The 144,179-nt window shown below is 39.5% G+C and overlaps 2 protein-coding genes across 3 annotated transcripts; one reads left to right on the top strand and one right to left on the bottom strand.

Annotated features, from left to right (window-relative positions):
• Positions 1-13,917: 13,917 nt before the first annotated feature.
• Positions 13,918-71,401, bottom strand: PDHX (pyruvate dehydrogenase complex component X). The gene is made up of 11 exons (XM_066363395.1): positions 71,181-71,401; positions 56,872-56,952; positions 44,635-44,735; positions 35,495-35,694; positions 32,422-32,520; positions 30,369-30,543; positions 28,162-28,309; positions 25,427-25,485; positions 21,944-22,102; positions 17,934-17,998; positions 13,918-14,930 (listed from the first exon to the last, which is right to left on the bottom strand). The coding sequence occupies exons 1-11, from the start codon at positions 71,338-71,340 to the stop codon at positions 14,672-14,674; spliced, it is 1,506 nt and encodes a 501-aa protein (XP_066219492.1). The 5' UTR covers positions 71,341-71,401; the 3' UTR covers positions 13,918-14,671.
• Positions 71,402-71,569: 168 nt separating this feature from the next.
• Positions 71,570-102,071, top strand: APIP (APAF1 interacting protein). 2 transcript variants are annotated; one of them, XM_066360533.1, is made up of 7 exons: positions 71,570-71,760; positions 91,080-91,180; positions 95,450-95,498; positions 96,725-96,842; positions 98,292-98,364; positions 101,043-101,210; positions 101,822-102,071. In XM_066360533.1, the coding sequence occupies exons 1-7, from the start codon at positions 71,686-71,688 to the stop codon at positions 101,919-101,921; spliced, it is 684 nt and encodes a 227-aa protein (XP_066216630.1). In that variant the 5' UTR covers positions 71,570-71,685; the 3' UTR covers positions 101,922-102,071. The 2 variants fall into 2 exon arrangements, with proteins under 2 accessions (XP_066216630.1, XP_066216629.1); XM_066360532.1 differs by having other exon boundaries at positions 71,571-71,760; positions 98,229-98,364.
• Positions 102,072-144,179: the final 42,108 nt, after the last annotated feature.

Below are 144,179 nucleotides of genomic sequence, written 5' to 3' on the forward strand. Positions count from 1 at the left end.
GAATGGTATCGTGAAAGGATAAAACCGCTGAAGCTCACACGCATTAGTAAGCTTGTGTCCCCATCCACTTCATCTGACATTGCTACTTGGCCTCAGGGACAGCATGTAGAGCGTGGGGAGACCAGTCGGAGCTCAGTGCCTCTTCGTGCACAAGGCTACCTCTCCGGGAGACTTAGAGCCGTGACCCCCTATCTTCTGTACTCTGGGCTGCAGAGGGTTACAGGACAGCGATTGTCCCGGAAGGCTTCCTAGAACAGGAAGGATCTCTTCGCATACAGTCATGAAATGAGGGCTCCAGATGATGGGCAGCAGTGTACCTGGCACTTGTAGATGGGAAGAGAGTGTGCACCGGGTGGAGACACAAGTCAGCAAGCCCCACGTGGTGGGAAGAGGTGGGAAATGTGGCGAGAGGGGTCAGGGAGCCCTGGGTTCCCTGTTTCATGAGAACATTGCTGCACAGAATATTACACATTCCCAAGTGGGAACAGCGAAGGTAGAAATAGAGTAAACTGAGGCAACAGCACGTTAACGAAACAAACCACATGGCTTTGCTTCTTCTGTTTCTAAGCTTGGCTCTCCATGCCCTATCACATCCGGTTACAGTCTCCCTTTGAAATCAAGCATTCACAGAGCCTCAAGAAGTTTTCAGATGGAAATGGACTTAAAAAAAAAAAGCTCAGGCAAAGTCCTAACATCTCCTATTGCCCTATTTGTAGCAGAGTTTACATTCACAAGCCCATAAGAGAACTTGGAAACTGCTCCAGAAAACAATTTGACTCCTAATGACCCCTTAACAATCATTCCCCACCCCCCACCTCTGGACACAGGCTTTTAAAATATTCTGTAAGAAATTTTGGGTAAATTTAATAGGTGACATAATTTTATGAATGCATAAGCTTTGAGGTTTATCTCATTTTACACACTGGCTTCTCTGCTCCAAAACCCCTAATTTTCCCCTTCATATATATGTTTCATGAAGGACTTTTCTAAAAATTTAAAAGTTTAAAACTTTCAATGAAGCTAAGGTTCCTGAGGTTTCATTAGTAATATCACTGACCAGGATATTACAGAGACAAAAGCAAGTTTCAAAACTGCTGGCTCAGTCACATTGCCTGCAAGTGACACTCAGCCTAGTGACTCTCAGCAAAGAAAATGGATTTTGTGTTACTGTCCCCAAACCTACCCTTACGCTAGTACGTAACCGCCTGATGTCCGCCCTCCCCCATTTGGGTCATAGCTCCTATTTCACAGATGTAAGGAGGCAGGTCCTGGATGCTGTATGATGAATGCAGGTTTGGTCTGCATAGATGTATTTCTATAAACTCATATATCCATGAGAATTTTGTAAGCACCATTTAAAACTCTCTGAAGGGAATTTTCTAGGTAATTCCTGTGAATCTCTTTATAAAGCAAAAGCCCTTCTGAAAAAAATAACATCACTCTCCACTTCATGCATTCTAAATTCAGGTTTTCATGAATTAATTAAAAAAAAAAAAAGGTTGGAGGCCACCATTGTTTTTCATCTGTTGGCTCCACACCAACCCAAGAGCCAATCATCCTTTGCTGTTAAGCTTTCCTAAATAATAAACGACATTTGAAAACGTGGGCCGCTGAACAGAAAACTTCCCCATGAGTCAGCAGCCACGCCCAGCAAAAGACCTCATGGTTCCAACTAACGAGTGCACCGACTTTCATATCCAGTTCCTCCTTTTCCAGTCAGTGGTCGGTAAGAGCCCAATTTCTGTTTTAGGAACTGAGAAATCGGGTTGGTTTCTACTTCCGTAGGGCAGTTGTGGTGCTAGCTAAGATACCTTGTGTTAAGAGGGGTAGAAAAAATGCCTGAGTCCCAGGGTCTCAAATATGGGGATGCTTTCTCTTCAGCCTCCGAGGCTTCCTCTCCCCCATGAGGTTCTGAAAGGATACAATAAATGAGCAGAGAATGAGGCCAGGCAATAAAAGACATACTGTTAATGGGACTCCTGCCCCAAACCCTGATGTAGTGGATCCTGGTGAGCTGGCTTGGATCATACGCACTCTAGCCAGAGAAATCATTCCTAAATCTGCTCACACATCACGATCACCTGGGGAGGCTTGCTTTTGTTTTAAACTATAATTCCAGGTCTCATCTCAGACTTATCTCCAGGGGTGGGGCCCCAGACTCTATTCTAAAAAGCATGGCATATTGGCCCATGTCTTCTCCCCCATCACCACAATTAGAGAACCACTAATCTGAGTTGGAAGGCACAATGCCAGTGGTGTGCTGAAGATGGCATGTGAGACCCAAGGATTAAATTTTCAGGAATTCGCAAGCCCAGCTATACGTTAAATTATATAGGTTTACTATTAAATAAATTATATCATAAACAATAACAGCCAAAGCGTGTCACTCCCAAATCGTTTACAACATTTTACACTTGCCTGTGTTCTTGAGGTTTTGTACATATACTGTATGTATAACGGTGGGAAATGTATACTATGGGCCTGGCCGGGCATCTCTGTCCAACTCTGCCTTCAGTGACATCACATTGGTAACTTGAGATCAGAGAATTTATAGCATGGAAATCAGCCAAGGATAAAAATCAGGGCTTGGTTGATTGTCCTAGATTTAAGCAAGTGATGGAAAAATGTAGTCGCCTATGTGGGAGCTCCCTTAAGATTATCAACTGATTTCTCAATCCCTTCTTTCAGCAGGCCAGAGGGATCGGCACAAAACATTCAAAGTGTTGTAAAGAAAAGAACTACAACCAAGATACTCTACCCAACAAGGCTATCATTTCAAATACAAGGATAAAGAGCTTCCTAGGCAAGAAAAAGATGAAAAAGTTCCATCACCACCCAAACAATATTACAAGAAACGTTAAGAGACTTATTTGAGAAAATAAAAAATACGAGTAAGATAATATCGCATAGAAAAAAAATTCCACTGACAAAAGCAAACACAGTAGACAGCAGACCAAGCAACACTGTAGTAGCACAAAGGCAAAAGTAGGAAGATCATGTGTGATTCCAAGAGTAAATCAAGGGATATGTGCGTGCACACACACATGCACACACATACACACACATAAGAATTAAAAGTAATGACAAAAACATAAACTTGGAGGGGGTGAGTGAAAAGTGATAGTGATTGTACAAGGTGTTTGAGCTTAAGCAACCATCAGCTTAGCATATATTAAGCACACGGTAACGGCAAACCAAAAATCTGTAAGAGATACACTAGAAATAAAGAAAAAGGAGTCCAAGCACAACACTACAGAAAGTCACTACATAAAAGAGAAAAGAGCCAGAGACTAAAACAGGTACAGAGAACACAAAAACAATCAGAAAACAATAAAATGGCAATAACTATAGACCCATAATTACTTTAAATGTAAATAGATTAACCCTCCAATCAAAAGACAAATAGATAAAGATATGGTACATATACACAATGGATTATTCAGCCATTAAAAAAAAAATCTTTATCATTTGCAACAACAGGGGTAAACCTAGAGGGTATTCTGTCTGCTAGGTAAGTCAGACAGAAAAAAACAATGATTTCATTTCTATGTGGTGTCTAAAAGAAAAATGAACAAACAAAATAGAAACAGACTCACTGACAGAGAACAAACTGATGGTTACCAGGTCGATAGGGGCGGGGTAAAAAATGTGAAGGGAACAAGTATGATATACACCAGCAGTTAGAAAATAGTCCAGGGGATGTAAGGCACAGCTTATTAAGTAGAATAACATAGTGAAACTTACATATAGCGGCAGGTAGGTGTGACATTTCTCAGGGTGATCATTCTGTAAGGTATATAAATGTCTGCCTCTATGCTGTATGCCTGAAACTAATATAATATTAAATGTCAATTGTAATGGAGAAAATATTTTTGCTACTTCTTTTGTGCATTTATTGTTCCCCTTTTTCATTGAATTTATTGGGGTAATACGGGTAAGAAAATTTTTAAGTGATGAAACAATGTAAATAATACAGATTAAACTTTAAAATATGTCAAAATAGCACAATATTTGAGTAAATATTCATACAGTATTCAAAAATTGCCTGATTTCCTTAAAGATGTTACTCTCTTCGTTGGCAAGTGAAATCCCAACATATGTCTGTTATAACTTTCAGCTTACTCTTTCATGTAAAGAAAAATATCAACCAACATTCATGTCAGGAACCATATTTATGCATCAACTGCAACCGTAGTCTGGCTACAGATACAAGAGTTCCATAAAATCAGTGAAAACATTCTGTCAGAATCAGTGAGCTGTGAATAAAATTTACAAGAAAGTGTACTGTATGTTGTATTATTTGTGAATTGTATATCTTATTGAATTATATTAGTGTATTACACATTTATTATATTTAAGTATTACAAGTCTATTAAATATGTGAATTATATATTTATTATTTGTATATCAGTAAAATTTCTAATAGACTTACATTTGATTATATGTGCAATATAAATTCCTCTGTCAGAGAGCTCGTTGTTAAACGTTAACCAGCACACCACTGCCAAAATCAGGAACAAAAACAGGCTGAGCTCTCCTGGGCTTCTTTAATCCGATCAGTTCCACGCCCTGATCTCAGCTCTGCAATTTACCATTCTTTTTTTTCCGCATTCGCCCGACGGGGATCCACCCAGCACGCCCACCAGGGGCAATGCTCTGCCCACCAGGGGGCGATGCTCTGCCCCTCTGGGGCGTCGCTCTGTTGCAACGAGAGCCACTCTACGCCTGGGGCAGAGGCCAAGGAGCCATCCCCAGCGCCCAGGGCCGTCTTTGCTCCAATGGAGCCTCGGCTGCGGGAGGGAAAGAGAAAGACAGAGAGGAAAGAGAGGGGGAGGGGTGGAGAAGCAGATGGGCGCTTCTCCTGTGTGCCCTGGCCGGGAATCGAACCCGGGACTTCTGCACGCCAGGCCGACGCTCTACCACTGAGCCAACCGGCGAGGGCCCAATTTACCATTCTTGTCTAGAAAATACAAAGAATTGTCCAAGAACACACACACACACAAAGAGATTTTCCTGAAGACTCAAAGCATGTAATCTAATCTGCCTAATCCAGCCTTGGCTAAGAACGCTACCCTCCAAGAAGTGACAGTTTTAGGCTGATTTGACCACACCTGCTACGTGGCAGATTAGAGATTTTCTGAGTCCTGGCACCATAACTTAATAAATGTCCTCCCCCTTGAATCCACATAGGTGGCTCCCTGGGGGCAGAGGAGATGGGGGTAGTGGCATCAAAGTAGGAAAAAAAGGAGTTTGAATCCTGTCAAATTTGGAACATGTCTGGAATAACAAAGAAACAGTGAGTATTTCCCCCTTTCCCAAAGCTGAGGGCACATGAACATCCGGGTTTCCCACACGTTTATTTTTAAATTGTCATTGCTTGATTTTAAAATGTCTTTCTAAAGGTGAAATAAAAGTTACCAAACCAAGATGTGTAGAAATGTAAAATAATGGTACTTAGTAGTCTTCTTGTTTGGTAACTCTAGGCCAATGCCAATAGCCAACCCTAAGCATTAAGTACTGGATTTTTTACTCCATAAGACGCACCTGACCATAAGACACACCTAGGGTTTTAAGGAGGAAAATAAGAAAAACATATTCTGAACCAAATGGTGTGTTAAAATATTTAATAAAATACTGTATTTTTTGCTCCATAAGATGCATGGGCCTTTTCCCTTCCACTTTTAGGGGGAAAAAGTGCATCTTATGGAGAGAAAAATGCCGCAATTTCCTTCAGTGCTAAAAAAAAAAAAAGAAAAAGAAACTTGAAAGTATTCCTAAACAAAACAAAAAAGATCTCTAATCATATCATATTTGACTGTTCATGTTACTCGTGTCCTACTCAATATCTTAAGTATTTTTCCATTTGTTATAATCTTATCCCCTTCACCATCTCCTGAATGATTTTTCTCTTAAAAAAGACAAATGCCAAAGCTCACCACATGTCTATTACTATTACCTGAGTATCTTGAAGTAGAAACTTTTGCTAAACAGGCATCCCCCAGTGAAAGGGAGTCCAATTTTCCATCAATGAAAAAACTATTGATGCAGATAAGGAGTTTTCATATAACTGGCTTTTGATGCCTTATTTGTAATGTTACAAACATAAATGCACAAAAAGACTTCTCTGACCTCCAAATAAGAGATGAGTCAATGCTAACATCATAAAATGTTCACATATCCACCCACTACAAACTGGCTTCGGAACATCTTACAGAAAGCATAAAGTTAGTCTTAATAAATGAAAATACTTTTACTTAATGCATGTGTTCTTGAAACCCAGGCATGGAATTGCTCTAACAAGATCCCCAGACCCTTAAGAATGGAATGTGTTTGGTGACAGTCAGACTGACACATTCAGGGGGCTTGGAGAGGTCAAAGAGTGGGGGAAATCCAATCAGTCTGGCATGCTACAAGGTATGAGCCATGTGTTATTATATTTTATGACAATAATTGTTTGGTGATAGTAAAAATAAGGGGTGGAGGAGTGATATACTGTATTTCAAACAAAAACACATCCAAGAAACTTACAAAACAATGGGGAAAATCAAGATGTTTCTATTTACCAAGTTCTGCCCTCTGCATTGAGAGAACATGTACTTTCAACCACAAAGACATTTAACCTAAAAAAAATTTTATTAGACATTTCTTTTCCTATAACTTGTTACCCCAGAGTAAAAGTAAAGAACTCTCTGGTCATCACCCAATAGCTTGCCCTCTAAATAAGAACAGTGAAGTGTTTCTCTATTTGACCTTTAATTATTAATCCACACCAGCTGCCACCCATTCATGAACCAGGTTAAAGAACACATCATTCATTAATATTTAAGTATAGAGCACACTAAATGTAAGATTACTGTGGCTTTTAGGCAAACACTTTTCTGTACTCCTGTAGGAGGTGCTGAGTTGAACAAGCTGTTTTCACTCTATCAACAGTGGTATTTCTCCAACAATCTTTTAAAAATTGCTTAAATTTATTGATTTAGAGAGAGGAGGAGGGGAAGAGAGGGAGGGAGAGAGAAAATGGTTTGTTGTTCCACTTGTTTAAACATTTGCTGGTTGATGGTTGGATTCATGTATCTGCCCTGCCCTGGGATTGAACTGGCAACCTTGGCGTATTGGGGCAACACTAACACACTGAGCTACCAGCCAGGGCCAACTCATGTTTTTTAATGTGATAAACTCCAGAATTTCCTATAAAACTGATGTTTTTAAAAGAAGGATCTGGCCCTGGCGGGTTGGCTCAGTGGTAGAGCATCAGCCTGGCGTGCAGGAGTCCTGGGTTTGATTCCCGGCTGGGCTACACAGGAGAGGCGCCCATTTGCTTCTCCACCCCTCCCCCTCTCCTTCCTCTCTGTCTCTCTCTTCCCCTCCCACAGCCAAAGCTCCATTGGAGCAAAAGATGGCCCAGGCGCTGGGGATGGCTCCTTGGCCTCTGCTCCAGGCGCTACAGTGGCTCTGGTCGCGACAGAGCGAGGCCCCGGATGGGCAGAGCATTGCCCCCTGGTGGGCATGCCGGGTGGATCCTGGTCGGGCGCATGCGGGAGTCTGTCTGACTGCCTCCCCGTTTCCAGCTTCAGAAAAGTACAAAAAAAAAAAAATAAATAGAAGAAGGATCTCCTGTGAGGCTCTGGGGCCTGATCATCTGCCTTCAATCCTGTCACTGCCACTTGCTAGCTGTGTCATCTTGCACAGGTTACACGATGTGTCTTCCGTGAAATACCGATAATACTAATATGTACGTACCTTATGGGGTTGTGTTGAAGACTTAATGAGTTCATTCGGTACAACGTCTGGAACACAGTAAGTTAGCTATCGCTATATTTTCATGGTCAGCATATGTAGTTTGAAGAGAAAAGGTCTACATGTACTTCATGAGAACTATATGACTAAAAATATCTATGTAGAAAATAAAAATTCTGTAGAGAATTTCCCAAATAAGAGTTTAAAAATATTAATTTACCAGTTTGAGCTGACAGAGGGTAAGGGCCTTTCGCTGTGAATACACGATGCTCACACACAGATACTTAGCAGTGTGGAAGGAATACGTACTTCAACATTTTAACATTGAAAAAACATCTCACCTCATGAATATGGGGATTTGAAATAGTGAAGTCTCCATATTACCTCTTGCCTAGGTAGACTGCTACCCACAAAGTAGGTCTAACATACTGTTACACCTTCGTAAGGTGTCTTACCTTTGGCATTATTCCCAATTATGAGATCACATTTTATTTCCAGCCTATCTGGACTGTTATGCCAGGTACTAATTAATTTACTGCCTCTCAGATTCAAATGTGCCGGTCAACGCCTGTTCCCTACAATCCTATGATCCTTTTTAGCTGTTTTCTCGGCAAAGGTGTCTGGGCATCAGCTGCTGCACGTGCGGCCAGCAGGTCAGAACGTGCAGTGAGGCTTTGCCCCTGCCCCGCGCCCAGAAAAGCAGCCCTGGCTCGGCCTAGTGACCACCTTCCCATGGTCCTCCCAACACGGACACCCCGTGCCGCTGTGGCACCGTGAACGCAGAGCACAGGCCCGGCAGCTGAGGCTGACCTGTGCCCCGCAGGGAGGCCTCGTATTTTTCTGGTGACTGCAGACAGATCTGGCCTAGGCAGCAAAGGAACTTCTCTGCCACCCAGTGGGCTGCCACAGCTGGACCCTGGCTGATCAGGTTGCCGGGACAGAAGACTGGACACTAACTGATCCGGTGGCCAATATGGAAGCCTCCAAAACAAAAGCTGAGGTAACTACTTTGGTTCTGGATTTTGCCCAGATTCAAGGATATTTATTAAAAGTAATGTGTTCTAGATCATGGTTTTATCCTTAGAGGAACTGAGCCCCCAATTTTTTTTCTTAAGTGAGAAACAGGGAGGCAGAGAGACAGACTCCCACATGTGCCTGGACCGAGATTCACCGGGCCAGCTCCCTTACCAGACGATGCTCTGCACCTGAGGCAAGGCCACTGAGCCATCCTCAGCACCCAGGGCCACCTTGCTCTTGCTCAAACCATTTGAGCTATGGCTGCAGGAGCTGATGGTCGCTTCTCCTGTATGTCCTGACTGGGAATCGAAACCAGGACATCCACACACCAGGCTGACACTCTAACACTGAGCCAACTGGTTAGGGCTGAGCCCCTAATTTTTAAAAGTTTATATATATTTTTCTAAGCCTGCCACTCAGAGTAGAAGTTGTAACACTTAACTACAGGATTTCGGGTATTAAATAGTGGTTGTCCATAATGGAAACAAAAATCCCACAGCACTTCCTGTGTACAATCACCGTAAAGCACAGAGAACCACTACAGAGAGCATATGCATTGGTGGAAGCGTGCATGTAGCAAACACATTAGTGTCACTGCTGAGAATAGGACCTTCATTTACTCCAAGTTTAAAAGGCTACCTGTTGGCCCTGGCCGGTTGGCTCAGTGGTAGAACGTCGGCCTGGCGTGCAGAAGTCCCGGGTTCAATTCCCGGCCAGGGCACACAGGAGAGGCGCCCATCTGCTTCTCCACCCCTCCCCCTCTCCTTCCTCTCCGTCTCTCTCTTCCCCTCCCGCAGCCGGGGCTCCATTGGAGCAAAGATGGCCCAGGCGCTGGGGATGGCTCCTTGGCCTCTGCCCCAGGCGCTAGAGTGGCTCTGGTGGCGGCAGAGAGTCGCCCCCTGGTGGGCGTGCCGGGTGGATCCCGGTCGGGTGCATGCAGGAGTCTATCTCTCCCTGTTTCTAGCTTCAGGAAAAAAAAGAGAAAAAAAAAAGGCTACCTGTTAATACAGAGCTATCTCAGCAGCAGCCATACAGCCTGGAAAGCTGTATTAACGTAGTGTCTGAATTTTGGTGCTGCACGACCTAGGTTCACATCCCAGGTGTGGTGGCACTTCCAGGCTGTGTGCCTTGGCCAAATTACACAATCTGGGAGTGTGTTCCCTTGTCCTGCATTGCAATGATGATTGTAAAGCAGGATATACCTGCCTAATAGAATCTCAATGCTAAGCAAGAAAAGAAAGCACCTCTGTAATTAATTTTCCCTCGTTTCCTCATTTTATAGGTAAGAGAATATTGAGGCACAGAAAAAAAGTTCTTACTGAGAGCTCAGTAATTTAGAGACGAAGTTGAAACAAAGGCTTAAAATACTCTTGACTTTAGTTTGTAAACTTGGGAGACAGAGTATGTACTAAATGCCAGTTCTGTTGAGGCCGGTCATTTATTATGGACCATCCTATAGCTTCCTGACAGCCACCGCTGCCTATCAGACAGACTGCCGATGAGCAGAGTACCGTATTTCCCCATGTATAAGACATACCATGATTTTAGGGCAAGAAATTTGAACAAAAAAAATGTGTTCAAGTTATTGAACTCAAGTTTTATTCATCATAAAATTCATACAACTCCTCATCACTGTCAAAGCTCCCATCCATTAGCTTGTCCTCATCTGTGTCTGATGACAAATCACTGTCTTCATATATGGCCTCGTCTCAGTTCCATCTATGGCATTTGAAATGCCACAACCACTGTATAAGACGCACCCAGATTTTAGACCCCAAATTTTTCGCAAGAGGTGCGACTTATACATGGGGAAATACAGTAAGTGCAATTTATGCGACTAAAAAGGTAACATCTTAAAGAGTTATGTAATACTTTGATAAAATGCTATGTCTGATATCACTTAATTTGATCATAACAGTCATATCTTTAAAAGGCCTATTTTTTAGTGATAGGAGTAATAAAAAGTTCATTCATTAAAAAATATCAGAAGGAGAAAAATTGTTAAGGTATGGAAAAAGGAAAATCATAACTAATTAATGATTCTGCTACTAATTTCTCAACTTTTAATAAAAGTCCAAGTTTCCCTTAATTGTACCTATCAATCACAGAGGTTAAATGAGAAGTTTTTAAAAAGCCACTTTGCTAGAAAGAAAAAAACTACTAAAATTTGTTGCAGAAAATATAAATAAAATGTGAAAGCAAACATTTTATGATAAAGTAAAAGACAGCCACTAATTGACTAATAAGACTTATGTTCAATGAAATGGTGTCTTCAATATTACAAGTCAAGACAAACCACGCCTTCCTTCCAACCCCGTCTGTCCCCATCTCTCGAAACTAATGGAGACACTAGAAAATAAAATTTTAAAATGCACAAAAGCTATTTAAAATAATTTCATTGGAAGACTAGTGCTTTTTCCATTTATAAAGTTTAAATGTCTTCTGGAGTATACCACTTGCCGCACATAACTTCATCTGTACGCTGGTGACGGGAGCCATGGGGCGCGGCTCTGGGCTGAGCAGCTGCCTCGCTGTTGCTGCATCTTCCGACAGCACCGCCCGCCATATATTCACAACCCGCCGCAGCAAACTGGCATGCCAATAGCCTCCATTTTCCCCTTCGATAAAGCCACCTGACCGGGTGCAGAATCGCGGCAACTCAAGCTCTCACGGCAGCGAAAGCTTCCAGCGGGCTCCTGCTGCGGCTGCCCTTCCCGTTATAACCGACCTCGCATACTGTGGCCAGACCCATCTTAAAAATAATTCCGCGCTGTTATTTCTTTCATCAAAGACCAATGCTTGTTTCCCAATAAGAATGTCACATTGAAGCAAATGGTTCATTCTTCCCTGCACACACTTGTTTTTTCACTTCGTCACTTCACCTAAGATGAAGTCCCTCACAATCCAACATGTAATGAGGACAAATCTCCTTTGAACACTAAGATTTAAACGTCATTTTTATTTTTCTCCCACATGCTCATGCTAAGTAAAATATATTAACTCACAGCACCATCTATCTTTCAATAAAAAGTTAGAAAACTAGGTTTACTTTTAGCATTAAGGCCCAAATAGCTGGCACCTATGCAAAGGAGAATGAAATTAAATCCAAAACGCAAAAAGAAAAACAACAAAAGCTAAAAATACAAGTTTCATTTGATGCTATATGTAAAATACAGCAGTACCTATAAATTTCTTAGTAGGAGTCTGGCCAGCAGTATGCTGGTAATTTTAATCTGACACCAACTAGTGAACTGTCCTTGTAAATGTCAACTAGCCGCAGTGATCAGGGAGAAGCAGGGCTGTTCTGACTTACAAATTCTAATGCTCGCTGATCTTTTCCTGCCCAAGTGTTAACTGGAATGTGTGCTGCCTTTTCCTTACAAGGCTTCTCAATATTTTAGTCATTGTTGGACAAATACATTTATAAAATTTGTGATTTTGTTCACTTTTATTGTTAAAAATGGCTGCTGCCCACATGAAATGGCTAATTACCTTCCTGCTTAGGAAGGGGCTTGGTTATGCTAATGTGAGCTGGAGGAGAGGTTTCGTACCAAAGAGTTTTAAGAAGAAGGAAGGGAAGAAGGCCATGTTTTTGCAGAGCGAGAGAGGGCAGCCAGGATGGCGAGGTGCTGAAGGAGAAGCCAGTTTGTGCAGAGAGGAGGAGACAGGGAAACAGATGTGAGGGCTCTTGCAAGCTCCACTGAGACTAGTAGGGGCCTTAGATTCTAGGAAAACTTGGAAAAGATTCTTCTGGTTGTGGAGCCGGAGAATGTATGAATGGGTTTTGGTGCCCTGTGTGTTTTTACTCGTCGGCCGGGTGTGGGGCTAGAATAAAGGGATGGCCCATCAGTTTTTGTCTCTGCAGTTTCATTACCGCCTGTCCGAATCTATGGGAACCTGCACCTGAATGGCTGCGACGGCCGCGGCCACTGGCTTACAGTCATGTTCCCTGTTTCAATGAGAAAAAAGATGACCAGGTATAAAATTCCATCGTATACGCTTCCAGAGCGACACCTATCAGTACTAAAAACACACAGAAAACGTGGAACAGAGCTGCTCAGCCAGCGCAGTTCATTCCCTACAACGATGCCAGCCAAGCATACAACAGCCCTCTCAAACCCGTGTGACTGACTCACACTGAAACAGAACGGTTTTTTTTAAATAGAAATTATAACTGCCTAAGCATTTGTACCATAGTCCAACCATGAGAACGAACCTATGATATGAAAAGCCAGGTTGCGAAAATGTCTTCAGTTTACGCAGCGTTTCTCCTGCGCAGTCCGCACAACCCCGGGAGGCAGGCTCCGGCGGGGAGCGCCCATGCCCTGCAGGAAAACACGCATTACGGTCTATGCACCCCAGTTCGTGGGAAACAGAACCCCCATGTAATGGCTATTTATGGCTGTCTCAGGCTCTCTTCCTTAGATATAAAAATTAGGAAAAAAAATTTCAGTTAAAACTAACTCAAAATAACTTATACAAGTTATTTTAAAAATAGCATTTGGTTGTAACTTTGAGTAAAACTTAACATGACAAAAGTTGACTATTTTTAAAAACAGCTTGTTGAAACTGAGTAACTGGATTAAGCATTTTCTTAGCAATCGATAGCCTGGGGCTCTAATTCTAGAAGGCTCTTTTCTTAGAGTGTGTGCAGTCGCCACATCTCTGATGTCACACAGTTTTTCTTTAGGCGATTCCCATCAGCGGACACTAACAGGAGCCTTTCTGTGACTGGTGAGTTAAATTACCATACGATTTTGGTATAACAATGTTGCCAGCTACAGCAGAACTGTTTAAAAAAACAAACACTCTTCTCACCTTTATAATGATTAGTGAACATTTCATATCATCAGTGGAATAACAAGGAGAGTTCTCGCTTCACAAGCCTCTTTTCTGCTCTCTTTATAATTCCATACCCATTGTTTCCCTAATGTCTTAACCCTAAATTCCTCCTTTCTTCCTGTAGAGTTTCCTTTAAGTGTTCCAGGGAAATGACTAATCCACCTCAAGGTTTCACTAAACTTCTGTGTGCTAACATTTAAAACACAATAAAATTTTTTCAATTTCTCACATCTTATTGCATAATACAAACTTGATTAAAATGCATTAAGAAAAACATTTTGTGTTCAAAGCAACGCTAACTTAAAATGTTTGGTAGAAAACAGCATAATTTATTTTAATATATTCCAACTTAGTATGGAGGTGAGCAGTTATTTCTGAGGCTTTAGATATTTAAACTATAGTTTACCTTTGAAACAAACACATTTTTTTGGTCTCTCTTCATTTTTTATTTTTTAATTCTTCCTCTTGAGAAGTTCACAGTGTCACAGGAGTAAAAAGACTTATAGAAAGCACTCTAAAACATATGGCTTTATATATATATACACATAAAAAGTTCAATAATGTTGCCACAACCCCTAATACAATGTGATGCTTCTTTACTTACTATTATCCAGAATAAACTTCTGTACATATTAAATTGTTCAAGTATATCTACAGCAGTGCTCGTAGAAGTGAGGTCCCACTGCTAACCTAACGGATGTTATTTTGAAGACCACATCCAATCCAACACAATTAAGTAGAACTGTAACAACTTTATGAGTATACAATTTATCATATATTCTAAAATTCTAAGATGCTCCGAGGAGCCAAACATATAATTTACTTGGCATCGACTTTAACACCCCCTTTTGTACAGCACCAAGGTTAAGATCTGACTAAAATGTTCTTTCTTTTATTAGTTACAGTTTGTTATCATTTATTTCTACAACATTAAACCCACATTGCAGATAAAGACAACTCAGGTCAAACTCTTTCACCTTAAATAAATACACGTTTCATCCACTTCACACTTAAATACCTCACTTGTTTTTGTATAGTACATGTTTCTGGCTACCAATTCTATCTTTGAGAACTAAGCCAGTCGCATAGGATTCTCCAGGTTTGCTTTAAAAGTTTCTAGGAACCTGGTAGCTAGTTCGTCATCTACTACTCGGCCGTCACTCGACATTGTGACTGTGATGAGCTGGCGCTGCTGCAGTCTGTCGTTCCCCTCCTCGTCCTGGGTCAGCTTCAGCACAGGCCGGAACCTTCCAACGGCCAAAATGCAGGCCTGCGGAGGGTTGATCACTGCGGTAAATTCATCGATGCCAAACATCCCCAAGTTGGAAATACTAGAGGAAACAGAAAGCTCTGAAGGTGCATGTCATCAGTCAAGGAAGACTTTCCCCAAGCAAATGTTAGTCCACTCAAAACCGCGCTACAGCCCACATACCAAGTCATTCATAGACCAAAGACAACAGTATCAACAACGGTGTATCAAATATCAACACATACAAATACTAACATAAACATCTATTCAGCACTAAACTAGAAGTTGTAGCAGTGGCATATGGCAAGAAAAAGAAATGTAAGGTGCAAAGGCTAAAAAACATAAAACTGTCATTATTTACAAATAAACTGATTTTATACATAGAAAATCTAACACTGTACAGATAAACTAGTCAGATTAAGTAAATTTAGCTAAGTCACTGGAAGACTCAATGCTTCTTATATAAATGTCAATTTGCAAACTAATGAAAAAAGTTGATGCAATCCCAATCAAAACCCCAGTAAGACTTGGTGTGTGCAAGACCAATAACAAGTTGATTCTAAAATTTGTTTTGAAAGAAAGTTAACAAAACTGGCAGACTTTCACTACTGGTATCAAAAGTCATAGCTTGGAGCCCTGGCCAGCGGTAGAGCGTTGGCCTGGCATGTGGAAATCCTAGGTTCAATTCCTGGCCAGGGCACACAGAAGAAGTGCCCATCTGCTTCTCCATCCTTCCCCCTCTCCTTTTTCTCTCTTCCTCTTCTGCAGCCAAGGCTCCACTGGAGCAAAGTTGGCTCGGGCACTGAGGATGGATCCATAGCCTGTGCCTCAGGTACTAGAATGGCTCTGGTTCCAACAGAGCAATGGCCCAGATGGGAAGAGCATTGCCCCCTAGTGGGCATGCCGAGTGGATCCCAGGTGGGCGCATACGGGAGCCTATGTCTCTGCCTCCCTGCTTCTCACTTCAGAAAAAAAAAAAAGTTATAGCTTAGTGGTATTGAGCAAGGGGTAGACAGACAGGCCATTTGAAAAGAAGAAAGAACAGAGAAACAGACTGGAACAGACAGATACGGTCACCTTTTTGAGGCTATGGAGAAGCAGTAATCTTTTCAATATATGACAGTCAATATTATATCCACATGAGGGAGAAAAGGAGAATTTTGACCTTTATCTTCTCACAATAAACAAAATCCAATTTTAGATGGATAATGATCTAAATGGGAAAAGTTATAAAGCTTCTAGAACAGCGGTTCTCAACCTGTGGGTCGTGACCCCGGCGGGGGTCGAACGACCAAAACACAGGGGTCGCCTAAAGCCAATATGTATTTCCGCTGGCTTTAGGCGACCCCTGTGTTTTGGTGGTTCGACCCCCGCCGGGGTTGCGACCCACAGGTTGAGAATCGCTGTTCTAGAAGATAACATAGAAGAATAACTTCATGATTCTTTAAGGCTATAATTTCCAACAGAAAACAAGGACCAACTATCAAGAAAAATACTGATAAACAGGACTTTATTTAAAAACACCACTAAGAAAGCTCCAAAGGCAAGGCAACAGGGTAGGAAACAGTATTTGAAATAATGTATATCCTACAAAGATTTGTGTATCTGGAAATAAGAATTCCTACAGATCATTTTTAAAAATAGACAGGAGACTTCAACAGGTACTTTATCTGATGAGTTTTCAGATAGCCACTCATGGATGACAGAAAAATGCAAACTGTTTCAACATCATTAACCTGCATTTCTCTGACCCCTAGGCGTACCACTATATACTGCGAGAACTGTTAAAATTTAAAACTTAACATTACTAATGGAAATTCTCATACACTGTTAAGTATAAATTTGTATAACCATTTTGGAAAATTGTTTGGAAGTACCTGCTAACGCTTTTAATCCAGCAATTCTACTTTCAGTGTATACAACAAAAATACGTATATATACATACAATCATGATAAGACACTAATAAAATGTTCATAGCACCATTACTTGTACTAGCACCAAACTCTGAACATCACAATGCCCAAGAGTAAAACTGATACTGGCATCATTTTAAAGCATACTACATGCTACTAGATACAGCAATAACAACAGATAAATGACTGCTTCACCCACAACATAGTTAATCTCACGGACATTAATGATGGGTGAAAATGCCAGACACTAAGAATGTATATTTACATAAAGATTAAAGCTATCAAAACAACTCAATGGTGATTTGAGAACAGTGGTTCCCTTTAAGGGGCTGATTATTAGGAAGAGTTGAGAGAGTATATTCTGCTTTGGTTTCTTCCACAAATTTATTTTATAAAACATTCAAGCTACACTCAGTGTACTTTACTGTGTGTAAGTTACACTTAAACAAAACAAGAGCTGATAATAACTGAAGGGTTTCAGTGTTAACATTTTCCCCAAAGTACTTTATAAGAGACCACAGGTAGAAAAAAAAATAATTGAGGTTTATAAATCTACTGTATTTATATATTCTTTAAAAAACATCAAACTGTCATTCCATGAATATTTGAATGAGTTATCTAGCTAACCCTAAAGCAGGGGTCGGAACCTCTGGCTCACGAGCCAGATGTGGCTCTTTTGATGGCTGCATCTGGCTCGCAGACAAATCTTTAATAATAAAAAAAATAATGTTAAAAATATAAAACATTCTCATGTATTACAATCCATTCATTTCCTACTGCTCATGTTCATGGTTGCGGGTGGCTGGAGCCAATCACGGCTGTCCTCCAGGACAACACCAAATTTTTATTGGATAATGTGTAACGTACGTGGGTCATTGTATGGCTCTCATGGAATTACATTTTAAAATATGTGGCATTTATGGCTCTCTCAGCCAAAAAGGTTCCCGATCCCTGCCCTAAAATCTGATGTGTCTGAAGAATATTTGATATAAAAATCTGATGTGTCTGAAGAATATTTTCACACATGTTGTTATCTAAACACAGATATTTAATGTATTTAGTGTTTAGCTTAAATTAAAAAGGTTTCAGAAAATTAATAAAACAGGTTAACATGGACATTATAAGTCTTACATCTGTTTGATGCTACTGATAATCAGAGTTTAAATTTTACCTGAACGATCCTCCTTGGTATTCTTCAGGTAACAATTTCCCATCTCGTGCTTTCTTGGACAGAGTCTGTGGAAACACACACAAGCATGTAAAGTGGCATTATGTTCCACAGAGGACAGGGAATCTGTCCCCTGACACATCGGCACAGGGTACAGGCTCATCTGTTATGTTTTGATTTGACTTTATAAAGATGTAGACAAAATTTTCTCTAAAACATGAACAAGATAGAACACAGATAATCTAAAGAAACTAAAGATGTTAATCAAAACTCTAGAAAAATCACTTTCCTTTATAAAGTCTTCAAATACAGGAGTTACCTTATACACCATTACTATGCAGAATGTCTTAGTTGTTTTTTCCATAAAATTATTTCTCATAAATATTAGATGAAGCCATTCTTAATCTAGTATTTTCAAGTAACCCAAAACCACCATATCAGTTTTTGCCTCTTTTTTTTACCCATAACAGACATAATTTCAGACAGTCGTTAAAAAAAACCCCAGAACTTTATACTTCACTTTTCAATTTTATAAGCATCTTTTGTGTTACTTTTTATAAACAATTTTTAAATGTCTGCTTAACATTCTAAAGACTGCATCTGCCAGAATTCACTTAGTCATTTCCCCAGTGTCATAATTTGGTTCACTGGTTTCTACTGAATGATTTCATATACATTCTCAGAAGCAGAATTACTAAGCCCCAGAAAATGGACATTATTCTGGTTCTTGATCCCATAGCTAAAGCAGTTCCTGAATGACCTAGTCTGATATGCACTGCCACACAGAATATTAGAATGCAGTAATTTTATATCACTCCTGACAATACTGATATTAAAAACTTACAGAAGGAAACACAGATACCTTGAGAGTGCCTTTAACATCTGCAATGAACCACTCTTCTGTTAATTTTTTATTTTTCAATGCTTCAAAGCAAGGAAGCAGAGGTTGAGTCATTACATATGAAAACTTAATACTGAATTACTTCATGAGAAGAGGAAAACTATTGTCATTTGGGTAGATGAAGTAAACCCAGGGCTTACTAAATGTTCTGTACTATATAGCTAACATAAATACAGTTTCAATCACTGTTAATAACGTTTAATTTTAAACCATAGATGATTTTAATTTTGAAAAATAAAACATTCTTTAAAAATCTAAAAACGATCTTGATGTATTGCTGTGCCTTAGTGCAAGTAAACAACTCCAGATTTGTACAAACTATGCGGCTACAGTGACACATGAAGCTACTGAAAGCAGACTGAAAACGGAAGAGACAGACTTGGAGAGCCACGGAGCATCAAAAGTAGAGAGAACAACCTACAAGGGTTCCTTCCTGCCGTAAGCAACACAACTGTCCACATGATTTGAACAGGCTCATATCATAAGGACTCTGAAAGGCATTTCTTTAAAGGCAGATGATCTCCACATATCCTGATGAGCTACCACACTAAAACAAATAAAAAGCATGTTCGTTTCAAAAACTAGATTGCTGGCACACATAATACACTTAAAAAAGATCTCTGTAGACTCTAAATACATCAGTAGGATATTCTTATCAATGAACTCTAAGAGCCTAAAATAAAAAATAGACTCTGAGGAGGCCTGTTGGTTCTAAAAATTCCTAAAGACTGCTCATTGTCTTTTCCTGGTAATGTGAAAATATGAACTTCATATCAAAGCAGTTGTTACATAAAGCATGCAGCTGAAAGGATATAATGCAAGATGACTAGCAAATACTTTTAAAATATATCATATGTCTTATTGACTCATTCAAAAATTACACTGGGTACTAATGAGGTACACTTTACCTCTGCCTTTTAAAACTGCTATAATTAATGTAGAATTAAGAACAGTGTGGGACCTAAGGCATGTTGCTACATTACTCTGTTAGGGAGTACAAACTTGAACTTGGCTGAGACATGCCTTTAGCACCACACACTGATATCCTTGGGTTACTGAGGGTCAAGAAGTAAATAGTAGGTGTTTTAACCTGGAGTCCACGGATGCATTTCCAGGAACCCACAGACACCTTGGAAAATAAATTTCAGTAACAGTTTTTATTGAAAATTAAAAAAAAATTTCATTAACTATCTTCCAAGCATTCTTCTAGAATTGACTATGTGGCAATAAACAAGATAGTCAATGTGAGATATGAGGGAACACAGACAGTCAATAGATAAGGTAATTTCAAAGACTGATAAACCATATAAAGACAATAAAACAGGGTAAGGCAGGAAACTATTTTAGCTTTGGAAGCAACAGAAGGCCCAAGAAAGTGGCATCTGAAGGGAGAAATGGCTGGATTTAAATAAATCCCCACTTCTGCTTTCTAAATGCATCACCTTGGGCAAATTTCTTAAAGGTGTTCAACTCAGCATCCTCAAGTTTAAAATGGGGATGATTAGGTTCCAGCTATAATACTGAGCTAACAGAATTCTATGAAACAGCCTCATGTTGGGTGTGTCACAAGAATAAAAGTGTTGATGACAGATACAGGGGGGCAGAGAGAAGCAGGGAGACTGAGAAGCGCAGATGGGAAGCTAGAGCACAGCAACCTTAAGAGCTGCTGGGAGTGACAGGGAGCACTGAAGGACAACCAGGGACCCTGGGACCCTCAAAGGGTTAGCAGGACTGCCCTCCCACCGCGGGGAGGCTGCTCACACTGCTTCCTTATCACCACCTCAACTCTGGTTCTTTCAGGATGGAAGGGAGACAGAAGGCTAACACGGCTACTTTAAGAACTATTTATTAATTACAGTAGTGAAATTGATAAATTGGTCAGAATCAAAGAAAACATCCTATAATTGTAAAATTTTAAAATTTAATACATATAAAGGTTAAGAAAATGCTAACACTATGATTAAATTCAATCCCATTTCAACTTCACAAAAACACTAAAATACATACATTCTCCATGCTGCTGAAAACCCCTAATGAATAAAAGGTATGTGCTAGTCTAGTAAAACAAACTCTATTGCTTTGACTTTTAAATTGGCCAAATTAATACCACCTCTCAATTATAAAAGACAGTTGCATTTTTATCTATAAAAACACAGTCTATAAATCTTTTCAAAGACAAGTGAAGAAAGATTTTAAAATGACAATTCTATTAGGCTCACCATTAATTGTATCTTACTCTAAAATCCCGAGAGTGTGCCTTTTACACTAGACTGCCTTGCATTTATCTGTTTTAGGTAAGTAGGTCCACACGTTATATAGCATCGGCTTCCCACAGAAATCTTACCTTCTACTTTTAATCCTCCGCAGAACTTGCTCTACCACTATAGATACAAGTTGTCTTTGGTAAATGAAAAAACAATCACTTGTCTAAATGAATCTGAAATTTTCAATGCTAACACTATGACATTTCTGCCGCCCAGTAATCTCTTAGAAATGACTGAGGCTGTCAACACTGACCTACTGCCTGTGTTCCTGCTTATTCAAAGTGACATTTTTAGTGAAATCAGATTCTTCTATAATAAAACTACCTATCTGCTTTTAAAAAAACCCAAGAAAAATAAAATGATTTTGCTTTCCGAATACTAATAAGTACTTTTAGTGGCCCCACTTCTAGAGAGAAAATGAAACATTTTAGAATAAAATGATGTTAATAGTAAGGTCTGCTACCACTTTCAAAGAAACAGTTTCAGTTTTAACTCTAAAAATCTATTTAAAATATCTTTAAAGTTGAATTTTAGACTTTGGGAAGTAAAGTATTCATCTATAACTTGAACACAGTTGACCCTAATTTATTTGTATGTTATTTCTGAAATTTTCAATGTTTAGTGTTCTTAAAATGGGTCGTACATGGATAAACTCTTAAAACACCATATATCCAAATGACAAACACTTGAAAAGACATACATACATACATATGTACACACACTCACACAGCTGTCTACATAAGTAATTATATACATATCGATCACAGTGACTAGAGCATGTCAAGACTTTATCATAAAGTAAATCCCAACATTTTGAAAGCACAGTATTTCTTACAAGGCGTACATACCTTCACAGAGTCAGCGATTTCCCGTATACCCTTAGCAGCAGCATCTTTTATGATTGGTGTGATTAAACCTTTATCTGTTGCCACAGCCACTGAAATGTCAATACAGGGCAGCTGCTTCGGGCCCTCTCCATCCCAGCTTACATTAACACTTGGCATTTGCTAGAAGACAGAAACAGAAAAACATGTTCCTAAAGAAGCAGCTTTAGACCAAGGCGATTTCAGAAAAATAACTAACATTATTATGCATGTTTGAAAGTGAATGTAGCTATACAGAAGAAAATAAAAATTGAGTTTAAAAAATGATTTGGATTTCTGTATTAAATAGCTTTTATGTTTGGGAAAAATAATTAAGCATACCATCTTTCTGAAGCAAGCTTGAGAAAATTCTGATATACATATTTTGATCTCTTTACAACACGATTAAGCAAAAAAGCTTCCTTTGTTAAACCTGATTGCTAGAAACTACATAATCTTTTACTTCCTTCACATTTGACCAATGACAGTGAGAAGAAAGAGAGGGAAGATGGGGAATTAATTCACCCACATTCCTTTTCAGCACGAAGGACACCTGACTTTTCAGCACAGCTCTGGGAGACACCAGCAGGTCATTAAAAAGGGCCTTTCTTACGATAGATTGTCTAGCTTCATAAACATATATGTCCTATATGGGAGCATGTATATATTTAATATATATACAACTACACTGAGAATGAAAACCCAGGTGAAATAATTAAATGATTGGAAACAAGGTGCACTGATAATGTAAAATTAGCAGAAAATGCTGAAAAATAGTCATCAGAAACAAATTTCTCAAAAGTTCTATGCTTTCTACAGGGTAGGACCTGAGTCAGAATGTAAACACTCAAACCAGGTCCCCAGGGTGTAATGTAAACACTCTGCCCACGCCCCCTGGACGAGGCCCACCTCACTGAGGCCTCTCCTGCCACTATGCTCCTCTCCCTTTAGCCTCTTCTCCACCTTTTAAGGCTCAGCTTGTGCACTCAACTGTTATGTCCAAATAATGAATGGAGTCCCAACCTCTTAGAAGATTTAAAATTCTTTAATGATAAGGGTAAAGTAAAACAAAACAAACAAAACAACCCTCAAAAATGAAAAATACTTGGCAAATAAATTTAATTAGACAGCTGTGCAACAAAAAACCAATGGGACATAACCTAAATTGCACTCAAAAGAAAATTTATAATCTAAATAATCTTATTAATAAAATTATAATAAATTATACATTCAAGTTTTCTAACAAAATATCTCTAACCAAAATAAATCTAAGGAAATGAAGGAATACATAATGAAACAATATAAAAGGAGAGTATAAATATACAATAATAAAAGTGAGACAGAGTTCAGAAAACCCCCAGGCACTGAAGACATTAATATAATCATAAGAAGCAAATGTAAACAACTCTAGGCTAATAAGTTTGGGAACCCAGATGAAATAAATGATTTTCTGGGACTATATGAATTTCCAAGACTGACTCAAGAAAAAGTTGAAATTTAAACAGCTCAATAATTATGGGGAAAGAAATGAGAAAGTTATCAGCGTTCCCTCCTCAAAATAGAACTCAGAAATTTTTACTGGTGAATTCTATAAAACTTTAAGAAATAAAAATCTTTACAATATTGGAAAAGTCACAGAGAAAGGAAAGGAAAAAAGTGCCCAAATTTATTTTGATGAAGTCATTGATTCAAAAAAAAGGAAAAGGCTGAAGAAGCTAGCACAAAATTTAAAGTACAATTACTATGGCTCCTGATACAAAATTATGAAATTAAATATTAACAAACGGCTAATGACCACTTAAGGAGGGCAAGCCTAACTCATAATGAGAAAATTATTAATGTAATTCAAAATATTATTTGGTCAAAAGACAAAAGCGATATAAACATTTAGATATGAACAGCTGAAAAGGCAATGCCCTTAAACTCACTGTTCAGGGAGTAGAAACAGACTCCTCGTACATGTACATTAAATACAGCACTCACTAAGCGGTGACACAGAAAGCAGCCCTGTTATACAAAGAAGGCATGGGAGACAATGGTGCTGAGCAGCACGCCAGGAAGCCTGAGTTTCAGACTCACATTTCTGGTCAGACCACCTGCCTTCCTGCCACCTCCCCTGGGACAGTGTTAGGCTTCTCAACTTCATACCAGGTCCAAAAGCACCCTCGAGACTCCCTGCCTCACACCGGCACTTGTCTCTTTTCCCAATCTGAGTACATGGGAAACGCCATGCCTCCTATTGCTTGGGCCAAAATCATCATCCTTCCTTGTCTGAGGACCCACATCCCATCAGTCCATCAGCAAATCCTGTCAGCTCTATTTTTGTCCTGTGACCCAAACCTCTACTCCAGCCGTTTCACGGCGGCCACCCTCGTCTACAGCACTGGCCCTCTGCACAGCCCCCCAGGAGAGCTCATGGCTTCCCCCGCCTCTCCACAGGCCGTGCTCCGTACAGCAGCCACAGCAGTCTGCCCTCTTTCTATTTAAAGTCTGAGTCAGATCGTCCTAGTCCTTTGCTCAAAACCCTCCAAAGACTTCCTTCTCGTTCATTCTAAATCCCTAGTCCTTCCCATGGCCACCAAAGCCTCACGTAATCTCATGTCCCATCCTCTGCTCTTGCTAATGTACTCTAGGCACACCGCATCCTCAGCACTACGTCTCAAATGACAATCTACTCCTTACAGCCCCTCTGCTTGCTGGTCCCTCTGTCTGGAATAACCTAGCACAACTCTATCTAGTTGGCTCATGTCCTCTCTTTCTGCAGCCTGTCTCAATTACCACCTTGCCAGAGAGGCCTTCCTTTCGAAAATAACACCCCTTGTTATTCTGGGTCCGTAACCTTCCTCACCTCAGCACTTTCACTATCTGACACACGCACTGCTCACAAAAATTAGGGGATGTTTTAAAATAAATATGAAGTGATTAAAAAAAAAGAAGCATTTGAGTTTTTTATTAAACAAGAATATCAGAAAAGCAAATGACAAGTAAAAGAAAGTTGTTTGATTATGCAAATTAGATGCAAAACCAACTTTTATGTCATTGGTGAAAATGCACTATACAAAAGGCTGAAAGTACTGGAGTACCTGCACCTTCCCTGATCCCCTAATTTTTGTGAGCAGTGTAGTATTTCTTTGTCTTTTTCAAACAGAACATAAGCCCCATGAGATCAGAAAATATGAAGGTTTCTGTTCACTATAATATTTCTAATGACTGAAATATATTTATCACAAGATCAGGGATCAATCAGTATTGGCTAAGTGGTCTTGATGCTGCTACAATTAACTAGTTGTAAGCCTTGCTGATTCTCGGTTTCTTCATCTGTAAAACTGAGAAAGACCAAATGATAAAATGGTTTTAGCAACAAAATTATAAAATGTTTGTGACAAAAAATAATAGTTCTATTTATCATAAAAATTCAGAGGTACAAGATTAGTTTAAAAGCCAAAATTATTGGGGTTTGTTACTTACTTTAAGGGTAACAGCTGCTGCCTTGATGATAAAATCATTTACCGACACTTTAATGTCATCTGAAAGAAAAACAAGCATATTAAAATTAGCATTCATAGTAAACTTTAACATTGACTGCTGTGATTTCAACCTTGTAAATTATGGACTACAGGGACAAACAATAAAAAACATTACAGGGTTTTCTTTGTTTGCTTATTCAATAAGGTTCTGCTGATTAGAAAAACTTGCATTATAAGAAGTCCTGGATGAATATTATTAACACTGAGTATAAAAGTTTACTTCTGGGACTTGATTACAATTATTTTAAATTGCTCAGTTTTCATACACACGACCTTGAAAGATACATTATAGCCACAATCAGAAAGAAAAGAATCAATCCCTATCTCTCTAAAGAGACAAACAGTCTCTGTGTGATGTATATGAACAGGAAGTTTACAAGATGATTCAATTTTTTCTCATCCTTTTCAAATGTCACAATTCCATGTATGCTTTATAATATGCTGATTATATTAAAACAGCGGTACACGTAGTCACTTCAAAGAAAAAAATACCTATCTGGGGGAGATTCAAAAACTTATTTTTACTAACAGGGTATATACAATGAGAATTTTAGACCACTGCGTTAAAGATCTGCTTTTTAAGTTAACAAAACAGGATACAGCAAATGCCAAAGATGAGGCAATGCTGGCGCAGGTTCTGGTATATTAAGGAAAATGAGGTCTTCTGCCTAGTTTTATGGTGAATCCATTCGAATTGATTTGCGGCCAGTACACATGATGATTTTAAGATAAAGCTGAGGTCCTACCCCTCGCCACAGAGCTGATATAACTAAGGCATTTGATTTATACTTTTGCTTCTCCCAGTGGGTATGAAAGTGTTAGAAAATGTAAACTACACTTGATTCTTCATTGCAAGAGCTTCCAGAAGATGACTTTAAGATCAAGATCTAGTCAATGGTATGTGGCAGGAATCACAAATCCTGTTATTACAGCATCACGAAATTTTGTGTGGACAACAGCTCATTCCAAAGGCATGCTGAAGATTTCAGAAAGAGATTAGATGAATTATCATAAACATAAATACTGCCAAACTGCCATGGTAACTGTCGACTGCTTGTTTAATTCATAGCTCTTCTGATTCCAATTTCCAGAGACACACACTTTTTTTGTTTGGTTAAAATCCCTTTAGGAAAAAAAAAAAAAAAAAATCCCTTTAGGAACAGAAATATAAATGGATTTCCAGTGCTTAGACTTCTAATGACAACCCATATAAAATGGGTTCAAATATGTGGCCCTAGTCTTTGATGGACTTGTTACACTTACGTCTCATCCCCCCTTGGTTTCCTTCTCCCTTTATGTTATCCGCAGGTACCCCCAGTGGAGACCTCCGAAACCACCTACCTGCTGATGATTTATTTCCACATGCAGAGCCCAGGTCCCTAGTCCTGACCTGAAATCCTCTGCCCCAACCATACCTCCCACATTTTAGTGTTCTTTCGCTGAACACTTTTCTCACCTACTTCCTCTCACTGGCTTTGTCACCGTCTCTTCTCGTTTCCTTCCACTCCGTCTCTCACTCCTTTTCCGTTTCTTCCTCTGAATGCTGCCATGTCTCCAGGTGAGAACTTTCTGTTCTACAGTTTTAATACCACTTATGTGATCACTCCTCCAAATTCTACCTTTAATCCTGATGTATTTGGAGCTTCAGATTTATACATCCAATTTTCCATGGCATTCTCACCTATATATATGTCTAATAGGCACTGCCAACTCTAACATGTGCAAAGGTAATTTTTCAAGTTCCTTTAATTTAACTCATTATTATGGCAATTTTTAAACATACAGAAAGGAGACTGTCAGTGACATTTATTAAGAAGAGACTAGAAAATAGTTTGTGAGGAAATACTGAACATTCTCATGTGCATGCTGTTACAAAAGAGAGAAGTGTGGAACATACCTATGGAATGTTGTACATCATAACCTTATATAAAAAGGAGGTGCAGAGACACATAGAATACAGAAATCATGTGAGCTCTTTGAAGACTTGCCACAAAATTCCTAATTACAAGGACATAAAAACCCTGGACCATGTGAAGATCCCACACTCCAATCTTCACCTCCACAGAAACAGCACTATTTTCTGCCTCGTGAAAGGAAGGGCCCAGGACAAGAATTCTCGTAATAACCTCTCTATCATAACTAAACAAGGATGATTTGAGATCCATAAGGGAAGCTTCCAGGGTTAGCTTTTTGAATATTATTTTCTCTGGAATACTTTCGACTTGGTTCCTTGAATTTTTAAAAGCTCTCAGGTTATCTTCATATTTAATCTGATGTCTCTTAGCAACCTTATTTTTAATTGATTTTTGGGAGTAACATTACAAATTTCATAACCTAAAGTGCATCTTGAAGAAGAAATTAAAAAAATAAACCCTGTACCCAAAAGAGTGCTATGTAAGACATACTCATAACCTAAAACATTCTTAAAACAGTTTTGGATTTTATACTTTTATTTAAAATGTTAAGGACTGCTTTGTTTAGGTATCAAACCAAAAAAGTATAGTTTATTCAATACTATGGAACCAATTTATTTCTTAGAGGAAAAGAGAAGCAATTTTATTCTCTAGCACTAAAATATGCGCAAATGATGAAACTGAGATAAAAAGCCAACAATATGCATTTTATAAAGGATTTCATAGCACATGTATTGCATTAAGTAAATTGAATTTTACTAACCTTTGACCAGTTTTTGTCTAACTTTGAGAACAGCTCCAAGGTCACAATCAGCAGTTGCATATGCATGAGGTACAGTGCTTTTAGATTCAGTCAATCTCTTGGCAATAACTCTTCGAATATTGCTAGCTGGGATTTCAGTGAATGTGCCCTGCAAAGAAGTAACAATCTGTCCTTTAAACCATAAATGGAAGGAAAAAAAGCAAACTTTATAACAGAAATCAGGTCTCAGTTACTTATGATAACAATTAAAGATTAATAGAGAAAAAGTACTATTAAAAATTCTTAGTATAAGAAAGAATGTAAGAAATCTGAGGAATTTTAACATTATATAGAAAAAACTGGAAAAATTCAAGGTTCAGTTGTGAATGGGACTTCGCATTTTACTATGTTTAGATGATAAAAGAAATCTAACAAATCATGAATAATTTCTCATGGATGGATGTGTGCAAGCACATGAACACAGACACACACACACACACACCAGATATACTACCCATAAGCAACTTTTCTTTTAAACATCATTTCTTGATAATACTTGAAGCAGCCAATAAATCACTCAACCAACTAAAAAGAAATTCTTACTTATAAAAATTACATTAAGGAGAAAAAAATTAATCCAATACACTAGATAATCTACTAAGTTATTCCTAATAAAATCTTCCTTGAACTTCTAACAAAAGCACGATGGACTTAGTGAACATCTGATCCCTTGCTGCCCTTTACATCATTCTGTGACTGGGCTACAAAGAGCTCGGGACCATACAGAGGCAGGAAGTACGGCTGACTTCTTTTTCAACAAATGCTTTCTTCTTCTTTTTTTTTCATTATTATTATTATTTTTTACAGAGACAGAGAGGGAGTCAGAGTGAGGGATAGACAGAGACAGACAGACAGGAACGGAGAGATGAGAAGCATCAATCATTAGTTTTTCATTGCGCATTGCGACACCTTAGTTGTTCATTAATTGCTTTCTCATATGTGCCTTGACCGCAGGCCTTCAGAAGACTGAGTAACCCCTTGCTTGAGCCAGCGACCTTGGGTCCAAGCTGGTGCGCTTTGCTCAAACCAGATGAGCTCACGCTCAAGCTGGCGACCTCTGGGTCTCGAACCTGGGTCTTCCGCATCCCAGTCCAGTGCTCTATCCACTGCGCCACCACCTGGTCAGGCTTTTTTTTTTATTATTATTTATTTTAAGACTTTATTCATTTTAGAGAGGAGAGAAGGAGGGGAGAGAGAGAAAGAGAGAGAGAGAGAGAGAGAAGAGGGGAGGAGCAGGAAGCATCAACTCCCATATGTGCCTTGACCAGGTAAGCCCAGGGTTTTGAACCAGCGACCTCAGCATTCCAGGCCCAACAAATGCTTTTTTGACTAATCATTTTAGGTAAACAAAGTACTGAACAAATGGAACAAATGCTTCCTATATACCATAAGAATTTGAAAGTAAGGTTTATTTTTCTAATTTGAATCATTTAATTAAAAAAATAAGATTTGATTACAAACTTTTTATGTATGTAGTCATAAATCATTAATGTATATTAAAAATGTTTCCTATTAAAACTGTATATTTTCAACTCTTAAAATAATATAATAAAATATATTTCTCCATTAGAAAAAGTAGTGTAGGCTTGTCTCTATTTTTTATTTTTGAAGTGCCCTTTCAATTTTAAATAAATCGATTATTCTGCATTTCTTCTGATGTTAAGGAAATGACATGAAACCTAGGAAAGACAGACAGAGGCACCGGAACAAGCTGAGAAAAAAAGGACAGTCATACTGCACATACCTCTGGAAAAAAATGGTTACCATAGTCTCTATAGTTCTTCATAGTCAGACTATCGATTTCCTTCATCAAAAATCAAAACACATCCACAAAAGGGAACTAGTATCAGCTACCAATTATTAGTGCCACACCCGAGAAAAAAGACATGAAAAGAATTATGATTATACAGCATATATAGATGTCACTAAAGTTGTAGAACTTGTAGTAAATTTAAATTGAATCATAATTCTAATGTTCCTTTTGGAAGTTAGCACTGTACAAATAAATCTGGTTTGTGCAAATAAAAGCATTTGGAGGGTTTTGTCTTTATCACTTTTAGCAGCTACTAAAATAGATTGCTAAAAGTACTTGTAAAGCATATAGTAATGGTGTTTATTTTCCCTCTCACTTCCATCTGAAAAATAAAGATCTATTCAGATGACATTACCGCTGCGTTAGGTTGCCCAGGAGTTGACACCGGTGGGACCATCGGCCGGGGATAAGATGGCTGGGCTGTGGCCTGTGACGGCAGAGGTACGGAGGGAGCCACGGGAGGGGCGGGGGTCGGTCTGGATTCAGTGACCTTGCCCATCTGTTTCAACTGGACAAGCTTGAGAGCATCCCTGGGGATAAGAAGGAGTTAGGTAGCCATGATTAGCAATGAGAACAATAATAGAACTTGTAGAAAATGGAGGTGGATGTGGAAGGAAGCTACAGAAACATATACATGTCAAGGCTATAATGCAAAATGAATGATTTCAGCTAGGCAAGTGAATCTTGCCTATCACCTGATCTGCTGATTCACATTATTTGTCCATGCCTACAACATTCATATTTTCAAAAACCAAACAATGATTAGAATTTTATCATAGTATTGGGTATATAGATAGTTATTTTTAAAAAAGAACTTAATTCTCGGCCCTGGCCGGTTGGCTCAGTGGTAGAGTGTCGGCCTGGTGTGCAGGAGTCCCGGGTTCGATTCCTGGCCAGGGCACACAGGAGAAGCGCCTATCTGCTTCTCCACCCCTCCCCCTCTCCTTCCTCTCTGTCTCTCTCTTCCCCTCCCGCAGCCAAGGCTCCATTGGAGCAAAGTTGGCCTGGGCGCTGAGGATGGCTCTGTGGCCTCTGCCTCAGGCGCTAGAATGGCTCTGGTTGCAGCCGAGTGTCGCCCCAGATGGGCAGAGCATCGCCCCCTGGTGGGCATGCCGGGTGGATCCTGGTCAGACACATGCGGGAGTCTGTCTGACTGCCTCCCTGTTGCCAACTTCAGAAAAATACAAAAAATAAAAAGAACTTAATTCTCAGAAGTTGTCATTTGGAAGGCGAACAATTCATAAATTAAACCACACCCTTATTTTTATAACCTGTAAAATAATTTTCACATGGTATTGAGAAACTATGAAGTTTACTATAGCTAGGAGTTTCATTAGGGTACTTACTAAATCACTGTTTAGTGCACATTAGTTTGCTTATGGCCAGGAAATCATGCCATGGTTAATTTTGCTCAATATGTTATCATCACTATCTAATGCAATAAACCTAATCCACAACATCATTTAGAACAAAAAATAACTAAACTGGTAATAAACTTGCCTTTGTATTTCTCTGTAAAACAAAGGTATCTTTGTTTTTTAAAAGGATATAGATTACTAAATATGTCAAGCCCTCAATTCTTTTAAATTAGACAAACAGGAATAGCGTACTGGTTTAAAACATTAACTCAATTTGAAAATTTTGATACTACTGCCAATAGGAATGTGACACATACAATCTTAATTAGTTCATATGCCCATCTCACTAATCTTTGTCTTCCCCGTTAGAGTAAGTTTCAATAGAGCAGGGCCTATTTTTATATACATTTGAAAGACACAAAATTTAAAGAAATGGGAAGACATATCAGTGTTCTTAGAAAGGAAGACTCAACATCATAAAGATGTCAATTCTAAGTTAATTTAAAATGTGACACAATCCCAATAAAAATACCAGTTTCCCTACCAAACCCTGCCAGTAGGGCTAGACCATTTATTTAAAATTCATTTGGAATTTTAATAGAAAAGAAAATCCGAGAAGAGACCCAATGGTATATGGAAATCAGTTTGATCATACAAGTGAATAAAATCCAAACAGATAAGAATAAAATTGCTTTTAAAAATGTTTCCATGTTTTAGAAATTTAAATGTGATTGCATGTTATGTCATACAAACTTTAAAATAATACAAAGTTTCACTACTCTGCACTCTAGTTTTCTGCATTTATCACCACTTCTAAGGATCTGGCTTAGTTACCAAATTAGAACTGTTCTTCAGGAATGCTCAATTATTCAGAAAACAACCCTTGCATAGAATACAATTTTACATAGACCAAAACCAATTACAAATAAAAAAGAACAGTGAACTTCCTTTTAAATCTTAACACTGAATAAGCTCTTCTTTAAATACTTTCAGAAAAAAAGTGATCATGATAAATACTAAAACTGATCATTACAGAAAGCACCCACGTACTCCTTAGTGAAGACGCCCCGGGGCCCGGTGGCTGTGCCCTGGCTGGCCTCCAGGGAGTGTGTCTCCAGGATATTACGGGCAGCTGGACTCAGACGGAACCTAAGAAGAAAACATGAAGATTAGCGAGCTCAATTAACACTCATATTTGATTCAAATATATCGAACTGTAAACAGTTTTGCTAATAATGGAAAAAATAAAAACAAAGCTAAAATAGTCACAAATGAATAAATCTGCATGAATCTGATTTCTTTTACTGTCAAAACATTTTCAAATGAATTTAATAACTAGTTACTATTTAAAATGTTCTTTTAAAAAGAATAAATATTCAGCCTGGCCTGTGGTGGCACAGTGGATAGAGCGTCAACCTGGAACACTGAGATTGCCAGTTCGAAATCCTGGGCATGGTCAAGGCACATATGACAAGCAATTAATGAACAACTAAAGTGAAGCAACTATGAGTTGATACTTCTCGTTCCTCCCCCTTTCTGCAAAATCAATAAAATAAAATATTTTTTAAAAAAGTAAACATTCATAAGCAGAGAGTTTCTTTTCACACGGCTCATCACACAGATAGATAAGGAACTAACTATAACGTTCCTTCATTTTTTGTGTGTGGTAAAATATATTTAAAACATCATTTTAAGCATATTTCGTATATAACTGAGTGACATTCACTACAATCACATGGTTGTGCAACCATCACCACCATCCATCTCCAGAATCCTTTCATCTTCCCAGAAGGAAACTCAGTACTATTAAACAGTAATTCCCCGTTCTCCACTTCCCCCAACCCCAGGCAACCCTCATTCTGCCCTGTCTTTACCTTTCTGACTATCCTACATAACCCATGTAAGCGGAAATCACACAGTACTTGAACTTTTGCGACTGCTTATTTCTCTTAGCATAATGTCGTCAAGGTTCACCTGTGTGGCAGTGTGCCAGCATCTCCTGCCTTTTTAAGGCTGAGCAACATTCCGTTGTGTGGCTAGAGCGCATTTTAGACACATGGTTGTTTCTACCATTTGGCTATTGTAAATAATGCTTTCATGAGCATGGGTGTATAGATATGTCTTTGGATCCCTGCTTTTAATTCTCCTGAGTGAATATCTGGAAGAGGAACTGCTGAATCACAGGATAATTCTATTTTTAATTTTTTGAGGAACTGCTATAGTTTTCCCCATCGAGTGACTGCACCATTTTACACTCTCATCCACAGTGCACAAGAGTTCCACTTTCTCTACATCCTTGTCAACACTTGTAACATTCTAGGGTTTTTTCTTTTTTTAAAATAATATCCTAATGAGTATGAAGTGGTTTCTCATTGTGGTTTTGATTTGCAATTCCCTAAGAATTAGTGATATTAGACATGTTTTCATGTTTATTGGCCATTTGTGTATCTTCTTTGGACACTTTGCCTATTTTAACTAGATGGTTTTATTGTGGTTGAATTGTATCTTTTTCTTTTTAGTTTTTTTTAAGGTTTTATTTATTCATTTTAGAGAGAAACAGAGAGAGAGAAAGAGAGAGAAAAGAGAGAGATAAGAGAGAGAGAACGGGGGAGGAGCAAGAAGCATCAACTTCCATATGTACCTTGACCAGGCAAGCCCAGGGTTTTGAACCAGCAACCTCAGCATTCCAGGTCAACGCTTTATCCACCGTGCCATCACAGATCAGGCAAATTGTATCTTTCATGAACTTGCTCAAGTCCTTAGTATTTACATGAGAGCATTTTTTACTGTACATACCCTCCAGAAGAGTAAGAGAGGCAAAAACATTATGTTGATTCTACAGACAAGAAAAGTGAGACACACTGAAAGGTCACATGACTAGTAAGTGCCTACTCTTCATCTGAGGCCTTCAAGCACAGCAGCAAACACAAACAACTGCACAGTCAGATAGGAAGACTACAGAATGGGCCGAGTCCGTAAGTTTACTATGGAGAAAGGAAGAGGAGCGACTATGGCACGTGCTGCACTGCCAGGAAGAGCTCTACTATGTGGGCTTGGTGCTTCCAAATCCTCACTGAAATTACCCATTTTTACATGAGATTAACTAGTAACCAACCAATTCAAAAATCACTTTTTAAAAAAAGAAAATCCCTGCTTGGCCAACACTGCAGGTTCAGTCAGCAGGGTTTAAACCCACACCAGGGGCCTCAGACCTGTGTAGGACTCTAACGAAGGACCCTGACAGAGAGCCAGGGTGCATCCACACTGCCATCTCTTTCTAAAGGGGAGAAGGGAAGTAAGTACAAAACGTCCATGAGCCTGCATTCCGATTTTAGTAAGAGAAAATAAAGGGGAGTAACAGAGTCAGAAATACTGTGTGACAATGGGAATTTAAAACTCGGTACTTCAAAAACACTGATTTTTTTCTGACAAGGACTGACTATAGTAAACTAAAGAAAAAAATCCTAAGTAAATTTGGTCTGCAGTTTTATTTAAGTTCAAAAGTGGGTCTAGGACCTCTTCTCTACAAATAACTTTTTTCTATAAGTTTGTGTTCCAGAGAATATTAAATGCATGAAACTTGTTAGTTTTCAGAGCCCACCAGTTCAAGCTCTGGGAAGCTCAAGTAAGACGACGTTTCCTAAGCATATGTGCTGTTTCAGAAACACTAGATGAAACTGAGCTCTAACCTGTCTTTAACTCAAATGCAGAACAGTTAGAAAAGGAAAGCATTTAAAATGATCAATTCTACTTGTATTTTTATCCCGGTAACTAGAATCCACGAATGGGAACACAATATGAAGTTTTACATACTGAATTCCATTCTGGAATTCTAAAGCCATGCAAGCTCCATGTGGACACAGACCTCTTTGTTCTCCCCTGGGTGTGCCGGGCGGGCTTGCCCAGTACACCTGGAACACAGCAGGTGTTCAGTTACTATTTGTTTGTTGAATGAACAATGGTGGTAAAATACCCATTCTTAAATCTCAGCTTCCTAAGAGAAAAAAGGAAAGCCAGCATCTTCCTACTTACTGTATATCTTTTAAATATTATAATGATTAAAATACTCTAAAGGTTGCCATAATGTTTATTTTTACATTGTCATTCAAATAAACATACTCACGGCAGTTTCCCTGGAGGGTGCTCCTTCTTCGCAGGGACGGAGATGGGGGGCCCTGGCGAGGGCGGAGGCACTGGCGGCTTTGGGGTGGCTGCTGGAGGACCTACGTCTTTAGGAACTTCAACATGTTTCCAATCTTCTCCTTCTTCAACTAGCAAACCAATAAGTGACCCTAGCCGTATATTTTTAGATCCTTCTTCAACCTACATTTTAAAAAGAAAAGAACCTTAGAGATGGAAAGCTTTGCTTATGACCTTATGAAGTAGTTTATTTCTTTGATGGTTCATTCTGTGGTCATTAGAAATACCTCTTAATTTGAGCTAAAATCTGCTTCCAAGACAGCCTGCCTCCCCCTTCTCCCATTCATCTACTCCTACCTTCCCCCACTCACACCTCCCTTTACAACTTTCCCCTCCTAGTTACTAACGCTACCTCTGGAAACAGCGATTTTCAGCCGGTGTGCAACATGACGTTTTAGAATATGCAGTACTTGACTATTTAGTCAGGGGCATTGACCTCTTTCCCTTAAGACTGTCAAATTAAAAAATGACAATAGCCAACACAAAAATAGCTATCTGGTGGGAATGATTATACCTATTTATTTCTGTCAAATTTATTTTGTCATATATAATTTTTGGTGTTCGCCATAATTTCAGTAGTTTATATATGTCATGAGATTAAAAATGTTGAAAACTGCTGTCCTAAAATAAAAAATCTAGAATTTCACCTCTTTCTGACAGCCTTGAAATATATGACATCTAGGGCCATCTTCCTTCTGATGCCAATTAGTACAAAACCAAAACAGAAGACTGTGGCTATGTCTCAACCATCTGTCTTTCCCTGAGTCTCTATACAGGGCTTAGGGATTCCAAGAACTCATAAGAGATTAATTCCCCAAAATGGGTCCTATTTACCTTACAAAAATTAATTAAAGAAAAATATTTTCAATAAACTTAATCTAGAAAAAAAAAACATCTCCTATACACAGAATTGGTTGAATACTGTGGTTAATGTTAAGTGCAGTTCCACCTTTCTCTATATATTTATAAACCTGAGAAATAAAATAAAACTGCATAAATTTTTTATAGGCATATAAGAAACATGGTAGTGTCTCAGCTGACCAAACACACTTTCATAGATAAGGCCATTTAAAAATATAAATAAGATTGAAGATAAAGGTTAAGGTAAATATGTTTTAAGTGCTTCAGTAGTATTAATTTATTTTTTAAAAAAGAGCAATTCTTATCCCCAGAAAACTTTCAGATGACAATATTTTATAAATTTGGTAATAGAATAAAATGTCATTCCTTTAAAATTTTTCTATTATTTCCTTTCAATTACTTTAAATAAAGTTTATTACAGATGTAATTTAATGGACTGAATGACAGGTTGAAGGATGTTAACTAATACAGTAATTAAAAGCATAACTGCTAGAATGAGACTGGCATTTCTGAGCAACACTCATTTTGATGTTGATTAGTACTTGCACTATTCCTAAAATATCAGTTCCGGGGGTAAGGAGGCTTTCTAATTTAGTAATTACTGCTGGAGAAGAAACAAGATTAAACAAAATATATATAAGAAATGAGTATTTAAAACTTGGTAAAAACACTTAAGGAATTGCAAATTGTGGGAAAATACTAAAGAAACCTAGAACAATCTGTTTAGTTCTTCATCACATACTAAACAGTTTTACTTCTTTAGACTACTCATTTAATACATTTTAAAAAATGAGTTAAGATTACTATTAATTTTTCTTCTAAAAAAGTCCAATTACTTGCTTATGCATTGCTAACTCAAAAATCACCCAGCAAAATGGCTGATATTTAAAAAAAAATTAATAGAAACAAATACTAAGTGATATAAAGTACACTTGATGCTAATTTCTATCAAAATTGAACTAGAAATAGGATCAATATTCAGGTAAAAAGAACATCAACGCAAAGCATTCTTTAATAAATAGAAATGTTGTGTTGAAAAATATCAATAGATTTCTGAAATCTGAATCAGTCACTATATTAAATCTGAAACACGTACCTAATCTATTTTATTTACAATAAACCATATAAATGTTTCCCATATATATTCTATCAATTGACATCTCCACAAAACAACTAGCATTCAGTATTTCAACTTTTATCATATCTAAATATCAAATAAAATTTAACTTCACATTTTTTCCCATTAAAAAATGACACCATGAAGTATGATACCCAAATATAGTGGACAACTGTATACTACCTCACAACTTGAATATATAGCAGAAGTTAAAAGAAAATAATGTCTACCATTGTTCCATTTAATGTCATTAAATCACTAAATGACATTAAGGTCATTTCTCTAACTTTCTTTGTTCCCTTAGAAATCTTTTATTCCCTTAGAGATCTTTTAGAGGTGTGCTAGTTTCCTGTAGACTAGTCTGCTTTTGTTTTAGTCAGCAAATATTTAAAATTGGTGTAGACTTAGTAACAGAAGAGTAAATAATGCTCTTTCCCAATTGTGTTTAGAAACCAAACAAGCAAGCCTTTGTTACGGCTCCCTCTGGGCAGCGACGTGGATGTGAGACTCCACTAGAGCAGTCAGAGTTCCAGGGCACCTCAAACACCCAGTTCTTTTCCCAGGCACTGGTTTACTTCGATCAAAATCCTTTCCCACCCTTGTGCCACTGATCTCTTAATATGAACGCAGGAATTTTATACTTAGCCCTGCTAAAATTGCTGATTAATGCTGAAATACTGGATCTGGTATCTGTCATTCAATGTATTCGCCTTACCCCCTGGTCCTTTACATAGACTTCCCTGGTCTTAGTTTATCTCACCATGATTGTTTCTTCATCCGTAATAGAAATAATAATAGTAGCTACTCAGACTTGTTATGAGGGATAAATGAGTTAGAGAGAAGACACAAAACAGGGCCAGACATCTAGTAACCACTACCTAAGTGTAAAAGGTATTATCATGGTGTGGTCTTTTCCTCCAAGTTACTGATTTTTAAAACAAACACTATACTCAACACGGATCAAGACTGGACTACAGAGGAGTGTCCCTTAGTAAGGGTTGAAAAATTCATTCCTTAAAGCCCAGCATTAATAAGGCTGGAGTCCTACAGAGTAAATAGCAAATATGAAACAACAGGTGGTAAGGCCTGTTACAAACTATTTTTCCACAACACTACAGAGGCTGAATTCTGTCCCAAGGCATGAACTCCCAGAAGGGCCTCTTTCCAGAGATACCTCAACAGGCTGACTTAAATCATCTACAAATGTGCTAAGGACAGCCACCTAAGATTATGGGTGTGCCAAAGGACAGGAGATGAAGTCACAAGCCAACAAAACCGCAGCAGAGGTTGGGAACCCTCAACTGTTTGAGGGGGTTCATTCCATGTAAGAGCTGGTAAACACAGTGTTTTTATTCTGACATTAAAAATTAATAAGTTAAGAAACTATTTAAATCTTTTTCTTTGTAAAAGTAGAACAGCTGAGAGCTGCAGTGAGTACTGAAGAAGCATGCACAGTGGTCAGTGCAGATGAGCTGAGTCACCTGGCTAGTTTGAATTCTCAGTAAAAGTTCTCCACCAAGGTTTGAATCATTATCGTTTTAAATTGTTTTCATTTTTAAAATATACTGGCTAACTTATATACACAATGAATTTGGGTTTAAAAGGAAGACAAATAAGAAACACTAAAGCTGAAAATACAAATCAATGACAAGGTAAAGCAGAGGGGCAGAGAAACGGTCACTGAGGTCCTGGAGTCACAGTGTATCAGGCTTTGTTCTAGCACAGAAATAACTCTTTTAGCTCTAATAAGCTTATGAGGTTAAGTGCTATTAATATTCCCATTTACAGATGAGAAAACTGAAGCATAAAGGTGTTAAATGCTCAATATCACAAGGTTATCAGGTACTAGTCATTTTCAAACGCAGTCTGGCACGGGAGATAGCACCCAGTACAATCAGTACCAAATCTGTGAACTGCAGTCACACGATCCAATTTTCATACAGCGCCTCAGGACAGTGTTACCATTCTAAAAAACAAGTTTAAAAGAGAAGATCTAAAGTGGACTATAACTGATTTAGCTTTTAATTTTTGGGGAACATAGACTCATTAACCATCTTAATATCATTTATTACATTAAGAAAAAAATAGAACTGAGAATATCTTCCATTTAATAGAATCGTCTCTCGCCTGACCAGGCACCTGACCAGGTGGTGGCGCAGTGGATAGAGTGTCGGACTGGTATGCAGAAGACCCAGGTTCGAGACCTGGAGGTCGCCAGCTTGAGCGTGAGCTCATCTGGTTTGAGCAAAAATTCACCAGCTTGGACCCAAGGTCGCTGGCTGGAGCAAGGGGTTACTCGGTCTGCTGAAGGCCCATGGTCAAGGCACATATGAAAAAGCAATCAATAAACAACTAAGGTGTTGCACTGCGCAACAAAAAACTAATGATTGATGCTTCTCATCTCTCTCCATTCCTGTCTGTCTGTCCCTATCTATCCCTCTCTCTGACTCTCTCTCTGTCTCTGTAAAAAAATAAATAAATAAAAAAAATAAATAAAATTGTCTCTGAGCTCTGAGAGGGTATTTTCTCAATTAAAAATATTAGTCCACAGCCTGACCAGGCGGTGGCGCAGTGGATAGAGCGTTGGACTGGGATGCGGAAGACCCAGGTTAGAGACCCCGAGGTCACCAGCTTGAGCCCAGGGTTGCTGGCTCCAGCAAGGGGTTACTCAGTCTGCTCAAGGCCCGCAGTCAAGGCACATATGAGAAAGCAATCAATGAACAACTAAGGTGTTACAACGTGCAATGAAAAACTAATGATTGATGCTTCTCATCTCTCTCCGTTCCTGTCTGTCCCTGTCTATCCCTCTCTCTGACTCACTCTCTGTCTCTGTAAAAGAAATAAAAGAAATAAAAAATTTATATAAAAAAAAATATTAGTCCACAGAGAAGAATTGACACACAAGTTTAAATTTCATCCACAAACTTTCAAACTATAAAATGCAACTTTGAAGTCACTTATGCGAATTTAATAAAAAATAAGGGGGGGAGTACCTAACAATAAAATAAAACCATCCTGAAAAAAATTCTTTAGAAAACACTGTTGACATAGTATTAGAGTGAGATAAAGCTAAGAAATAAATTGAAGACAATCTCCAATAAACTCTCCAAGAATGTCATTCTAATATTCTATTTTATTAATTTATCATTTAAAACACCTGCTATCCAATGTGTAGAGTAATAAATTTAAACTTATGAACCAGTATGCGTACTATAATTTAAGATTTTCTGCTCAACCATTTACTAGTAATTAAATGAGAATTTAACTTCCCCATTAACTGAACTAAATTGAATATAAATCATAAATTATCTAAACTGCAGCAAATAGTCTTTATTAACATTTTTTAAGAGCTTCTAAACTTTTTTTTCTGGTTCTAGTTGAAATGCAATAAATATTATTTTATATTTAAAATGGAATTCAGAGGCAAAAATTTTAAGACTAAACACAAAGAATGAAATTGAGGGGAGAATGTAAAAACCCCTCCAGGTGTGGAAATAAATCCTTGTAAATAGCAAAATAGGTTATAATTTCTAATTCTTTCAAAAATGTAGGAAAACTAAAAAAATGAGTTTCATATCATCTCCTGGCTTTAATAAGTCCTTGAGTCTGAAAGTAAAATCTGCTTTATGTATTCCTATAAAAATCATTTTACTATTTATGCTAACATAAGAATTATTCTACAATGAAAGACAAAAGCCCCTGGCCAGATAGCTCAGTTGGTTAGAGCATCATCTGGAAGCACAGAGGTTGCCGGTTCAATCTCAGGTCAGGGCACATACAGAAACAGATCCATGTTCCTGTCTTTGCCTCTCCCTTCCTCTCTCTCTCAAATCAATAAAATAAACATTTTAAAAAATAACATAAAACAAAAGGAAAGAAAAGGAGTAACTTGCTTGCTCATGTAGGGTTGGGGGGGGGGTGGGAAATGCCACCTCAATTTTTTTTTTCCATTTTCCCCTGTAAAATTGCATACATTGTGACATTAATATACTCCCGCTTCTATTACCCAAAAGTACATGAACTAATAAAGCCATGAAGCCCTAAGATATTCATACAATCTTTTCTTTGGCAAGAAAATAGCTATTTGTGCCACTAACGCTGCTATCAATCATATACCCCGCTGCTTTCCAGAGCGCCAGGGGGCCAGATGAACAGGCACTACCGACCTATGACACTGTTAGCAGTCTGAGATGCACTGCTAAGCAGCTAACTGGAAAATTCTATCAACTCTGGAAGACTTTCATAGCCAAACAATCGAGACAATCTAAGACCAGGAATACAGCTTGCCAGAAGCACACACAATAAAACGTAGCTGGATTTATTACATATTGCAATTCAAACAACCGTTTTCTTTTTTCAAATGCTGCATAAATTAGTCAAAGAAACTATTTCTGGTACAGATATTTATATTTTCGAAGCCTATAATCTTAGCTGCTACATCATATATTTATATTTAGTTATAACAGCAAAGAAATTTTAGCCTTCTGTTCATATTTCCTTCAAGGGAGCACTTTCAACAATGTATTTTTCACAGCTATTACTATTAGATATATTAATGGTATATGACAAGTAAATGAAGCCTGCCAAAGTAGAATGTAAAAAATAAAAGCAACTAGAAAAAAAGGGAAACAAATGAAAACTGTGTATCTCTATATCTAATTAGAGTATAACATTTCAAACTGTGGTCTTTGGAAAGAATATACAAAGGAAAGTGTTACATTCATGCTCAAAGCAGAGGTGAGGGGAGTTTCAGATTTGAAAACACAGCAACAAGGAACTACTAACAGATGTGCAGCTCATCTGTACAAATCAAACTATCGAGGTACGAATGGGCACTTAATGTTTAGTCACAACCGTTACAATTTATTACAAACATACAGAAAGCAGGTGATCTAATGGTCACCAAGAGCTAAGAGAATAACTATAATAATAATGGAAATAGCAACATTTATTGACATTTGGTGGGTAACAGGTCTTGTGATGAGTGCAATATGTATTCTCTCAGTTAATTTCCACTGTTGCCCCAGGACATAGGTATTAACTTTATTATGAAGAATAAGGCAGAGAGAAGTTAAAGAAATTGCCAATCACTAAAAAATAAATAACTGTCACGACTTATTAGCTATATGAATCAGACAGCAGTAAGACTCCAGAATCTATAGTCTTAACTGCTACAACACACTATCTATTGAATATTCTGGCAGTTAAGAAACAAACAAGTACCATCAGTGAATATACCACATAACCCTAAAGTCAGGCTTTATGCATTCTGATTCATTTACCTTTCACATACACTGTAATATTTCTCTTTTAAAATAATATGCTTATTATAGAAAATTCAGAAAATATAGGAAAAATGGGGAAGAAAGATTACTTGGTTCTACTCCCCAAAGACATTCAACATTTTTATAACATTTACTCTTTTCTATACTTAAGTTTTTCTTTGTGGTCCTACAAGACTGAAATCACTATCTAGATACAATTTTAAAACCATTTTTTCAAAATTTTAAAAATATTTATTAATGTACACATATCTAAAGAAATCATATTTTTTTCTGGAAATAGTTTTTAACAGCTATACGATATTTCATATTTTCTTCTGGTATTTAAGTAACCTTTCTTATATTAGACAAAAAGGGCTGTACTAACTTCAGCCTACACTAAAACCACTAGTGTATCCAAGATGTAGCTCCATATTTTAAATTAGTTATAGAGTAAAGATTGTTCAGAGAAGAGCTTTCAAAATGACTGTGACAAGGAGAAAATTCTGAGGTGTCCTAAATTAAATTACATTAGGCGGAAGGAAGAGATAGGAGAGGTTAATCAGTTAACAACTATTGGGCAAAACCAACAAAAGACTGCTCACACTCCTGAGCACACGTTGAAACTTCGATTTAACTTCCAGGTAGCTATTTGCAGGATTATCTAAAAGAAGAGCCAAGTAGCCTACCGCCAGGTGCCTCCGCTTCTTGCTTTAGCCTGAACTTTCTGGACGGTTGCCCACAACCAATCCAAAGGAACAAATACTTCTTCCTAGGGACTATGCATTTTGCCCAGAACCAGCTCCTCTTTATGTCCCCCCCCTCCCTGTATCTACAGCCAATGTAAATTTTTTCAAAACAATGAACATCTTTCTCCCCCTAACTGTTTGCATTAGAGCCTTCATCTCCAGGACAGATGACCTGTCCTCTCCTTTTCTAGCCCTGCTGCTGGTGGTTCAGACTTTCTGCCTCCAGGGCCAGGTCCTTTTTCTGGCTAACATTTGGCCCAACAAATCCTTTCTTTTAGAAAAGCTTTAGGCTGGTAAGTGTTTTTGTTTAACAGCTGCATATATTTAAATTTAGATCTAAAAGAAAAGGACTGGTCTTGCTAGATCCACAAACATATTTTCCATAAAAATGGAACAGAAAATATACTATCAACAGAAAAGACTCAACTATATTTAAGTATGTAAAATATTCCATACACACATCTTTTCATATAAATATGTTTTAAGTGATTAGAACAATGTCCAAGTTGTAAGAATGACCCAGGCCGGTGAGTCTGGCTATGAAACCTAGAGACAATACTTCACAGGACATCTTCAAAACAGCCTTGTCTGGCAAAAGGAGCTGAGCAGATGACTTTACACACTTTCAGTCCTGGGGACAATGGAAACAATGAAGGTAAGATTTCTTCCTTTCCCGTGATAAGAATAAAACACCCCTTCGTTTTGATCTTACCAATCATAAACTTTGAAATTGCTAGTTCTAAGCTTTAATAACCTATTGCTTTCTTTGTCTTCAAATTCCACCTCAAGTAGCCCTCTCTCATCCCTCAGGCCAGAATGCTTCTCATTCTCAACGAGGACATCGGAAACACTGAGCACCATGGTTAAGGTTTAAAGAGTTCTCTGTTGTCTGACCACCACTGGCTATTATTATACCTCAACACTAAAATATTTCATATGTCTGAATTTAAAATGTATCATGTAGCAGATAATACAATACTATAAATAAAGAGGTAAAAATTAAAGGTAATTTTATTTTGAATAACTTTACATTTAAGAACTCATCCTCCTGAAATCAATCAAAATAAAAACTTACCACTATTTTGGCCAAGATGCCATCATCACTTGCATCTAAGGTAACCACAGCTTTGTCCGTCTCTATCTCACATAAGGCATCTCCGGCACTCACAGCTTCACCTATAAAACAAGACTGGGTTTGTTTTGTTTTTTTAGAATATGAATGTTAGTATGTGAGCTGGTGTGTTTATGTGTGTAAAACATGAATAATAAACACCAAAATATTCAGTAGCTATCTCTGGGCTGTGGAATTACAAGCAGTTCATTGTGATGTACGTGTGTTTGCATGTGTGTATAGATGGATGCTTTACTTTCCAAAAGCTCTATAATGGACATAAAGGATATTTGTTATATAAAATAGCAAATACAAAGATTACTGAGCAAATATAAAAATGAAATCACATTTTAGGGACAATAGCAATAAATGCATATCCTCCTATAAAAAAGTGAATTTCAGACTCCACCTTTGTTCCTTTATAATATATAAATATTTTGACTATTATTCTAATAACAAAGAGAAACGTTTTACAATTAATAGAGCTTCTGGGTTAACACCACAGGTTGAGTTCAGAAACCTGCTGGCACCACAGAGCATAATGAATAAAGCATATTAAGAAAGGAGAATGATAATCAAAGATACACTGAGGTCAAAAAACATTTCTGTGGAACAGAAACTGCATGGAAACTCAAAACTGTTGAGCAGGACTGACTTGTTGGTTTCTAGCTCTAGAACCAGACTGAGTATAAAGGATAGCAGCTTCTCCCAGAGTAAAGGGAACTGAAGGTGACCTCATGAAGCTAGGGGACTCAAATCAGATTCTCAACTTGAAGCTAGGTAGGCCTGGGTGGTTTCCACTACTCCTAATAGGAGGCTGATAAAATTTTGGCAATCAATACCTATCAATTAGGACTGTGGCTTTAGTAAATATTGTGGGTCTAGGAAGGTGGGGGAACAAAAACACTGTTTCTATACCAGGAACAGCACCAAGCTGCCCTCGGGCTCCATTACTGCACCTGTTAATATCTCTAATACCAACAGCAAAACCCCTGATTGGAGGGTGGGAGAGGGACAGCAGGGGAGAGATGGAAAGGGAAGATATTAAAACACAAACACCTTCCCCTCAAAAGTAAACTGCAAAACAAAGTTCTAAAACATGTCAACAAATCTAATGCTAAGAAACAAAACAACAAAAGTCAATAACTGAAACAATTCCATTTCAGATGCAATTCATTTAGTATAACCTGCCAAAGATTTTAAAATAAGTATCTTGAAAATGTTCAGAAACAGAAATGAAAAGAAACATCCATCACAAAAACAATAGTATACAGAAATAAAATAATATTGGGTAGAAACAAACTAGTTAGAAATCTTGGAAATGAAATATACAGTCAGTAAAATAAAAAGAAACAACCAACAGGCTATGCTGAACACAGTAAAGTGAATGGTAGATTATAGATAGCATTAAGGAACTACCTGGAACCTAACACAGGCAGACAAGGAGATAAAAAGTAGAAAAGAGGAGTTAGATATTGACATGCACTGTGTGTTTACTGGATTTCCAAGGGGAGAGACTGGAAGAAATGGTGAAAGACCTAACAGCTAAGAATTTCTCACAACTGAAAAAGACAAGTAGCCTTAAAATAAGAGTTCTGAATGAGTTTAGAATAATGGCTACCTAGGGTGTATGGAGTGGGAAGGACACAGGAAGCCTTGTAGCCTATTGGAAACAGTCTCTGTATCTTCCTCTATGTGGTAGTAGCCTAAATATTCATGTATGTAAAAATTAACTGAGTTCACACTTGCTACAATAACTTGATTTAAAAAGTTAAACAGAAAAAAAAGATAATCAGACTATATAAACATGAATCCACATTAGATCCACTGTAGAGAAATTGCTACTATTAACACCAAAAAGACAACTGTAAAAGCTTTCAGAGGGAAAAAACGATTACCTCAATGACAGACTGAGAGCACACTTCTCAGCAGCTGCTATAGAGCTCAGAACACAATGGAGAAATATCTTCAAAAGGCTGAGGAAAATAACTCTAAAATTCTGTATGAAGCCAAACCATCATTTAAGAACAAAGAAAAAGTGTTCTTCAGACATACAAAGAGTTAGAAAATTTACCGCCTACTTATGAATTATTACAAAATATAGATCATTAAGAAAAGTGAACAGGGAGGCAACCGATGGGCTACAAGAAACAAATTAGCACAGAAATTGATAAAAATGTTAACCAGTAATCATTTACAAGGTCATTTCTAAGTGTTTATAAATGTGTAAAACTCAAGTCTTTAAAAAAGAATAGATGAATACGGCAATATTTAAATGACAGTTAAAGGATGCTAGAAACTTTTTTAGGCTTTATTGAAAAGAAATATTTATAAAAAGAAAAACAGCAAAAAATAAAAACAAAAACAAAAAAAGGCAGAAATAAATCCAAATGTATCAGCAATTGTAATAAATATAAATGTATTAAAACTACCTACTAAAAGCAGAGATTCTCAAAATGTGGCTTATAATAGACTTAAAACAAAAACAATAAAAAATAGGGATAGAAAAATAAGCAACATAGATATAACCCTCCTTACACACATACCCCCAAAATAGCTAGTACAGTAATATTAATAGCAACATTCAATAAAAGAATATGAAGGAAAACCTAAAATACTAAGATAACAAATATGCTCTGAGAGGTCGCTGTACAGAAATTACTTCATAGTATACCAAGATTTTCACATAGATAGTTGTAGTATATCTTTAGTTAACCAATTCAGAACTATCCATATATATTGTTTTAATGAAATAAATCTGTTAGATAATATCTAGCGAACACCTAAAAGGTGCTTTGTATAAAGAGATGAAGAGATTTTTCTACTCAACAACTGTTTATGGAAAACACATTAGGGCACTGAGGGCACAGAAGTGGGGGGTTGGGAGGAAGTTAAGAGATTACTTCCTAGTGACAAGTTAATTGGAATTTATAGCAGGATTAGGTGAAGTCAGGATGCTATGGGAATATTCAGGATGGGCATCTAATTCAGTTTTTGGAAGGTGAAAGACATCTTATCTGAGCCTGAAAAGATGAGGAGGAAACAATGAAATAAAAGGGCGGTGAGTAATCCAGGCAGAAGGCACAATATACCCAAGGTCAAGGGTAGAGGGGGTGGGGGGAGGGGGACACACAAAAAAAACAGGAAACTGGGGGATTGGTCTCATAGTACCTGAGAGAAGGTCTGAGATATTAAGATGGCAAGGTAAGTAGGAATTAGACCAGAAAGACCATTCATTGTATGTAACATAGAGAAAGCTACAGTGCCAGATTATATCATCTTACACACTTCTTTATATAACAGATGTTTTAGTGGTTAAAATAGATTGTCCTTCAAAAAGGAAAGAAATTCACACCTTTATATGTTTCTGCTGTAACCAAGGAGAAAACAATTGAACTAGGCAGCTAGCAATTAAATACTTCTAGACACCTAGAAAAGAAATTCTGGCCATGGGAAAAGAGAAGTTGATGCTTTATTGCTTGTGCTCATCTATTTTAAATTCCAAACATCCTTTCAAGAACCATTTACAAATTCTAGTTCAGCTATAGCTCAACCTAGATGATTTTGTTCCTATTCCTGAATTTCTATAGTAGTTTGTTGGGCAGATAAAATCTGCCCAACAAACTACTATAGAAATTATGCTCACTTTGTTAAAGATGGCGCTGCCCATGTGGAGGCCATTGCCCAGGTGATATTAATGTGTGTTGGGGGCGGGCTGTGGGCAGGCAGGATCCTTGTGGCCTGGGGCTTGGTTTTAGGACTAAGCCTTTCCCACCCTTTTTAATGTGGGGTGGTACAATGCCATTATGCCTCAGATAAGTGACTTTGTATTAGAGACTTCCCCTATTTTGTATATTGGATTAAAGGTTATGAATCTACAGTATAAAATGAGGGCAGAACGGGAGCTTGCTCTCTTTAGTTCCTGAGATTCATATTAGAGGAGAGAGCAGAGGAGAGCAGAAAAAGGCCACGTGGAGTAGACCAGGAGAAGCAGCCAAGATGGCGGAGTGTTGAGTGAGAAGCCAGTTTGTGCAGAGCTTGTGCAGGGAGAAGGAAGGAGATGGGGAACAGAGGAGAATAAGGCTGGTGAGCTAGAAACCTTTGATTCTAGGAAACTCGGATAAGTCAGTGGCTTTGTGAGCACTGAATGTGAGTGGGTTTTGGAGCCCAGTGTGTGTTTTACTTGCCCGCCGGGTGCAAGCTAGGATTCAAGATGATGGCCCATCAGTTTTTGGCTCCGTTGTTTCTTTACCGACTGTCCGAATCCAATGCAAACCTGCATGGGCCAGGCTGCTGTGATGGTGGCCTTGGCTACTGGCTTTACATAGTTGTAATTTATTTCCAATGAATCAGAAATTGCAGTATAAAATGTTATGTTGCTACTATTAAGTACTTTTTTTCAAAATTAGGTTGTCATCTGTTTACCAGACTATGAGCTTCTTCATAATAGGAACAGGACACACCTTAAGTAGTGTTTCATAGTCTACCTAATTCCCTAGGCTAGTACCTCACAGATAATGAGTTAAAGATTAAAACACTTCAAAAAAAAATTGCAATAATTTCACACATCCTCATTTCCTCATAAGGTATAATCAAACTGTTCTTTATATTTCTTTTGGTTCTAACATTTGTTTGGTAGCATGTTTCTAACATTTAAAAATTTAGGTAGCCTATTTCCCTTTTATATTAATTATATATACATCTATTCACATAAGATAGACATATGTATTAGCTATATAAGAATGGGGATAAAGAAAAGAAACACCGGAAAGAATCTGTAACTGTATGGTGAACTTCCCAGAGGAACCACAGCCAACTTTAAAAGGCCATCTTATTATATAAGAACTCAGTACCTTTAAGATATCATGAAACCAGGATTCTATTTACCAATGAATCAAACATTATACTGTAAGGTTGGTGGATAATGGGGGATGGTCACCTGGGGAACCCAGACCCACGAACTTTGGCTAGGACAGCCCACAACCAAGCGCACCAAAAGAAGCTTAGCAGGAACCCTTTGGAAAAAAGCGACCGTCTGCCAGCCAGTGAGATTTCACCACGTCATATTAGCTCGACTTCCCTAGAGGGACCCTTTAAATATATCCCATGAGGTTTGATCCTTGCGACTTCCCTGGCCTCCATCTTTCTTTCCTCGGGCCAGGGAACCTTGCCAGGTGGGATGCGTTGTACTCAATAAAGCCTTTTGTTATTCCACACTTTGCTGCTCTGGGCCCTTTCCTTCCTTCTCCTGGGGAAAAATACCTTACATATACAAATGCCAAAAAAAATTTGAGACCAAATAATGAGACATGAAGATTCCAAATATACTCAGTTTCAGCTTTGATCAACATTTTAGCACTAGAATTTACAGAAGCTACATGGCAGAATGGTTACAAAAAGCTCTTCTAACTCAGACAAGGTTTAAGTCCAAGTTCTGACACTTAATAGTAATCTTGACCAGGTTACTTAATCTCTCTCTCAGAAAGGTTTTGAATGTGCAGCTGTGTGAAAACAAACAAACAAAAAACCCCACAAGAACTAGAAATGTTAGGTTAACTTCACATACATAGTCAAATAACGCTTTGCAACATCTTTAGATTAAAATGTTAGGTAAATTATTAATAACCATTAATAACTAATACTCATTCTATCTCCCTAGTCTATACTCTGTTATTTCAAACAGATCATTCAGCAAATATTAATGTACAAGGCATTATACTAAGAACTGGGTATTAATAAATACAACAGTGAGATATGGTTCTGTCCACAAGTTCAGAGTTGAGAGGAGAAAACTGGGAAGCTAAGACAGAGCATCATGGTCGGTGTGGGGTGACAGATGGCTCCGCAGCTGCCACATTGATGTCTGCTGGCTGGTTGCAGAAAGAGATGGCAGCCTTGCAGTGCCCCTGTGCCATCTCCTCATGGTGCAGCCGAGTGGAGCGGGCAGGAGTGAGAGTGCGGGCCCCAGGAGGGGCCAAGCAGAGGCCGCCCAGGGGGGCCGCTTCCCAGCACCAAAGCCAGCAGCAGCATCCTTCCTTGGTCCCAGGGGTAGCTGCCAGGGCCAACGGTTAGAGAATAAAGAGGCTTCCCATTCTCTTTAGAAATTCTGGGTATGAAATATAGTCTTAATGAAACACAGTTAACAGTGGTCTTTATGTTATTCACTAAACAAATATTGTGACTTTCAAAAAATAATTCTGTTCTGAAACAAATGAGGAATAAAAGTCTTCATTTAAAAGATGGGTGAGGTAGTAACAGCAGGGGAGTTAAGTTTTTATCTTAAGACCATGTAAATCAAGTCTACTTTAATGCTCATTAGGGCTGGCTTTAGCTCAATGGTTCGAGTCAAGTTCACCTGTTAATGTTCATTAAAGAAAATAATCTCTTTTTTGTGCTGTGTTGAACCATCATGACAGCCATGATTACCGACAAAAAATAATTCAATTGTTTATTCAAAAAATATTTACTAAATCCCTATGTGAATGACACTGTGTAAGACATTGTGGTAAAAAATAGTAAGACAGCCCTGCTTCATTAAGTTCCTAATCTGGTTAAAGAAGAGTACAGACAGACAGCAAAGCCAATTCCATCCAATCAGTGCCTATGGCAGTGTTGGACAATAGAGGAAGGGCCCCTAGTCAGCAAGGCTGCCAACTCTTTTCATTTCATCATACAGGAGAAAAAGATATTATTTGCATGGCACAAGAACCCAGGCAACCTGGCTTCTAGACCATCTAGTTTCTGCAGGAGGGCTGAGGCCATGAGTAACAGTTTGAGAAGGAAACCGCTGGGCAAAGTTTTAACTCCTCACATCCCTCTGACCTCTTACATTTTACTGCACTGTTCATTCAAGAACTTGCCACGTGGTGAGTGGATACTGTATCGGACAGTGCAGACAGAACATTTCCATCACCACAGAAAGTTCTATTGAATAATACTGTAATCTAAAATTCTACTGACCAATCCCAAAACAGTGACATAACAGAAATACTAACAATAAGAGTACGAAAGCATCACGATGGAATGCTCTTTAGCAACAAAAGGAATGAGTTGCTGATACCTGGCTACAACATGAAAGAACCTCAAAATCATGCTAAATGGAAGAAGCCAGTCACAAAAGACTACACATTATGTGATTCTGTTGACATAAAATGTCCAGAAAAGCCTGACCAGGTGGTGGCGCAGTGGGTAGAGCATTGGACTGGGATGCCGAGGACCCAGGTTCGAGACCCCGAGGTCGCCAGCTTGAGCACAGGCTCATCTGGTTTGAGCAAAAGCTCACCAGCTTGGACTCAAGGTCACTGGCTCGAGCAAGGGGTTACTCGGTCTGCTGAAGGCCCATGGTCAAGGCACATATGAGAAAGCAATCAATGAACAACTAAGGTGTTGCAATGTGCAATGAAAAACTAATGATTGATGCTTCTCATCTCTCTGTTTCTGTCTATCCCTCTCTGACTCTCTCTCTGTCTCTGTAAAAAAAAAAAAAAAAAAAGAAAAAAAAAAAGAAAAAAAATGTCCAGAAAAGGTAAAAGGTAAAAGACAAAGACCAAATCAGGGCTGTTTAGGGCTAGTGATATAGGAAGAAAGTGTCTATAACCACACACCAGGCAGCTTTTGGTGTGACAGAAATATTCTAAAATTGGATTGCAGTGATGACTGTAAAACTATATATACTTACTAAAAGTTATTACATTGTGCACTTAAACTAGGTAAACATTGTTATGTAAATTATACCTCAATAAAGTTGTGTTACTATATGTAATAGTACACTGAAAAAATGTTATTTGTGAAATTACCCATTTCAAAAAATTTCCATTTTAGCACCACAAACACATTATAAAAGGACTCCAAAATAACAGAAAGCAAAGCCTCTTCTACAGTTGATGCCAGAGACCCATATTCTCTCCAGTGGTGCCTCGTGATAACACGTCAGTGACAAAGCTCTTCAAGACACTTCTACTTCTGAACTACAAACACTGTATTCCAGTCTGACAGTTATACAAACCCACCTGACATATTAAAATTCCCAACCACACGACAGAAGGAATACCCACAGAAAATGCTAGACGAGCGCGCCCCGAGAGCAGCAGCCAGACACTGCTGGGGCAGCAGTGTGGCCCAGACAGCACTGTGCCAAGCACTCCATCTTGGCCTAGCTCTGCTCCAGAGCTTTGGGATATATGCTAATGTCTCAAGAAAGAAAACAAGGTTTTTCATACCCTCAAATATTTTTTTACTAAAGAGTCAACAAGAATATTTTCTTCCTTTTTGTCATTTTAACACATCTTCTTCCAAATGATGAAAGAGTAAACCATACCCACTTTAATTAAACTAAAAATATCAGGAGCACACTTTCCCCACATATAACAATCTTGTAACAAAGAAAAGGAATTATAGCTCAATTCACCTTTCAAGAGATGTTGTATAGCACCTTTTAAGTGTTTTCTCCTCTAATTTTTTTTTCAAGTGAGAAGAGGGGAGACAGAGAGACAGACTCCTGCATGTACCCTGACCAGGATCCACCCAGCAACCCCTATCTGGGGCCAACGCTAGGACCGACTGAGCTATCCTCAGTGTCTGGGCTGACACCTGAACCAATCGAGCCACTGGCTATGGGAGGAAGAGCGAGAGAAGGGGGGAGAGGCCAGTGGAAAGAAGCACATGGTTATGTCTCATGTGTGCTCTGATCAAGGATTGAACCCGGATGTAAGCGTGGCAGGCTGATGCTCTATCCACTGAACCAAATGGCCAAGGTCTTCTCTACTAATTTTATGATGCATACTGCTTTTCTTAATCCTCAGATGAAATTAAGTATTCTAATAAGCATTATAAAATGACTTTTTAAAGATTTCCAACAAAAATTGGAATAAGTTATATGCTATATTATTGCATGTTTCTGGGATTTAAAAAAAGAAAAGAAAGTTCAGTTACCAGAGAATTCTAAAGCCAAAGATATACTTAGATCCCATGTAGTTCAACTCATTCCCAGATAGTTCATGGAAGAGTAGGGACCCCAAAAGACAAACCATGATCGCCAGGCCAGCGCTCTTTCCTTGCACCCTTACTGCCTTGGCTTTAACCATGTATGCACCCCCCACACGACTTCAGTAAGAGTAGTTGTGAATAACAGTCTCAGATTTACAAAAAACTTTAAGACTGACCTCTATCCATTAAAGGCTATCAGATCAGCCTTTGCTTAAAAACAAATTCGATTCATAAGATACAACACTATTCCTTTTTATGAAAAAACTTTAATCCTCTTAATGCTTGAAGATCTAAACTCATTGTTTTAAATAATGATGATCAAGTATTAATAAAGATCTCAAGACAAATTTTAAAAACATAGCTAATAAAAAAAGGCTTATAAAAGTTTTCTATCAGAATATAAATTATTTTGATAGAGAATGACTGAACCAAGTGATTATAAGTATATCAAGTACCAAACATACTTAGACAGTCATACCCATGTGCATAGTGCATAAATGTTAATAAAAAGAAACTATGCTCAATTAAACCACAAAGGTGATTAACTTTAAAAAAGAAGCCAGTAAATTATTGAGAACCGAGGATTAATACTGCTTTCAATTATTTATAATGTACTAACAAACAAACATTACTTCTCAGGTAACAGGACACTGAATTTTAAGAGCCCATCAGGGAAATAGGCTCCATGGGCTTAAAGCACAACCGGATTTGTCCTATATAAAAGAGGACACTGTAATCAAAAGGAAAAAAGAACAGAATGATGAGACCATTTGTCTCCTGGCTCTTCATCATACTTTCCATATTCTAATGGGTGTGAATAACTTAACAGACTGCCAGTGAGCTGGAAGTCTCAGAGATAAATGTGGTCTGAAGAACTGTCTTATCTACTTGCCTATGAGTTCCCAAAGTGTGGTAAAATTTAATCTCTTTATAATAACCCTGAAAAGCTGTTCGTGTCTGAATTATTATTTAATGACACCAACACTCTATCATACTGCATATGGAAATAGTCATAGCTCTGTAATTTATCAGGAAAAAGAAAGTTAAAAATAGAATCCAATTAATTACATTATTTATAAAGGTGAAACTTTCTTAGATACTAGTAATTACTATATTTTAAAAGATGGCAACAGCCTTGAAGAGCCAATTACTTGAAGTGCTTCCTAATGAAGCACTGGCTGTTTCAATTATACGACATGTCTTTCTCCAATCTAGAATATTCTCTGCCATTTTTTTTCTTTGAATATTATCTTTTCCTCATCTCTTTTGTCTCCTTCTGGATGAAATTCCTTCTATTGGATTATTGACTGAGTCTCATTTATTCCTTTTTTATTTCTTTTTTAAGCAAGGGAGAGAGCAAGACAAGAAGAGAGAGAGAGATGAGAAGCATTAACTTGTAGTTGCATCACTTTTGTTGTTCACTGATTGCTTCTCTCATATATGCCTTGACCGGGGGGCTCCAGCCAAGCCAGTGACCCCTTGCTCAAGCCAGTGACTGTGGAACCATGTCAATGATCCCACACTCAAGCTGATGACCCCATGCTCAAAGCTGGCAATCTTGGAGTTTTGAACCTGGGACCTCATAGTCCCAGGATGACACTCTATCCACTGTGCCACCACTGGTCAGGCTTATTCTTCATGACTCAAGTTTTCTTTCATATTTTCTACTGCATTCTCTCTCTGTGCTGCAAGCTAATTTTTTCAGGTTGGTCTTCAGTTCAAATTCTTTGGTCAGTCATGTTTACCCACATTGTAACCCAACCTTTAGTTTTTGTTTTTAAATTTTAGAGACAGTATTTTTCATTGCTAAAAATTCTATTTATCAAATCTGCCTAGACTTTTTAGATAGCGTTTATCTTTATTTGTATTTTCAACTCCTTCTCTTGTATATTTAATCATTTCAAGCATACATTTTTATATATCTAGCAGTTCTAATTAACTGAGTTCCTGGAGGTCTAGTTCTGCTGCTTGTTGTTATGCCAAATGACTTTTGCCTGTGTAACACTGAGATAGAGTCCCTAGTAGTGTTGCCTAGATATTGACAAATTCTCTTCTCCAGAGTTTAGACCATTTTGCATTTCCTCCAGAAAAGTATGAGAAAGCCTGCTTCCACCATTCTTTCCACAGCATCATCAACTAAATAGTCTGTCAAACTTTCTAATTTGTCACCATGAACAATAAGAAATGCTATCTCAGTGTAGTATTAGTTTATTTCTAATTAATAAGAGACTAAAGATATTTTCATATGTTTAAAGGCAATATGCAATTCTTCTGAAAACCATTTGTTCATATATCTTTCCCATTTTCCTACTGAGTTAATAGTTTTATTATCTCAATTTTAGGGATATTAACCCTTTGTGAAATAAACTGCAACTATCCTCTAATTAGTCACTTGTTTTTGACTTGTTTTCAGTTATATAAAAGTTACGATTTTTATTGTCAAATCTATCAACAGTGCCCTTATTGCATTTGCGTTCTGAGTCGTAGTTAGGATGTTTCCTTCCCTTCCAGGTTCAGAGGAAGTCACAGCCCCTACACACCCCGCACCAGTACTTGAAGAGTTTCATTTTTGTACATTAAGTATTTGATTCACTTATTATTTTTCCTATGTACAGTAGAAAGACTAAATCTAATACTGTCTTCCTTCATTATACACTAAGTACTCATGTGTAACTGTGAATTTCCTCATTTTCCATTCAGTTCTATTATTGTCTTTTAAAGCATCAATACCACAGTTTTAATTAAAAATGTTTCAATATACAGTTGGGAAACAATCCTCCTCCACTGCTCTTCTTTCAAGAGTCTTCCTTATTCTTATTTGTTTTTTCCAATTCAATGTATAATCAGCTTGCCTAGCTCCAGGAAACACGCACACACTCACACATTCACACACACAGTCATCATAAAGCTATAAATTAACTTAAGGGGACTGACAAATTTATGATGTTGAAACTAAAAGTTAAGTATAAGAAATAAAATTTGGGGAAACAAACAAACAAAAAACCTTAAAACAGTTTACCATTCTCAGCTTGTGGAAAGTTATAGGCTGAACTCAGAAGCCTTTGTTACGTTACCATGGGAAAACTGTATTTAAACAAACTTAGATTAACTAACAGAGGAAGTCAGTTTATTTCATTCATCATTTGTTGTGTAATACATCTGGTCTGGGGAAAAAATGACCAAAGAACACAAGGCATTAGTACTGGACTCGCTCACCTTCCTTCTTCAGCCATTTCACAATGTTCCCCTCCTCCATTGTCGGAGACAGGGAGGGCATCAGTATCTTAACAGGATCAGCTGCAATTGAAAAAAGGAAAGATTAGCCACAATAAATAATGCACCTCACAAGGCATCGATAAAAAGTCCAAGTAAATTAATACCAAATTCAACATGAGAAAGAAAACAATTGGGAAAGACTCCCAATTGGTCAAACTAAGTATCCAGGAAATATATACTGTAGTATGGAAACATAAAATTTACAACTTTTTAAAAATAAAACTTTTTGGGGATACTTTCAACTCCTTTCTCATAGTTCCCCAGTACCCTGCACATATTCTCAAGGGGGGTGTTCACAAGATTAAAAAATAGAAAAGTTGATTTATGTTTCATCTTCTCCTTCCCGTTTGTGGCTACAAAAAAAATATTTACAAGTAAAATGATCAAAGAAAAAAACAAATAATTAAAAAAGAAAAACTAGTGTTCTGGTAACCTACAACAGACTAATCAAGGTGAGACTTTTAAGAAATTGGTTGTTCTTATTTTCCTCTAATATTTTCCTGTTCAAGAATCAACGCTTCCTGCTGGTGAGTGTGAAAGAACGGCTTGCCTCATCAAGGGTGATCAGGCAAGCGAACTGAAGTGGCTGCATTAATCTCAGACTGTTCCATACCACAGCTCAACTGGGGGTCCAAGAAGGTAGAGTCAGACCGAGGAGACCTCTCAGTAACACAGCGCTACTTTTCCTTAGATAGCAAAAACGGTTCTCTATATATCTGGTCAGATGTGCTTCCCAATAGTCACCCACTGAACAGGACCATACTCATAGAGCACACAGCTGTTTGATTACTTATACAAAGCTCATACTAATAAAATTAACAGCATGTTCCAGCTCTAGCAGTAGCCATGGTAACAATTATATTTCCATGAACTCTTTCTTTCATAGACCCTATTCTCTCCTCAGATAACTCAACAATCTGACCCCAAAGGGGCAAACACCACTGCATATCTAACTTATTTCCAATATGGAAGGAAACAGAATGGGGTTTCTTTTTCCTCTGTTGATATTTTAGGGTTAAAAGCAAGGGTACTGAACACTATTATTAAATGAGGTTAATTATTTCCTTTGGGAAACTGAACTAATTTTACTGTAATTTCAAAGGAAGAGTTCCTATGGCTTCATGATAAAGGAATTCCTCCTCTTAAGCATTTGGAAGGTAGTTTCTGTCCTCTTTCCCTTTTCCATTCTCTCCTCTCTAAAGAATTAGGAAAAGGACTGGGACATATGCCTGCCTTTTCTTCGTTTTCTTCTAAGAACTGCCTACCTGCAGGGAACCTGCAGTTTCCTTTCAGCTCTTCCACGGGTGGGCGAGCAGTAAATGGACTGCCTTTCAGAGACAGAGACAAGCCCACCTCTCTCTGTACCCACGTCAGTCCCACTGGGTGTGCGGAAGCAATTCACAGGCATGTGTGTTTGCTCTGTCTACACAAACTCTCCCTCTCAAAAAGCCCAAAGTCTAAACATGGGGTTATACTGGGAAGTCCAAATATAGAAAGCCACACATCTAAGTCATATTCTCCAACCTAATGAAACCATCAGCATTAAAATTATTACTTTTGATTTTTATGATCGTTTTTTTTTGCCTCTCTCTCAATTGTACCAAACTCTAAGAACAGAAAGAATTATCATTCCTAACAGTCCAACAATTACAGAGCCAGAACCAAACTCCAAGTCAACACACCCATTTTATCAATGAGAACCAATTCAAATTAAGGGATTTGAATTCTCCTAACTCTCAAGGCTGTACTATATTCCACTGCACCACCTGTCATTAATTACAAGGGAGGACCATCACTGGTTATTTATAGCCTATTCACTCAAAATTCAAACATAACAACCCAGACACATCAAGTCCATGTGAGCACTATTCTTCTGTATAATCGAATATCCTAATAAACACTTTCTGTGCCTTAGACATAAAGAATTACTGTACTAAGAAACCACTTTTCCTACTGACAATAAGTATTTTGAATTTGGAAGAGAACAGGCAATCTTTACATGCATTGTATCTTAATAAGGAAAAAAAAATAGCTAGAAGGAGTTTCCTGACTCCTGATTTATTATTAAAGGACACAGTTATCTCAGAAAAAACTGGAGAACAAACAGCACACTATGTATCTCAATAACCTTCACTGTAACAGTTTCAATTTCCAAGCTACCTCTAGTTGAAAAGCAGGGTTATGTCTAAATATATATAGTTTTAAAAAAGTCTCATTTATTTTCTTAGTAAAGTAAATCCTCATGGATTAAAATAGGTACGATTCATATATCGAGTAAGTATAAAATAATGCAGACTACTATGTACAATCTCAGGACATTGTTGTCTATAAAACACTAGAGCACTAAATTCTTGAGTGAACAGAATTATAATTATGGAAGGGCACTTAGGTTAAACATACACACAGGCAAAACTGTAACAGTGATGCAACTTCAAATTCAAACTGTAACAAGCCTACATTTAACTGCAAGAATTGTTAAAAAATACTCAGAGCTTCGTACAGTCAATACATTTGGAATAATTAAATGAGCTTTCTAAGCTCCTATATTATTTGTGTATATATAACACATTTTTCATTTTTTACACGGCTTGATTAAACAAAAACAAAAAAATATTTGCCTAAAGAATATAGAGCCAGCCTAAACCTGAGTCTTTAATATTTTAAAGCTTGTCCAGTGACGAAGTAGGTTTTGGGGGGGAAAGGGGGGAAAAAAAGAAAAGAAAAATCTAACAGCACCATGAAAAGAGGCCAGTCTCTCCTTGAAAAACACAACTTAACACAAATCCCATTTGCTGCTTTAACTTTTTCTAGCTTGTTGTTTCTAACAAAAAGTTCAAGCCAGGTATTATGAGATAAATTATTTCATACACATTAAATTATATAAAATATGCATATACACATTAAATTTATATCAAAATGTTCCACTTCAAAGACGCAAAATAAATGGACCTCAATAATTCTATGTTCAGATTCCAATTTACGACAAACACTAAATCAATTCTCTCAAAACAAAGTCTGTATTCAATATTTTTACATCTTGATTCTAGTCACCATGATGCAATTCCTATTTATTTTATGATTCTATCTGCCATTATAATCTCTCATCTAAGAGACTTTCACATTTCCATTAATCCTGACATTAAGGACTAGCATTATAAAATTTTTGCATTTATTATTTTTCAAGTTACCCTATCAAAAGCCTCAAAATTGTCCATATTTTAAAAATAAAAAGAATGTAATCATTCCTCATACAGCCACCTTTCATGGATAAATTGAAATTGCTTCTCTGAATAATGACAATAAAATATAAAAATTGTGTAATAGATCACTATCCTTACTCTAAAACAAAGGTGACAAAAAAACAAAGACATTTTGGACGTTTCCATTATTCAGGACTATCTTTTGATTGATTATACTGGCTTACTATGGAAAGTAAAATGTGCAATGTATTTTCTGATTAATCTAACCAATCCTTAAACTGTCATGCTGGAAAATAACTTCAAACATAGCATTAATTTATTAATAATGGTACATATTTCATTTTAATATAGCCTTTTTCAACCGGAACATTATATACATCTTTTTCAAATGTATTTTTCCAGTGGAAAAGTAATTATACAAACATAACATCAGCTTTGAGTGACAGGACTGCACATAATTAATATTCGCCCTTTACGGTTGCCACCAATTCTCCTGAGACCGTGTGGACTTCTCCAGATTCCTCAGCATTTTAACCTATACCTAATACCGTCTAATTTCGTTAGAAACTAAATCTAGCTTCCCCTTCTGTTCCAGTAAGCAGTACGCTCTACCTTTCCCCTGTCAAACTGAGGAGGCTGGAAATGTGCACCCTTTCTTCCTGCGAACAGCTGGGCACGTCTATGAGGAAGAACAAAGGAAATGTGGTTTTTCTCCTCCACTAGTCATACAGGTTATTTCGATCAGTAGAAAATACCGTAATTAATAAAACACCCCAAATTTAGTTAGAATTTAACCCTTTTGTAGTCATTTTAGTGTTCTATTCCTTTTTATCAAGCTAAGAAACTGTACTAATAATTTATAGTCTGTCCTTTCGTGGCAGTTTAAAAAAATATTTAAGATGACTATGGTAATATATATTTCCATATTTAAACACACTGATTTTAAAAGTAGAGTCTCACAAATCAAACTGTCTTAATCTATTTTTTGCATCAATAAAATGACACATTAAAATTTTTTGCATAGCATACTGCTGCTTTACCTGCCACACAGGGCACACGAGCAAGTTATCAAACACTGAATATTATAGCAGTTTCGCTACACAAACTTCCTACAGCATAATTCTGTCTTCAACACCAAATATTGTGCGCTGAGCTAATCCTAGTTTCTAGTTCCCTAAGGTTATTTTAATCCTAAAACATTCATCCTTCAGGCAAAATCAATTATATCAAAGCTTTAAATTGATGATCTATATATAAGTTCTAAAAGTTCTCAAGATTAAAAAAAGATAACATGCAGACAACATACAAATGCAGATCAAATTGCTTCATGGATAATATGAAGCAGATCTAAGCTCCATTTGGCTGACTAACATAATTAAGGACACTGAGCAGTTTACATATGGTACAGCTCAAGCATCATTCTAGTCCATTTATACCACTATAATCCAAACACAAGGATCATGAAATGAAGACAGACTAAATAAAGAAGGATATTAACCAGTACTTTCTTGGTGTGGCTCCCTATTCCTAATATTTATATTAATTTGCTTCACTAAGAAGGAGAGATGCTAATCATTTAATCACCTCTCTTTTCAAGGCAAGAACTCATAAGTATAACTGAAACTTTAAAAATTGTTCAAGGAAAACAATTCTGCCATCTGCAGGTTGAATAAAATAAAGCAGAATGAAGAGTATGGGTAATTTAAATATCAACCCCCAGGCACAGAATATTATTAACACTGAAGCCTTGGATAAAGGCAGCCAAAGCATTTTTTTAATGTTTGTCACGTAAGTGTTCTTTGTCCAAATAATTATTTTGGTGTGGTATTGACATAAGAATACACTGAAAATATCAGTGGACGACAACAGAAAATGTAGGCATAATAGCCTGCGTGAAAACATCATTTATGTCTTGGCATCATACAAAAAACATGTAAGAGATGCATCGAACAGTAAACATAGCATCATCTAATTTCTACCTGCTTAGTTTTTAGAAAAAGACTGAAAGGATACTCTCCAAAATGACAACAGTACTGTATAGTTAGTGATGTTATTACAAGTGCCTTTCATTACATCTGTTTCTTATAATCGACATGTTAACTTTCTACAATAAACTTATGCAATTTCACTCTCCCTCCAAATCTTATCTAATGTTAAGGAAAAAACATGCTTTTGTTTTTGTTATTTTTAGACACAAACCCGCAGGGACAGGGAGGGAAAAAGGAACAATGGAATAAAACTTTGGAAGCAGAAAAGTGAATAGATGAGAAATAACTGACTAACGAACGAGACTCCAGAAAGCCAAACGTAGCGCTGTGTACCAAGCACCCTCATTCAACAGAACACTGAGAGAATGGAGATGGCTTCCCCTGGAGAGGGCACTTCGGAATGGAAATTCAGCCTACACCAGGGGTCCCCAAACTTTTTACACAGGGGGTCAGTTCACTGTCCCTCAGACCACTGGAGGGCCGGACTATAAAAAAACTATGAACAAATCTCTATGCACACCACACATATTTTATTTTAAAGTAAAAAAACAAAACGGGAACAAATACAATATTTAAAATAAAGAACAAGTAAATTTAAATCAACAAACTGACCAGTATTTCAATGGGAACTATGCTCCTCTCACTGACCACCAATGAAAGAGGTGCCCCTTCCGGAAGTGCAGTGGGGGCCGGATAAATGGCCTCAGGGGGCCGCATGCGGGCCCGCCTGGGGACCCCTGGCCTACACACTTGGGATATGTAGAAACTACAAAAATAAGTTAACTAACCAAGAGATTATCTGAGGTGATCGGCAATACACAAAACTGTGCTGAAAGATGTTAGATGGAGTGGGATGAATTAGCAATAGGTAAAGAGAAAACTAAAGAAAAAATTTAAAAGACAACCATGTCGAGAAAAGCAAAAAAGTAAGAAAGGTAACAATCATAATATGGGGCAATATATAACTAGTTATGTAGAATATTTGTTTGGTCTAAAGCAGGGGTCCCCAAACTTTTTACACAGGGGGCCAGTTCACTGACCCTCAGACCGTTGGAGGGCCGGACTATAAAAAAAACTATGAACAAATCCCTATGCACACTGCACATATCTTATTTTAAAGTAAAAAAACAAAACGGGAACAAATACAATATTTAAAATAAAGAACAAGTAAATTTAAATCAACAAACTGACCAGTATTTCAATGGGAACTATGGGCCTGCTTTTGGCTAATGAGATGGTCAATGCCCAGTTCCATATTTGTCACTGCTAGCCGTAACAAGTGATATGACGTGCTTCCGGAGCCATGACGCGTGCGTCCCACGTCACCGGAAGTAGTACTGTACGTGAGCGACACTGCGCTTTGCGACCTCTCACTGACCACCAATGAAAGAAGTGCCCCTTCCGGAAGTGTGATGGGGGGCCGGATAAATAGCCTCAGGGGGCCGCATGCGGCCCGCAGGCTGTAGTTTGGGGACCCCTGGTCTAAAGAATGGATAGGGATTTAAGTAAGAACATTAAGAGAACAAGAGAAGCAAAACATGGTGGTATGGTACTGGCCAGCATTCATCCAAAATAATAATAAAGTGTAAATAGGAAGAGGAGCAAATACCAGAAGAAAGCTATGAGAGAAGATGTGTTGCTTCTGACTGGGAAAGTAGGAAGAGATAGGGCAGAGACCTACTGTACTGTAGAAGCCTTTTTGTACTATTTGACTATTCAAACCAAATATTATATTTTATACACATAGATAGTATTTTATATATATAAATATTGTATTATATATTGCTGTTAAAATAAGTATTTTACTATTTAACAAAATGTTTAAGTAATTAAAAAAACTTATTCCACCCCTTTCAAGTTACTTAATCATTCTACGCCTCAGTCGCCTCTTTAGTAAAATACGAGTTTTGTAAGGATTAAAGAAGGCAACACACGCAGTCTTCATCACAATGGGTCCTGGCAAAGGGTCAAGTCAGTCTCAACCGTGTTAGCTATTTACTGATAAGCAGGCAGCACGGATATGGTTGGATGCTGATGTCCAGTCGGCTAGATGTATATAACATTATCATACTTAATAATTCCTTCTTCCAGCAGCGAGAGGTTCTCAGCCTAAACTTGGTTTCCTTCTTACTTTCGCCGTTACCTAGTTCAGCCTTGGTCTCACAGCTAACACTGACTAACTCACAGCTTCTATTTCAACAACTGTAAACATCTGAAAACCAAACTCTCATAAAATCACTGGGACCAGTTTTGGTGGACCATGTAAGTTAAAAAAAAAAAGCATATTGGAACTACTACCTTAGATTATAGTACCTCATAGTACTATAGTACCTTAGAGTATACTTCAAAAACTACTTTTGGTTTGAGGTTATTTAAAAAGCAATGGAAAGCCATGAAAAAAACTTTTGAGCAGGTAAGAGAAATAACCACAATACAAAACTGAACTTGTCTGCAGTTCCATATATAGCTAACTTTCATTATTCTATTTAAAAAAATGCACATGCTTTTAGATGGTCACTATAAACCTCACAGAAAAGCTAAAATAAGTACAAAGTGAAAGTACCCATGAATGTGCGTCCTTTCCCCTTCACCCATTAGATCATTTAACCTGGGAGACTGAGAAGGCACCTAGGTACCAGGTCCTTCTAAACTTCCGGCCTTCACCCAAAAAGTATTAGAGAGAAATGGAAGGGCTTTAAGCTGGGGTGTGGGCATTTCTGGAAGATCACTTCATGGCACAGGAGTGGAATGGAGGAGGAGAAAGAAAAAAAGTTTATTTGTCATTAATTCAACAAATATTTATTCAGCACATACCAGGTAGAGGTTGGAGTTAAAATGTGAATAAAAACAAACAATCCTTAATCTTATGGTAAAGTAAGGAAAATAATATGTTTCACAGTGTTATGAACTAAGAAAATAAAGAATGGTAAGGGGACAAAGTGAGGAACTATTTTATCAGTTGATCTCAGAAGGCTTCTCTGAAAAAGTGAGCAAGACTGAATGGAGGAAGTCATGCACGTATCTGATGGAAGAGCTTCTACACAGAGGCAACAGCAAGCACAAAGAATGAGTAGTGTGCTTGGTACGTTCAAAACACAAAGAAGCCAACATGCGGGAGGGAGGGTGAAGAGAGGTGGAGAGCATTCACCTCATACTGGGCCTTATAAGCCAGAGTAAGGACTTCAGATTTTATTCTGAGTTTAGCCAGAAGCTCTTGGAGGGTTTTTAGTGACATGATCTGACTTATAATTTGCAAGCTCTCTGAACACTGTGTGGGAAATAATCTGTACTGGGCCAAGGGTGGTGGCAGGGACATCCACTGAGACACTGCTGCAAGAATCTAGATGACAGGCTTTGGTAGCTTGGACCAGTCTAGTGGGTAGTCACAGACATCGTGAGGAGTGCTCAGATAACTGGGGTATACAGTGGAACGACCAATGAATGTAAGTCAGTGGGTATGGGAGCTATTCACCATTTGTCTTCCCAGACATATGTCTCAACCTTCCCCCACACTACTGCACGGGCTTTGGCCTCCAGTTGGGTTGTCAATGGGCAGCATAAAGCAGGAGACTGAAGAGAGAAAATGAGGACAGGGTATTTATTTCCCCAGCTACCTCCTTGTGGGGTCATCTGGGGCTGGCTGGATGCTTTAAATCAGGGGTAGTCAACCTTTTTATACCTATCGCCCACTTTTGTATCTCTGTTAGTAGTAAAATTTTCTAACCGTCCACCAGTTCCACAGTAATGGTGATTTATAAGGTAGGGAAGTAACTTTACTTTATAAAATTTATAAAGCAGAGTTACAGCAAGTTAAAGCATATAATTATAATTACTTACCAAGTACTTTATGTCGGATTTTCGCTAAGTTTGGCAGAATAAATCTTTATAAAACAACTTACTATAGTTAAATCTATCTTTTTATTTATACTTTGGTTGCTCCACTAGCGCCCACCATGAAAGCTGGAACGCCCCCTAGTGGGCGGTAGGGACCAGGTTGACTGCCACTGCTTTAACTGCAGGGCACAGTTCCATCACAGGGCCTCCCACAGGCTCCCTCCTTTCCAAGTCTGGTAACCGCTCCCCTCCCAAACTTCTTCAAGCTTAGAAGTGGTGACAGCACCCTGCTGTAAACAGTCCCTTGGTACAGCACCATCTCTACAACCTGAATTTACAAAAACGATTACTTATAAACTCAACTCAAATTACCCATTTTTAGAGTGTCATCTGTTCCCTACCAAGACCCTATAGAAAGACTTAGAAGTATGACACTTAAGTAATGAGGAAAATTTCAAACTACAAGTTCATTCCTTTAGAAAGAATAGCATGAGCAAATGAAAGAAAAGAGAAGTATGAATGTTTAGGGAAAGGTGAATGGTCAGATGAGCCTAAATGCACAAGTCAATTTAATCCAAACCCAGATCTGAATCAAGATTTCTAAATTGGCTCTGGCCAGTTGGTTCCATGGTAGAGCATCACCCTGGCATGTGGAAGTCCCTGGTTCGATTCCCTGTCAGGGCACATAGGAGAAGAGCCCATCTGCTTCTCTACCTCTTCCCCTCCCCCACCTTCCTTTCTCTTCTCCCTCAGCCATAGCTCAAATGGTTCTAGCAAAGTTGGACCAGGGTGCTGAGGATGGCTCCATGGCCCTGCCCCAGGCACTAAAATAGCTCAGTTGCCAAGCAACAAAATAGCAGCCCAGAGAGGCAGAGCATAGCCTGGAAGGGGGCTTGCTGGGTGGATTCCGGTGGAGGCACATACAACAGTCTGTCTCTACCTCCCCGCCTCTCACTTAATAAGGAAAAAAAAAACCCCAAAATGATTTCTAAATTACTGGCTTCGTTGTAGTCACTTATGTAAATGAATCCACTAGTCATTTATTTATAATTAAAATCCCTATATTAAAACACATCTTTCTTGTTCTCAGATACAGTAAGTATCCTTGCAAAGGAGCACAACTGTTTTCTGTAGGAAATGACCAAAATGTTTATGGTAATAGGGTAGGTAGTATTTATAAATTACAGGGACATCTATGAGTTCCCTGAAATCTATGCAAGAGTTTGAAAAAGTGGTACGGCCTTTATCAGTTTTCAAATAGATTTTGTGTCCCTCTAAAACAATGCTTGTAGATTTCCAAGGAATCTCTCCTGAATTTTAAATCTGAGAACCCTAAGCCTTTTCTAAAAATATTTCATGTAATATAAGAAAGTCCCTGGTTGCAGAAAAGTATTGAGATCACTAGCTACTGTAAATATACTGCCTACCAAGTACAAATAAAATAAAAAGCTGCAGAACTATTTCCTCTGAGTGAAATGAACACTTCAGAAGAGGTTTCCTCTTGCAACACTGGTCTTCTTGTGATTAAACTATACATGAATATTAGCTTATTTTGCAATCCTGGAACAATCACAAAAAGAAATTACTCCTCCACTTAAAGAGTCTACCAAAAGAATGAACACAAGCTTAATACAGGATTTATACATTTTGTGTAAAAGGCAAATAAAGCACAAAATAATAATGAGGCATATTTAAGAGAGCATCATCTCAGAAACTTACAAATAGGAAGACTTAAACATATACTCTCTCTTAAATGGTCCTGTTACCCTACATGCGGTCTAGAATTTTAGTACCTTAACTTGTTCTAAAATGATGTTATCATGATTGTCACTGAAATACTATTTTAATGTAAACAGATGTTACTTATATCTCACTCCATTAAAGAAAGAGGGGCTCACTTAGAATATACACACGGTCCTAGCGTGCGGAGGACCCGGGTTCGATTCCCGGCCAGGGCACACAGGAGAAGCGCCCATTTGCTTCTCCACCCCTCCGCCGCACTTTCCTCTCTGTCTCTCTCTTCCCCTCCTGCAGCCAAGGTTCCATTGGAGCAAAGATGGCCCAGGCGCTGGGGATGGCTCCTTGGCCTCTGCCCCAAGCGCTAGAGTGGCTCTGGTCGCAACATGGCGAGGCCCCGGAGGGGCAGAGCATCGCCCCCTGGTGGGCAGAGCGTCGCCCCTGGTGGGCGTGCCGGGTGGATCCCGGTCGGGCGCATGCGGGAGTCTGTCTGACTGTCTCTCCCTGTTTCCAGCTTCAGAAAAAAAGGAAAAAAAAAAAAAAAAAAAAAGAATATACACACGGTAAACACAATTTAAGCATGCTGACACTGTTCAGCTGATGTCCACCGCAAAGCTACCACCTAACACTGAAGGAAATGGGCTTTGGTATCAGGCAGATGTGGGTTGAACTAGATGTCTATTATCAGAGCACAGCATTAGCTGCTGTACTAAATGAGTTCATTCATGTAAAATGCCAAGGACACATGGAACATAGTAATCTCTCAATAAATACTACTTATTATTCCCAAACCCACTGTCCCAACTTCTTTCCTGCCAGCAGAAAACCAATTTTGGGTTCAGCTGTATACCTTTCTTATGAACATGTGCTCTGAGTTAGTGACCCCACTGCCCAAGGTCTTAGTCTGTCTGGACTGCTATAAAACCTACCTGAGACTGGTAGCTTATAAACATTTTTTTCCCCTCACAATTCTGGAGGCGGGGAAGTTCAAGATCATGATGGTGGCAGATTTGCGATGGCTGATGCAGGTCTGTTTCCTATTTCATGGATGGCACCTTCTCACCTCACAGCAGGGTCTGGCTAGAGACCTCTGTGGGGTCTCTTTCATAAAAGTACTAATCCCATTCATGAGGGCTCTCCTTATGACTTAAGCACCTCCCAAAGGCCCCCACTTCCTAATACCATCACAGTGGGCTTTAGGTTTCAACATTTGAGTTTTGGGGAGGACAACAAAGTTCAATCCATAATATTCATCCCTTGGTTAGTCAGAGTAGATTCTTTCCAAAATAGCCCCAGAAAAGAGTACCTTCCTCTGGATATTATCATGTGCATAGTTCCAAAGCAGTCATTCACTAACTTACCTTGGGTAAACAGATAAACCTCACTGAGTCTCTATTTCTCAATCTGTAAAACACAACTAACCTTTGCAGGGCTCTTATGATGATCAGAAGTGATGCAAGTAAAGAATCTAAAATGACGCCTGGCAAACAGTGAATGCTCTATTATGTGATGGCACCTGTAATGTCTCACTTTCATATACACAACAAAATGTTCTAAAGCAATGCAAACATGTACTAAGTACTTCCTGATCACTCAAATTTTATTAGTTTTGCACACTGCTAAGATCTCATTTATATTCTTCCTATTTTCCTTAGTCACACATCTCTCAACTACTGACTGGCCTAGATTTGCTTTGCTCACAACTAAAATAACTAAGCACTTCACTACTGTTCTACTTTAATCAGATTGTCATAGTAACAGACATGACAATCTGTGGTTACCAACTCATACGTCCTTTTATAAATCTTTTTAATTTTTTTTTATTGATTGATTTTTAGGGAGAGAGAAATGAAGGAAGGTAGAGAGGGAGAGAGAAACACCAATTTGCTATTCCACCCATCCATGCATTCATTGGTTAATTCCTGCATGTGACCCAGCGGGGGATCAAACCTGCAACCTTGGCGCACTGGGATGATGTTCAAGCCAGTTGGGCTACCTAGCCAGGGCATACTTCCTTTCTTAAAAGAAAATGCCAAACTGCAGCCTTTGAAAGAATCAGCCCTATGTGCCCTGTGTAGGACTGACCTACAATGGGGACACCAGTTTCCCTCCAGGGAATTCGGAATTAGGTGGCAGAAATGATAGTGCCCACCTGAACTAAACTGAAAGAGCATGGGGCATAAGGGCCCGAATCAACATTAAGGCCAGACAAGCTGACATTATAGAGGAAGAAACCCATGAGTACATCTATTGGCAAGTTTGCGGAGAAAAACAAAGTAAATCAGAGAGAGAGAGGAGACCGACCACGGGAGTCCTAGAAGAAAAGGGTGAAATCATCATAGTTCCCCATGGCCCAGAAGTGCTTCATACATGTCATATCCTTCTGATAAACTCTACATTTACTCCGGCTATTCTGTTTGTTTCCACAGTTAAAGGAGAACTCAAAGAATAGTATTAATCTTATGAGTATCAGAGTAGAACCACTTAATAAGGATCAAGCCTAAAATGGTATCCATGTTTCGGCAGAAATACCTACCATACCATCAACTCTCACCAAAGAATTTGCCTCTGTTATAGAACTGCTGTCAAAAATCAGAAGCCCACAGGGAAAGAAGCAGGCTAGCAGGATCTTAAGGTTTTTTCTCTTTAAATCTAGGCATACTTTATTTCCCTAATTAAATCTGTAAGAATTGTCTTCTTTTCCATTCACACACAGTATTTGTTCTATCACTGGCAGGTATGCACCACATTCAAAAAATATTGGTCCTATGACCCTACTCCATCCCCATGAAAAGAAAAATAATTCTCTACGTGCTATATTACTGTTAAGTACCGAAGAAATGTTAATTGTGTCAATATCATTACTAAATGCCGATTTCCTATGAAAAACTTCACGGTACTATTTCCTCTCCTAACTTTTCACTCTTCCACGCTCATGTTCTGCCGGACCTGTGTGTGCGATGCGGAGGGCATTTACAAATTAAGACCCTTTACCCTCCTCGCGTGGGGCCACCCGAGCGGCCTAGATAGAAAAAAAAAAAAAAGGTCTCCCACTAGAGAAAGGCCACAAGAATGAATAACAGTCAGAAGTGGCTTTTGAATCCCAGCAACCTTAGGCAGCTCTTCCGGGTCAGGGATGCCTGACGACGCTAAGGGAACCCGAGACGTGACTAGGAAAAGGGCTGAGAGAAGAGCGATTAAAGCCTATCTTTGCGCCTCACACACACAAAAACCAAATCCCGAGGCAAGGTCAACAGAAGCCATACCAACACGGGGGCCAGAGACGGAGTCAAGTTCTCCCGGCTTCCAAAAAAGTCCTTCGGAGCATGCACTAACAGGCGGCCAGGTCAGCGGACCGCTCCCGAAGGAAAGGCCGAGGGTACAGGGAGCGCGCAGAACCTCCACACCCCAAAGCGGGCCCTCAAGCAAAAAGCCCCTGACCCACGTCCGCCGTTTAGTTAAGAGACGCTGGGCGGCCCCGGTCACTCACCCCGCAGCCACTGCGTGCTGTGAAGCCATCTCCAACTAGCTCCACGGCCGGGAGACCACTCAACCGCCCCCTTAATCAGCCCCTGGCCTCGCCGGCCGCCGAAGCCTGGAAGGTAGCGCAGTAACCGCAGGTCACAGCCAAGCCTCCAGGAGGCCGCCATCTTCCCGGCCTTCTCACCAGCTGCCCGCAGCAAAGCCTGATCTGTCTGTCCTCAAGCTCCGCCCAGGTTCCTCCTCTCACCCAGTTAGACGCGCCCCTAAGCGCCAGTCGCTTTTGTGTCTTAGGCAAAGTCTCCTAGCCCCGCCCCAACTTTGTTGGCCCCGCCTCCCCGCCGAGAGGTTGCGCCGCTGGTTCTCCAATCAACGAGGCCCTCCCTCTCCTGCCCTTCGCCTAGTCCGTCCCGCCCCCGGGCTGTCTTCAGTGTCGCCTGATTGTATTTAAACCTTCGCTGTGGTAGCCCCGACCGATCTCTGGGAGCAAAGTCGTGCGAATAAACAAGCTGTGGATGTCCGTAGTCGGGGCCATGTCTGGCTGTCCCGCTGCGGAGGGAGACTGTTGCTCGCGGCGATGCAACGCGCAGGTAGGGGCGGGGCCTCGGGTGAACGATTCCGAAGAGGCTGGGCGGTTGCGGCGGAGGCTTCCAGGTGGCGGGGATGCCAGCGCCACGCGACCCCTGCACCCCGCCGCTGCCGCACTGCATGGCAACGTGAGGCTACGGCCCAGGACGATCTGCTCCCGGGGCTGGGCTGTCTAACGATGGGAGCTGGACACTGAACGTTGAAAAAAGTAGAAATAACGGATGAGAGTTTGTGGTGTGTTAAGTGTGTGTCTTAAAGGAACTTATCCGGAAGTTGGGCCCATCGCGGGCACGTGCGGCGCTGGTGTGGGATTGGAGCAGACCGGGAGCTCTCCAGCTGTCCCCTGCGCACTGGGCACCGGCCCCACGCAGAGCACGTCACCCCGGGAAACGTGGGCCTGGACCGGAGCTGTGCCTCAGTAGCCAGCACTTGCGGTCTGTGCAGTTTACCTGCCTCAGTTTAGATTGATTATGGGCTCATCTGGTTTGAGCAAAGCTCACCAGCTTGGACCCAGGGTCGCTGGCTTGAGCAAGGGGTTACTTGGTCTGCTGTAAGCCCACAGTCAAGGCACATATGAGAAAGCAGTCAATGAACAACTAAGGCAGGGGTTCTCAACCTGTGGGTCGCGACCCCGGAAATATGTATTTACGGTGACTTTAGGCGACCCCTGTGTTTTGGTCGTTTGACCCCCGCCGGGGTCGGGACCCACAGGTTGAGAACTGCTGAAGGTGTCGCAAGGAAAAACTGATGATTGATGCTTCTCATCTCTCTCCGTTCCTGTCTGTCTGTCCCTATCTATACCTCTCTCTGAAAAAAAAAAAGAAAATTGATTATGGAATGAATATCGAAAGGATTCTTCCGTAAGCTGAAGTCAAAGGCATATCCACTCTGGAGCTGTTTATGCTTTTTATTTATATGCACACATCAACAATTTTATGGAGCACCTACCTGCTCATTGATACAGTGATGATTAGGACAAATGGCCTAGGGTCTAGAGCAGTGTTTCCCAACCTTTTTTGTGCCGCGCCCCACCTTAACCTTTCTAAAATTTTTATGTCCCCCCCTATGTAACATACATAATTTTTAACATTAAAAAATTGATTTGTTCACTTAATAAACATAAATGATAGGTTCTAGGAAAAAATCACTATGAAATTGTTAACAAAACACAGTAAGTAAAATTTCAAAACATATAATGAAAAACAAATTTAAATTCCAAATAATTTTAATACAGATTTTTCTATATTAATTTATTATTTTAATTTAGTGTGATCCTTGCGCTTGATGCTTGCTGCACAGAGATTTTATATTAGGTTCCAATTTGGTTAGTCTGCTGATATTGACGGTTTTATTAAATTCTCTCCTATAGTGTGATTTTCTCCAGTTTTAGCGATGAATAAAGAAATTTGATAACTAGCCTCAAGAACACGATTATTAGTTGAAGTATGAGCAGTAAATAGAGACTTTAATGTTGTTCTTTTTTCAAAATTTTTCTTTAAAGTTTTAAAGTAACTCAAATCTGAATTAATATGAGCACTATGCTTCGCCTTCAAATGCGCCTCAAGACGACCTCGTTTCATTGATTCGTTGGTCAAGCATTGCTGGCATAAAAGACAAAAAGGAATCCGCTCATTGTGAACAGCGGGTATGAACCCAAATTTTAAATATTCCTCCGAATATTGACGAGTTTTTTTCTTGCTTGCACCACTCATTTTACTATGGGCTATAAGAAATAAAAATAAGATCAGTTAAAAACTAATATTAAAATATGTGTTAAAATATATTCAATGTGACATAGAGTAAACATATACTAGAAATTCATATTTATTTAAATGTATATAACACATTTACTACACTACCACCGCAAATCAAAAGGTATCTATATTTTTTCCACTTGACAAAATTTTCTGGAAAGTTATGCTTCTAAAATTAAAATTGTCGTGCATGCACTATTATAGCCCCAATAATATTTATAAAATATTAGTGCTTTCTAGCCCCGATGCAAGAAGTACTTAATAAAGAGTTTAATATTGATAAAAATAAAATCAAATACTTACCAATTATATCTATACAATATATATATGTATATTTATTAAATCAACGAGCTTTTAAAACAGTTTTGACTGACACTTATTTCAAATTAACACCAACTGAATGATGTGAAACACTACAGAAGTTGCGATGGGCAATTAGGTGAGAATAACTGCGTTGTTTAGCGAGTTTTTAAAACGTCCGGGGTTCCCCGCGGCACACGGCACGCTCCGTGGTGAACCCAGGACGAAGTATACTTGACGACACCAATCACCCAGTTGATATTTTGGTCTCGTCAAACGAAATTATACTTAATAATTATTTACCGCAATTATTTAAGAATTGCATTTTTTGTTAAATTTGGCACCGATATCTAGCATTGCATTTAAATGGCCCGGGGCGAAAGAGTTAAAGTCGTGTGGAGTCTATTTTCAAATTGCCCCCCTTAACTATCGAATTGCCCCCCTGTGGGGCGTGGGCCCCACGTTGGGAAACACCGGTCTAGAGGAACACTAGAAAAATAAAAATTTCAATACAAATGTGAGAAGCTTTGCTTATGAGGCAGGGAAAAAAATTGAACCCCCTTATTCCTCTCCCATTATTCTTCCTAGGGCTGAAAGTCCCAATTTAAAAGTAATAACCAGCCGGAGACTTTAGTGTGAATTACTTTTCAGAGAGGATGAAGTTTTCCTCTACCCTTCTAGGTTCTTTGGCTTGTCTGTTCGGCATGAGGCAGATTAATAAGAGAAAATAACCAAACTTACTTGCATAGTACAAAAGGGGCCCCGTATACATAAGAGAGTCAGAGATACTCCCCCCCCCCGAAATACATGGGGTTCAGAGACAGAAAGGTAAATGAAGTATATGTGATTTTCTGAGCTAAGTTAGATGCCCTTGGACTTGGAGCATCAAGGGGAGAGGAAGGTCATTCTTAGAATGATAAGAAGAGCAGATGTTAAGTAATCAGAAGTTTGCCCTGCCTTATAGATAGTTTATGAAAGGTATTTCTGGTAGTGACTCATATGGGCAAGACCCCAAATTTAAATTCCTTAAGGGAGAGGTAAAGTTTTTCCTAGGTCTGCTGGGCCTCGATTGCTTTCTGCTGAAAATAATTTACATGACAAAGTGGCACATCTTGGGGAGGCCTGTTCCCAACCCCTTTACTGTCTTTACAAATCTTATGATACCCTGCTGCTAGTTTCTGAGCACCTCAGGCAGTCCCCTGGTGAGCTTCCTTTCACATCTTCTGGTGACTATACCCAAAACTTCACCATCTACCCTCATTCTCTACCCAAAGCCTGTTTCACGGATGAACTTGTCAACTTCAATTCCCTCCTCTTTCCACTATATTATGATTAAAAGGCTAAGGACAAGGCATCTAAAATCAGACTGCCTGGATTCAAATCATGCTTCTCCACCTGGGTGTTTGGTAATGGACAAACTAATCTTTCTTAGAATAATACGATTATGGAAAGGGTTAAGTAAAGTCTCCCTATAAAGGCTGTAGAATAGTGCATGGCACAAAAAAGCACTCAAAAAATGATAGCTATTCTTGACATCAATTGTATTATTACATACAGGGTAGGACAAAAATAGGTTTACAGTTGTGAGTATGAAAAACAGTTTATTCTTGTATTATATATTATTATTGTATTTTCCATATGAATAACTATAAACCTACTTTTGCCCCTCTCCACCCCACCCCCACCCCCCGTATTTACTTGCATCTTTACTCTCCCTCCTGTCTAAAGAGAACACTTCCCTGTTTTCCCTATTTCAGCTTCTGGCTCAGTGAATACCTATTAGTTAGGCCTTTGTTCTCCTATACCTTTAGTTTCTCTCTTAATTTTACTTCCTAACATGTGAAAAACTATTAACCAGTTTTTCTTTCTATTTTTCTATCCAGCCCTTCATGGCAACACTAATGAAAGAGTTCTTAGAATTCTCTGCCTCTTAAGGTTTTTTTTTTTTACTTCTTAACTCATTTTATCTAGCTTTTATGCCCACTTCATTGAAACAGTTGTTACTTAAGGTCATGATTGACCTTATTTACAAATATAGTTGACCTAGCAAAACTCCAACCCAAGATGAAGCCTACTATCCTGTTTGTGATTGCACTGTGCAGCTGAACGTGGCTAGAGAAAATTCCACAACTGTGTTAACGGGCTTCATGTTCTGGTCAAGATCTTAACCTCAGATTTGCACTTAACGCTGCCCAACAAACCTGTATTTCCCCAGTAGTTTGCTGTCGCACTTCTGGAGATGACTAGTTTATACCTTTTATTCTCTTTTCAATACTTTCATACCTTCTTCCCACACTCTCACTAAACTGATGACTGTGTTTATTCTTTTTTTTTTTTTTTTTTTTTTGTATTTTTCTGAAGCTAGAAACGGGGAGAGACAGTCAGACAGACTCCCGCATGCGCCCCGACCAGGATCCACCCGGCACGCCCACCAGGGGCGAGGCTCTGCTCACCAGGGGGCAATGCTCTGCCCCTCCGGGGCGTCGCTCTGCCGCAACCAGAGCCACTCTAGCTCCTGGGGCAGAGGCCAAGGAGCCATCCCCAGCGCCCGGGCCATCTTTGCTCCAATGGAGCCTTGGCTGCGGGAGGGGAAGAGAGAGACAGAGAGGAAGGAGGGGGGGGTGGAGAAGCAAATGGGCGCTTCTCCTATGTGCCCTGGCCAGGAATCGAACCCGGGTCCCCCGCTCGCCAGGCCGACGCTCTACCGCTGAGCCAACCAGCCAGGGCCCTGTGTTTATTCTTAAGAAAATAGAAGTCATGTGGTATGAACTTACCACCACACATCTGCCTAAACTTGAACCCATCACCTTCTCATTTTGTAAAATGGAAGGCCAGTCTTTCTTCTTATGCTCAGGATTTCTGTTCCATCTCACTAGAGTTGTTCCTCTCCTTGTCTCACTTGAGAATCAATTTCCCTTCTGGAGAATTGTTCTCATCAGCGGGGCTTTCAAACCCCAGTGTGATATGGTCCTGCAGACTCATAGCTTGGCACTCTCAACACTTCATTACTCTGCCTTGGTCACCTAGTCTTCTTCCTGTTCCTTAAAGTCCTCAGACACACTCTCACTCTAGGGCAGGGGTCGGGAACCTATGGCTCGCAAACCAGATGTGGCTCTTCTGATGGCTGCATCTGGCTCGCAGACAAATCTTTAATAAAAAAAATAGTAACGTTAAAAATATAAAACATTCTCATGTGTTACAATCCATTCATCTCCTACCACTCATGTTCATAGTTGCGGGTGGCTGGAGCCAATCACAGCTGTCCTCCTGGACAACATGAAATTTTTATTGGATAATGTGTAATGTACACGAGTCTTTGTATGGCTCTCACGGAATTAAATTTTAAAATATGTGGCATTCATGGCTCAGCCAAAAAGGTTCCCGACCCCTGCTCTAGGGCCTTCATCCCTGCTGTTTGCTCTGCCTAGGTGCTTCCTCTCCCAGCAGGAAACCTTGCTGTGCACACACTCATCCATCATACCCTGGTTTTCCACAGCTGTTAAGCCTTAAATGTGTCCTGCTCAGATAAGCCTTCCTTAATCAAAGTTAATCTTTGCTGTTTTTCTCTTAAGTCCCTTGTTTCTTTATTGCCATTTATTTATTTTCTGTTTACTTTATAAAAACTACCTCCTGCCATGAAATTTCTTTAAAACAGTGACTTTGTCTTGTTTGTAGCTGAAATTCCAGGAAAACGCTTTACCAGTAAGTACTCAATAAATGCGTGTGACTCACATCCCAGTGAGTGGCATCACTATCCACTAACAACTACTCAACTAACCCAAAACTTGGAAGTCTTTGAAGCCTTTCTCTTCTTCAGTTTTCTCACCCAAAGTTCATCCTTTCTTCTCAACTTCCAAAATACCTTCCAAGTCCATCTCCACTATCACTCCCGTGGAATTTCCTTTTAAAACTCTTTCCCCGGCTCCTTGCTGGTCTTGTCTCTTGCTCCCTTGGTCACCACCTTTCCTCTGAACTCCACTGCCACTGTGGAAATGTTTCAAAACTGAGGTCGTATCAAGTCATCTATCTGAAAATGCTCAGTGGTTTTCAACTACTTATAAAGTCCAAACTCCTGTGCATGGCATGGTAAATCCTCTATACGCTGCTTCCCCTCCATCCCACAGAATCTAAATTATAATTATTCCAACTACTGAGAGTTCTCTCTGACTGAAATGCCCTTTCTCCTCTTTACTTACCCAGCATATTCCCACTGTCCTTCATTAACACTATATAACCATCCCCTCCTCTATGAAGTTTTTCCTAACTCCTGCTCCCTCCTACCCATAGCTTCTGCTCCCATAATGCCCTGAACCATCTTGTATTGTATGTTGCTTTGTAACTGTTAACTTCTTTACTAGAGTGTGAGTTCCTCAAGGGTAAGGATCTTACTCATATTCATTTCTTTGGGTCCTTCAGTAAAAGTTGCTGAATGAATGAATGAATGAATGAGAGGGCTCCATAACCAATACCAAAAGAAAAGAACATAGCTCAAATGATCTGGCCCAGAGTCTAAGGAAAAAGAGATCACTTCTTGCCATGAGAGAAGGATCAATGAAGTGGGTGGGGGTTGGTGTAAAGGATGACGAGCAGGAGTCTGACAGCTAGAGTTGGGATTGCTGGGCATCCAGCGTGAGCAATAACAGTGCAAAGAAAAAGAGGGTATTCTCGGCTGGCAGGAAAGTGTCTTAGTTATCTCTCGCTGCCTGACAAGTATCCCAGAACTTAAGCTTAAAACACAAACATTTGTCCCATTTTCTGAGGATTAGGAATTCAGGGGAGCCCAGGGTATCTCTTTAGTTGGCAGTAAAGCTGTCAGCTGGAGCAACAGTTGATCTCAAGTCTTGGCTGCAGCTGGAGTGAGCTTCCAAGCTCGTTGATGTTGGCCACATCCCTCTGTTCTTCACCACACAGCCTTCTGCGTAGGCTGCCTAAATATCTTGATCAGCTGACTTTTCCCACACCAAGTGATCTGAGAGTGAGAGGCAACCAATGTGGAAGCTACAGTCTTATATCCTGATTCCAGACATGACATGCTGTCCCTTTTGCAGTAATTGTTAGTCTTACAGACCAACCCTGGTACAAGGTGGAGAGGAACTATATCAATATATAAGGTGACCAACATTTTTACAATGAAAAGGAGGACAAAAATAAATAGAAGAAAACAACAGCGTAAATAAAAGAAACATTTTTTCATTGCAACAATAATACTATAATTTCATAAATGCATAATAAAAACATTTGTAATATTTCATATTGTAATTGTGCTTACATGCCTGGTTAATTTTTAATAATAATTGTAAGAAAAAATGTACTCATTTAGATACAAATATATCACATCACATGCAATGGATTGACTCTGCATCGATCAAATACGGACATTTACAGATTAGTCTTCCAATATCAAAAAGGAAGATGTGTAGGAGGACACTTTTTGGGGGAGGACAGAACTTACAAAAGAAGGACTGTCCTCCCTAAAGGAGGATGATTGGTCACCTTACTATTTACCAGGGGATCATTAAGAGCCATCCTAGTGGTTGACCTCTACAACCAGGTTGAAAAGAATTAGGAGATTTATGTAAGAAAGTTTTTGAAAAGTTAAAATAGGGTAAGAAAACAGAAGGACTTAACAGAATAAGAAGGTGGTATTTGGGCTTTAGATGATGTGAGTTTAATGACCAAAGTAGGTTGTTATTTTAGTGCTAACAGGATAGTGAAGGGTAAGGTGGAGAAAAAGGAGGAGAAATTGTAGACAAGGGGACCAAATAGGAAAAGATAGCTTTAATTCTCCCCAAAATATTTATATCAGTCTCTGAAAGAATTTTTCCTTGACTGTTACAAAATAATAAAAATAAGGATAGTGAAAAAGTGAATTTCACAAAATTAATTGCATTCAATTTAAAGAATTACCTTTTATTCTGAGATTATCCTTCCTACTTTTTTCTTAATGTTAAAAATATACTTTATTTTTTGAAGAAGGTGATAGGAATTGTTAAATATAATTAATGCTATAACCTGGCAACCTTATGTCAGTCCCTAAAATTTAAAAACAACAAAAACTACTGGTCTTGAAATTCAGAAGTGGAGAATCAGAGATCCATATTATTGATAGAAGGAAACAGAAAGGGTCACTGACTTGCCTTAGGGTCTTCTGATTTCTAGTTAGACTGATAAGAGTTTATAAGTGTATGCAGGGCTTTGAGTGGAGGGGAAGTTGCAAAGACCAGTATGCACAGAAAGGAGAATGAAACATGTGCAGAAAGGAACAAAAACCAAAGATAGAGACAGTGCTGACAAGTTTGCTGTGTCTGCATGCAGTCCCTTCCTGAGGCCAGTGTCAGGAACAGTTGTCAAAGACTGAAATGAGCAGAAAGGATTGCTCCCTGTCTTGGGGCTATCTTTGAGCCATTTTACAACTGTGTGAATTGTAGGATACTGGCAGTAATGTAGATGATTACTGTTCATAGAAATGCAAGTTGTATTATGGACCTTCAGCTTATTGCTGCCTGGTGGCTATTGCCCTGTTCTCGCTTTATTTGTAAATCTAGGATTCCTGATTACCTATGTGTGCATGTGTGTGTTTTGAATTCTCTTTGGTTCCAGTTGTAACATCTTTCTTGTTCTCTAATTAAATGCTGGAATAAATAATACCTTTGACACATATTTAATTTATATTTTTTTATTAGTGTCCCAGGGAAAACCTCTGTCTGAGCAATACAAGCTTCTATTATGCTTAAATTGAAACAGAAGGTAGAGGAGGGGAGAGCCATGGGCTGCTGTCAGCAAATATCTCAATGACGATTGGGACTGATTTCCTTAAAATGCTGAATTGAAAAATTGGGAAAATAGAATACTGATTCAAAACTTGAGACTTTAATGTTTTCAGTATATACAAAATATTGTATATACTGTTAAATGTTTCTCCCTCACTTAATTTAGAGCAGAACCTTTACTATAAGCGGTTGATTGTAATCCATCTTTAGATACATCTTTCAAAATTCTCATTCTAATTGAAAACCAGATGCAACAATAATAGACAAGTGATGCCACTGGCATGCACTGGAAAACTAAATGCAAACTAGACTTTTTCCTGCTGTCAGGTCTTGTTAATTACATATTTTCTGATTTTTATTCTGGACAATTTAAATGACTGCATTTTTACCAAATATCTCTCTGTTGGTTCCCGCTGCTATGTGGTTATTCTTCTTGGGTCTGTAATTTTGTGGGTTTGAACAATTGAGTGAAACTTTATTAACAACAGCTGCCTTGTCATTGTTATTCCTGTAGAATGAAGCTGGCTAATTGCTCTAATACCTCAGTACTAGAAAAGACAAAAGGTCAAAGAGAGACTGTTAATGACAGACTCTTTATTTGCAACTTGCTGTGCAAATTGGTGGTTTCAAGGATTGAAAAACTACAGGAGTCTCCTCATTAGCTGTACTTTACCATATAATTAAAATAGCATTTACATTTCTAAAAAAAGGAAACAGCAAATTATAAGGGTATGTATAACTTGGCCAGATTTCATAACCACAGATGTAAGAAAAACCAACATAGCTTTACTATTAATTTTAATTCAAGAATTTTTAACTCATCGAAATGGAGAGGAAACTAACAATGACTGTGTCACACATTGTGCTGATGCTTTATATTCATTGTATCTCATTTTAATCCTCATAATGTTCTCATTTTATGGATCAGTAAACTGAAACACAAAGTCATGGAAGCAACAAACGGTGTGATGAGGACTGGACTTTATGTCCATTAATCCCTGTGCCCTGAGTTGAATCAGATCTTTAAAAGATTTCAGTGTGCCTCAGTTCTTAATTTTGTATTTTCAATCTACTCCACCAATTTAACATCCATAATACTTACTGAAAATAAAATGTTTATGTTACGTATCAACAGTGAATTTGGAAAAACACCATGATTTCAGAAATCCAGTTAAGTTGCTGAAACTTCAGTCTGTTCAATAATATACTGTTCACAAAAATAAGGGGACATTTTAACATGAATATGAAGTGATAAAATATCCCCTAGTTTTTGTGAGCAGTAAAATTTGGACTCAAAGATGTTTTTTCCCTTGTACCCAGTGCCAAGAGTTATGGAGGCAAGCTCCCTTGCTGTTTGTCTGCACAGTGGGTTTATTTCAGCTCCTTGGGGTCCCCAGCCTATATAGGGGTTCTTTGTTAGATGTCCCATTTTGAGCATGCCCTAGGTTTTATCAGTGTTTCTGTATAGTAGCTTGCAGAGCTATCAAAATCGAAACTCATGGTCACCAGAGTTTTGCAGATACCTTCAGGGAAATGATGGCTTTGGAGCTCACTTCCCTTCCAGGTAGACCGACTCTGATTTCTTTTAGAGCCCCTCGGAACTCTTACTTTCTTGCCAGCTCAGCCATTTCTTTTGAAATATTTAAAAAATAATTTATTCAGCATTTTAGTTGTTTTCAAAGCTATGGTGGTACATTGTCAGGCAAATGAGTTGTAAAATCTGCATTTTCTGGTTTTGTTTACTCTTTTTGTTAAAGATGGCGCTGCCCTTTGCACAGGTGATAATATTAATGCCCTTCTTGCTTGGGAAGGGGCTTGGTTATGCTAATGTGTGCTGGAGGAGAGGGTTGTCCCACGGAAAAGTTTTAAAAGGAGGAGCTAGGAGGCCATTTTGGAGAGAGATCCCATTGTTCCATGCCATGGACCAGCGCGGCTCCTAATTCTGGGTTTTGAGTGAGAACAGTGCGGAATTAAGAAAACAGACTTATTAAGAAAAAAGGATGGGATCAGGAGGACTCTTCAATGCTGATGGTAATACCCAAGTACCCCAGAGCCCCAGTTTGCTTTATTATATAGCCATATGCAAATCAAGGAAGTCCTTGATACAAAGTTACACATCTGAGGCTAAAACAGGAACTCTTCCAAGGCATAAACAGGAATCCCCCTACCATGCATAAGTGAAATCAACCAACATCTGAACAAACAAAGAGTAAGAGGAAGGGCATGTAAATTGCCTCCAGCAACTTAAGGAAGCAAGTGAAATGGTGCAAATACTCAGCATCATAGCCAATATGGAGGTGAAGGGGAGAGAACTTAGCCCTTTGCTAAGCCTCGAATCTACAATGGCTTTTTGCCATTTACGGTCCACAACATGTCCCCCTTTTCTTTTTTCTTTTAAATTTGTGTGCTGAGATTTGCACTCATCTGATTTCCTAGTTTCCCTGATTCTAATTTGGAGGCAGACTGAAAAAATGTAGAACAAACACAAAATTAGTATAGCCAGTGCTAACAGATACCCAAACAAACATTCTAATACATTACAGTGATTAAAGCCTTTAAGCAAATTCTTAGCCAATATAACAAGAATATATAAAAGATGTCCTTAACATGTTCACCAAGTCCAAGTTGGCACCAACACCATTCTAAATCCCTGCAAATGCAACCCAACCCCCGTTCAGTCCATTAGGAGCTGTCACAAGGAGCTGGAGTCCAGGAAAAGTCTGCATGGCACTAGAATTGTTGTCATATTTCTGTACTTTGCAGCTCGCGTCCAAGTCCCAATAACCACTGCTTCTAGCTGGTAATGAATCAGGTAGACTGGAAAAGCCATCTGTACCATGTGTGGAGATAGAGCTTCTGTTCTCCTCAGCCTGGAGAGATGAGACCAGGGTGCTTTTCCTTGGAGCTCTGCAACTGTGGCGTGGTGAAGAGAACCTTGGGATACACTAAGCTGAGTGGCAAAGGTAAATTCGTAATAGAAGTTGGCAAAAAGGAGAAAGCTCTAAATTAGGAGTAGGTCCCAACCTAAAATATGAATGGGGCATTGAAGTAGGAGGAATAAAGGAAACACTGTATATTAAACAAAGCAGCAGAAAATAGGACTATCAATATCCACGACAGAGATCTTCAAGGGAATGAATAAAAACCTGAATATTCAGGCAAGACATAGTAAGTGGCCCTTGTGTCCATAAGAAATTAGATCAGTTTACCTGCTATTTGGAAGAAATACCCTAGGGTTGTCCATGTGAGATGGGGGTCGATGGCCCTGGGCACCTTTAGCCTTCAGTGGCAAGTCCCAGCAGGTTGGACAAGGTCAGGTCACAGGTGGCTGGAGCAGGGCTGGAAGAGACTGAACCTTCCTTTAGAGGAGCAAGGAGGAAGCCTACCTTCCAGTGTTCCTTTTTTCCACAGCAAAGGCATGTCCTGGTTGGGGGCTGAGAAGCCTGGCAGGCTTTAGCTCAATGACCTTCCTTTCCACTTATTGAAGCAGGGCCCAGATGGAGTCCTATGAGGCCCCTTTGGCATGTTGGAGCCTTCAAGGGCGTATGCCAAGAGCTGGTATTTCACCTGATCTCTTTTGGGCTTTTTCTTTCTCTTGGTCATTATAGACCTTAAAAGCTATGCTCAGAAGATCTTGCTGAGGGGTTTGAGGGTCCCCATCTGCCTATATAATCCTTTTCTGTATATCTGGAGCTATTTGGAAAAAGACAAGACAGCATTATTAGCTGGATCAAATAAAAGAGGGTAGAAGTTTGCAAGAGAAAAAGGTTTGGTGTCTCCTGTTCATCAGCATTCCAAAGAAATTTTTTAAAGATAAGGTAGATTTGCAGGAGTTCCAGGATATGACTCCCCCTTTTATATTTTTTAAAATTGACCTTAAATATTTGCTGGGTACACTTTAATAATACCTTGACTTTAAAGATTGTAGGAAATTCCCGTAATTCAAAAGGTTTGACAAAATATAGTAAATGTTTTTCCTACATATGTAGGAGTATTGTCAGTTTTAATCAGTTTGGGAAGTCCAATAATAGAGAATGCATACAAACAATGAGCTATAACATGTTTAGCAGCCTCTCCTGTTTGGCAGAGGCTACTATAAATCCAGAATAAGTATCTACTGTAACGTGGACAAAGGACTGTTTGCCAAATGAAGTATATGAGTAACACCTATTTGCCAAAGTTGTCCTGGTAGGAGTCCTCGAAAGTTAACTCCAAATGAAGGGACAGATTGTAGTATAGGACACCTTGGACAGGATTTAACAATCTGCCATGCTGCTTCCCAAGAAAGTTGAAACTGTTTACGCAGGGCTGCAGAATTCTGGTGATGAATAGTATGAGACTGAATTACTTGACTTGTCATGGTTGCTCCAATAATTTTCTTTTGGATAGTTTGATCAACAAGGGCATTCCCTTGTGCTAAAGCTCCAGGGAGCATGGAGTGAGCTCGAATATGTCCAATAAAACATGGAGCTTTATGTTGATATATAAGTCTTTGAAGAAGGTGAAATTGCCAGAATAGTTCCTCATCAGCAGTTGTCCCCAAGACAGCAGTCTCTATAGTGGAAACAACCATAAGTCAATATTTGCTGTCTGTATACAGATTAATAGAGGAACATGGCAAATGCTAAAAAGCCATGATAATGGCATGTAGTTCTACTCTTTGAGCTGATTTCAAGGTGAATTATTTTAGTATAAACTTGTCCACTAATTATTAAGCCTGCTATTCCTGAGCTGGACCCATTAGTAAAGACTGTAGGTGCTTCAGGAATGGGCTCATTAACAATTGTTTTAGGAAATATATACAAATGTAGTAATTAATGAGAATTGAACTATTTTATCAGCTGGGTAGTGAGAATCAATTTGGCCTGTAAAATTTGCAAAAGCAATTTGCCATTTAGTGGAAGTTTTCCAGAGCCATTGTTGTTGATAGTTTGAAAAAAGAAACAACAACAATTTGAGGCTCAAAGCCTATAAGCTGTAAGAGTCGCCTACACCCCTTGATAATCAAGGAGGCGACAAGATCAAAATATGAAGATAAAACTTTCTTAGGAGTAACAGCTAAATGAATCCATTCAATAGGACCTGAAGCTTGCCACAATAGTCCCTTTGGAGTGTAACTCAAGGGACAAATTAGTAAGGCAATTGATTCTTCAGCATTTATGCATTTTAATTGTGCTTGTTGCAAGGCTTTTTCTACAAGCTTTAAAGCTTGCTGTCCTGCAGCTGTAAGTAACCGAGGAGAAGCTGGTTCAAACGAGCCTCTAAGATTATCAAAAAACAGCTTCAGTATTCCGGTAGTTAATTTCAAGGAAGGTCTAAGCCAATTAATATCTCCTAATAATTTATGGAAATCGTTTAAAGTTTGCAAATGATCTGTCCTGATTTCTAGTTTTTGTGGACAAATTTGTTGTGCCTCAGTAATTTGTCCTAAGTAAGAAAAAGGTAAAGATTGCTGTACCTTTTCAGGAGCTATATAAAGTCCTGATTCTTTCAAAGAATATTCTAGTTGTTGCAAAATGGTCAACACAGTGTCTTTATCTGAATGAGTAATAAGAATATTATCTATATAATGAGTTATGTACATCTTAGGGTGCTGCCTTCATACTGGTGAGATAGCTTGAGAAATGTATTTTTGGCACAAGGTAGGACTGTTAGCCATACCTTGAGGCAAAACTTTCCACTAGTATTGCTCCATTTGAGCCTAGAAATTAAGTGAAGGAACACTGAATGCAAAACGCTTGTAATCATGAGAGCTTAAAGGGAATAGTAACAAAGCAATCCTGCAAGTCAATAATTACAAGGTGAAAATTCCATGGAATGGCAGTAGGAGAAGGGAGTCCTAGCTGGAGAGGACCCATAATGTTCATGGTCTTACTTATTGCTCTCAAATCTTATAATAGTCTCCAGTTTCTTGATTTCTTTTTAATGACAAATATAGGCATATTCCATGGACTATTAGATGGTTCAATGTGCCCAAGCTGTAGCTGCTCTTGTACCAATTGAGCAGCTGCCCTAAGTTTCTCCTGAGAAAGGGGCCATTGGTCTACCCATACAGGATTATCTGATTTCCAAGTAATTGGGTCTGCACAATGCATTATTGGGGTAGCAGGAGCTACTAAGGCCCATATGCTAAATTTTGATATCCTAATCCACGCCTTCTGGTATTGGGTGTCACTTTTATGGGGTGAGAATTCCCCACTGTTCTTTTCCTAGTCCCTTACTGGGCAAAGATTCCTGATTAAGCACTTGAGTACTAACTAAACTATTAAGACTGACAAGCAACACTCTCATATTTTTTCAAAACATTTTTACCCCACAAATTAACTGGCAATCCAGGGAGCACATAAGGCTGAAAAAGTCCAGAATGACCATCTTTATCTTCCCATTGTAAAAAACTAGAGCTTTGTTGAGGGGATTTACGCTGCCCTATACCTTGTAATTCTGTGGCTGCTGCATGAGTGGGCCAGGAAGGGGGCCAATGTAGCTTAGCAATAACAGATACATCAGCTCCAGTATCTAAAAGTCCTTTAAATTTATGCCCTTGTATTGTTAGTTCCATTTCAGAGTGTTCCTGACCTATTTTTTGAAATCAATAGGCAAAATCAGAAGAGGCGAATCCTCGATTTTCTCGGAGTCCCTTTTGCAGGGTTTGGCCTGAGAAGCAGAATTAGCATTCTTATACTGGTCTTCTAACTGCCTGAAGCAGTTTGAGACAAATTCTTGAGCTGACTTATTAGGGAGGGCCCTGCTTAATTTTGCTCAATCCCTTTGTCTTGCCTACATGAGTACAACCTTACACATAAACAAGACAATTTATGCACAAAAAACACCAGTATAACATACAACTTTGATTAATCCTAATACTTAAATTGGTATTTGGCTCCTAACTCTGAACACACCTCACAATGCACTAACCAAATCAGTAAGTCTTAAGGATCTACATTCTATTCTATTTAAATTTAAATGAGTGCTCCTTACAAATTCTAAAATCATCTTATTTTTTCTAAATATTAGAGCCAGCATTCCCAATTTTTGCATGCAAAGAAAAAGAGAACTTAATTCAGGCCTTAAAAACAGACACATTTTAGATAACATTAAACAAACACTAAACAGAAACAAGAATTAGACAAACCAGAAAGAAACCTGGGATTTCAGAGCACAACCAGATTAGAAAGATGCCTGCCTGATTTTAGTCAGGGCATTTTCTGACAGAAGGACTGAACGATGGGACTAAACAAAATCTCCCCGAGAAAATTTTGCCCTCGGCAGCTGCTGGGATATTTTCCATAGTCAGATCCAACATAGGTCCCCTGCCTCAATTTCCAGGCAAAGAATAAGAAAGAAACAAAATGACAGTTCAGAAGATTATAGTTAGAACATTAAAGAGAATCAGACCATAACAGGAAAAGCTGTAACTTTCCTAATACCTGAGTCTCCTATCCATTCGCAAATTCTATAGTCACTGTAACCAGTGGCTCAGGTTGACTATGCTGAGATTTCTCCCCTACCTCAGCGGCCCCTCATGAAAGTCCAACTTCCACAGCAAATAATCACCCCTGGAGAGACAAGCACAAGCAATCACCTTCCAGTCATTTGGAGGAAGAGCTTTTGCACTAATAGTATCTAATAAACCAAGTGAAAAAGGGGCAGTAGGCCCATACTGAACACAAGCAAGTTTAAACTCTTTCAGAGTTCTAAAAGGTACAGGTTCATGTTCTTGCACTAGTCTTCCCGTATTGTCCTGTCTTTCTACAACAGGAAAACGGGTAAAGCCATTTATTGTTCTTCCTATACTTCGAGCCTGGTCTATAGATTGTTGGAGAGGGGATTTCCCAGATTTTGAGCTATAGACTCTGGAATCAGCCCACTAAGGGAACGGAGGAGCAGAGGGTTGAACATAGGAAGGAGCCAAGGGGAGCGGAGGCCCCGCGGCTAAGGCAGCTATAGCCACAGATTTTTTATCCCCTGAGTCATCCTCAGACTCCAAGTTATCCTCGTATTCACATCCCTCTGTTTCCAGCTCACCCTGATACTCTTCAGACAACGATTTGTCCTCATACAGAAACATTTCTCCGAAAAAGTCCCTTATTTTTTACCCTAACTCCCATAATTTTTACTCCCGATTATACTTTCCCCAAAAACTTTCTTTACTCACTGTGCACACTTCACTTAGGGAGTTCTGTCACCTGCCTTCAGTTTAGTTTTCTTGTACTCAAGTCTTCTGTTTGGGCGCCACTTGCCGCAGACCAGCGCGGCTCCTAATTCTGGGTTTTGAGTGAGAATGGTGCAGAATTAAGAAAACAGACTTATTAAGAAAAAAGGATGGGATCGGGAGGACTCTTCAATGCTGATGGCAATATCTGAGTGCCCCATAGCTCCAGTTTGCTTTATTACATAGCCATATGCAAATCAAGGAAGTCCTTGATACAAAGTTACACATCCGAGGCTAAAACAGGAACTCTCCCAAGGCATAAACAGGAATCCCCCTACCATGCATAAGTGAAATCAACCAACATCTGAACAAAGAGTAAGAGGAAGGGCATGTAAATTGCCTCCAGCAACTTGAGCAAGCAAGTGAAGTGGGTGCAAATACTCAGCATCATAGCCAATATGGAGGTGAAGGGGGGAGAATTTAGCCTTTTGCTAAGCTTCGAATCTACAATGGCTTTTTTGCCATTTTCGGTCCACAACAGTTCCAGGGGAGAGAGAGAGGCCACATGGAGGAGAGGTCACAGCCGAAATGGAGGCAAAGAGGTGGGAGCCTTTGATTTTAGGAAAACTCGGATGAGTCAGTGGCTTTGGGAGCCCGAATGGAAAGGGAAGTGTTTGCTGCTGTGTGTTTTTACTCATTTGCTGAGTGCGAGTCTGGAATAAAGGAAAATGGACCACTAGTTTTTGGCTTAGTTGTTTCTCTATGATCTGTCTGAATTAAATGTGAACCTATACGGGCCAGGTGGCTTTGATGGTGGCTGCACCTATTGGCTTTACATACATCATACTGCCAAATATGTAATTCTTTATTTTTGTTTTCATTAATTCTAACTTTAAAAAAGAGGGAAAAACAGTGTTTTACTCTAAAGAAGTAATTATTAGACTTATATATAAATAAAGGCTCCTATTTTAACTAGATTTATTATGCTAATCATTTCACAGTATTATAGGAATATTGAATAATTAGGCTGTACATCTGAAACTAATATGTTATGTATCAATTATACCCCAATAAAAATAAATATGGTTCAGTGTTTATCTTGTTGTAAAGTACCCATACCTCAATTCCACGGGTTTACGTAGAGACACCAAGTCCAGATGAATTTTGAAGTCTTATTAAAGGAGTAGATTTATTAAATATGTCGGCTGCATATGGCTGACACGGGGCAGTTGCAAATCCAAATCATGTGTGCCAGGTACATCTCCGGGGCTGTTTATATACCCTTGATCACACATGGGTAGGGGAGAGCATGACATCATGGCACAAGCTTACAACATTTGTTTAGGGGATACACAGAAACATTAAGACTTTCAAGGTAACACAATCAAAGATGTTTACAAATCTTTTAGGGTTCATTTTCCCTCCTTTGCCTAGAGGTATTTTACCCGCAAGATTCCAGGAAGGGGGAGGAAGTTCAATCAATGCAGGGTGGTATGTAAATTCTGTCTCCCATTGAAAGAGAAGAAGTTTCTTGGTTAACCTTTATTTTAGATTTAAAACTAAATGACCCATTGTTCTTGCAAGCCAGAAACTTCTACATTCTTCTCCGTCCCCTCCTTAAAGGAAGGATGGGACAGGAAAGCCTGACCTTTCCTCCTAAAATATCAATATTAATTTTGCAGCTTTTTAGTACCTTACTACAATCTCAACATATATACATATGTTCCTATACACACCAGTCTTCACAGAAATGGACCTGGGAAGTATTAATTGTGATTGTTTCTGAGTGAGTGCTTTTTATGTTACTTTCTTGACTTTATATTATATACATAATGAGTACATATTGCTTTTGTTATAAGAGAAAATAATGCAATCCCTATGGTAAAAACACAAGGCATTTTTAGATTAAAAAAATTGAATCAACATGCAGACTGTGAATAGCTATTATATATGTCATCCCTTAATTAAATGTTCTGTGTAGAGAAATTTACAAAATGACAAACATGTTCCTTTTAACATTGGATTTTATTTTATTTCAGCGATGTCAGTAGATGTTTTGTAATATATACTGGGCATTTCCCCTCTTTGTTTTTGTAGCCTATTCCATAGTGTAGGACTGTAGGCATTATACTGAGTAATTCCTGGTGCCAAATAATATAGTAGATCCACTTTCTAAACATTAAAAACAAAGTTTGTCTTATAATAGTTTTCTTCCTCACAGTAGTATACTCTTTGTGGGAGATTTTCTTAAACCTCCTTAAATTGGCTTGTTAGTAGAGATTTTGGCTAAAATAGTCACTTGATTTAAAAATGTCTATTTTTACAATCATTGTCTTCTTTTTAAGGAGAAGGAACATCCAAGATACCTGATCCCAGAGCTTTGCAAACAGTTTTACCATCTGGGCTGGGTCACCGGGACTGGAGGAGGAATTAGCTTGAAGCATGGGTAAGTTTCTGGCTGATTTCATTTCTGGGAATTCTCTGTAGAATTAGACCACTGAGAGACTAACATGCATTTTTTCCAAATAACAACTGACATACACTTTTACATGTAGTAAGGGTATTTTGTTTCTACTTGGAGAAATAAATATTTGTATAACAGAGTGGAAAAAGTAGGCTGAAGTTGCAAATATAACGAGCACCCAAGGACTTGAGAACACAACTTCTGCTCAGAATAATTTGGTTCTCGGACTTCGGAGTACTACAGTTAAACAACTTGCTGCTAAGTATGTTCATATGTCTGGAATTGTAAAGGGCCCCTCTAGGTAGATGGAATTTTTTACAAAGGTTCAGATATGTATTTTAAAGTCACTTTATAGGTTACTGACCATCGAAAACCTAAAAATTACATTTTACTGAGTCAGAAGCAAGGCATTATGCCTTTCTAAGCACATGTGTCATTATTAGTGGACATAGCACCTGCTGCACCATGTTGCTCAGAGGACAAAATAGATACTGACCAGAAACAGAGGGAATGAATAGTATTTAATACTTTATTAGATTTATTCAGCATCTTTCCTCCAAGAGGATGAAGAACTGTCACTTACTGGACGATGCACAGGGAGTTTGTGGAATCTCGTTTTCTCAAGTGTTTTTTCTCTTGAAATGGTTAGGACTATTATCATCTGGAGGCTGAATGTTAAACTGAGCAACTTGATATTTTTTTTATCCTAATTCGCTTTCTTTAACAAAATTGGTTTACTACAATATTTATATAATGTTGAGTTTGAGTATATATAGTAATGCCCTCAAGGAGGTTGCATTGTATAAAAGGAATACAACGTAAAATGTAATCAGGACATTTTTTTAATGGAATTTTATTGGAGTGACACTGGTTAACATAATTATACAGATTTCCGGTGCCCAATTCTGCAACACATTTCTATACACCGTATTGTGTGCCCCTTCCCCAGGTCAAGTCTTTGTCCATCACCATTTATTCCTCCTATAGCTTCTCCTCATCCCGCCCCCGCCCCAGCAATCACCACACGGTTGTCCATGTTAATCAGGACATTTTGAACAAAGGGGAATTTATGGCATTCCACAAGATGATGCCATTGTATTTTCATCTACTTCAAATTACCAAGTAACTCATGAAATAGTAATTGAACTGTGGGAAATGCACAGGGGCCTTAGTCAACAACGGTCACAGTTCTGGGGGGGGGGGGGGGGGGCACCAGTTCTGGAAAGGTCACACTCATGTGGTGCGTTGGACATTCATCCCTGCCTCTTCTCCTACTGTCAACCCGGTGCTGACGTGTCCAGTCAGCACTGTGCACGCAGGCTTTCAGATTACTTCGCTAAAACTTTTAAGATGACTCGTTTCCAGCTAAGTTCTACAAAAACGTTTGTTGCTATTTTATTCATTTAGGAGTTGAGTTCCAGTATTGGTTTCTCAGCTGTATTATTTATAATAAACCATATTCTAAATATTGCCTTTAGTTAACACTTTATTTGCATATGCAGAAGTATTTTTATATGAACAAAATAGGGCTTTCTACCAAACTAAGTAAAAATAACCATTTCAAAAGGAAAGTTAAAAATAGAATGCAGATAAGGGGTCATTGCAAATCTCAAGAGGGAATTTTTTTGATCATAAAGACATAAAAGATGATGTTCTTTCTAAAAGAATTTTTATAATCTGTATAAATTGTGTGGTCACCCTAAAACATGGGCATCTTTTAAAATTAAACGACTTTTATAGTACTACAGTTAGTTAACAAGCAAGTTAAATTCTGTATGATTCTTAGTGGGTGAGGAGCTCCCTCTGGAGGTCACAGTGGAAACAGCCACAATTTTATGGCACTGTATTTGGAATTGTAAATTTGTGCTTCCATAGTAAACTAGGTAAGTTGTGCTAAAATGCTGAATTTCCCCCTAATATTTAAATTACTTCCAACACCCACCTCAACTACTTCATCAGCAATATTTTCATGTTATTAGTGGAAGTGTGGTTTTCTTTGTCTGATGCATAGAACAAATAAATTTGGAATGAAGTGCAAACCCAATGATTATGTTTCCAGACTAATGCTGACAATAAACTTTTCGGGTATATAAAATTATTTACTGATTCCAAGATTTGGCTAACACTATTCCAGCTAATGCTACTGATGTATGATACCAAAAGATGTATATAAAAAACAGCTTAAGCCACACAGAAGGGTTAAATCAGGAGGAAATGGAGCACCAAGAAAATGACAGCGACCAAGGCAACCGTAGGATACGCAGTAGCCATTGGCCTGGGGGGGGGGGGGGGTCCCTGCCATTCATTAGCATTCCCTGTTTTCACGGCTTAACATTGCTCTGTGTCAGAGATGCTAACCCTGTTGTATGCTATTAGAATTAAAATGCATAAGCCCATATTATGGATGAGATAATTAAGGCATAGTAAGATTTAAATGACTAGATAGTAAATGAAGATTGATGTATTATGAATTCGTGGGTTTTGTGCATCTGCTTCCCACTTGTGAAGGAGCAGGGAGTATAGAGAAGTAAATTCCAAAACCTCACACCTTGCAGTTTAGAGTGCTTCTGTTTGTGGCTCCCAGCACCAAGCGAATGCTTCGTGCTTAGTCTTTGGCAGGTTTCCCTCCTAAAATAAAAGCTCTGTCTTCTCCGTTTTTTTATCTAGATATCTCCTTCTTTGTAGGTGTAAATATATTTTTTCTTGAAACCCATTTACTTAATTTCTTAATTACTCAAAAGCTGATCAAAGTCTAAACTAATTTTCATTTTACAAAGGCAGTACTAAAAACCAATTTGGCGTACCGAATCACTTGAATGAACAGAATAAATACCCTGGGTTTTCCTACTTTGGAGATGGATTTTATTTACCAGCAGACTGTTTTGTACTGCACTTGGGCCTGTTCCCAGGACTGCATGAATTTCTCCCACAGAAGAATACCTGCAAGGCGGCTTACCACACATGGCTCTAGAGTTTCTTCCATGTGACACAAGGTCAAAATATTTGGATCGCTAGTATTTATATTTGCAAAGGGCCCTTTTTAACCATGTGATTCCCTACCCAGTTGGTCCTAGAGGACTGCCAGTCTATGGTCTTCTAAGTCAATGGAACTCCAAAGCACGAGCTACTTAGTGAAAACAAATGTGTGACTGTTGCTCACTGTGCTCTGGATTCCACTGTTACCAGGGAGACATTTATTTTCTAGATGCATTTACAGGTGGACCATGAAAGGAACTTTCATTTCGCCTTACATTTTTGTCAGGTCCACGTCTACAGGTTTACAGGTGACCCCAACCCTGACAGCTTGATTCAATACAGGCTGTCTGTCGTTCTCATTTTCGCTGTGAAACAGTTCGTGTTTCTTCAGTGTCCCTGTGTCTGTGCCTCAGTGGCAGAAGCCGGAGCCCGCGTGTGCTGGCGCTTCCTTCGTCTGCAGTGTGTTGGGGCTCTCATCCCCTCTGGCAGCCGCCGACACTGAAAATGAGCCAAAGGACCTTTGATGACCAGGGAGGAAATTTAGAGATTTTGAAATTAGTTTCCAAATCAAATTTGAGAGCACCTTGTGCTGACTGGTAGGGTACAACACAACATTCTGTAACAGAGAGATCTACAAATATAGCCATGCCTTTTGTGTTTTTAACTTTGGTAATTGTGTTAGCTTCATCACCAAATATTTTCATAAGGTAGATGTAAACAGGGAACATACTGTTCCCCCCAGAAAGGAGCATGATGTTGATGTGCAGGAACTGTCCAGCAGGGGTCTCTGAACTTCATGTTTTAGCATAAGAGCATTTCAAACAGTAAAATTAAACCTGATTCCTTGCAAGACAGAGGTCTACACCTAGTGAGCGTATTTCCCCCAATTGCATTTTAGAATAATAGCTGTATTCCACATATACTAAGATCAACTCTGCTTATTCATGCGTAAAGGCTTATGCTTCAAGACTTGTGTTTTTAGATGTTATTTCTCCTAACCAGATAAAAGCCTGGTTTCCCAATGATTTTGCCCCATTAAAAGAAATATATATGAAAACACAAAAGTTAAAGCAACTATCAACATTTTACTGTGTTGCCATCATTGCGAAGGCATTAAAATATTTGGTATTCTTCCTACACAGCCTATGCCGTTTATTAAATCAGGCCGCTACTTGTATGACGTTAATGATTGGAGTGCAAGGGAACGTTTTTCTTTGTGCAAAAGCAGAACATTAGAGTTAAGTAGATACCAATTCCTGTATTTTGTGTTACCAGCAGTGAAATCTACATTGCTCCTTCAGGAGTGCAGAAGGAACGGATTCAGGTACGGTGAAGAGATCCTTCTTAAACTCAAATGTCTTTTCTTCTCTACTCGACCATTGTTTTCTGAAGTGCAATTAATTTAAAAGAAATGTTAGTTTTGAAGGGTGGTTGTACTATGATCATTTAAATGACTCATCAACAAATGTCTGTTGAGTAGGTATTAAATTTTTTTAGGTTAAGTATTCTCCATGCAACCACTATGTTTTGAACTCTCTTTCAGCCTCTAGAGGGCACAAGTGAATAGCGCAATCTTAAGCCATGTAATAAAACGGGGTTCTAACTTTACAGCATTACAATACTATCTTTATCAGGCTAGTAATATAATGAGATGTTGGCCTCAAACGAGCCAAACTGATTCCTATTTAATAATAACAAAGCTATTCCAATTTAAAGTTATAAAACCATTGAAAGTTTTGAGAAGACTCATTTGTATTAATGCTAGAATACAATACTTCTACCCATGGCATAATGCTTTGCTAATAAAACATTTGAAATAAACCCTGTCATTTATAGTTTGTAGAAAACCCTGGAAAATAAAAATGATCAGGAATATGTATGCATTACTAAGAAATATCTGTAGCTGTACATAGTTCCTTAGAACTTCAAGAATAATATACTTTATTGAGATGAACATTTCTTAGTACTGGTTAAGTATCTCAGGGGATAAGAAAAATTTTACTCTATATTTTTCCTCATATTATGAAATTATCACATCCATCTTAGAATAATGATTTCTTTATATAGTCTCTCTGAAACGTAGTTGTGAAATCACAGAGCAAAGTTGAGAACCTAAGTGAAAGCAACATTGCATACATGTTAATTAGTCCATATCCATTTATCTCCAAATTCTAAAGGAAGATTTTTCTTAGCTCTCTTGAGCATATTTTCATTAGCATAAAATATTTTTTTATTCTCCAAATGGGTAAAAACTTTTAGATTGAAATTATAATTATGTGAATATTTAAAATATGAGTTGAATATGTGTACATATGTCTGATCACTCTGCATGTGAATATATATTATATGCAGGAGTGGGCAAAAGTAGGTTTACAGTTGTAATACAAATAACTAATATAATAATTAATAACTAATAATACAAGGATAAACTCTTTTGCATATTCACAGCTATAAACCTGCTTCTTTTGCCCACTCCTGTACATACAAGAAAGGAGATTTCTAATGATATTGTATAAACCTTCTTTTTTCTTTTTTGCCCTCTGTAAAAAGCCTGAAGACATGTTTATTTGTGACATCAATGAACAGGACATCAGCGGACCTCCACAGTATAAGAATCTGAAAAAGAGCCAGTGTACTCCTCTTTTTATGAATGCTTACACTCTGAGAGGTAGGCAGAAAGTCCATTTGATATGAAGAATATTTGCAGAATAGGCTCCCTAAATAATGGTAATTACTATTGCCATTCACATTTCTTGGGTACCTACTATGTTAACCCCTTCAGTCCTCACATCAGCCTGTGTGGAATGTCCATTACTGCTCCATGTCACATATGAGAAGACAGAGGCTCTGGGAAGATTTTTTCCAAAATATTCAGCTAGTGAATATTGGAGCCAGAATTCCAACCTAGATCAGTAGACTCTACTAGCTTGTCAAATTGACTGAAGAGTGTGTTTCCAATTAGATTTCCATACTTAGAGTTGTACCCCTGGAAACTTGTAGTAGAAGTAAGTCAAATGACAATGAGGGAGCATCGGCCTTCTCTTCACCTTTGTGGGACTAGTCCTCTCTTTTTGAAAAGTGTATTGTGTGATAAAAATAGGAGTCTTATTTTAATTCCCAAAAAATCATGGTATCAAACCAACCTAGAAAGGTTGAACCTGGAGGCTACTGTGAAAGTAGAAAATTCTAATGAGGACTGGCCCAGCCATAGCAGCACAGTCATTGGAACTGTGCTTTAATATGGTCGTTGACCAAAATCGGTATTGATTTGGTCATTACTGCTATGTTCTATTCCTGAACATTAACAGCTACTATTGAAAGGATAAAAATTTCAGGAACAGATTCTAATAACATGAAGGACCTTTCCCAGCATAAAGCCAAAATAATTTCCAATTGCAAAAATAGCCATTACTGAAGTTTATAGCATAAAAATCCTTTTTAGGTAAATTCATTACATCTCTACCTTAAAATCCCGACCATTCCTTACGCTACCAACATATGTCCTGCACTATGACTATGGGTCAGACTGATCTGGGTGCAAATTAAAGTTCTGTCACCATGATCTGTGAACCGTAGACAAGTATTTTAACATCTCTGAGTCTCCGGTGACCATTAACTGGTGACCTCTATGGTGGTGATGATAACGCAAAGAGGTAACATATAAAAAGGCACACAAGAATCCCTAAATAAGTGGTAGTCTCGTTGTGACTATGACCTCCATGATTATTATAGCTGTACTTCAGACCATCTAAAATACACTTCCTGACACATGCATTGTGAATTGTTCTGATGCTGGATAAAGTATAATTATTTTGCTTTTTAAGTCCTCTTATTAGCATTTTTCTCTTTCTTTCTCCCTCCTAATTCCATGCCAAGAAAAGCAGGTCTGTAACCATATATAAATATGTGTGTGTGGATGCACTAATGTGCGTGTGCGCACACGCACGTGTGTGTGTGTGTGTGTGTGTGTGTACATAATTTTTTTCTTTACAAGGTATAATTCCGCCTTCGCCAAGCACGTGACCTTTTCTCCCCCCCCCCCCCCCCCCCCCAGGAGCCGGCGCTGTGATTCATAGCCACTCTAAAGCTGCCGTCATGGCCACCCTTCTCTTTCCAGGACGAGAGTTTAAAATTACACATCAAGAGATGATAAAAGGAATAAGGAAATGTACTTCAGGAGGATATTATAGGTAATTTTTTCTTTTCTTGCTTAAATAATTTAAAAAATATTTTTTCTTCTTTTGATACACAGGCTACTGACTTTTTAAATGAATTTAAAGAGATGTTGTGGGATCTATGTTAAATAATACCCACCTAATATTATACTTCCAAATCTCTTCTTCTTGATACAGTTCAGATGTCTACCCCCCCCCCCCCTTTTACCACAGCCTGGGTAAATTATTAGCAACACAAATAATGAAATGTTTGTCAGAGCAAAATGACGAGACCTTGGCTGAGACTTCTATAAAGATGGAAAGATTATGTCCCTACATTGAAGCCCATTGAGGAAGCTTCCCGCCTTCACTTTGTCTGCAGGGAGTATCAGCCCTGACTAAAGCTTTTTACTTCATTGTGAGTTGATTTAGTATTTCTAGAATCTGTTCGTATTAACAATTATACATCTATAAGTTTTCTTTATTTCAATTAGGTAGATCCCCACATTTTTCTAACTTTTCAGTGTGGAAAGAGGCATTGATAGTATAGAACAAAGGCTTAGATAAAAATCAAATAAATCCATCAGCCTACAAAAATGCAGTAATTATCCATCAATCTAGAATATGGTGACGTGACAGAACACGTTCTCAGTGCTCGGGGACAAGCCAAGCATTTCATTTGAATGGATTGGCATTCTCATTCCTGCGTCTTTACCCTTCTTAATTTCCTAAAGGGCCTTGAATAGAGAAAAGGGTGCCAGTTTTTCTAAAGTGTCCTTACAGCAATATCTTATTGTTGCTGCATGTAATAGGAGGCGCATGTTTAAACTAGTGTGCTGAGAAATTGATTTGATTTGATTTTAGTTAATATTTATTGTATGCCTGAAGCATTCTTTAGCGCTGTGAAATACCTATTTACAAAAGTTAAATATTTATATTAGGAGAGTGTACATACTGAAGAAAGTATAGTTGCCTTTTCCGTATCTGGATCTTGAAGAAAAGGCAGTGTGTGTGATATCAATTTCATTAGCATTTGAGGGCTTTGGTGCAGGAATAAAAGTGGAAGACCATATGAAACGGTGGGCACAGAAACAGCACAGCAGAGCGTTCTGAAACTCATGTCTGAAAAGGACATGAATTTTTTAGAAGATGCATTTCTTATGGATTGTAACACACACATTTGGTATATTCTTTTGAATGTTTCAGAATATAAAGAAAAACTTTTGTTGAGACATCCTTTGTGATTCTGTTTGAACCTGGCTGGGAAATCAGTAACAGGGTCATTATCACAGCTCAAAGAGGGCAGCGATATTTTATCTGAGTTTGAGGAGAATCCTAAGAATCCAGTTTTCAAAAGAGAGCAAGGAAGGTTGGGTAAAATAAGAACGGAGGGTTCTGGTGGTCTCTGCTCTATTTTTTTTAAGTTCATCTTGGGAAAAAGAATTTTTAAATACCTAAATCTTATCAGGGGAGGTCACCATATTTAAATATAATTGTCCTCCCTTTGGAAGCAACGTGTGTTTGGTTGATGGTCAAGGACTCTCCTGGCTCTGTTCATCACTTAATTTTTAAGGATTAGTGTTTCATCTTTAAAGTGGGTGACTTGGCCAGAATTAGCTTTCAGCTCTTTTTTTGCTGTAAAATTATTTTCCCCCTGAAAATACACCTGACTATTCAGTATATGCTAGAGAAAAATATAAGTTTGTGGTTCTCCTGGCTAATCTTAGGAAACATTTGTGACTAGCAATTCAGCCCTTCCCTATTTTATAATTTTCTCTACTTAAGTGAAATAATGAGCAACTCCATACTGCTAATAATAATGGTTAGCCAAGTTACATATGACAACTACTTAGCCTGTACCTGCCCTGAAGTAGCAATTTCTGATGATACTTTTAGCAGAACTTTTTGGTTAAGTTCAGCCATTACAGAGGGAGCGAAAAAGCAGATGTTATATTACCAACACAAGGAAAAGTCACGTAAAAAGGAAAACTTGTCTGAGTTTCAATTGGTTATAAATGGCCTCAGGGATAGACTTAAACTTGACAGTAACTAAGTTATTTGCTTCAGTGTTATTACGTGAAGAAAAGGAGAACGTGTATTCTGATTTAATCATGTGTTTACTGAAACAAGATGGAAGTGAACGAAGTTCCACTGCCACCTACCTAAGGATGTTGTGAAATATTATTATACCTTTAATGTGCTCTCCAGAGTTCTTGCTATCCCAGTGCAACAGACCACACCTGTCTTTATTTATTTGTCTATTTTAGACAGCCTGGGCTCCTGCAGAGTTACAGTAAAATGTTTTGTATCATTGAAAAATTCCCACTTAATAAGTAGTTCAATTGTTAATCCTTCCTTCAGTTCTGATTCTGAAATCTATCATTTCCTATCTCCTATTAAAAATATTTTGATTGTCTCTGCTTCAAGGAAGTACTTGTATGATCTTGATCATGTATTTGTCAGGTTTTGGTATCCTGTACAAATTTCTGCCACTTACTCTTAGGATTAGAATAATGCCTGCTAAATTCCCAAGGCGTCTTTTGATACAGATGTTTGTGCAAGATACACAGAATAACATGCAACATCTTGTTCATGATTTGGAGTGGCTTCCCAGATATAAAGAGGATGTCTAACTGGTTGCTTGCAAAAATTATAAATTTTACATATGAATACTTTTATTTTAATGGGGGAAAATGGCCTGTTGTGTCTTATAGATATGATGATATGTTGGTGGTACCTATTGTTGAGAATACACCTGAGGAAAAAGACCTCAAAGAACGAATGGCTCGTGCAATGAACGAATACCCAGACTCCTGTGCGGTTCTAGTCAGACGTCATGGAGTCTATGTCTGGGGAGAAACATGGGAGAAGGCCAAAACCATGTAGGTATCAATCAAAAAACATTTGGGACAAGTCACCGCATTCTAAATATTAAGGAGAACAAAATGTCTTAGGATTTTAAATAAAATGTGATTTTTTTATATGTTATTGGTCAAAGTGATTTAAATTTAAATAATTTATTACATATTATTATTTCTTGATATTTAATTTGCTTATGTATTCATTTATTAAGAATTATTTATTGGACAAGATATTTGGCAAGGCTTTATGCACTTTGTTGCAAAGGAGACACAGGTCTTATTATCGGAGTTTAGGGCTGGAAGAGAAAGTAAAGCTAATCCAAGTTATATAATTTGCTACATTTATTTCAAAAAGTGGCACATAGTAAAAAATTTAAATGTATATAAGTTGCACATTTTAAACTCTCTTTTATATCCTGAGAAGTATATAATATGGTTGCATGATTCAATATAATTCCTTTCTGTGTTTTAATAATGTTGGGAGCAAATAAGAAAAATTTAGCTTGAAATTAAGAACCATGCCTAACCCTGCTAGGAGCAGGGTTAACTTGATGCAGAGAAGTGTGATTATTAGGATTGGAGACCTCTGTTTCTCTAAAGATCCCCTATTCCTTTTGCTTTTTCTTGTGTAGGTGTGAGTGCTATGACTATTTGTTTGACATCGCCGTGTCAATGAAGAAAGTCGGACTGGACCCTACACAGTTTCCTGTCGGAGAGAATGGGATTATATAAACCAAACGGAAGTTTATTTACAGAGACCAAGTTTATCTTAGTTTTTACTTAGTTTTACTTAAATGAAACCTATTTTTTTAATTAATTGAAAATTTCCACTCTGTCATTGATTTGTCACTGAATATTACAGAATAAAAATTTTATGATGAATGTTTTTCTTTTTCAATAAGTAACAAAATATTTCCCTTTAAATGAATTCCCTTTTTTATATACAATTCCAGAGGATTCCCTTTATTCTTTTAAAGTTGCCGGTGATAGTGGAACTCGTTGGGAAATTTCTACTTCCTTATGAAATGAACACTCTGTTTTTGCCAAAACTGGTGGTCAGTTCTCTGTGTTTTTATGGGACTTTACAGTAGCATTACTAGTGATCAGTCCCACCTTGAAACATTTTTCTCTGGACTTCCGCGACACAGACGGATGTGGTTTTTCTTTACCTCATCCGTCACTTTAGTGGTTCTTTCCTTGAATTCTTCTTTATCAGACTTCAACTTTGAAATGTTGGAGGGCCCAGGGCTCTCTGTCCTTGACCATGCTCTTCATCTATACCTTTTCCCTAGGAAATCTCATGCAGCCCCATAGCTTTAAATATTATCTATATGCTAGCGACTCACAGTGTTTTATCTCCAGCCCAGACTCTCTACATTCCAGACTTACCTCTCTACCTTTCCTTTTCACCATTTGGGTGTCTAATCGGTGCCTTAAACCTACCAGGGCCTAAAACAACGCTAGTGATTTTTCTTCCCCCTAAACCATCACTGTCCCCTTGCACCCAAACATTTCCTGAATGCTTATGTCAAAACCTCTCCGAGACACATCTGTTTCATTCACTATAAGACAAATCCTGGCACATTGTCAGCCACTCGGTAAATTCCTGTTTTTGGGTTCTTGGTGGAGATTCTTCCACCAGGGAAAAATAGTTTTGGTCACTTCCCCTTAACCTTTTTCTTTTTTGTTTTCTTTATTGATTTTTAGATAGAGAAGAGGGAGAGAGAAAGGGTGGGGGAGGAGCATTAAGCATCAACTCATAGTAGTTGCTTTCTGGGGTTTTGACCTGGGGACCTCAGCATTACAGGTCGACACTTGATCCACTGCACCACTGCGGGTCAGGCTCATTTCCCTTCTTTTTTTTTTAATGGAGCTAATGAATGAGATCATGTATGTGAAAAACCGGTCGTTTACACTTTGCTGCAGCAGAGAATATCTTTGTATGTCTTCACCCCTGGAAGTGCAGAAAGGCTTAACAAAACTTGATTCAAAGGTGGGTGATAGCTGGTGAAAGTATCTGCTCTTGAATTCATTTATCCAGAAGAATATGATCCCTACGTTGTGGTTGCTAGGAGCGGGGGTCCAAAGGTGAGAACAAATACAGCTCTGGGAGGGCTTATGCTCAGCGCCTGGCACAGGGGTGTGCAGTGCGTGTTTGTGGAAGGGGGCAGCAGGCATTCTTCGCGTGCCCTTGTGACTGTTGGTCTCTCATGACTCCTGCTTCTTTAAATAAGGGGAAAGCTTGGCCATGAATGAAGGATTAAGAGCTCTAGATCAAACATTTTTATTTCATTAAGTGCAGGACATGCCACTCTCAGATTGAGTAAGGAATTAACATTTTAGTCAAGAAGTCTGTCATTTGTTTCTCAAATGATTTTAGTCCTTTGGTCCCACCCAGCTCCTTTTTAGAGCCACCTCAATAGAGTTCTCCAGAGAATGTCCCCAACACTAAGAAAGGCAAAGTCATGACCTTAAGGAGAGGTTCATCTTATATTTCAATGTGGTCAAAAACTTCCTTTTGATGAAGAAAACTGCTGTCTCAGCAGTTCTAGTTAAGTGGTCAGATGTGGGTCTAGTAACCTTGATCTCACTTTTCAAGAAGCAATTCAAATTCTCCCCCCACCATGCTTTAAAACATGGCTATGGAAGAAACAGAATCTGTTTTTCATTTCACTGATCAGTATGCATAATCACTGAATCATCACGTTTGAGATGGTCATCACTGAAATAGGTATTCGTTTGTGATTTTAAAATGTTCATCTCTTTCATAGTTCTAATTGTGTGATTTTATTGCTTGAAAGTTTATTTTCTGAAAATCAAATAAACCTACTTAAGGAAAAGTAAATGTAGTTTTCCTCTATTTTTTTCCTTGTTTAAATTTCTGCACGTTTTTCATTATTGGACTTTTAAGAGGCCAGAAAATAAGCAAGCCAATTTTTTTTTATCATAAATACTGTATTAATTTCTTCTGTAAATTGTTCTTGAAACTTTCTGAATTAGAAGTACTTCAAAGTTAAGAGGATAAAATGAATGTACTCATGTCATTAGAACGGCATCTGGCACAGGCCAGGTGTCATTGTAGTAATCATGGCCGTCTACTTCTTAGGAACACATGCACTGTAATAAAAACCTTTAAATACAGTACATTATATCCAATTGTAATAATCATGGAAGGTATTGTTTCCATTTGCCAGATGAAGAAAATGAATTTGGAAGTTATATTACCCAAGTCAAAATTTTACCAATATCACTCACTAAGCCCTCTGCACTTCCCTGCATTGACTCAACTTCATCTCATCAAAAGAATACTAGTTGCTCTTATGGGTATAAAGGAAATTTCCTCTTAAAGCCTATGTGGCTTCTGAAATAAGCATTAGAGACTTAGGCTCCAACAGAATTTTTAATATATTCACGAAGAAGTATCTTTGGCTTTCCTGACCTAATATTTCCGAAAACTTCTCCAAACACCATTCATTAATGAGGCATTGGGTTTCCATTTATTATTGCACTGTACAATTAATTTTTATCATTTTAAATATAAAGAATAGAATTCTGTTATTTTACTTATAATTTTACTAAGTACCTTTTACTTTCCTAATTAATACTATTTTTTTCTTGCAATGATGGCTACATCTGTGCAAATGAGACCAAGGAATTATTTTTCTATTCTCTATTAATTTCTATACCCCTGTGCTCACGCCTAGTAGACAGTCAAAAAAAATTTTTTTAAATAAACACCCATGGTACAAATGAAAACATAGCTCAGAAAGATTAACTTGCCTAATGCCCATGAGTGGTAGAGGTGGGAGTTTGGGGCCTCTGGCTCTAAATTCTGTGGCATCTGCCCAAACTGGATAAACAAACACCTCTCAGAAAATGCAGATGTATGCGCTTGATTTGTTAATGTAATGTACATAAGGACATTTTCAGGTTGATTTTTCTATTTTCATTCCTTCTATAAATTTTAGGTGTATTCTTTCTGACATTTTACTGGAACTAAAATATGTTGAACAAAACTCTTTAATACTTATAGAGATGGTACCCATCAAAATGTTAGAATATTAGGATATTATTAAAGAAGCAATTATTTCCCTACCTCCGTCTACCATTCTTAATAATGAACTTATTATACACACTAAGACTGCACATTTCTGCCTTTCCACTTGGTTCTAGTTGTTCTTCACGGATATAAGAATCCTGATAACTTGTCCCATGGAATTTAGAAATGTACCGATACTGATTTAAACTCAAACTCTTAAGGGCGTTGGCCAGATGGCTCAGTGGATAAAGCGTCAACTGGGTGCACCAGAGGTTGTGGGTTCGCCCCTCAGTCAGGACACACTCGAACCCCAGTCAGGGCAAATACGAGAAGCTGTCAATGAGTGCACAACTAAATGGAGCAACTAGTGAAACAAGGAGTTGATGCTTCTCTCCCTTTCTCTCACATCAATGAGAAAAACTTAGAAAGAAAAAACAAACCACTAAGGACCTTGCATCTAAGTCATTTTCAAAGACCGCCCTTTTACAAGATGTCAGGGATAAGTCTGCCCTCTAAATTCCCTCAATTTTAGCAATTACTGCAGTTCATTTAACTGCATGGCGTCTCTAAGCAGTGATTTTATCACACAATAGAATGAATTAACTCATTTTGATCTACATTCATAAATGTCATATCAGCAATCCGTGTGTGCTTTTTATAGAGATTCTTTGAAAAAGACTCCTACTATTTTCCTGAGTTTCCGAACCTCTTGTATTCTCCTTTGCTCTTTTTATCCACATAATTCAAGATGCTGATTTCCCTTCCCAGCCTAGAGTGACATTGTTAAAACCTTGGGTTGTGAAAGCTGGCATTGTGAAAGATAATACTTTTGCCCCAAGGTAACTTCATAAGAATTACTATTTAGCATTTACAATGATTCTGACTCACCCAGCTTACAAAAAAGTGTGATTTTAACCCAGGCCTTAACTACCTCTAGCTGTTAATCTTCAATCATACAATGCCATTCACATATTCTTCAGGCATTTTTCTTGTTTACTTAAGAAACAGATCACCACCTATAGTTTCAATATGAAAAACTTTATCATAAACCGAATCCGCATTGCATTAAAGTATCTGTTAGCACTCATTTTTCTTACATCTTTCACAGCCTGGGACTGAGCTTCTCCTACTTGTTTTCCTTACCCTCAATTCCTTCTCTCCATGCATTCCTAGTTAGGAAGATTTTATTCATTGCTTTACTCATTTTTCCCCCTTTGCCTTTTTCTTGTTTCTCTTCATTTTTTATTCTTTAAACCTGTATCTTTTGTTGTATCCTTTTATTCTTCTGTCCTGATGTACTTTCTCTCCTGACACCTATATTCTCAGCATGTTAGCACTTTGAATATTTTTACATTGACCTTAAGCATAATCTTTTAAACTTCCTTCCATTTTTTGACTATTTCCTAAAGATCTTTTAATTCCTAACTTCAGCTACTTTTATATTCAGTACCCAGGAGCCGGTGTTACGTAGTGGTAAACTGTTGGAGTCTGCCCAGTTCCCCTTATTCATTGAACCCACTTTCAACCACTCTCCTACTCTATGAAAGTTCTGACACAGCTGTCAGTCACAAGGTCCCACCTGCCCTCTGGCTGCAGGCATAAGCAAATGACCCAGGCCTGGCAAATGATGGCACACCTGTCCCCTGCCCACAAGGACAGTTTCAAGTATGAGGTTCCTGACTCAAAAAGAGCTGTCAGGACCCTTACTCCACTCTCTGCCAGGCACACCTGTCTCCTACTGAAGAGGATGAAACCAACACACAAAGAGAAGCAGGAAAAGCAACCATAGAAATAGAGTTCTATCTGAAGCCTGTGCAATCTTTTTTTTTTTAAGTGAGAGGAGGGGTGATAGAGAAACAGACTCCCACATGTACCTCAACTGGAATCCACCCAGCAACCCCTGTCTGGGCCGATGCTCAAATCAATGAAGTTATTTTTAGCACCTGAGGCTGATGTGCTCAGACAAACCCAGCTATTCTCAGTGTCCAGGGCCAACACTCAAACCAGGACACTGGCTGCAGGATGGGAGGAGTCAGAGAAGTGGGTGAGGAAAGGGAGAGAAGCAGACGGTTGCTTCCCTTGTGTGCTCTGACTGGGAATCGAACCCAGGAGGTCCATATGCTGACCAATGCTCTACCAACTGAGCCACCAGCCAGGGCTTGAAATCTGTATATTTATGTTAACTAGTGTTACTCTAATCAATTTAATTAAAAAAATAGGAAGTTCTAATAGAAAACTATCTATTGAAAAAGTGAATTTCAGTACATGGATCCTTTGGAATTAGAAGGGATGAACAAACACGCTTTCTTTTTCTGACTTGTGATTTTGAGATGAGTTCTTTCCTAACAGTCTTAGCTGGTAACTCTGTCTGGCTAGCAGATGCTACGCAATTGCATGAAATAAAAGGCTAACTCACATTAATGCTGCTGAGACCACAGTCTTTTAGGCACTTCATACAGAATTGGTAAATAGGTAAATGATGTTGGCATATTGCCTTCCATGAAAGTTGTCTGGGTTCATACACAATTTTTCTCAGCACACTGAGTTACAACCATCAGGGCAAGCTCTGACAATTGAGAAAGCTTTAATAAATAGGGAAAACTTGCGGGGGTGGGAGCGTGGGGAAGCTGAACATCTGAAGAAGTTTGTACTTTATTGCAAAAAAAAAATTTCTCAAGCCCTCAGTGTTTTTACTCTGTTAAACTATCAGGGCAGCCTGACCAGGCGGTGGCGCAGTGGATAGAGCAGGGGTCCCCAAACTACGGCCCGCGGGCCGCATGCGGCTCCCTGAGGCCATTTATCTGGCCCCTGCCGCACTTCTGGAAGGGGCACCTCTTTCATTGGTGGTCAGTGAGAGGAGCATAGTTCCCATTGAAATACTGGTCAGTTTGTTGATTTAAATTTACTTGTTCTTTATTTTAAATATTGTATTTGTTCCCGTTTTGTTTTCTTACTTTAAAATAAGATATGTGCAGTGTGCATAGGGATTTGTTCATAGTTTTTTTTATAGTCCGGCCCTCCAACGGTCTGAAGGACAGTGAACTGGCCCCCTGTGTAAAAAGTTTGGGGACCCCTGGGATAGAGCATTGGACTGGGATGCAGAGGACCCAGGTTCGAGACCCCAAGGTCGCCAGCTTGAGCGCGGGCTCATCTGGTTTGAGCAAAGCTCACCAGCTTGGACCCAAGGCCGCTGGCTCGAGCAAGGGGTTACTGGGTTTGCTGTAGCCCCACAGTCAAGGCACATATGAGGGAGCAGTCAATGAACAACTAGGGTGTCGCAGTGCGCAACGAAAAACTAATGATTGATGCTTCTCATCTCTCCATTCCTGTCTGTCTGTCCCTGTCTATCCCTCTCTCTGTCTCAGTAAAACAAAACAAAACAAAACAAAAAAAACAAAACTATCAGGGCAGGTGTGGATGAAGACTCTAAGAAGACACCCCCCCCCCCCCCCAATGAAAAAGCCTTCAGATGGAATCAGATTGCTAAATTGGATGAAAACAGTCTTTTAGAAGCAAATACCCTCCAAGACCTGCCCTCCAAAATCTTAAAGAGGAAATGCAGCCTCATGGAAATGTAAGGAAGTAAATAATTAACAGTGATGCTAGGAGCAAACATTAGAAGAGAGCTAGCCAGCTGATAGCATTTTTATTAGTAATATTATTGTTTTTAATGCTGTTCTGGTTACTTAGTTCCATAGGTTTTTTGTCCTGTCAATCCCATAAGCCTTACTTCTTTTTAGCAGAGCAAGGGTAGTTTAGAAACATATATGTTGTGTTAGAGCATTTATATTTCATTTATATATACCCCCACTCATTCTGAAAAAGATTGAGGACCATGTGAAAATTTACATAGTAGGATGATTTGAGGGGAAACAGTGAAGGGAAAGAAGGGAATAGAAATATAAGCACTAATGTTGGATAGTAAAGTTAAAGCTAAAACAATGTGAATGTTTTAAAGCCCTGTGTTGGTAGATATACTATTAAGACTTTATTTAAATTTAAGAGGCAATTCCAGACCAAATCTGTTAAGTAATATTACTATTCATCTCATTCTACCCACCTGGCTATATTGGTTTGACTGAAAACTAAAAGCAAAAACTTACTAGAATTTAAGTTTTTGTTTTCTGACAGAGACAGAGAGAGTCAGAGAAAGAGACAGACAGAAAGGGGGAGAGATGACAAGCATCAATTCTTTGTTGCTGCTCCTAGTTGTTCACTGATTGCTTTCTCATATGTGCTTTGATTGGGGCAGAGTGAGTGACCCCTTGCTCAAACCAGTGACAACAACCATGAGGTCATGCCTATGACCCCATGCTCAAGCCAGGGAGCAGAACTCAAGCTGGTGAGCCTCCACTCAAGCAGGTGACTTCGGGATTTTGAAGTCACCCGCCTCATGGAGGATTTGGGTCCTCCATGTCCCAATCCTATGCTCTATCCACTGCACCTCCACCTGGTCAGGCAAATTTAAGTGTTTTTTTATCCATTTGATTTAAAAAGGGATGTGGTAGACTTTTAGATCAATAAGAACAGGGGATTGTCTATTTTTTATTTTTGAATCTTCAGGATCCTAGCACATATAATAGGTACTTAATAAATATTTGCCAAAATAATTTATTTTAAAAATAGTTTATATCCTTAGGTTCTAAATTATCACTTAATTTATTTCCACATTTATTTATTGAGTAGGTTTTTCAACTTAAATTCACATTTGCTTCCCTGGCTGGTTGGCTTATTGGCCCAGTGTATGGATATCTCCCTCTCTACTCCCCCTTCTCTACCTCTTCACCTCCCACAGCCAGTGGCTTGATTGATTGGAGCATTGGCCTGGGCGCTGAGGATCCATTGGCCAAAGCATGTCAGCCTCAGGCACTAAAAATAGGTCAATTGATTCAAGCATCCGCTCCTGACAGTGGTTGCTGGGTGGATCCCAGTCGGGGTGCATGTGGGAGTCTGTCTCACTATCACCCCTCCTTTCACTCAAAAAATATCACATTTGCATTGTACATATACATTTAATATAATAGAAATATACAAAATGTACAAAGAAGTATCTCCTTAGAGTAATTATTTTTTCCATTCTGTTCTCCTGATTACCTGCTCCCTCTTTTTGGAGGTAGCCACTGTTACCAATATCTTGTGCATCCTTTCACAGATGAGAACATAGGATATGTCTATGTTCATTCATATTGGACACAGAAATGCACCAGCCAGATCCCTTTGCCTAGGAGTTCTGTCAGCATTCAGGGATCATTTCAGCTACAGAGCTGCTCACTCAAGGCTTCTATGCCCTTTCAGGGACAACAAAATCCAGTGACTGAGGAATCAAGCTTATAAAGGCCCAGCCATTTCAGCCTGATCCTGTACATATCTAATGGGCCATCTCATTCCTGAATTCTCTCTTCATGGAATTAGATAAGGCCACTGGGCTTGCACTGCAGCTTCACTCCTCCTCTGTCCAATCCTGCTTCTGCCCCTCCCTTCCACAGGTAGGGTTTTCCAAGGACTGTGGTGGAAGTGGAGGGGGTCCCAGGATACGTTTCAGTGCTAAAACCAAAAATGTCCCAGGAAAAAAAAAAAAAAAAGATGACTCAATTGGTCACCCTATTCACATATGTTGCTTTCAATGACACCACCCAATAAAGATACTACACAGCTTTGGTCTCAGAGTCAGCGCTACCTGGGATATTCAGCCTGTGATAGTACCAAGAGTGGTCTGAGAAAGTATGTATAGTGCAGAGTTTTGGATCTGAATCTCTGATCACCAAATTAACACTGAGGACCCCCTCTAGTGGTCGGTGGAGAAGATAGCCCTCCTACGGTGATGGTGCAGTCGTTCAAACATTCACTGATGGTAAAGTGACATAGTATACCGAGGAAGAGAAAACACTAGTGCACACGAGGTATCAGGCATTCGGACATTATGGAGGAAATAGTTACTATAACGACAGTGGGATTGGATGGCTACTGTGATTGTTGCTCTGGTAAAAGATAACAAAAGGCTGAGAGTGATGAATAGGTAATTGATAGCCAACTTTGAAAGCCAGAGAGCTTCCTTGGTAGCCAAGAGACTCTCACCTCCTGCAGTTTCACCTCCTGGAGAACAAAGAAAGCTGAAGAACAGGCTGGATTTTAATTATCAGAGTATTTGAGATTCAAAGAATCTCAACATTCAACTAAGGCCAGTCTGCCTTAGGATCAAGACTCTTGTTGAACAAGAGTGGGACCTTGACCCACTGGATGGGGAATCAGCAGTATGTCCCTGAAAACCTTTACTTCCCAGCTTTCCTGAACTTTCCGAGCCCACAGCAATGAACTCCCCTCCCTATTAGGAGCCAGTACTCCTCTCTTGCCTTTATCTTAAGACAGCATCCCCCCAAGCTCTGTTCTCACTTCCTCCCCTGCCCACTAAATAAATAACTAGGGTTAAGTCACAGATTGACCCAGCCAAGGCTATGCTAGGCTCAATAAAAGAGGAAAGAGAGCCTCAAGTAGCTGCAAAACCTGGTTGTAGGTAATAGGTACTAGCAGGAGCCAGGGGAGTTCTGTGGGAATAAATCAGAGATGCTTGACATCAAGAAAGATGTCAACATCAACTCGGGCCTCCAGCCTGCGGGCCTGCTCTGCAGATTTTAGACTTGCCAGCCTAACAACTGTGTGAGCCCATTCCTTAAAATAAGTGTATGTATTCATATAGTATATATATGCAGAGAGAGAGAGAGAGAGAGAGAGAGAGAGATCTCCTATTGGCTTTATATCTCTGGAGAATTTTGAATAATACTGCCAAGTTGCCATGCATTCAAAACACCCACCATTATAATGAGCTGGGTTTTGTAAACCCACCAAACCATAGTTCAGACAGGCCCAGCCACAGTCCATAAGATAGCGGTGGTGCACCTGAAGGTCAAGCATGAGCTGAGCAAGAGGTCACCAGTTATAAGAGCAGAGAGCTCAGGCTTCCATGCCATTCATCCGTGTTGCACCAGTACCTCTCCCTTAGCCCACACCTCTGGTCATTGCTAGATTCCTTCCAGCCATTGAAAGAGAAGGGAAAAGCTTGCACTTGATTTATGGATGGCTTAACTTAGTAAATGGGTGCAAGCCAAAACTGGCCATCAGCTGCACCACATCCTCACCCAGGTGTGGCCGCAAAAGATAGTGGTGATGCAAAAATTGTTCCAATTCTTCCAATCAGGTGATAAGTCTGGTTACCTACTTTATATGGACAAAAGAAGGGGCTCAATGGTAAAATACGTGCAGACTCAGAGGCAGTGGCAAATAGCCTACCTGGCTGATCAGGTGCCTAGAAGGAGAAAGACTAAACAATTGGGATCACATTGGTCTGGGATAGAAGCATGAGGATGTATATGAAAGCAGGCATGAAGTGAGAAGAGTTTTGAATCACATGTTAATGGCCACCAGAAGGCACCTACTGTAGAACAGGTATGAAACAACTGGACAGGATGACTCAACCAGTAGATGTCATCCAGCCTCTAAATCTCTCTCTGATAATCCCTCCCACAAGTTATTTGATTAATTATTTCAGACTGAAAAAATCCTCTGTGGACCACACCCCTAGCAACTAAGAACAGCCATCAACTTGGGCATTCACAGCCAGAGTTTATGGGCATACTCGGATGTGCAGTAAGAGAAGGCAACTAGGAGACAGATCTGGACGTCCTGAAAGAATCTTGACTCTTCATGGCTATGAGCTCATTATTCTCCATGCCTAGACTTGACCTAGAATTAAGTCTCCTTGGGCATGCAACACTAGGGTTTATTTACACACTGAATGCAGTGATATTCCAACTCTCAAAGGAGCTACCAGTTGCTTAAGATGCAGAAATTCTTTTCTATTTGTGCCTATTTAACAAGGATGCCACTTAGCAGCTGCACTGAATCATTCCCAAAGGAGCTCAAACCCACATTATTGGAAGGAAATAGATTCTGTTCTCTTTTGTAAGAGGTTTATAACCTGGTAATACAGCTTCCTCCCAAAGGAAAACATGAGAGAGTCCAACAGGTGTGTCTGCCCCAGCAAATTCCTAAAACCCTCAATAGTTCCATCAAACTCTTACTACCATTGCTTAGTAATGACAGGACATGAAGGTGGCAACATCTGTTGGGTAGCTGAAAATATGAGTCTAGACTTTGGGCAAAACAGTATATGATAAATCTCAACACATTAGTGATTCATCCATCCACTCATCCATTTATTTATCCAACAATATTTATGGAACTCCTACTAATGTCAGGCACTCCGCAAGATGTTTGACATTTTCCAAGGGACATGACAGATCTGGTCTCTGTTGTCCTCAGATTTAGAATCTGGTGGGATTGTGGAAGTGTTCATTGAAGCCATGAATAGAGATAATCTTTCCAAGGGTGTGAAGAAATGCTAAGCTTTGGGGCAAGTTCTAGCATGTAAAGAAAAAGAAGAAAAACCAACAAAGGAACTAGAGAAAGAGGAAATAGGTGGAAAACCAGAGGAGCGTAGCATTCAGTTTAAGATGTGAGCATTTCAAAAGGGAGAAAGTAGGTAAAATAGCATCTCTAAAACATCAAGAGTATAATGGGGGTGGAAAGTTCACATAATATTAAGAACATGGACTATAGCTTCAGAAAAACAACTTTGAGTCTTACCCTTACCATTCATTGGTGATACGACTTTGGAAAATGCCTCCTATATGGTGGTATAAATGAGATCATGTATGCAAAGTGTCAAATATACTTCTTAATAAGTAGAGGTTTAGTTTTTTTGATATTTTTAAGTTTTGGGTGCACTTTTGAATTTGCTAAAAGGACAATTGGTGAATTCTAGGAAATCTTCCTAAAATCAAAGACATGCTCTTCTTCATAAAACCTTCTAATGTCTCTATACCTCAGACCAGTCTTCCACTACGCAGCCTTCTGATAAAATGTAAGAAGAAAGGAAATAAGGAGACATTCTGATAATAATTTAGGGCCACCATTTGGTGCCCAGATGCCTCAAACTTTTAGCTTAGAGGATGTGGTCAATCACACAGCTGGAAATTTAAGCAAAGTATATGTCCAGGCTTTCACAATTCAGAGCTTAGAGCTGAATTGGTCTGTCTCCCACAACATGCAAGTATATCAATCATCAGATTCAGCCCAAGTTAGAAGGCTACAAATGATTTTCCTCTTGTTTTTACCTGGACCTTGGAGAAAGAGTGAGTAGTAGAGATCCATTAAGAGAGAGAACAGGGGCAACTGTAGAAAGTACTGACAAACCAGGTCTGAAAGCGGAGAGGGCTGAGCTTGGGGAAGCCTGAAGAATGAAAGCCAGATGTCAGAGGGTCAAGGAGAAGACCTTGAGAAACGTGCACAGACCACTCATGGGAGAAGTTTGGTGAAAAGACAGAGACACAGGGAATTCTGACTGTGCCACTGTCAACTTCAGCCCAAGCTTGGACCAATTACAAAGTCCTGTTTGATGAGTTGTTTTCTCAAGCATGCATTCTGTCTCAGCTATTTCCCAGGCCTGGCTGTCTCATGTTCCATAAGTAGAAAGGATCATAATCCCTGCTGAGATGTCAGTAGTGAAGATTCTACTGTCTAGTTCATGGAGACTGCAGATAATGATCTTGATTGCAAGAGAGTTAAGAGCAGTTAAGTGCCAGATCTCACCATACTTATTCCAACTGAGGAGAGCTTATTCTTTCTACACCTTAGCTTAAACAAATAAAGCAACTGCTAAAAGTTCCATTCTCCTCAGTGATACCAGGTTTTGTGTCAGGTTCCTGGATACAGGTAGGGCAGCAATGAGGTCATCTGTGTGGATGTGGTTTTCCAAATCACTGACAGGCTATGTATTACTCTAGGGTCAGTTCATTTTCTCGAAGGACTGCTTAGTGATGGGGGGGGGGGGGATAAAGACTATGCTTCAGCTCAAAATTCCTAAGACCTCTCTCCCATTCCAAATCAATTCCATCTTCCATGTGTCACAATGGGTCCTGAACTCCAACCCTAGGGAACTGGACCTTCTTTTCATGCCACTCTCATTCCCAATACCTGCCCTTGTTTGCTGCAGTGGTTCTACCAGCCCGTGTCCACATGGCTGGATTTACTGCAGGGCCTGCCTTTGATCTGTTGAGTGTGCATATATGCCAGCCAGAGTAGTAAGAGAAATTTCCAGAATGTTCACCCCAGTGGTCAGAAAGCATAATGATCAAATGTTTACAGTGATGTCTGGCTGATGGGTTTAAAGCCTCCTACAGCTTGAGATCCCAAATTTAAGTTAATCTGCATACAAGCCTCATAGCTATACAAAGAAATTTCAGAGGGAGCCCCTGTGAGAGCCGCTTTCTGAGTGCATTGATAATGGGATAGTTCACTGGCCGGTGTGGGACAGGTGAACCTTTCAAAGTGATAGAATGGGCTCATTCCACAGATTTCCATGGTTCAATTTAAATTTAAACAATACATCCTGACATTAGATTGCTGGGTGATGAGGACAGAAATAAAACAAACCATTATGTTTTTGTTGTTGTTCATTCTTCATGCACATATGTTTATTGAGCACCTACTATGTGCTGGGCACTGTGCTCAGTGCTGGAAATGCAGCGTGAGCAAAATCAGTCAAGTTCTTGCCTTGGTGGAGCTGGAAGAAATTAGTCAGGTAATTTTATACAAGTAAATGGAAAAGCATAAGTGTTACAAAAGAGAGCTATTGGTGCTATAAGAAGGTGTAGTGAAGAAGTTTGACTGGTTTTGGTGATCATGATGATGGAGTTAAGGAATATCAATATTCAATTGCCAAGAACACAGAGGACAGCCACAGTCCATCAGACCTGGAAATCTTGGGAAAGTCTTAACCACGATGTCCCTCCTCTCCTCTCCTTGCTTGTATTATTCCAGTTTTCCTTCTGGGTGGACAGGGAAGACTAGAAAGTATCCACATATGTTTAGGGAAAGTATTTGGGTAAAGAAGTAATCAAACAAGAGAACGTGATTTCTTGATTTACTAAATTCAAGGCAGGCTTATATTAGTTGATACTTCCTTAATATAAACCTATCAAGTAGGATTTTAAGAAGTTGTTTATGGTCAATCTTTTTGTACTATAAAAGCAGTAAATTAATAGGCTTTGGGTGAACTGTAGAGAGGCTTCAGATAAAGAACTTTAAAGTGTGATATAAAAGAACAAGACCGACCTGAAACCACACAATGAGGAACCGTGCCCAAATGATACTTTTGCAACACGAGGGGCAGTAAACTCCGTGGTAACAAGGAGGTGGAAGAGAGAAACCACTCGACTGGGTGTCAGGAGACTCTGGCTGTAACCCCAGCAAGGCCACTAACATTTCCTCTGTGACTTTGCATAGTTGCTTTCTGTCTCTGATGCAGTAGGTCCTCATCTGTGAAATTATGAGGTTTGGCCTGTGGTATTTAAGGTCCCATCCCTTCAAGACTGTTTTTTTTTGCTTCTTGCTACTGTATGACAGCAAGACTCAGAGTAACAAGCTTCTCTAATCCCCAGCTTACTTTTGACGCTTCTCTGTACGGGCAGGTGCCGACAAGTGGCAATGTGGCCCATATCTGTCTGTCCATCGCACTTGCTAGGCGCCATGTGGACCAAGAATAGATGCACCTTTCCGCATCAAAAAATTTGTGAGTGAAGAGCTCAGATTTGGATCTGAGCTAGCTAGCATTAACCTTTTACTACCCGTGTGACCCGGTAGTAAACCCTCTGGGACTCTCTTTGCTCACCTAAAAAGTGGGGCTGACCATCACCACCTTTCAGAGTGGTCATGTGTCTGTCATATAATATTGTATATATGGAGGCAGGAAACTTTGTGGTATTGTGCAAAAAAAGCCAGACTCAGCCTCCTGGGTTCAAATCCCACATCCATCACATATCAGCCCCGTGCCCTTGGTCAGGTTACTCGACATCAACTGCATCTCATTTTTCAGTCTGTAAGGTGGACATGGAAATTGTAAAGCTATGTCTCAAACGTGATAATCCGTGGGAGCTCACGAAACAGTACATGACTCTTACACCGCAATAAAAGTTGGCCATTATTATTAAGAAATAGTGGCTAGCCCTGGCCGGTTGGCTCAGTGGTAGAGCATTGGCCTAGCGTGCAGAAGTCCTGGGTTCGATTCCCGGCCAGGGCACACAGGAGAAGCGCCCATCTGCTTCTCCACCCCTCCCCCTCTCCTTCCTCTCTGTCTCTCTCTTCCCCTCCCGCAGCCGAGGCTCCACTGGAGCAAAGATGGCCTGGGCGCTGGGGATAGCTCCTCGGCCTCTGCCCCAGGGGCTAGAATGGCTCTGGTCACAACAGAGCGACACCCCGGAGGGGCAGAGCATCACCCCCTGGTGGGCAGAGCGTCGCCCCCTGGTGGGAGTGCCGGGTGGATCCCGGTCGGGGTGCGCGGGAGTCTGTCTGTCTCTCCTTGTTTCTAGCTTCAGAAAAATACAGAAAAAAAAAGAGAAAGAAATAGTGGCTAATATTTTATATTTCAGAGTTCATATTATGTATCAAAAATGCAAACATTCAGCAGGAAACCACTATTGAGGACACGACTCTAAGACTCTGAGAAATAATTGACCTAACTAAAGCACTAGCTAAAGCAAACACAAATTAATTACGGAGCATTTTGTTTTTATCCTTGATGAAAATAGAAATATTCAATAGTTTTGTTCAGCCATAAGAAGGTGAATGTAAAGGAATGGGACTGGAAATGCTCTCTGAAGTCCAGCTCGGCACCCACCACCCCCGAGCAGTGCGGCGTGGGCAGCGGCTGAGCCCTCGCAGTTTTCAGCAGAAGGGAAGTGGTAAACACACAGGGTTTTAGGTCTGCCGTGAGTGAGGTCATGATTCCGGGGTTTGACACTGTGCTGACAAAGACACGCTGTTTTCCCTGACAGTACAGAATCATATTACTGCTCACATAAGTGTCTCACACCTGGGAAGGATGAAATTACACTGAGCTTAATCCTCCGAAACCAGCTCGACAAGAAGTCGCTTAAACGTTTGGGATAGGAGTTGTCTCCTGGCAAAGAAAATATTGCAGGGCAACTGGGCAGTTTTCCTTCATGAGAAGGGCCTGGCCTTCTCCGCTGAAATAATCTTTGATCCTTCATTCTCTTTATTAATTAGACCCTGAGAGGTCTAAACACAGGCTCTTTTAAATGGGCACTTGGGTTTTCTACACTTACCCTTATTAACTGAGGAAACCAGTCCTTCGGTGAGGTTACATAAGCACATTAAAGCAAAGCAGATTGATACAAGATACCTCACTCAGGATAGATATATAAACTCATTACTTTCAGCAAAACTGAGCTTTGCTCCATTTAGGGACAGTAGAGATTTATGAGTGTGCCGGAATACGTCAGGGAGCACATACCCAGGGTTGTAACCAACACGGAGGCCAGAAAGCGTTTCACAACCTTTATCTCTGGGCTTCAGTAACCAGAAAGCCAGCATTTGGGAAAGTGTTTAAACAAAAGTTCTCCAGTGAGCTCTACTGTACAGCTTCCCTGGGACACGTGATCTCTCCCACCTGCCCGTGCTGCAGGGAGGAGGAGGATGGAGCCTCACACCAGGAGGTGGACTGAAGCAGCCACCTCTCCAAGGCAACTCCAACCTGATGCTCCAGCTTATTATGGCCACGCCCCTCCCCCTCCTCCCTCCCACAAGAGCTTAACTCAGTTTGGAATTTCATGAAATATTAAATCTATGAAACATAGCAGTTGATCCTCCTACCGAACGCATAACAAAATGATGGGGTGTGTTAATGTACATTTTAAAAGTTAGCAATGAAAAATAAAATAAATAACACAAGGCAAAAAAATTTTTTTTAAAGGAAACACCTGGTTAAAAAAACTGCAAAAGACACCAAAATAATACTATAAAAAGCAGATCATCATAATCTCTCTCTCCCCAGCTACCCATTTTCTTTCCTTAGAGGCAACTGGTGTTATCAATTTCTTCTGATGCTGTGAGACGTGTTTAATACGATTAGAGTCTAAATGTTGTATTTCTTTAAACACACAGGCACATTCAAATGGTAACAAACCTAACCCACTGTTGTGTTGTTGTTTTTTTTTCACTATATGTTGGAGCTTCTGCCACATCACTACATATAGCACAGACTTACTCTTCTTAAAGAGGATTCTGTGGTATGGTATGGACTTAGCCAGTTCCTAGTGAAGGACATTTAGGTGTTTTTCTCCCAATCTTCTGCTATTTCAAACAATGTTGTAACGTACATATCCTTGTATGTACAACATCATATCCATGTGTTAGTATACCTGCAGAATAAATTCCTGAGAGTGGAACTGTCAGGGTAACAAATGTGCACATGCGTAATTTGATAAATATTGCCCAACTGCCTTCACAGAGGTTGAGTCAATTTACCCTCCCGTCAGCTTTGTACGGAGAGAGGCTGTGTCCTCAGATCCCAGCGAAGCCGGTGTATCATCAAGCCCTTTATCTTTGCCAAACCAACAGTGACAATTATATCTTACTCTTGTTTTCATTTGCATTTCTCTTATTATGGGTAGTCAGAACACCTTTAGAAATGTTTAGGTGCCTTTTGTTTAAACGTCTGTTCACGTCCTTTGTCTCTTGATCTTCTTTTCCCCTTATTTTTTATTGACAAAATGGACATATGACATCGTTCGTTTCAGTTTACAACTTGATATTTTTATGTATTGTGTAACGATCACAACGGTAAGTCCAGTGAACATCCATCACCACACATAGTTCCCTGAATGATATGTAAACACACTTAGCACATTAAGAAAAATTGTGCTGTGCAGTGCAAATATTTTATCCTAGGTTATTGTTTGACTTTGACTTTGTGTCATTTCCTCTCATGCATACTAAAAAATTTTTTTGCATGCTTGAATTGAGTAAGATCTTCTTTCATGGTTTTGAAGGGACAGAAGTCAGGGGAGACCATCAATGTTTAACTCACCAAAGTCAAAACTGACCAAAAGCCAAACTCCTCAAACTGACCAAGAGCTTATATTTTTATTGCTTTCCTTTCAAGTCCTATCTCTATACAACTTCTCTAAACACATTAAGTTCTAGCCATGTAGAAGCCATCATGTTTTTTTTCCTTATACATATAGAATATAGTGTTGGCTGTTCTTTCTGTTTGGAATGCAATTCTTAGTTCTATACCTCAGATTTATCCATTGGGCAAAATCCTGTTTCATACGAAACAATTCAACTTTCATCACTTGTATGAAGACTTCCCTGCCTGTTTCATCTTACCTGTGCATAATTAGTTATAGAGCATTTCCTACAAACCCTTCTGGTACTGGTCATATGGTTCAATTCATACCCTAGACACCAGTAGCATGGGATCTGGAGCCAGACTGTCTGGGTTCAAATCCTGGCTTTGCTATTTATTTGCTGTGTGGCTGACGTTGAGCAAATAGCTTAACTTCTCCTTGCTTCTGTGTCCTCCTGTGTAAAATGGGGACAATAACAATGCCAAATAACCTTGCCTTGAGAATTAAATAGGTTTAATATTTGCAAAAGTCTTAAATAGTCCCTTGTTGAGAGCATACTCAACATACAGAAAACACTTATGAAATAAATAAAAACATTGAACCCAGTGCCAGGCTAAGCGATAGAGAATGACCCTTCCGGAGGCAGCTGCACTGTAATTAATCTGCTTTCTTATCTACCTTCTTTCCTAGAAGGCAAGTCTTGAGGGAAGGGGCCAGATAGCATTCTTCACTCAGCTTTGTATCCCAAGCAGCCAACACATCTCTGAATGAATAAAGGAAAAATTGCCTTCCCTTCCAAGGCTTTCACTTTAGTTGAAATATAACATAAATGCACAAACTAGATGTAATAAAGTCCTCAAAGTAAAAATAAGGCATGTAAGTGGTCTGTGACACAACCAAATACAAAGTCCTTCTACGTGTTATTGCTAAAGAAATAGTCAAGGAGACCAGGGAACGGAACAACACAACACTCTTGGGGGAGTTTCCTTTACAGGTTTAAATCAAAGAAAGAACATGGATTGTAGAGACAATTAAACCCAAGGAGGAGAAATGACCCACCCCCTGGGGGGCACTCAAAGATCCCCTTTAGTCCTGTGCAGCAGCTTCACCCATATTTTACCAAACACACTCAAATACACCCAAATCCAACATAATTTGCGGGCAAAAGAAAACTTGAAAGGTAATTTCTAATTTGACTTTCGAAATTATTTTCTATGAGTGACTCCTTTGATTCACACTAGGTTATGACCTCTCAGCAATCACTGAATACCCATGAGAAGAAAATCTAACCCACAGTTATTTTTAATTTTAACAAGATGTTTATCAACATTGAATTTAATAACTAATGAAGTTGACATACGCTATAATCTGCAGCAATGTCACTACATTTTAAAATGATGATTTCACAATTTCCAGATTTAGGAAGCAAAATATTTCTTTCTTTTTTTTTTCCATAGGACTAAGGTATTTTAATCAACACTTGAAATGTTCTTGGGCCCTAGCCTAGGCACTATGTCTGTAGTGCCTAACGGGCAAAGTAGCCCTGTTTGTTCAAAGGGCAGGAGACAAGTGCAATCAAGTTTTGTGCTGAATATGGCAAACTTATTTTCTCTGTTGAAGCCAAGTATTTATGTGGAGGATTAGTTGGATGCATGCTTCCTAAAAGAACCAGCTGTTTTTGTTAGTAAACGCCTGTTGCAAAAAGAAAAAAAAAACACACCTATTTTAGTTGGGAGGTGGGAATGAGGGGGGGGGCACATTTCTTTTCTCATCATCTGTCAGCAACACCATGTCCTCACTTCATCTCAAAGTCTATTAACACTCAACACCAGACACAAGATCCGGGGTCTCAAACACTATTTTCTATCACAAAGCCAATTCTCACATCTCTTCTAGAACAAATTCTCACACATTTTCCAGTTTCTCTGGAGCCACTTACCTTTTCTCTTTTTCATGCCCCCCCCCCCCAATCCCTTGTGCCAGATGTTGCATATTACTACTTTTGGCATTGGATGAAAGTCCCATCTTTGAACAAGGACACGAAAAGTAAGAATAGACTGAGGCTGAAAACATCATCTGACCCGACCCAGGTAGTGGGAAATAAATATCCAGCTGGGCATGGACATCAGTTTTGCAGGCACTTGTATGAAGGGCCTCATTCATTCTAAAGGAATCAGGTTGGTGTTTTGCACAACTCTACAGGACACATTCACATAAGGTCATGGTACTTCCAGGAGTTGTGCAGCCTGGTGGCTCAGAAAGCAATGGTCAAATGCCTCTCATTTCCAAGGAAATAAGGAGCAAAATGGCCAAGGAGAAGAGAGAGTATTCTACCAAGTGGCGTGTATGCTACAACCAACCATTTCAAATTGCAATCGATTTTCATGCTCTTGATACACCTAAGATTTGCATAACCGTGTACTGGGGAGACTAAGGGGAAAACCAGAATTCCACCCCTGAGCACAAGCCAAGCCTTCAATGACTGAAGACAAGAGAAAATTGCTTTTTTTCAATTTTAATCCAGTTTCTCTTTCTCAATAGTATTTAAAGGACAAACGTGTTCTAGTCTGTAGCCCTGGAACTCACTATTCATGGTTAAGTCATTACCCATGAGGAAGTTTAGCTTTACAGTAAACGTAATATAATTTACACAATAAAATGCAGTCTTTTGCCTAATTACTTAGCTCACCTGTTGGGAGCTTTTCTCCTTTCTCAGGTCAAGATTTTTACTTAGGGCCATAACTACGGAGTTGACATTGCATTACTATGAAACAATTCTGAGCCCCTAAGAATAAGGCTTCTTGAGTACACCTAAAGAGCAACTCGCCAAAAACAATGAATGGTGTTTCACAATCTGAGTGGGTGTACTTCACCCAACTAATATGTAAATAAAGGAGCGGTGAGTGAATAGCTCCATACTGAAGGGGCCTCTCAAGAAAGCTCAGCTACTAGAAATCAAGGGCAACTGCACTCCAATCCTGTGACACTGGAATTTAGGCTCAGCAGGGTAGTTGGGCCTGGACCAAGGGGAGGACAAAAGGCTCCTTTCTCTCTCAGGAACTCACCCATGTCCATAGGGATGGGGCGCCAGGAGGTGGGACTCCAGGGCTGACTCTGAATCTTCCCGTATAGTTTCTATTCTGGACTCTCTCTCTCTCTCTCTCGCTCTCTTTTCTTTCCTATTTAAACCCAGCAAAGGACTATAGCTAGCCTTAGAGAAGAACAGATCAATGCTCCACTTTTGTTTCGCCCTCTGGCTCACACCAGGGTAAAAGCCCAAGAGACCAGCATGGCCTGAGCAGGTAGAACCACCCAGGCCCAATCAGACCAAGGAAAACAAGGATCTTGAAAGAGAAAAAAAATATTCATAAGTACTAGTGGAATACTATACCAATAATAATTCAAATGTTAGTAGATAGGAGTTACCCACACTTACATAAACATGAGGTCTCAGACCCTAGAAAATTCTGCCCACCTTCCAAGGTTTTCTGGGAGGCCATAGGTGATGATCTATAGGCATTTACATACAACTTGTTGTTTTTCATTCTAGCACTGTGCTGACAATGTCTCATTCCAAAGGTTCCCTCTATGATTTCCATGACAAACCTGGTGTCTGGCTTAAGACTTTGTCTTATGGTGATACCAGAGTTGCTAACCTAAAAGGGGACAAATTGGTGCTATCTTTTTACCTGAGCATTGAAGCATACCAGGTCTCCCAGACCACCACCCCCCTTTTCAGGTGAGAGTAGAGGAGATAGTGAGACAAACTCCCACATGCGCCCTGACCAGGATACACTGACAACCACATCTGGAGCAGATACTTGAGTACCGTGCTATTTTTAGCACCTGAGGCCAACACTTGGGCCAATCAAGCTATCCTCAGCACCCTGGGCCACACTTGAGCCAATTGCATCACTGGCTGAGGGAAAGAGGGATAGAAGGGGGATGTTGGGGGAGAAGCAGATTGTCTCTTCTCCTGTGTGCTCTGACCGAGAATTGAACCTGGGATGTCCATATGCCAGGTGGATGCTCTATCCATTGAGCCACCAGCCAGGACCTCAGAGCCCCTTCTGAAAACTGTTCCTTCTTGCCTTTTTCTGGGAGGGTTCAGACAGGAGTCTGAAAGAGTCAGACTGTTCTGTTTTGGAACTGATATCTGAGATAGATATGATTCTTTTTTCTCTCTACCTCATCCCTTTCTCTACTCCTTATTTTCCCCAGTCCTCCCTCCACCCATTCTATTTCAGTATATCAGAGTGAACCCCAATAATCTACATTTTAATGAGTCCCTTACAGAGGCCAGATACCAAGGCCAGATACCAACTTCTGAGAAGCAACACTGTGTTTGCAAGCAGCCAGCTGGCCGAAGCTGTAAGTCACACCTAGTTCTGAATACAGGCTCTACCACTTACTATGTCTTTAAGCAAGTGACTTAATCTCTTTGTGGTCCAGTCTCCTCAATTACCAAATGGAGATAATAATAGGACTTAGCTCACAGGGTTGTGGTTAGAATTCCACGAGATCATTAATTTATGCCTCCCTTGTGTGAATACTTGATTGAGGGCCTGGAATGTTCCAAGCATAGTTCTAGATATTAAGGACACAGCATAGACCAAATTACACAAAACCTCTGTCCTCACAGAGCTTAAATTTTAGCTGGGAAAACAAACAATAAAGATAAAAACAATAGAATACTAGGCAAGAATAAATTATATAAAGCACAAAGCCTGATCAGAGTCCAGAGAGTGACAGGGAGGCTCTTGGAGGACGTTACCTATGAGCAAAGACCTGAGGGTAAGATATTAACATGGTGCAGGCATCGAGTGTTTACTAAATAACACCATTAATGATATTACTTCCCAGGTTCTCATCCTCCAGGTAATCACAGACTGTGTGACTGAGAATCCTATTGGTTTGTTACTTTATTTTTTTAAAAAATAAATAACATTTAAAAATAGCAGCTCATTTCATGAACACAACCACTCTTATTTTTATTTATTTATTTATTTATTTTTATTAAATTTGTATTTACATAGATTCTAGTGTCTCCCCAAATGCATGCCCCTCCCCATATTCCCCTCAACATAGCCCTTCCCCCCCCCCTCCCAACAGCTCCCTCCCCTCTTCCCTTCAGGTTTAATTCCATTCCTCAGTTCACATTGTTCCTTGGATTCCTCAAATGAGTGAGGTCATATGATATTTCTCTTTCTCTGCCTGGCTTATTTCACTTAACATAATAGTTTCCAGGTCTATCCATATTGTTGCAAAAGGTAATATTTCCTTCTTTTTTCATGGCCCTATAGTATCCCATTGTGTATATGTACCACTGCTTTTTAATCCACTTGTCCTCTGACGGACACTTGAGCTGTTTCCAGATCTTCGCTCTTGTGAACAGTGCTGCCATAAACATGGGGTGCATTTCTTTTTTTGAGTCAGTGATATGGTGTTCTTGGGATATATTCCTAAAAGTGGGATGGCTGGGTCAAAAGGCAATTCAATTTCTAATTTTTTGAGGAATCTCCATACTGTTTTCCACAGTGGCTGCACCAGTCTGCATTCCCACCAGCAGTACAGGAGGGTTCCCTTTTCTCCACATCCTCGCCAGCACCTATCATGTGTTGTTTTGTTAATGAGTGCCATTCTGACTGGTGTGAGGTGGTATCTCATTGTGGTTTTAATTTGTATTTCTCTAATGATTAGTGATGTTGAACATTTTTTCATCTGCCTATTGGCCATCTGTATGTCCTCTTTGGAGAAGTGTCTGTTCATTTATTTTGCCTATTTTTTGATTGGATTGTTTATCTTCCTGGTGTTGAGCTTTACAAGTTCTTTATAAATTTTGGTTATTAACCCCTTATCAGACATATTGTCGAATATGTTCTCCCATTGTGTAGTTTGTCTTTTTATTCTGTTCATATTGTCTTTAGCTGTACAAAAGCTTTTTAGTTTGATATAGTCCCATTTGTTTATCCTGTCTTTTATTTCACTTTCCCGTGGAGATAAATCGGCAAATATATTGCTGCAAGAGATGTCGGTGAGCTTACTGCCTATGTTTTCTTCTAAGATGCGTATGGTTTCACAACTTACATTTAAGTCTTTTATCCATTTTGAGTTTATTTTTGTGAATGGTGTTAAGTTGGTGGTCTAGTTTCATTTTTTTGCAGGTAGCTGTCCAATTTTCCCAACACTATTTGTTAAAGAGACTGTCTTTACTCCATTGTATACTCTTACCTCCTTGGTCAAATATCAATTGTCCATAAAACTGTGTGTTTATTTCTGGGTTCTCTGTTCTGTTCCATTGATCTATATGCCTGTTCTTATGCCAGTACCTAACCACTCTTATTTTAATTATTGCGTCTCATTAAGTCTTGGTTTCTCATCCCTGGTTACCTTTCTACTGGCTGTCAAAGCGAGCCTCATCACTGGATGTTTTGACCACTGATCCATTCATTACTCACCAAATGTCTGTCAGTACCTGGGAAGGGAGGCAATACACTTTCTGGAGTGGAGCCACTGTATGTTTGCTTTTGTGGAATCTGGACTACAGATGGGAAGGAAGTAATGGGGACGGGAAAGCGCATTCAGTAGACAGCACTGTACATCACTCAGGGGCATAATGCTATTGGTGGCGGGTAAGCCAGCCTGATATCACTGCTTAACATTCAGCATCACATCGCCAGAGAATTACCTCTAACCACTTGGAAACCACTGGAACCCAGGGTTGCTGTCAGTCAGGAAGACCTTTCCAAAGTCTTTTCTGGGAAACATTTATTCCATAGGGTTCTATGTTCAAAATCTTTGGGAAACACTTCAGACTAAATTTTTCTCCTGTATATTAACAGATTAGATGAGAGGACTTGAGAAGTTCTGCAGGGAAGAACTTTCATTATCTTGAATTATCTGATCACAGAACCCCTTCTCTCTTAACATTTATTAACCAGCACTTTTTGAAATGCTATCGTAAAATAATGTCACTAAATTTTGATCAACTCATCAAAACAGAGTTCTAGAACCTTAGAAGCAGTGCAAGCATAGGCAGTTGGTAAATAGGGAGTGGTTGACTGCATGTGGGAATCATAGCTGAAGCGCCATCAAATGCGCATGTGTGATATATATGTATCAACTTACATTCAAATTTTTATAGAGAGGAGGCCTCTTGCTCCAAGCATCACATTGTCACTAACACAGAAAGGTTTAGGAACGTCTTTCTTAGGGACTCATTTTCAGAATCTGAAACTTTGGAGGTGGAAAGTAATCTTAAAGAGCATTTTTAACCATTCTGAACCATGTGGTCAAGACACTGTGATATTTGTTAATGTGATTTTTAAAACACATGAAGGTACCATAGATTACAAATGATGTGTTTTAAAAATCTATCAGAAGAGCAAGATCATCCTAATGCATTATTCCACATTTACCCTATTGCATTCCAATATCTTTTCCTGAGTGGGAGGGGAGGGTGGAGTCACAGCCAGCCTGCTGGGAAGCGCACATAACCCGCAGCCTCTCTACGGTGCCGAGGGTCACACCCTTGGGAGTGTGTCAGGCATGTAAATCTTATCTGTCACGTCAGTTATCCGATGGAAGAAGGTTTAAAAATGCTGAACCAACACAAATTTCATATTTTTACAGATGAGAACATGAAGACCTAGAGAGGCAAAATAACATGCCACCTCTCATCAGTTTCAAATAACACGACCTCATCAATACAGTGGGCCGGGGTGATGTCTGCGTGCTTGTCAGATGGTTCAGGTTCCTTTGGACTACACTGTGACAGAGAGGGCAGAAAGGAACACAGTCCTGCGGCAAAACTGCAAACGTGTATGTTGTTTATTGCATATCCATGTCAGCTACTTCCAAGCCTTCTTTCTGAAGGGTATTTAAAACTGAATAGTCAAATGCCATCCATATACCTGAGGATGTGCTCATCTGTTCTAGTAAAAAGCAGCTGAAGCTTGCAATGGTACACTGTCTTCCTCCATGGTCCAGTTCTTCAGGGGCCAGACATATAAAATAAGTGAGTATATGATGGGGACCACCACCCCTACATCCTTTAAGCTTCGAGGGTGGCACCAATCTGCCATTCTCCCAAGGATTTAGAGTGTCTTGGCATACAATCTTGAACACATGGCTTTTCCTACAACAACTGCTTTCACTCAATACTCAAAGAACCAATGTAAAAGTTCTGTAAACTGCTAAGAATGTCTCTTTTATTTATATATTTGAGAGGTGGGGACATGACCATGAGGAGGATCCATGGATTCAGTTTACTGACTTTGAGACAAATCTGGTTCAGGACTCAACTTATTACCTGGTTTTCATATGCCCCTGGAATATGATATTAAAGTCCCACTCTTAGAAATTTCTGCCTGCCTGTGATTGAAACTTGAAAGACATACTTTTCTGAGTGTAGGTTACGGTGTGTATGGAGATCGTGAAACAAGAGGAGAGACAAAGGAGCTGGAGTAAGTCAAGAAGGGGGAATGGAGAGGTGGGGTCTTATCCTGGAAATGGGGTTGGGGTCCACAGCAACGCAAAGCTGGAGGCACTGAAGACACACAACCACTTCCTCCTCCCGGATCCTGGCAACTGAAAGCTAGGAACGAACAGGAGGCAAAGGTCCCATTGAACAGGAGGCAAAGGTCCCTTAATGGGCGGAGCTGACACCACATCTCCCTGGAAACCACGTTTGGGAGAATGGAGGAGGCAGAAGGCTCAGTCTCCCTTAAGGAAATCAGAGTCCCCATGAAGACCTTACTCAAGGTGACAGCTTTCATTCATAAACATCTCACTAGAACCTCAAGCAGTACAACATTTATTTGGCTTCCAGTGAACAGGAGCAAGATGGAGACCCAGGAACATGACAAGAATATCTGCTGTGAGACAGAACATTCTCCATAAAGAACTAGGGGAGGAGGTGAAAGTAGGAGCCAGGCTAAGTGGGAGCCAAGGTCAGTTTAAAAAGTCAAGAAGAATGTGACCAAAAATTAACTGAGTGAACAGAAAGGTTTTATCAGGCACTGCACAAGGAGAACACATTTACCTGGTGAAAAATGTTTACTGAGTGTGTATCAGAAGGCTACACTGGAGTCAATACCTACAGAGTATATGCCTGGAATATTCCTCCTTTGTATATGCTGTGCTCTCTGCCTGAAATGCCTTTTCCACTTTTTTACCTGTCTACATCAAATTCACCGTTTAATACTCAACTCAGAGATTGCCCCCTCCAGGAAGCCTTCTATGATTCTTCCCACCTCCTACCCCTTAAATTCTCAGCCAATTATGGATTGTACTGCTGGGTATCCATAATATCTTGTGCTATATCTTTGCCTTTAATAAACTTAAAATAATTTGTATCCACAATTGTCTCTCTGGCTATGCTGATGGTCCTTGAGGGGTGTGTCTTGTTCATCTTGGTGTCTTCAATGCCTAGCACTAAGTAAGGGCTCAGTAAATATTTGTTGCATTAATTATGTTGATTCTGATCCTCCCTACACACACACACACACACACACACACACCACTACCACCACCACCACCACCAACAACAACTAATCAAATGCATTTAAGTAAGAAGCAACTCTGACATGATAAAGAATATAGTCTGATAATCAGGCCTGAGTTCTAGTCCAGGCCACACCACTTTCAAGAAGTACAACCTTGGGGGTGTTACTCAACCTCTCTGAGCTTTACTTAGTTTCCTCATTTTTAAATGGAGCTAAAATCTCCCAACTCAAAGAGCTGTTGTAAGGATTTAATGAACTAATTTATGTCCCTGGCACAGTTCCTGACACCTAGTGGAGACCCAGTAACTATTAGTTCCTTTCAGTGATAAACGATTGTAAAAGGTCATGCAAGGGTTGGCAGGGCTAGGCAGTTATCTGGGCCTTAACGAGGAACAAAGACTGCTGCCCTCTGGGGATTGTAGAGGTCACTGGGCTATTGCTAGCGCCATACATTTACCCTTCGGTTGGAATCCTCAGTGGTCCCTGCAGGGGGCAGTGGGGAACACGTCCAGGGACACCACCTGCGAGAAGCCACCTCCTTCAGGTCAGGCAAGGCAGGCTAATGAGAGGGACTTGTCAGAAGCACCTCCAGGTGGAGAAGAGACTGAGACGGCCTTGCACAACAGCAGGAGGGGCTGTAGACGGCAGCCCCCGTGCAGCTGACATGTCGTGTCTAACAGAAATCTGGGCAGAGCTGGCCCCTGTGGTCAGGAACCTCATCCCCCTCCTGCCCTGCAGCACACTGGTCCTAAGGCTTCCCCATCTCCAGCCAGGAAAATGCCCACCACACGGGGAATCAGACGAGGAGGAGTGGCTGAAGACCAGCTTAAGGCCGAGGAGGGGAAAGGTGGAATGAGGAAAGAGTTGAAGGATTTAGAGGTCCCCAGGTCCATGGGGGCTGAATGATTAGGAGGTCTCCAAGAAGAGAAACGTTGCCCTGAGGGTCCAGGAGAGGAGAAGTCCCTTCACCTGGCAGCCTCTGAGCCTGTGACCACTCGAGGCATCACAGTGGTCACTTGAGACTCAGGAAAGGACAGTTATATATACTTCTGGGTTCGCCATGAGTTATCAGTGAGATATTGTAGCTAATAGCTGGGCCTTGCTGCCCTTCTGATGTTAAGAGCAAAGTCAGGACATTTGCCAGAAATTGCTAATGGTTCTCTGATATTTCTTCTCTCTTTCTTTCAGAGAAATAGGTTCCCACTTCACGTTCTGGTTCACCATGCAGCTATCCAGAACAAAGACTACATTTCCCAATCTCCCTTGCAGCTCAGCTCTGCCATGAGACTAAGTTCTGACCCAAAGGATGAATACAGAAGCAAGTGTGCAACATCCATGGACTGTTCTTAAAGGTAGGAAGTATATTCATCGCTTCCAACTGCCTTGGAATGCAGACATGATGGCCGAGGCTGAAGCAGCCAGATTTTGCCATGAGGTAGTTTCTAGGGACCCAAACACAGACAATTGTGTGCATTGTCAAATACACCCCTAAATTAAAACTCAGGCTCTTTGAAGATTTGGAGTTGCCAAACTAGCTGGAAATGCATACCATGAAAGGGAAATAAACTTTACTTCTTACTTTAAGTTGTTTTTTTTTTTTTTTTTTTGTCACTCATAGTTAAGCTAAATCTTAACTGAAACATGGAATCCAGAATAGTTTCAAAAGCAAAAATCCTGGAGAAAACAAAAATATGTAGGTTAATGATACTGAGTAATATTTGTTTAGTACTTACTATGTCTCAGATACTGGCCTAAGCATTTTAAATGCATTAGTTCACTTAATCGTTACAGTAATCCTATGAAGTAAGTGCTATGTTATCCTTATTTTATAGGGGAAAAAAACAGGAATGAGGAAAGTTAACTGGCTTCCTCAAGTTCACATGGTCAGCAGGAGAACTGGGATCTGAACCCAGATAGCCAGACTCCAAACCTAGACCCTTAACCACTGTATTAACCAAACTTTAATCATATCAGAAGCCCAAATCAGGTAAGACTTGATCGTTCCCTGTTCTGCTTTCTACCATCCAGAGTTGTAATTGTCTTTCATTTCTTTCAAAATAGGGAAATGAACGCATTATTTAACATAGCAATTTGAGAGGACTTTTGTTTTGAAACATAGGACTCATAATGGAAATGGAAGTGTGGGTGTGAACTAATAAAAAGGGTCTTTTTATTAATTTGACCCTTCTAAATTAGTAGTCTTTCAATTTTCTGAATGTCATGACCTATGAGTAGAGCATGTGGGGGCACACATTCCCAAAGCTTTAGTGTGCTTGTGTGTGTGTGTGTGTGTGTGTGTGTGTGTGCGCACGCATGCGCAACACATTTACACGTGCTGCTTTTTGAATAGATTCTTAGGTGATACCATGGTGATCTGTCCAGATCTCACCTTTAGAGCTGATGTCTCCATCCCCAGCAGCTGGGAACATCTCATGTAGGAGACTCACAACAGCGTTTCTCATTGGCTGAAGGAAACTGCCCCCCAAAGTCATGCCCTCCTAGGGATGGTCTGCAGCCAGTGACTCACAGGTGAGAGTGCAAAGACCCAATGCCTATGCCTTAATTCAGGGCCACTCCGAAGGGCCCTGTCAGCTCTAGAGAACCCTATGGGATGGCTGAGCCTCTGTTGCATGAGTGTTCAGGTCAGCTGTCCCCTCTGCCCATTCCTGCCTTTCTCACTTCCATACAGGTGAATCAGCTGAGACCCCTCCCCAGGAAACCTGCACGCAGCTCCACATTTCGGGGCCTGTTTCCGGGGACCCGATCATAGACAGTTGTGTGCAATGTCAAATATACCCCCAAGTTAAAACTCAAATACGGGTGAGGTGAAAATAAACATAAAGAGCTCTGGTATTTCCTATTTACACCCCAAAAGTTTTCTTGTGCACCCAGGAGCTATGCTTACCCACTTTGGAGATGATTCCCAAGGCTTAGAGTTTGACACACTATTCACATTCATCCCAGCCCAGGGATAGGGACAGAGGTCCAGTAGGAGGGCAGAGAGGAGCAGGGAAAAAAAAGGGAGTCCTTCCCTGACCCTTCCCATCCAGGTTAGGTTTCTAGTTTCCTTTCCCTTTAGGACATTCATCACACCTGTGATAACTTGTTTAACTACTGTCTTCCCAAAAGGCTGATGATTAATGAAGTCAGGTTCTGTGTCTATCTTGTTCATTGTTGTATACTTGATACTGAATAGTTCCTGGTATTTAGTGGGTACTCAAGAAATATTTGCTTATTGGTAAGAAAAGATGGAGGGATTGAGAAAGAGAGGAACAGAGAGAGAGAGAGAGAGAGAAGGATTGTGGGGAGGAGACTGGGAAGGAAGGATTGGGGAAGGGGGAAGTAGGGGAAAAAGAGAGAGAGTAAGGGAGGGGGAGAAGGAGAGACTCTTTCAGGACCTGTCCATGCCACATTCTCAGCTCCCAGTGGTCCACGCGATCTGAGTCCTTTCCCAGCCATTGCAATCCAACATGTCCTAAAGGCAGCCTTGAACCTGGAGGGCCTTCTATAAGGAATAGAGAGGGAGGATATATCCACTGGTTCATCCAATAGATCCCATAGAATTTACATGCTCTGCTCTAGAGACACAAAATTTAGCACAGATGAGCTTCCTGACCTTGTGCAGCCTTGAGCATGGAGCAGACATCAATGAAACAAAAGCACAGAAATACAATGCCAGATTATGTTACATACTCTAAAGCAGGGGTAGTCAATCTTTTTATACCTACTTCCCACTTTTGTATCTCTGTTAGTAGTAAAATTTTCTAACCGCTCACTGGTTCCACAGTATTGTGATTTATAAAGTAGGAAATTAACTTTACTTTATAAAATTTATAAAGCAGAGTTACAGCAAGTTAAAGCATATAATAATAATTACTTACCAAGTACTTTATGTCGGATTTTTGCTAAGTTTGGCAGAATAAATCTTTATAAAACAACTTACTATAGTTGAATCTATCTTTTTATTTATACTTTGGTTGCTCCGCTACCGCCCACCATGAAAGCTGGAGTGCCCACTAGTGGGCGGTAGGGACCAGGTTGACTACCACTGGTCTAAAAGAAAGGAGGGGCATTCCCTGAAAATGGCACAGTCTGGTGTGTATTTGGGGTGGTGGTCAGGGGTAAGGATAGTAGGAAAGTTAGGTCAGACACGGCTTGAGCTGCAGTTGATGGATGTGGTAAGTTGGGCCACTGTTTCTCAACCTTGGTACCACTGACATTCGAGACCAGATGACTTTGGGCTGTGTGGGGCTGTCCTGTGCATAGTACAGTCTTTATAGCAACAGCTTGACCTTGATTTTTAAGTGCAACGCATCCCAGGTGTCCAGACATTGCCAAATATCTCCGGAGGGGCAAAATCACCCACAGTTTAGAACCACTGAACCACGGAGGAGGCCGGGTGTTTGGGGAGTGGAGAGAGGCAGAAGAGGAAAGCTACAGCAGGGACAAGGGGCGGAGTCTGCAACAGCCCCTGCAGGAGGGCAGGGCACCTGGAGTGGCCCGAGGGGCACTCCTCGGACAGACAGGACCAGACCCTGCGGCCTTAGGAAGAAGAAGACAAGTTGTCTGCCCCGGTAAAAAGAAAAAAAGAAAACAGAAGAAAGAAATACACAGAAGGAAGGTGGGAGCCCACAGGACTAATGATGGGATCTCATGACTCTAATCATTGGGATCCAAAAATTAAGAAATAAGCCTCCATAAATCCGGAACCCTGAGACAATATTAATTGAGCTGGGTTCACACATGTAGCCCATCCACCCGGCTCTCAGGGCTGACGAGGGGATGACAGATGAACCGAGAGTGGGGCAGGAGGACGTGCCAAGAGCTCCATTTAATAAATCAGCTGACACTCCCTGCATTTGCATTGCTAATGGAGGTATCTAAACCCCAAGTGTTGCTGTAGAAACTTGTCCCAAAGCTGCCTCCCCATCTCAGCTTCCCGAGGGAGCTGGCAAAGGGCAGCAGGGTGCTGGGAGGTTAGGTCCGAAAGAAATTGTAAAATCAGCCTGGAGCTGGTGGGTAAACTGTCCAGAAGCTCCAGCCACAGATGTGCAGGCTTGGTGTCCTAATAAGCAGCTCAAAGCCTGGGTCCCAGGACGCCTGAGGCAAAGCTGCCTGGGCAGAGGACACCAGGGCATCCAGCCCCAACATGGTCCTTCTCTGGCTGCTGAGCTCCCAGACATGCCACCATGAGTTCATTCGCTAACCAGCAGGGACCTCTAGTAAGTGAAACTCAACCACTTTGGATCTGTTTCCTCCCATACATGCTGAAAGTGTGTGTGTGTGTGTGTGTGTGTGTGTGTGTGTGTGTGTGTGTGTGTGTGTTGGGGACATATATCAGGATCACCTAGAAAGCTATCTTGATGCATACCCCATACCCCACTTAGCCCTAAGATTCCCATATGCTTTCACAGAGGTATGTCCTTCAGGACCAGTGGTACCAAGTTTTCCTCTTGCTTCAAGACTCCAATATAGTTTGATACAACACGATCCTTGATCTTGTCTTAATGTAAAATTTTGATTCTTTTTTTTTGTGGATTTTTTGCGTTAATTTTGATTAAAAATAAAAATATTGTATTCAGCCCTAGCCAGGTAGCTCAGATGATTGGAGTGTCGTCCTAATGTTCTGAGGTTACAGATTTGATCCTTGGTCAGAGAATATACAAGAATCAACCAATGAATTCATAAATAAGTGGAAGAAACAAAACTGCGTTTCTCTCTCTTCCTCTCTCTCTCTCAAAGCAATTTAAAAACAAATTTGAAAAATGTATCCAAATATCATTTATCTTGATGACCTAATTTTTTAGTGATTCTGAAAATTTTATTTTATTTCAAATTTAATTGTGGTAAAGACAAAATTTACCATTCTAACTATTTTTAAGAGTACAGTTCAGAAGTATTTAGTATATTCACAGTATTGTGCAACTATCACCACCCTTCATTGACAGAACTCTTTATTTTCCCAAACAAAAATACTATGCCCATTAAACAATAAGCCCCCATTACCACCCCCAACCCCCGGGGACCACCATCTTACTTTTCATCTCTATAAATTTAACAACTCTAGATACTGTACTTCAGATGAGTGGAGTCATACAATATTTACCTTTTTTGTGACTTATTTTACTTAACATAGCATCCTCAAGGTCCATTCATGCTGTAGTATGTATAAGAATGTCTTTCCTTTTTAAGGTTGAATAATATTTCATTGCATGTATATGTCATATTTTTCTTATCCATTCATCTATCCATGGACACTTGGGTTGCTTCCACCTTTTAGCTTTTGGGAATAATGCTGCTATGAACGTGGGTGTAAAATCCATTTGAGATTATGATTTCAGTTCCTTTGGTACATACCTAGAAGTAGAATTGCTGAATCATATGTGATTCTATTTTAATTTCTTGAGGAATTGTCACACTGTTTTCTACAAAGTTTGCACCATTTTAAATTCCCTTCAAGGCTGTACTAGGGTTCTAATTTCTCTTCATCCTTGCCAATACCTGTTCTTTCCTTTCCTTTCCTTTCCTTTCCTTTCCTTTCCTTTCCTTTCCTTTCCTTTCCTTTCCTTTCTTTTCTTTCTTTTCTGATAGTATCATTCTAATGGATGTGAGTTGGTAGTGCCTCTTCAGTACCAGCCCTGCCCCCAAATTACAAATCAACATCTAGTGAGCCTCTAATCCTGACAAATGCGTTTTACATCCTGCAAGTGGGCTGGTGTAGGAAAAACTACCATGCATTTGAATTAGAAGGCTGGTTCTACCATGTGACAACTGTGTGACCTCAGGCAAGATACTTAGCCTGCCGTTTTAGTTTCCTGATCAATTAAAGGAGGATGACAATCCTACTTACCTGATAGAATTGTCAAGAGAATCAAGTATGTGTATGTGTATGTGTGTGTATGAAATATAGTACTAATATATATGTACTACTATGGATACTATTACTATACTAATATATATGTACTATAGTATATGTTGTATATAGTATATGTAATATATATATATATATATATATATATATATATATATATATATACTAATCCACTATATGTAAACCTCTTATCTAATTAAAGGATAGCTACTGTTATTATAAATTTCACCTATGGATGTAGCTGCTTTGTTTTTTAATAAGTTTACCACTTGGGAATAACTTAGATTTACAAAAATGTTGCAAAGTTAGTACAGAAAGTTCCCATGTACTCATCGCCCAACTCCCTCTAACACTAACATCTTACACAATCACGGTACATTTGCCAAACCTAAGACATTAACGTTGGTACAATACTATTAGCTAAGCTACAAACTTAATCCCAGTTCACTGGTTTTTTCTTCTAACATTCTTTTTTGTCCCAGGATCTAAGCCAGGCTATGACATTGCATTTAGACATAGCTGTTTTTGTTTGTGTTTCTTTTATTTTGCCTGAAGTGTGTTTTTAGAAACTGGAAATGGAATGCCTTTAGAAGGGGCATGATTCTCCATTCTGCCACAATCTCCCACCACTGCTTATTGTCATGTGCCTCCTTTACTCTGTCTATGTTTACTGCCAGCCCCTGGAGACATGTGAATGTGCAACCCCTGGACTGGCAGATAGCAAAGTTCCTTCCCCTCCGAGGAAATGTAATTCAGTGAGGAATTCTTTGGAGTCACTCAAAATTTTCTCTTAAAATTCAGATACTGGCAGGTAACTAGTCTCTGTAAATTAAATCACAAATAAACATATTAGTAAATATTAGTTGACAGGGAGAAAGGATCACGGAACAGTTAGAGTTCCTGGAGGGAAAAAGGTTTTGGGAAGAAAAAGGAACCTCTAAGGAAATTCTGGCCAGGCGTTGAAACTAGATTTATCTATTTTATCTGTTGGGCTGGACCCTGCCTGACATGCGCCCTGACTCTTACTGCTCATCTATGTTAGACCTCCAGACATGGCCACTGCCCCACCCACCTCCCCACCCATTCCAGCGCTCCCTGGCATCGTGGGTCTGTGATCTCAGCTCACATGGGTTCCCCATGTTGCTTTCTGGGGCCGTTCCCCTGGCTCTGTCTCCTTCGTTTCCGGAATGTGGGAAACTCAGCTTCTTAATGGTGGATGGGAAAGAGAGTTTAGAAGAAACTGGCTGCCTGAAACCATTTATTAAACACCTTCTCTTTGGGCAGGGCAATGCAAAGTGTTACCGGGGACTTGTCGTGTAAAGTTGACATCTAAATACAGCGGCAACAGTAGTGTTCTCTTTTTTATCCCGGGTATCAACTCAGACATGTCTCTTTTTAAATTACAGTTTACTGTCAATATTATTTTATATTAATTTTAGATTACAACCATACACTTCACAAAGCGTTCTCTCAATAAGTCTAGTAAGCATCCTGGCACCATACAGAGTAGTTACAATATTATTGACTACATTCCCTGTACTCTACTTTACATCTCCATAAAATATTTGTAACTACCGATTCTTAATCCCTCCACTTCTTTCTCCCAGTCCCCAACCCTTCTCCCTTCTGACAAGCATTAATCTGATCTCTGTATCTATGAATCTATGTTGTTTGATTGTTCGTTTTGTTCTTTAGATTCCACATGTAAATAAAATCATATGGCATTAGTCTTTCTCTGACTGACATGTTTTAGTTAGCATGATCCTCTCTAGGTGCATCCACGCTGTCACAGATGGTGAAATGTTGTTCTTTTTCATGGCTGACTAATATTCCATTGTGTATATATATGTACCACTGTTTTTTTGTCCATTTGTCTATTGATGGGAACTTGGATTGTTTCTGTATCATGACCATTGTAAATAAAGCTTTAATGAACAAAGGAGTACATATATCCTTTTGAATTAGTGTTTTGGATGTTTTTGGATACATATCCAAAAGTGGGATCATTGGTTCATAAAGCAGTTCCGTTTTTACTTTTTTGAGGACCATCCAGACAGCTTTCCATAGTGGCTGCACCAATCTTCATTCCCACCAACAGTGCACAAGGGTTTTCCTTTTCTCCACATCCTTACCAACACTCATTGTTTGTTGATTTATTATTGATAGCCATTCTGACAGGTGTGAGGTGATATGTTATTGTGGTTTTAATTTGCATCTCTCTGATGATTGGTGACATTAAGCATCTTTACATATGGCTATTGGACATCTTTATGTCCTTTTTTGGGAAAATGTCTATTTAGGTACTCCAGCGGCAGTATTTTCAATCATTTTCTACTTCATATTGTTACATATCTTGATGTGCATATATAACATTTCATGTAAGAGTTACTTATCTTGGATCAGGATATTTAGAGAAGGCCACTTATTGACTTACTGACGAAGGCAGGAAGCAAAGCATGTTAGTGCTTAGAGCAGTATCTGGTGTATAATGAGTGCTACTGACGGTTAGCTCTTGCTATGTAGCAGGTTTGGGGAAAGGTCACATAATTGTCACCCAACTGGCCACTAACATGAAAATAAGGGAGATAAGAGGTGAGAATAAAAAGAGCTCTGGTGGAAAGCTGACCCTGTGGTGGCTTTAACCACCTTCACACATAGCAGCCTGTTATTTCTGACAAGAACCATATAATTGCCACCATTTGCCAAATGAGAAAAGTTACACTCAGAGAGTCCAACTGATGCACCAGCAATCACACAGCAAAGAAGATATAGGACTGGCTGTAGAAGTAGTGGGGTAGAGTGGTTAAGAGTATGAATCCTAGAAGTTAGTGCAACCTCACCCATTCCCCCCCTATCCTCTGCCTCTGCCAACCACAGTCTGTTCTTTATTTCTATGAGCTCTGTTTCTTTAGATTCCACATATAAGTGAGCCCATGAAGTTTTTTACTTTCTTGGTTGGACTTATTTCATTTAGCATAATGTCCTCAGGGATTCTCCATGTTGTCACAAATGGCAGGATGCCCTTCTTTTTTTACTGGCTATATAATATTCCATCACACACACATATATATACACATACCACATTCTATACATATCTGTGTAGAATGTGGTATGTATATACACATTGCACACACACACACACCATTTTTTTAAATCTATCTGTCCACTGATGGACACTGAGTTTGTTTCCGTATCTTGGCTATTGTGTGTAATACTGCAGTGAGCCTGAAGGAGCAGCTCTCTCTTCAGTGTGCAGCGTGGCGATGATAGTGAACAATACTGTATTGTATATTCGAAAGTTACTAAGAGAGCAGTTATTAAAAGTTCTCATCACAAAAAATAATCTGTAACTGTGTGGGGCGATTGATGTGTTAACTAACCTTATTGTGGTGATTGTGTCACAATATGTACAGATATCAAACCATCACATTGTATACCTTAAACTTACATAATGTTATATGTCAATTGTATTTCAATAATGCTGGGGCTGGGGAAAGAGAATGAACCCCGGTGTTCGAATCTTTCCTGCCCACAGCCTTGGACTAGCCAGGTAACATGGGAATCTGTTAAATGTTGCGTCTCAGTTACCTCCTCTGTAATTTGAAGATAATAATATTACCCCGTAGGGTAGTTGTGAAGATAAATGAGAGAGAGAGAGAGAGAGAGAGAGAGAAGGAGTGTGTGTGTGTGTGTGTGTGTGTGTGTGTGTGGCACATCATCTCTAGTAGCCTTTATAAACGTGTGTGGGGGAAAATATGAAAACTCAGACCCTCTGAGTCCAAATCCCCTGCTTTCTGGTCATATAACTGATTGAATGAAGCAGTCTTCCTTGACTCTTATTTTACAGGTGAGAAAACGAAGTCCATGGTAATGGAATCTTTTTGTTTCAGTTTAAAAAATAAAATATAGGAGATTAGAAAAAAGAGGTACTTGAAATAAGAACAAAGACAAAATGGCAGGGCCAGACTGAACAGAAGTGAGACAGAGAACCCACGAGCACAGGAAGGCTGAGAAGGTTAACAAAACAGTGAGCTCACTCTGACAGGGACCAGAAAGGACATGCCATGTTGTCAAACACCACCGGGCCTGGCTGGCAGCCGGCTGACATGCCCACAGCGTTGGGCCAGGCCAGGCGGTTCTCCAGCCCTTCACCCAGCTCAGCTGCACTGGGGCAGGGGGGTGTGTGTGTTCCCATCAACCTCCCAGAGAAGATTCGCTGTGAGCACCCTTCCTCCCAGGGGGCTCCCCGCAGACTCCAGCTGGCCTAAGCCTCAGTCTCAGCCACACTACCCCATGCAGACTGACAAGTCAGGGTATTCAGAAGGAGTGGTCTGCAAAGAGAACAACTGCCCAAAACCGGTCCGTGGACCAAAAAAGGTTGGGGACCATTGGGTTAGGGCACTACAGTCAAGAAGAGAGATCTTCTTTGGACTAAACTAAGAGGACTCTTCAACCAAGGAACACTGAAAAAGCCACACTGAGACTGGTAGGAAAAGTGGAAACGCGGAGAGGGCTGCCCAGCTCCCCGGAGCCAATGGCAGCAGGGAGAGACTCGCTTGGCCGGAAGTGAGTTTAGCAGAAGGGGAAGGGTCCTGAGCCCCAGGAACAAAGCCCCAGCCTGCATCCCCAGAGCCCAGAAGAGGCGTAAGGACAGTATTTAGCTGGAAACAAGTCAGGATACTGTTTGTGAGAAAGAGTCTGATTTCTCAGACCCAGGATCCTTCTTAAAGGGACCGCGCAGAACATCTCTCTCACAACCACTCACCCGGGGCTCCTGGGGATGGGGAGAGAGGAGAGGACCAGAGTAACAGGAAGAGAGTGTAATCTAGGAGGCACAGGGAGAAACATTTTGGGAGATAGTCACCCTAACCCCTGGGATGAGTCACTCCCCAAAGCTGAAGTGAATATTTCCCCGGAAACAGCAATACCAGCAAAGGGAAGCAGGAGAGCAGCCAAACAAGCTCCCCCGTGGCACTCAGAGCAGAGTCGTATAGAAGGAGGGAGCTTTTGGGTCTACAGTAGTGAGTCTTAGGGTCCGAGCTGCAAAGCCCCCACTCACTCGGCTGAGGGCTCGCCAGAGAGCTGCAGCGGGAGACAAAAGCGTGGTTCTGCTGGCAGGGGCAGAAGCCAGCTGGCCACCACTGGGCTCAGGTGTGAGCTCAATCTTGCCCAGCTGGGGAGAAGGGGGCATGCAAAAGCGGTCAAGCTCAGCTGCCGGCAGGCTGTAATCCAGCCTGTGGGAGAAGGGTGGGAACCCCGGAAAGGTTGGAGACCAGCCCCTGAGCAAGGGCACAGGAGCACAGCCTTGCCCCGCCCATGCAATCCAGGCTTGCAGTCTGACTTGGTAGCCGGCTCCTCCCGTGGGGGTGGAGCCAAAAGCCCAGAAGAGGTGGAGTACTGCTACTGAGCTGAGCTTGGGCACGCAGTCCTGCCTGGTGGTAGAGCCAAGGCTAGCAGCCATCCCTCGAGCGGGCTCCTCCTGCAAGGGCAGGGCAAAAGCCTGGAAACAGGCGGAGACCCGCAGCTGAGGAAAGGTGCTCGCCAGTGCCCTCAGGACCGAGCATAACATCGCACATGGGGGTGGGGCAAAGGCCAAGGCCACCAACGCTTGTGCACCCGAGCGCGTGATCACAGCCACTCTCGCGAAGAGAAAATGCGGAGGCAGAGAAATACAACACAAATAAACCAAGAGAAATCCCCAGAAAAGGACCTAAGTGAATCAGATATAACCAAATTACCAGATGCAGAGTTTAAAATAACGATTGTGAGGATGCTCAAAGATATTAGAACAATCATAGATGGCCATTACGAAAACCTAAATAAAGAGATAACAAATATAAAAAAGGACATTGAAATAATAAAAAAGAATCAGTCAGAAATGACAAATACAGTATCTGAAATAAAGAATACAATGGAAGGAATTAAAAGCAGGATGGATGAAGCAGAGAATCGAATCAGCGAGTTAGAGGACACGATAAATAAAGGCACGGAAGCAGAGCAGAAAAAAAGAAAAGAGACTCAAAAAGTCTGAGGAAACTCTAAGAGAGCTCTGTGACAACATGAAGAGAAATAACATCCACAGCATAGGGGTTCCTGAAGAAGAAGAGAAAGAACAAGGGATAGAGACTTTGTTCAAACATATCATAGCGGAAAACTTCCCCCAATTAAGGCAGGAAAACATTTCACATGTTCAGGAAGCACAGAGAACTCCATTAAGGAGAAACCCAAAGAAACCAACACCAAGACACATCATAATTAAAATACCAAAGCTAAATGATAAAGAGAAGATATTAAAAGCTGCTAGAGAAAAAAAGACTATCACCTACAAAGAAGCCCCCATAGGATGACTTCTGACTTCTCAACAGAAACACTTGAGGCCAGAAGGGAATGGCAAGAAATATTCAAAGTAATGCAGAACAAGAACCTACAACCAAGACTACTTTATCCAGCAAGGCTATCATTTAAAATTGAAGGAGAAATAAAAAGCTTTACATACAAAAAAAAAACTCAAGGAATTCACTGCAAGCAAACCAAGGCTGCAAGAAATGCTAAGGGGCCTGTTGTAAACAGATCAAAGGAAAAAAAGAATATAGCAAAAGAGGAAAACAGTTTTAAAGAAAAAAATGGCAATAAACAATTACATATCAGTAATAACCTTAAATGTTAATAGATTAAATGATCCGATCAAGAGACATAGGGTAGCTGCATGGATAAGAAGGACCCATACATATACTGTCTACAGGAGGCACACCTTAAATCAAAGGATGCACACAGACTGAAGATAAAAGGATGGAAAAAAATATTTCACGCAAATGGAAATGAAAAAAAGCTGGGGTAGCAATACTTATATCAGACAAAATGGACTTTAAAACAAAGACCATAGTTAGAGATAAAGAAGGTCACTACATAATGATAAAGGGAGCAATCCAAAAGGAAGATATAACCATTATAAATATCTACGCACCTAATATAGGAGCACATAAATATATAAAGCAGACTTAGATGGACTTAAAGGGTGAGATCAACAGCAATACTATAATAGTAGGGGATTTCAATACCCCATTAACATCATTAGATAGATCCTCAAGAAAGAAAATTAACAAAGAAACAGCAGACTTAAAGGACATATTAGATCAACTTGATTTAATAGATATCTTCAGAACTTTTCACCCTAAAACAGCAGAATATACATTCTTTTCAAGCGCTCATGGTACATTCTCTAGAATAGACCACATGTTAGGGCACAAAAGCGGTCTCAACAAATTTAAGAAGATTGAAATCATATCGAGCACTTTCTCTGATCACAATGGCATTAAACTAGAAATCAACCACAATAGAAAAATTGAAAAACATTCAAACTCTTGGAAACTAAATAGCATGTTATTAAATAATGAATGGGTTAACATTGAGATCAAAGAAGAAATTAAAAATTCCTAGAAACAAATGATAATGAGCATATATCAACTCAAAATTTATGGGACACAGCAAAAGCAGTCCTGAGAGGGAAGTTTATAGCATTACAGGCATACCTCAAGAAGCTAGAAAGAGCTCAAATAAACAACTTAACCCTGCATCTAAAAGAACTAGAAA

The sequence above is a fragment of the Saccopteryx leptura genome, chromosome 1 (assembly GCF_036850995.1).
Source record: "Saccopteryx leptura isolate mSacLep1 chromosome 1, mSacLep1_pri_phased_curated, whole genome shotgun sequence".
NCBI lineage: Eukaryota > Metazoa > Chordata > Mammalia > Chiroptera > Emballonuridae > Saccopteryx > Saccopteryx leptura.

Excerpts from the sequence above, each read along its gene's own strand:
- PDHX (XM_066363395.1), bottom strand. The coding sequence starts at position 71,340 with ATGGCGGCCTCCTGGAGGCTTGGCTGTGACCTGCGGTTACTGCGCTAC. Across the intron at positions 30,544-32,421 it reads CGGGGCGTCTTCACTAAGGA|GGATGCTCTCAAGCTTGTCC; the intron begins GTACGTGGGTGC and ends TCTTATCCCCAG. Across the intron at positions 25,486-28,161 it reads TAGACAAAAACTGGTCAAAG|ATGACATTAAAGTGTCGGTA; the intron begins GTTAGTAAAATT and ends TTTTTCTTTCAG.
- APIP (XM_066360532.1), top strand. The coding sequence starts at position 71,686 with ATGTCCGTAGTCGGGGCCATGTCTGGCTGTCCCGCTGCGGAGGGAGAC. Across the intron at positions 71,761-91,079 it reads CGCGGCGATGCAACGCGCAG|GAGAAGGAACATCCAAGATA; the intron begins GTAGGGGCGGGG and ends CTTCTTTTTAAG. Across the intron at positions 101,211-101,821 it reads TGGGAGAAGGCCAAAACCAT|GTGTGAGTGCTATGACTATT; the intron begins GTAGGTATCAAT and ends TTTCTTGTGTAG.